The 121,896-nt window shown below is 40.3% G+C and overlaps 1 protein-coding gene across 1 annotated transcript; it reads right to left on the bottom strand.

The window, feature by feature from the left end:
- Positions 1-16,892: 16,892 nt before the first annotated feature.
- PRDM6 (PR/SET domain 6) lies at positions 16,893-120,716 on the bottom strand. The gene is made up of 7 exons (XM_063128600.1): positions 120,158-120,716; positions 98,237-98,544; positions 53,129-53,256; positions 45,612-45,736; positions 40,822-41,164; positions 23,839-24,015; positions 16,893-17,041 (listed from the first exon to the last, which is right to left on the bottom strand). The coding sequence occupies exons 1-7, from the start codon at positions 120,714-120,716 to the stop codon at positions 16,927-16,929; spliced, it is 1,755 nt and encodes a 584-aa protein (XP_062984670.1). The 3' UTR covers positions 16,893-16,926.
- Positions 120,717-121,896: the final 1,180 nt, after the last annotated feature.

The following is a 121,896-nucleotide window of genomic DNA, read 5'->3' on the forward strand; positions in this document are numbered from 1 at the left end:
CGCCTTAAAAAAGGTGAGAAGGTGAACTCAAGAATCTCGGTTTTGCACAGTTCTCCTGAGGCTCCTGACCCTGAAGAACTGACTTAATTCTTACCTCCTTTTTGAAACATTTGTGTCTCATTAGTTCATGACAGATTGCACAGGTTGGAGGGCGGTGGGTGGGGGCAGGCAGGGAGGGAGGGAAGATATAATCTCATGCAGCCCGACTCCATACAATTTCTTGCTTTAAAGAACTTTCTTGGCGAAATGAAAGCTGCCTCGCTTTGGATGATTGACTATCCAGGCTACTTGTAAACCAGCAGGCAGTCTGTTGGCCAATTACCTGGGTATTTTCTCAAGTACAGTAGTTTTACACAATTATTCTACCGCAGTGGTTCTGGTGCTTATACAAAAGGTCATATAACATGAGAAACAAAACAAAAAAGATGACATATTGTTCACAGACTAAAGTAGTGTTTTTTCAAGTGGAATAAGGGGTGAGTTAATGCACTAATCATTGTTTCTTGACATATATGGCTGCAGTGAATGCAGGTTTTGTCAGGCAGCAAAGGTCCCTCACAGGGGAGCAGGGTGGTTAGCGCTTTCAGATTTGGTTTCAGGATTCTGTTGTCGTTCTTTCAGTCTGAGATCAGATATCAAACACAACTTGAAGTTCTGCCTTGGGCCACGAGATGGTGATCCTTGTAAATTAGGGCCCATCAGAGAGTCAAAAGGACTAAAAGATGCATAAATAGATGGATAAATGAATCCAAACTTCTTTATGGCCTATAATATCAAAAGTCATCTATTTGTATCCTTTTCTTACTTGTCAAATTGCATTGGCTGATTTCGTGAAGCAGTATTCTGCATCCAGAGCTCTCTCTATATATAGTTTTTACCCTTGCTCCTTAGCTGAAAAAGGCTCCCTGAGTGACTTACAATCAATCAGTAAAATAAGACAGATTTTTTTCTGCAGGATTACAACCAAAACAAAACACATAAGGAAAAGGGGATGAAGAGCGAAAAGGGGAAAAGGTGCTATTGAGATGGCCTGTTGTGTGACTCTGGGTCAGATGAAGAGGAAGAAAAGGAGGACCCGCACCCACACACCCCATTCTTGTGAGGCGTCCTACAGGAAACACTCTCCCTTGGGAACTGCTGAGGATGGTGCAACAATCTGCATTAGCCCAAACTGTCTAAAGTTACTGAGGACTTCACTGAGGCAGGCTGTCTGATTCTCTCCTGCTTCAGAGGCATTGGCTTGTGCTTCAAAGTCATCATCAGCACAGGGCCCTCCTTCACGTTAAGTGGATCCATAGGACCAGACTGCCTACACCTTGACTGACTCATTCTTAGCTCATCATGAGGGTCACATTCCCTCAGGGTAAAGTGGTTGGGGGGCTCATACTGGTGGTGGTTGGGGCTGGAGATGGGTGGGTGTAAAGCCAAAAGTGAGCAGGAACACCGCCATTCGTTCTCACCCATCCATCCACAAAAAAGTACAGCTAGTGCCAGCTAGTGCCAGTTCCCCGTGAAGACCTTCACACAAAAGGAACTTTGAGAACTAATCTAGTTTACCTGGAATTCTGGAAACGTAACAGATTTTCTCTATATGGCCTAATTTCATTTCAGGGCTAGTCAGTCTCCCACAACCTTCCCACCAATGACCATTAACCTGGAACATCACTTAATCTAGATTTCCTCATGTTTCTTTAAAGGCCTGTTCAGATAACAGTTCAGGTTCTGTGGTTAGTGAAACTGTGGTTTTCTGGGGTTATCACTATCCACAAGCTGTGCTGTCGCACACAACACTTTACACCATGGTTAGAGCCACTAACCCTGCTGCAGAAAGTCCGACTGTGGTTTGTGAGCAGTATTTAGCAAACATAGGGTGACCATATGACCGGATTTGGCCAGATTTGTCCAGTTTTTTGACGACAAATCCGGGAGGGGGGAGGGGAAATCCAAATTTTCCCAAAGAGCAGCTCTAATGAGAATTAACAAAAATGCTTATAACTCCATCATTTTTTAAGATAAAGACATGAAATTTGGCACGATGGTAGCTCTTAGCTAGGGCTTTAGTTATATCAAATTTGAAACAGATCTGTTCATTCATTGATTTTTTAGGATTTTTTTTTAAATTGAGGTTTTAAAATTATTATTTTTAAAACCGTCATTTTTAAAGATAAAGAGATGAAACTTTGCACCATGATAGGATTTAGGTAGAGCTTTAGCCATACCAAATTTGAAGCAGATCTGTTAATCCATTGGTTTTTTTTGGGGGGGGGGAATTCTTTAAAAAGTTCAAAGTTTTAAAATTATTGTATTTTAAAACTGCTGGAGCCATATCCTTCAAACTCAGGTTGTCAAACCTCCTCTTAGGAGTGTTGCACATTGAGCAGTTTCAGCCCTTGGCATTAAGGGGATCTCCAGTCTTTAGGTAAGAAGTCCTGGGCAAGCAGGGCACCTTTCCTGTTGCAGATTCGATGTGCAGCCGGGTACCTGGAGCTCAACAGAGGCAAGGCATCCACAAATCAAAATGTGGGAAAGGAGAGGTCAGTCAAAGCTGCCCACAGGGCAAAACAGAATGGGCCAGAGGCCTTTTTCTCAAATTTCCACATCATGGGCGATGAAGGGTCATCTTTAGAGAAAAACTCTCACGACCAACAGTAGGGTGCCAGTCGAGAGAGAGGCCCTCTTCTTTGCGGATGCCCTGTTGCTGTGAATGTTGGAACCTGGCATATCATTGCTTTGCTTCGCTACCACTTCCCTTCCACTTCACTTTGTACACTTGTGAGCTAGGCTCTGACTGCACTGCTGGGATGCAATGCAGAACATTCGAAGTGCATACCAGAGAAAAATAGATAGATTTGTGGCTTTGGCTGGCTGGCATATCTCTTAGAGACAGAGTTAGACTGAAGACACAACTCAGAGATGGCTGTAGCTGAGCCCTGAGAGGCTGCTGTACCAGACAGAGCCTTTCTAAGAGTGTCTCAGAGTCTAGTTTTGGTGCAGGCAGACACGGCTGGCAGTGGAGTTTTTTAAAAAAAACAAGAGTCACCGGATGCAACCAAGCTATAAGCTGTTGCCCTACCCACAGCCACAGGGTACAAGTGCACAGCCTGGCTGGACCGTTAGGAAACTTTGGCAGAGAGAGAGGAGGTCGGGGATTATTTGAGGCTGGAAATGTTGGCAGGCTGGCATAAGGCAGAGAGAGGCTGAAGGCAACCCAGATGCACTTGTAGCTTGGCCCTGAGGCTGGCTTGCCATGCAGAGTGTTTTAAGAGTGCATCAAAGTTGTGCAAGAGGAGAGGAGGTGGAGGCAGCTGGTGGCAGAGGTTTTTAAAGTATTGGGCAAAGGGCGGGAAATAATAATAATAATAAGAATAAGAATAAGAATGTAAGAGTCACCAGACATGATCAAGCAATAACCTGCAATAAGCAATATCCCAAGCCATAAGTGTGCAGCCTAGCTGGACCATTGGGAGCAGGGCCGGTGCTACCATAGAGGCCACTCAGGCGGCTGCCTAGAGCACCAAGGTAAGGGGGTGGCAAACACCACACCCAGAAGCTGCTCTCCCACAGCGGCTGTGAGAGGGCGGCTTCCGGGAGCACCGTCCTGCAGCCACCCACCCCACTCCAGCATCCTGGGTTTGCTTCGGCTAGGCAGGCGAGGTGGTGCCCCGTGCCCAGGTACGCTGGGGTTGGGGTGGGGTGGGTGGGTGAAAGCAGCTCACCTGCCTAGGGCGCAAAATAGTCTGGCACCGACCCTGATTGGGAGACTTTGGGGGGGGGGGGGGAGAGAGAGAGAGATTGTTTGAGGCTGGAGGCTTTGGTTTGTCTGCAATGACTTAGAGTGAGAGACAACAGAGGCTGCACAGACAACCCAGAGACATCTATTGTAACTTAGCCCCATGGTGCTGGCATGAAACGCAGGGCATTAGGAAGAGGGTCTCAGAGTCGCATGTTAGTGCAGGAAGTAGACAGGAGTTCAACGTCTGGACGTGCGAAGTGGTGTCAACACACAAGCCTTGAGAAGCTAATGTATATAAGTGAGAAGTGTGAATGGGCAAAGTAGTGTTCACTGCCACAACACCCACCCTAATGTTAGAGTAGAGAAACTTGTGACAATTATACACAAGCTTTTTTTAAAAATTGAAATTAACAAAAGCCAGCCATCTGGCCGGCCAGTAGCAAACCCTGTTAACAACAACAGCAGCTTGCAATGAGTGAAGATACAGTCAGAAAAGATATTTGAGGGAAGGGGAGAATGTAACACGTATAGCAAAAGCTTCAAAGTGCAGCAAAACCTACAAAAGTAGGAGTGAATGAAGTTAATTTCAGATACATTGAATCTCTCACTTGTTCTTTATTTCAGTGATTTTAACATTAAGATGTTATGTAGAACAGATTTGTCTTAAATGTGTGCTGTAAAATCAGACATGTGACCAAGGCTATGTTTGGGCATGCCCCTTGGTGCTGGACACGCCCCCTTGGGGGGCGACCATGTTGTCCTCCTTTTTGGTTTCCAAAATATGGTCACCCTAGCAAACCCATCACACAAGACACCTTAAACCCTGCTGCTTAACCAAAAGCCTTAACCAGCAGGGTTTAAGGTGTCTTCTGAACAGGCCCTATGAGGTTTTTCCCCCCGTACAAATGAAGTTAAGGTTTGAGTCAAGTAAGGTTTATCCGGGGATCGTCCTGGGGTCGTCCCTGCCTGCTCCCGGGATCCCCTGTGCCTCATTTACATGAAAAGGGATAACCACGGGACGATCCCAGGATAAACCTTAGGTCTAGCTAAGGCCCTAGTTGCAGCAGCCTGTTTGGCCCAAATCAGGCCCAAATTAGGAAGGAATTTCTTCAGTTCCATTGTTACATGCTTGTTAAAAAGTTCACCACTAGCAAATTTGGGCAGCTCTTCTTGGCTAAAAGATGTATCTGTAGCTACTTTTCAGTAGGCCCTCATCTATTCGACGACGGATGTGCGCCTCATTATTTTTTAAACCGATTTTTCACAGATTCGCATCTGCCAAAGAGCATCACACTGCAGCAGCAACACCGATTTATTTCCTATCACGGTTCAGTCTTATGCAGGCTGATCACTCAGGAATGAGCTCGAGAGGGCTTACTTCTGAGTAAACATACAGGGTGGGTTGCACTGTAAAGCTGGAAACATAAGGACACAAGATTACTACCTTACTTGTGAGTAAAAATGTCTCCTCCATCTCCCTGCTTTCCTTTTCTATCCATAGCTTGTTGGGGTGTCTCATCACCTCCCAGAAACAGTCTCCCCCTCTTTGTTTTTGGGAACCGCGAATGGACGAGGCAGCTGATTGGTGCAAAATCGGGAAATCGGCCAATCACAGTGTCGTACCCTCAAAGCTCCGCCCACATCTAAAAATCCGAGTTACCTCCCCCAAAGACACATAGCCATAAAGCGGTGGAAAGTCAGACTTTATCTAAAAGTCAAGGTAAATAGCAAATGCAAAGACGCGCATTATAGAGTTAAAAATCGGGCGCAGCATCGTATGGACGCGTCATGTAACCTGAAATGCCAATATGCGCATTTAGGTTGTGGTAAGCAAGCCGTATAGATGTGCCCTCAGTCATTGTTTTCCTACAGGACAAATTATGCAGAAAGTAATTCCTCCAGAGAACCCAATGATAAATACACTTGTGTTTGATAAGGAAGCGGTGATAAGGAAGAGTTAAAACTTGCTCACAACTTTAATTTAATTACAGGCATAACAAACATGTTGGGGGCAGGGTTGAAAGAATGCCTAATCCATTAGTGTCTCTTGTCCAAAGGGCTGGGCTGGCTGCTCATGCTGCACTGGGCCCCCAATGGGGCATAAGCAGACATGGGGTCCAGAAAGAGGCCTCAGTTATTTTTAGCACGGTTCCCAGTCCCTAGCAGTTACCCAAAGTCTACTAGGATGGTGCCCAGCTGCACTAATTCTCCCCATTATGATACTTTGAATCTGTTAGCACAAGGAAAGTACAGTGGGAGGGAGGGGCCTCTATGTACATACCATTGACAGATTTACTGGCATATGTAGGATTTTCTACTTTTTTAATAGTCAAATGAGTATTTTTCCCTTTTAAAACTAGTGAATTTTAGGTATTGATTTATTAAAAAAATAAATATAACCATGAGCCATAATAATATAAATCTTTTATTAATCAAATATACTTAAACATTGTATTTCCACGCCCTTTCAATGTGTGCCTGATTTTTCATTTAAACACAGTGTGACTTTACAGCTAATAACACAAGAATATCACTGCATGCATGAGTTAATTGGTCCTTTGCCATTACAAAAAAACCACACTTATTTGAAGGATTATTTGTTTGTTTGTTTTTAGAAAAGCAAGCAACCTATTTATCATTATAATTACAATGGCATTATTCTTTCTACAACAGATTATGCCTTTTGGCATTTTATTCACCTACATACTACATGGGTACTTGATCTTATTCTGGCTGCTTCAGTTATGTATAAATTGGCAAAACTTGACAGAATTGAGAAAAGGAAGTTTGCCACTAAATCTGTGTGTATATGTGTTTGCTTAGATAAAACTCAAATACAAAGGGTTCAAATCACCAGGATGTTCTCTTGCACATGTCCCAAAGAAAGGAATAGTAGCTAAGGGCCCAAGGCCCTAGGGACAATATCCTGGTGGTTGTGCCCCTTAGGTATAATAAATATATTTTAGAATATTATATTAATACTCTGTTTTTAAAAGCTAATAAGCACATCTTACTTTTTTAATTTTCAAAACACATTTGTGTGGTTCCTATTGAATAAAATCAAGGATATCCTTAGAATGAAAAATAATAGACATGAAAGAATAAGCAAAGAGCAGCTTTCAGGCTGTGGAAGATCTTAGGAAACATAGTTTAAGGCTACACTTCTATGCACACTTACTTGGGAGTTAGTCCCATTGAATCTAATAAGTAAAAATGAATAGGACTGCACAGCATGCCTTAGAGCTACTCCATGCTGTATGCAGTAAAGTTTCATTCAGCATGTCCACAGAGTGAATACCCCCATTTTCAGTTATTGTCAGGTTCCAGCACATATCTACCACAGATTACAGTCATATGTTTCCCTTCAAAACATTGTAATGTTCACTACATGACACTCAGTGGACATGCTGAAAGTGAAAATATGCTTGCTGTGTGGAGAATAAAGCAGCCTGGAAACTCTCTAAGCAGATCCTATAATAACTAGTGCAAAAATGGTGCTGCTTTCAAAGAACCCTTATTTTCAAGTGGAGTTTAGTTATTCATAAGTTGCTGAGATTTGGGCTACACTTTGCGGTACATGGGAGTGAGATGACAGAATGGGCAGTTCCACTTCAGACTGCAGGAATGCTTCTTATGTTTAAAGAAAAACAATAACCTCTCTTCAAGTAGAAAACTGCATTGCAGAGAGCAAACTGGGCTAGAGAGCCTTTCTTTCTAATGTGCAAGGTGTTTTTTTTAATTTATTTACTTGCAGTTTCTTCATGGAGGTAGAATTAAAAAAAAACATGTCACCCAACTGTAATCTTAGTGGTACAGTCCACTCTGCCACCTCAGGATTCTACCACCTAATTTTGCTGTGTACTTACTAGGCCTCAACAATGCTTATTTGAAGGTGAATGTTGTTGTTTTGGTCTGCAAATGCTTCTTCATCCCTTGTTAGAAGTACACAGGGATATCCTTTTTAAAAATGTTGCTGCAATATAAAACATTTGTATTTTCCAAATATATTTAATCAACATCACAACAACAGCATCAAAAATAGCAGGCACACAATTGGTGCATTTTGAAGTAAGCATCCATTCCTTACGACTTTTGACTCACTGTGTTGAAGCATGTAATACCAAAATGCATAATTGCTCCATTGATATTTGCTCATTATTCAGACTAGATTTTGCTTAATGTAGTTCAGGCTTTGGTACAATGTGTCCATTCTAAGATAATTCCATAGGGGCAGTATTATAAAAAAATACATGATTTTGTGAGGAAAAAATAATTTGGTATGATTGTTTGCACTTATTGTAGTTTTCAGATGCAATTTGTATTCTAAGAATGCCATCTGTAAGTAAAGCACGTAATGGCTGCCCATACATAGCACAGGTTGTTTTATTTCCGTTTGATGGAACAGTCAGATTATTTGCAAGAGCACCAGTCGTCCATTCAATGGATCAGGAAGTGGGATAGAATTTAAACATCCTAGTGATATTTCCTTTCTTCTGAACAGGGTGACAATCTGACTGGTCCCTCAAGTACACATTCCCACATTGCTGGATAGTTCTTTGTAATGTTGGGAATCATGCACGCAGTTTGTCAAGAAGTAATGGATATGTATCTGGAAGCCTGCATTTGCACTCATGGTTTATTACTGGGTTAAAACTCTGGGTTGTTTCTCCCTCATCAATCCAGAGTTCTGGATTCGGACATCATAGCGAATTGTTGTTTACCAGAAGCAGTGAGTAGTCAGCAGCACGCTTATTCACTTTTGTTTGGTCACAAATAACCCATGGTTTAAATAACCCAGCATTGTCATGACATGTGAACCAGGGGGCTGTCTTCACAGCACTGGGTTGGTGCCGCCTCGCCCTTCAACCCCATGTTTTGCCTCTTCATTGGTGGCGTTGGGTAATCCCAATGCCAAGGAGGGAGTGCAGGGTTTCTGGGTGGCTTCCAGATCCCACGGCTGCCCCTGCCCTCTTCCTGGTGGAAGGTGACCAATTGCTGGTTGCCTTCCACCAGGCTCTGGGTTGACCCTGGATTGGCTGCAGAGTGACGTTACATGGCAGAAGTGCCGTGTTGACGTCACTCCGTTTGAAAAAGTCAGAGTAATTCCCCATCTTTTTCAAAATGCACCATCACAGTGAAGACCTGGGTGGCTGCAAACCTGCACCTGCATTGTCTAACTGACGGGTGCAGATCCACAGCCACTGCAGGGCTTTTCCTGTGAATAGACAGTCCCCAGGTCACTTTCATGTGAACCAAGAGATCTTGCATCAGCAGTTGATTTCCTTACTGTGTTGGAATATCAGTGGGTGCTATGTCAAAACAGATGAAGGCAATGGGAAGTGGAAACGCAGGGGAACTTAAAGTAACAGAGAAGCAGAAAGACACGAGGAAAAAGAGGTATGTTCTAATGTATTTTAAATATAAGACTCTGACAGAGAAGTCTATCAGGTGGTACCTGCATACACTCCTTTCAGAAACATTACAATCCTTTATTAAAGTACAAAATCACCAGTTTTTCAGGTATTCACACGTAAGGAATTATCCCCCTTAAGCACTCCATGTGTGTATTTTGTTGAACTGTTATAACACTTCAGAAATGCCAAGATGGTGGTTCTGTAGGATCTGTGTAAACACACACAACCACCTATCTCCACATGATGAGGAATTTGGAAGTGGTACTCTTACTGTAAACCTGTGGTGGAAATACATGGCATGATCATGTAGTATGGTTTCCTAACATCTCATTAGCTATACATAGGCATAGCATTCAGATTACTCAAGCAATGAAGTGGAGTTGACATCATCAAGCTAGCTCCATCCCCTTCAACCTGTTGCCCTCTGACAAGGCAAAGGTCTTTTGGAAATCCAAGGAAACAATGTCCACCAGATCACCCCTGTCTACATGTTTGTTGACACTCTCAAAGAATTCTAGTAGATTAGTGAGACAGGACTTGCTTTTGTGGAAGCCATGTTGATTCTTCTTCAGCAGGACCTGCCCTTCTATATGCTTACTAATTTTGTCTTTAATAATGCTTTCAATCGATTTACCTGGAAAAGATGTCAAGCTAACCGGCCTGTAATTTCCGGGACCCCCCCCCCCCCGGATCCCTTTTTGAAAATTGGTGTTACATTGGCCATCTTCCAGTCCTCTAGTACGTGTTGCATATTTTTATGAGGAGGTCCGCAGTTTCATATTTGAGTTCTTTGAGAACTCTAGGATGGATACCATCTGGGTCTGGTGATTTATTTGCTTTCAATTTGTCAATAAGGTTGAGAACTTCATCTTTTGTCATCCTTCTAAACAAAACAATTACAAAACAAGACTTCTGTGCTACTGCTTTAGTGCATGGGGTGAAGCCTTGAATTCTGGCACTGAGAGCTTTGATCCTGAACCTATACACTATTCAGTACACTGACTTTGTAATCCTGCGCAAGACATTTTAATGGGATGCAATGTCTTTATGCAGAGAGTTGCCAATATTTTGAAATCTACACATCGTGGTAGATCCTTAACAAGCTTTTTCTACTAGACCAACTAGCACTGTTGCTCTAGTGAAGGGAAAAAATAGAAACTGACTTCCTTTGTAACTGTACTATGTACTGTCAAGTACTGCGATAAGATATGAAAGGCACATGGCTATAAGTGACTAGCAGTCTCTTTTAATGCATTTTTAAAATAATAAAAAAGAAACCAGACAGAGTTGTTATCAAGTTGGAGATATTGTCATTCTCCCTTTCCATGTCAAATAAATAAATATAATTTTAAAAGCAGGTTGAAAAAATGCAGTGTATATTGTCTAAATGACTCCTTCCTTTAGTGGTACAATTTCTTACATTTCTTAACTGTTTCCTTTTCTCTGGATCCAACATTCAAGCTGGGCAATTTCCCAATGATGTGGGATGAAAGTTGTTCTAGATGTTTAAGTATCACACATACAATACTTAAAATAAACCATTGTTGTTGGGCAAACCACTGATTAATGCTGTTCCAGGAGAATATTATGAATTGGTTTTAAAGCTTCAGAAGTCATCCAGTTCACTTCAGACAGTCCAATACACACACACAAACACACACATCTCTCTCTGTGTGTGTGTGTGTGTGTGTGTGTGTGTGTGTGTTAGTGCTGTCCCAAAAATTGCCTTCCAGATTCCTGAAAGATAAAAGGAAGTACTTTTTCACTCAGTGCATAGTTAAACTATGGAATTTACTACCACAAGATGTAGTGATGACCACCTATTTGGATGGTTTTAATGGGGGGGGGTAGATAAATTCCTGGAGGAGAAGGCTATCAAGGGCTACTATTCCTGATAACTATGTGCTACCTCCAGTATCAGAGACAGTAAACCCATGTACACCAGTTGCTGGGGAACATGGGTGGGAGGGTGCTGTTGCACTCATGTATGCTTCTGGTTGACAGCTGGTTGGCCACTGCGAACAGAATGCTGGACTAGATGGACTCTTGGTCTGATCCGACATGGTTCTTCTTATGCTCTTATATTCTTTCCCCATGAAAGAGGCTTCCATTTTTCTGCCTTGTTCTCAGGATACTTCTCTTACCATTTCATTGGCTGAGGGTGCCACATGTTTTTTTCTTTCTTTCTATTACATATCTGTCCATCACCCTGGCTGCTCGTGCTTCCTGATCTGAAAAAGCCCTATGAGGAAGTAGGGACTCATAATGTCTCCCCCTGGACTTTAATTGAAGTGTGGGAAGCCAGGGAGATTGCCAGCTATCAGAGATGATTATGTAATGAAAGACAGGACACACTCACACACTCCTTGGCCACCTCATGAGTAAGATAAGCACAAGAACCCCAACCATGAGAATTTCTCCCCAAAAAATCTGTTTTGAACATTTTTGTAAAAGCAATTTGTTTTTGTTTTTATCAAATTGAATGAGAATCATAAAGAAAAATGCAGAAGAATTTTGGGGCAAAGCACTGGCACATGGTACAGTCCTCACCTTTGCATCAGTGCTGTTAAAATAGAAAAAAAAGTTGTTAAGGGACTTTTCCATGCATGCATCCTGTGCTAATGTCTGTGCTAACCCCACAGAAAGTACAGAGAGCTGCTCATTTACCTATGCTTTTTGAGTGAAATACGAAAGAAAGAAAATAGTTTCTCTACCTGCTATTATTTGGTTTACTGAGGCATGCCAGTAAGACAGAATGACTAGAATTTAATTTGATCTTGGCCCTGAAGTTAATGGGATCAAATGTCTTAAATACCAAATACTTTGGATTCTTTGTCTTGTGTCTTAACCACTGCAACATTCCATTGATTTATTTTTTAACAGAAAGACCCCCGAAAATCCATGGAAGAGGACTGACTTATCTTAGATAAGATAAAATAAAGCTAGCAGAAGTGTTAATAAGCAAGGCTGATTAAGTTTACACTGCTATCACTCATAAAGCAAACAACTTCCATGAAGGGCGGGCAGGCTGGCTTCCTTCCTTTGTTTTATCTCATTGCTTAGTGCCTGAAAAAACAGGTGTGCTATATTTGTAAAACCTAGTTTAGGTGAGTTTTGTTGAAATCATAGGATTTACAGCCAAATAACTGTGTTTAGAATGAAAGGCACCAAAAAGATCCAACTCGTTGTGTATGTTTTTTTCATACAGCCATGCATTTAATGTGAATTACCTTTGCTTGGATCTAAAGTTGATCTTCTGCCAGTGGAAAACTTCTTCCGGTATGGAAGAGCATTTTCTTACCGATTTATATACTTTTTTTTTCTATTTGTGCAAGACTTTATGCAAGCTCTCTCTCTCTCTCTCTCTCTCTCCCCCCCCCCTTTTAATGGCCCTCTTAGATTGCAATCCTATACAGTGCATACACACTTATCTGGAAGTGAGCTCCATTTAACTCATTGGGGCTTACCTCTGAGCAGACATATAAGCACTGTTAAGATTGGATAACCTTTATCTTCCTTAGACTGGATCCAGATTTAATAATAGTTAGAACAGGCCCACTGAAGTAAAATTAGTCATGACTAACTTCCCATTGATTTTAATGGGTCTACTTTAAGTATGAATAAAACAGGATCCAACCTCTTTCTTTTTATATTGTAACACAGCACTGATCCATTGTGATGCTGAAATCTTCTGCCAGATTGCACAACAGTCCGTGAAACAGCTCACATTCATTTCCATCTTCCTCTAACATTTCTTTGTGCATAAGTCTTGGGATCAGCTTTTCCTTTGATTTAGAAATTAGGTGTTTAGGTGTCTTATGGCACCTTAAAGAATGACAAATCTATTGTGACGTACGTTTTGGGTGATCACTACATTCATGTGATAAAGTCGATTCTGATCCACAATTCATAGCCCAATAACTGTGTTAAGTTTTTAATATGCCATAAGATTGTCTTTTTTACCCTGCAACAGAATAATATTGGAATTTAATATTAATGGATATTTAGTTCCTACTCAGAAAGAAAATAGTGCAGTCAAAAATAATTGCACTGAAAATTTGAAATCTTGCTTAACTTACCTAGATATAAGCTTTACTACAGGATTGAAATGCAAGCCAGATTTATTAAAATAGTTTAAAGACAGACAATTTTATTAAGGGGAATTCAAATTGATTTCCTGGGTACCGAATTAAGCTAAAATCAAGCTTTCAGAGCTTATTTTCAGAGGAAACTAGAGGATGTAAGAATCTGCAGCATTATACACCTCAAGAGTTATATTTGTTCTTGGATACACACCGACTGACTTTGCAACTCCCCATTGATGGGCAATGTTATTCATGGAGCAGTGCACATGAGGGGGAGGATTTTGTGGGGCACTGGAATGTTTTACAGCAGCTGCACTGAGGCTGAAATTCAGAGGATCAAGCACTGAAGCTCCAGCACTGTAGGGAGAACACCACTAAGTGCCCTTGTACCAGCCTTAGAACAATAGTCAAGGTACCACTCCCAGTGCGAGGACAGAAATAGCCACTGCTTTTCAGGTGCTGCCAGTTGCATCCTGTCTTTCAGGTAGCAAAATTAGCCAGAGGCAGTTTCTCTTCTGTTCTAGAAAGGTGTACGGTTAGGCAAGGAGCTCTTCCTGGACCTTTGAACCCACAGGGGCTATGATCACATAAACACAGAGGGAAGTATCAAGTCAGAGCCAGCAGACTGCGCCCAACTTCTGCCACTATGAGCAAAACCTGACCATAGCATGGCTTTCGCAGTTTTAACTCCGTTTATGCTTAATTTTTGTTGTTGTTACCATCTCATTATTTTGGTTGTTGTGTTTTATAATAATGTTTGTTGTCATTTTAACGTTCTGTTCGCTTTGAGTGCATATATAGGAAAAATAGGATAGAAATGATAGGAAATAAATAGAATTCAGCGGCTTCATCCCACACATTTAATGGGTCATAGATGCCTAATTACTTATGTATGTGAAAAAAATACATCAGCTTCAGTGGTTTTCATGAATTCTACAATCAGTTCCATTTCCAATAGTGAGGCAATGAGGTAGGTTTTTCAAAGGCAAAAATGGCATATCCTGCCCAGTGCACAACAAACTAGTTATGCCAGCTAATATGATTTAAGCCAATACAATCCCAATGACTTCTCTTGTAATTGGCTAGTAGAAAACAACCACTGGCAGACTATTAGAAGAAGGTATCAAGTTGCCTTATCCCAGAAGTGCGGGCCATATAGTTGAAGTTAATGGGGTTCTGCTTAAGCACCAAGGTCCAAGCTAAAGGAGATTACAGCCCACAAACCAGTTTAAGCCTAAGTGCTTGATTTTGAACTGATTTTACTACAGCAGGGTTATGTCAACTTAAACTGCATTTGGCCCCAACAGTTGTCACTACTGTTATAAACCGTTGTAAAGCAGTCGTGTAGATCCTGCCCCAGAAACCCACAGCAAGAAAGAAACAGTGGGTTTGATCCAGGATCTGCCTTCTATGGATGGAAGAGCTCTGCTTAAGCCCAGGCCACTGCCCAATTTTGAGGAATCTCCCGCCGCACTGCACCATTGCTCACCCCAGCGGAGGCTAGTGGGTCCAACGTTTCAGTCAGAGCCAGTCAGAACTTTAAACTGAAACCCAGAGCAGATTTACTGCTCGTCTGTATAGCATTTTCAGGGAGCTGTAGGGCCTGCTGTTGGGAAGCGGGGGTGTACTAGGCTTATTACATTCCTAAGTCTAGCACCATAGCTAGACCTAAGGTTTATCCCTGGATCATCCAGGGGTCAAACCTGTTCATCTAGGTGACACACAGGGGATCCAGTGCTCAGGCAGGGGCGAACCCTGGATGATCCCAGGATAAACCTTAGGTCTAGCTGTGGCCTAGATCTTGTATCAGAAGCAGTAAGCCTATATACACCGGTTGCTGGGGAACATCGGTGGGTGGGTGGGGTACTGTTGCACCCATGTCCTGGGCTAGATCTATAACAAGCAGGATATGACACTTTGAAAACAGTTTGGAAAGTGTATATAGAGCTTGTCCTGGGCTCCAACAGTTGTCACTACTGTTATAAACTGTTTTAAAGCATTATTTATTTATTGCATTTCTATACCACCCAATAGCCGAAGCTGTAGATCTTGCTAAGCTTATGGGTTCCTGGTTGACAACTGATTGGCCATTGTGTGAACAGAGTGCTGAACTAGATGGACCCTTGGTCTGATGAGACAGGGCTTTTCTTTCTTTTTTTAGATCCAAGCCATTATCTTGAGGTGGGGAACTGGTGGTTATAATATTCCCTCAAGCTTAAATCTCAAATCCTACTGTCAACATTTTAAACTTTGGTTAATTTATACAAATAATATGGTATCATTGCACTTCCTCTATATTTCATCATCAATTATAAACTGCATACTTTAAAGCTGCAATCCTAGGTACACTTACCTGGATGTAAGCCCTACTGAAAGTAGTAGGGTTTCCTTTAGAGTAAATGAACATAGGATTAGGCTACACATCACTGTCCCAACTCCCTGTGTGGTGTTCAGGAGTTGTGCTCAGCATTGAAGCAAATTGGGAATGCATTTGAGAACAGTATGTGCACATTAGATTGGGTCAACCTTAGATCAGCCAGTGATGAGGTTCCTGGGCCAACATTTGTGAGTTAGGAGATAATTAAGATGAACTTAAATGAGGTGGTAATTTTAATAAAATGAGGAATGAACCCAGTTAAAGATCCGTGCAGTAACCAATATCTAGATTACCTGTATTCACTAATGTTGCACATTATGAAACAAAAACAGAGTTGCTCTGTCATGATAGCCATATCGTGTGACACTGGTTCTGCGTTGTGTAAATGCTAGAATGCTGGTGAAAATTTAACTTTACCATCAAAGTAAAAACTGCTTCTTGCTGTACCATTTTAACATTTATGTTTTCAAGCATGATACCCTTAGATAACAGTGTCACTGCTTCACTGAAACTATTATTCATTACCTATGAATAATATGTGTCATTCATTAAAAGGGAACTGTATTTGAAAATTCTACATATTTCAAATGTTTTTCTTACTGGTATTTTTACAGTATATATATATTTATATATATAACACAAAGTTTATTTAACATTTCTGGGATCTCCAGGGCCAATGCAACACTGGCTAATGAAAACATTTATACAAAAAAAGTGCACAAAATGTGAGTCCTGAAACCATGGAAATGAAATGTCCATCAGTCAGAGGAGGACAAAGACGGTCCTGGATCACCTTTTCTCCCTCTTGTCATTTAGAGACTTTTTAAAAATTATTACAGCCAAGTCAAGACCAACACAACCCAACAGAACCCAACAAAGAAAGAGTGTACCTAGGTCCACTGAGTCATGCTGAAGAAAAAGGTGCAACAATAAACAAGTCCATGTGCATTCGTAGTCATAGCTATGGGCAGAAGAACCCTTGATATTTTGTTGCTTTGGTATTAAATAACAATTATAAAAGCTTTTAGAAATAAAGCAATACATGGGGTTTGGGGTGGTGGTGGTAGAAATGTTAGCAGGCCTTGGTTTCTTGTCCATTGAAATCAGTCTCATTGCTAGTCATAAATAAATAATCTCTTCCCTGGTTTCACTTCCATGCCAGGATCAATATCTTTTAACATCTTACTTATTTTATTACTGCTCTTGGTTTTCTGGGACTGATTGAAAGTTGCTCAGAGGAAATCTTTGGTTTTGCTTAAGTGTCCGTGACATTTAATCATGACTTTCCTTGCAGTTTAATTCCAACCAGTCAATCAGTTAATCCACTTCAATTGATTCTGTGCTCTCTGTTATTGGCTTGCACTCATTGGGCATCCTCTGGTGTCGACTCAGCTGGGTGGCTTGTGTGAAGCTCCTCTCGCACCTCTCGCACCTGGAGAAGGCAAGAGAGAAAATTGAGACTAGGGAGCTGCTCCTGGGGGGCCGAGGGGCTTCGTCTTATCTTGCCTAATCAGAACAGACACTCAAAAGTGGCTTCAGATTTTACCGGCTCAAGAGGTTTAATTGGTGGCTACTTCCAAGGCCTTGATGCCTATGATGGGACAAGGCCTGTCTGATTCAGAACAGAGGAATCTGTCAATAGACAGGGGGAAGGTGATTTCTCCAGAGAGGCCTGTCCTGCTGCAGCTCTGATCACTGTCAGTTCAAATAGATAAAGAACAAAAAGAGATTTTTAGGAGTGAGCCATCAAAGAAGCAGCTTGTCTGCAGTTTTCTGCTCTGTAATCCCTCGGAGAAATTGATGACAAATAGAATTTCACCTCCTGCTAATTTAAAATGAGGATACCTACCTATTGGAACAATTGTGAAGCCATGAAGCAATAATCATGTAGTCTTGCAGCAACAGAAAACTCTTGCATTTGTCCGAAATAACAACACAATTGGGTTTATAATAAGGAGGCTGTTAGTAGTACTGGTCATTGTTTAAACTGGTTTAAAAAAAACATTACTCAGGATTTGATACACTGCTGAAATGGTCAATGGGAAAGCCTAAATGCTGAGCAGTGAGTGTTCCATTGCCATTCTAAGCCTTCCTTCCACCTCACCTTCTCTCCATTGATTTAAACGACATGGCAAGATAATTAATGCATTAAGATGTAGGGCTTTCAGTGGGGACTGACAACAGGGATGAGTGTAGTTCAGAGAGAGACATCTGCACCTATTCCAGATGAGGATATACTCTACCAACTTTAAGTGCTTTAATATAATATGACTTCTTTATAATTATATAAATGCATACCAGGACTGCCTGATGAGTTTATATGGTAGAATGATGTATAAGCCAAGGAACAACTGACAGAAAATTTGCTCTGGATAAGACCTCCTTCAAGTTGCATAGGTTCCATTACTTTCAACTGAGGTAACAAAGAAGATTCTTTTAGACTGTGCCCCACATTTTTAATGTAATGTTTACAGAAATCATTTGGATTTAACTAGTGCTATATAATGCCTATTAGCAGCCAAGAAGATCCCTATGAAAATCGTATCCCTATAAAAAATGAAGGTGTTCTGCTCCTCTGTATCTGTTTCTTCCATTGTAAACATTATATGGAAGAGGAACTAGCTCTTTACAAACATATCAAAGGTGCATTTATAAGCACACATAATTACAGAATGTTATAAAGTACTGGTTAATTATATTTTTAGGGAAATTATGGTTTGCGGAACCTATGACCTGAATGTTACATACTCATTTATCTAATCTCTAGTTCCAGCCTAGAGTGTCAACATCTTTAAGTTGTGTTTCTTTGATTGTCTCTCTTGGAATATTTTAGCAGCCTGCTCTACTGTTAAAAACTGCACTGTGATCTTGACAAATGTAAAATGTCAGCTCTAATGTATCAGACCTATCAGCTCAATGAAAATAACTCAGAAGTATTGATCACCTAATGATTTTTGGGGTATTCATTAACGTCTATGTGCAGATCTTCCTCTCTCCAGAGTTCCTGAAATGCTGATGACACATTAGTGTATTGCTGATTGTTTATTAGAAAACTGATTAGTTACTGGATTAGTGTGTCAAAATATACTACCTTTCATTGCTTGACAAACTTGCAAATTATGATTATTATTTTTATCATGAAGGCCTTGAAATCAATTCAGGTCTAGGATTAGCTTATACCACTAAGGTCTATTTGGACTTGAAATTATCCTTTACCTTATCTATACCTATATACTCAAATACTTTATATTTTTTTATACTTATTTCAAAACCAAGGAGTACCTATTCATCACTATAGGTAGGACTCAATTTATTTACCTCATAGTGATGCCTGGGTCATATAAAATTTCCCCAAAACAGGTAGTAAGTCTTGTCTACTGGGGCCTTCCTAGACGAGGCCTTAGCGCGCCTTCTGTCCCGGCTTCCCTGCTGTGCATCCAGATGACACACAGGGGAATCCGGAGACAGGCCGCGCTGAGGCCTCCTCCAACGCGCCATAAGCGAATTCGCTTATGGCGCGCCTGAGGCCGGAGCTGGGGAACGTCTAGGGACTTCCACAGCTTTTCGCGGTTCCTCGCTTACTCGCGAGGAGCCGCGAAAAGCCGCAGACCTGGCACAGCGCTCATAGGAGCGCTGTGCCCATCGGCGGGGGGGGCGAAGGCTGGGAGGGTGGGTGGCAGGGTGGGTGGCACGGGGGGAGGGCGGGTGCGCACCCGCCCTCCCCCCGTGCCACCCACCCTGCCACCCCCCCTCCCAGCCCTGCCCCCCCCATAAAAATAAATTTTAAAAAAACCCTTACCTTGTCCGCTGTCTTCGGGCCGCACCCGGCCCCTTTAAAATAATAAAAAAAATGGCGGACGACGCAGGGCTTCCGTCCTCCCTGCGTCTCCGCCGTCTGTAAGCCTGGGGGAGGCACGCTAACGGTAGCGCGCCTCAGCCCCACCTCCCTGCCGGCGTAAGCCGGCAGGTCTACCAAGGCCCCAAGTTATGTCTGCTGCATGGAATGACTACCATAAAAACAATGTTTCAAGTAGCTTCCACTGGTAGAGTATTACAATGTGCCCTTGAGAATGACATGGAAGCTGCAGCTAGTACAGAATATGGCAGCTATACAGCTGTTGGGAACAGCTTATAGAAATCATGTAACACCAGTTTCTAAAGGAATCTCACCGGCTGCCAATACACTTTCCATCTGAGTTCAAGGTGTCTGCAATAATATAGAAAGACATAAATGGCTTGGGATCTTGCTATTCGAAGGAGTACTACTCCCTGTATGTACTTGCTTAAGAAGTGACATCCCACCTTCAGAAGCTGTACATTATATGGATATGTGAGAGAAGAACTCAACTGTGATGCACCGGTTGTGGAATGCCCTCCCTTTAGAGGACCAGCTGGTGCTGATACTGGCTTCATTTCAGCAACAAGTTAAGTCCTGGTTATTTACCCAAACTCTTGGGTCTTATGGATCATAGCTTGGTTTTATTTGTTTGATTAGACTATTAATAATTACAATGGATCCTTTTTATGTTGAGTATTTTTTTTATTACTGCACCTCACTCTATAGGGCAGGTTAGAAATATTTTAATAAAAAAATAAAAACAAAGCAATGTATAGTTCAGACTTAAGAACTTCCCTCATTGCTTGACTGACTTCAGAGCTAAGTGCAGAAATGATATCTACTCAAATGAAAGATTGTATAATACTCCTCTCTGATCTGCTCCATAGTTTTTGTGAGTAACAAATAAATCCAGTTTTTCTTTAATCTGTAGGGAAATAAAAGCTACTATATATACCTGCAGTATATCTGGGGGCAGATGTCACTTTTGAGATAGTCCAGTAATGGGCAATTGTAACTAGATTAATTCGACATATGATCTTATGCATTATATAGTCCTCTGTATGTATGTATTGTTCACACCTACCTTTATTAAAGCAATTACTTAATTTGTCATAAAAGAAATGCACTATTCACTTGTCAAGTAAAGATCTTAGTCTCACACATAACACTATCCTGCAATCCCTATTATAAAAGTAATTTATATTAAACTCCTTCACAATTAGTTCTTCATTGCACGAATGCCCTAATAGTTAACTACAGTATAGACATCAGGTATTAGTTAATTCTATAATAATCCTGTGTTCAGTTAATGTGCACGGACCACACCAAAATCAATGTGATTCACATGTATCTAATGACACAGCTTGTCTGCCATTCCGTTTAGCCATTTTATGTAACTGCACACTAGACATTTTGGAAGAATCAAAGAAAAAGAACCAAACTAAAAGGGGAAAAATGTAATAATGACTCTAAATGGGGCAAATTGCAACTTTATTGGAAACATGACAAAAACAGGATGTTAAGGGGGGAAAGTAAGTGGAGTCAACAAGGTTACACATAAGTAACACCTTACCATTAAAAGAAATCTATTTTCCATTTTGACCTGGAAGCCTCTACAATTAATTACTAAAATCTATTTACACAGCAACTACATAAAATCAATCTGATTCCTGGCACTGGTTTTGGCTTTGCTTCCCATTGGCTCTATTAATCCAACATAATGGCTCAATGGGCACCATTTGTTGACAGGGCAACATTGTGTCATTCTAAGTAGTTCCTATTTAAATTCTGACTCTTGGAAAATTTGGATCCTTCCCTCCTCTTCTCCCCTTAATGCTTTAATGCAAGGTGTGTCTTGTACGCAAGCTAAGGAACCTTGGTGGTGCTTATCTCTTGTACAAGCAGCTCATTCATAAGAATCTCTAATACATATCAGTGACAGATGTCATCTTCCATTATCCAAATTTGAAGTGCCTGATAACTAAAATCAGAACATGAAGTAGAGAATCATTATGGGGCACATAATGGGCCTTTCCTGAATCTCCAGCTCCGCCACAGCAGAGGAACAAGTAAATTGGTGTAAACCACTGCTTAGATTAGCTTTACATGTAAATTATTGCTAGTAGAATATTAAGCGAACACAAATAAAATGCACAGAAGCTTCTAATTTTTCACACATATATTAGAATAAAATAGTACAAGCCTATGCACATTTACTCAGAAGTAAATCCTACTAGAAGGTGTGAACAGAAACGCAGCTTCAAGTTGCAATATCATACAAATGGACTCGAGAGTTAGTTCCACTGAAATCAGTGGGACTTACATCTGAGTAAATATTCATAGGATTGTGCTGTGTATGTGGCCACACACAGCTCAATACGTAGATTTTCCATACATAGAAAAGTGTCTGCCGACTGCTAAGACTTTATTATGTTCATACAATCTGCAAAGTTGATTACCGTCTTTATCCTCCGAGCAGCTCCATGCGGGGTGTGGGGTGTGTGTGGAGACATCACTAGTACTTTACAGGACCTGATAGTGTCTTGCCTGAAGCCATTCAACAAACCCATTCTACAAATACGATTTGTACCTGGATCCCCAATCTCAGTTCTAGACAAAAGGGTTCTCATGAGGCCCCTTATCATTGTCTCCCATGTAACCATCTTTTAGTGGATTCCACCCACCCATCCCCCCAAAATAAGGAGCAGAATTAGATATGAACTTAACTTATGTGATCATCTGGGTATAGGAAACTGGTGATTTTTTAAAATGACTTTATTTACCTGAAATAGTTAAAAGATATAGATAATCAAACTGTATTATTATTATTATTATTATTATTATTATTATTATTATTATTTATTTGTATCACGCTTTTTGCCCAATGCTGGGCTTCAAGGTGGTCTTGTTGACATATTAGCCTGAAAAGTGCACTAAAGATTTCCCCCTCAACCAAATCTTCCAAAGCAACTAAAATTTAGACCATATATTCTGCATCACCAACCGTGGCTGTGCAATACAAGATGGGGGTGAGATTTAGGATCAAGTGAAAAGGTTAGAACCAGGACCTGCCTTCCGCAAGAGGAAGGGCCCCGCAAACAAAAGGTCCCTCCATCCAATTTTTGGGCATCCCCCCTACCATCCCCCACACCGCAGCACACCCCATTCTGTAGCATTTTCAGGAGGCTGCCATGGGAAGAAGAGTCCACTTCTACCAGCACTGTTGATCCAGCAAAAATCTGTACCCAACACTAAATGCCTAGGCTTTGAGCATGGGATGGACTCTCTGATGTCTTCTTCATGGTCTTGACTCCTTTGCAGCTGCCTCTTCTTTGCTAGTCCCTCAGTTAGGGCTTACTAAGGCCCTTTCTACACCTAAGGGCCTTCGGGGAGGGAGGGGGGACGATCCCAGACTTTCCTGCTTCCGGGATCATCCCCGGGTGTCTAAACGGCCACACAACATCCCGGAAGGTAAGGGGGGATGTTGCACCCATTGCGCCAATTTTTTTTTTTTTAAAAAAAAGTCACAGAGCCAGAGCACACTTGTGCTCGGGTGCAAAAGTATGAGGGGGGAAGAAAACCCCGACTCCACTCCCCACCCCCGATGTCCCTGGACTCCCCCCGGCCTGGCTCCTTCCCTCTGCTGACCCCTGCTACTTGCTGGGAGGAGGGAAGAAGCCAGGATGGGCATCCACACTCTCGGGATCATCCCAGGATTGCAGGAAAAACTAGGATAACTGAGGTCTCAGTTATCCCGGGAAAATAGAGGGATCATCCCTACCTGCTCTCAGGATCCCCTCTGCATCATTTGGACGCATAGGGATGATCCAGGGACGATCCCAGGAAAAAACCATGGTGTAGAAAGGGTCTAAGAGTCACAGAAGGAAAGGGTTGCACTAGAGAACTCTTAACTTCAATTATACTCTAAGATACTGCATGCACTGCTTCTTTGAATGAACTGCTTCTTTGAATGATGTAAAATGATACGACTTTATTCCTTTGCAGGGTCTTCTCTATCTGAAACAGTTCTGTCTTTGTGTGATCATCACATGAGAAATAACTGCTTCCCTCTATTTTGGTGTTCTACAAAGTAGATGTCCTACACTTGCAATACAGCCATCCCTTCATTTGTTTGCAATGAAGGCATTTTAGCCTTATGATTTTAAGGACACACTTCATCATTTGGTTGCAATCAATGAAGCCTGCTCCTGCACAAGTACCACTGAAATGTAGAAGTTCTTGCTCAGGATCAGTGCAGGGCAGATTGTGGGGTCAGTCTGGTATTCACAAATTGAATTCCAAAAGGACCTCTGCCAAGGGCTGGTATATTTACTAACTTAGCCTGGGTGGTCTAATTTCTTTCCTGCTCATCTGATCCTTTGATTACTTACTTAAAGGGTTTCTCCCCTGTATGTGTCCGGATATGATTGTTGAGTGTAGTAGCACCAGCAAAGGCACGACCGCAATAGCCACACTTGAAAGGTCTGTCACTGGAATGGGTGACTACGTGGTTCCGTAGCTCTGAAGGTTGGGAGAAGGATTGGGAGCAGTGTCCACACTGATAGGGCCTGCAGAAAATAGAAACACCCGATGTGATCACTACTACTTTTTTTTTTCTTAACTGAAGCATATGGAAAATAATTTGGGTGGTGCAGCCAAGCTTTTGAATGCTAATTTCCAAAAAGGGAATAAAATCATGGACTTTCTTAAGCCCCTTACATTACTCTATCTTGTCTTTTAAAAAAAGTAATGAAAATTAATTTATAATACTGCTATATATAGTAAAGTATTTATTAAAATACAGCTATATACTGTAAAGTATTTATTAAAATACTGCTATATACTGTAAAATATTTATTAAAATGCTAATATATTCTTTAAAATATTTATTAAAATGCTACTATTTGCTGTAAAAATCCTCAACTTCATACAGGGCCCGTCTGAAAAACCCTCCCTCCCTCCCACGTTATTATGATGAAAGGGAGGGGAGAGAAAAGACTGAAGTAGTACCATCTCCAAATTGCAAATTCTGTTTTAGTGGTTCAAGTTCAAAAGGACCACTTAAGTCTTCACAAAAACATGCTACATGAGCATTATTGTGTTTGATTCTTCTGAGGATTCCTCAAAAGAATCCAAGATGGTATGCCACTGATTTCTTCTTTTATTCCTGATAAATCAGAGATTTGGGGGATAACCTGTCATATTTTACCTGCTGGTTTTTATGCATGCTTAAATATAATATACCTTCTACACTGAAAATGGATCACTGCCCGTGGAATACAGATGGATTTATGCAAAACCCCACTAATTCCAGAGTAGACTCTGGGCAGTTTGTTGTATGTACTTGACAAGTCTTGCTTTTATATATATATATGGTGACCATGAACTCCTGCTTGTGCTCCTCTTTCAGAGATGCCCTGTGTTTCAGCATAAATGTTGTGATAAGAACTCATATGCACATGTGGATGTGCCTTTGTATGAATGGTGCCAAGCATAATGAATACAACCCCCCCTCACAGCTTTGCATGTAGTAAGTGCATGTTCAAAGCTGTCACTAGGTCAAGTACAAAATATGTAACATAATGAATCCTCTTAAATATAAATGTGTATCTATAGTTATTGGCAAAGAAAGCTCAGCAATATATAAGAAAGCATATAGCAAACTGTGTGTAGGTTTTGCCTTTTATGTGACTGCTGGACAATCTCAAAGCATATAGCAAACTGATCTGAGTCCAGCAGTCCAGTGCTGTCTTGAAGAAACTGAGGCTAGCCAAGATTTTTAGTGGCCCAGTTAGGGCTACAGTGTCCCCTAATATCTCTTCTATGCTTGTTGGGACAGCAAGATCCTGCCTCTTTTCTGTCAACCAGGTGTGGTCAACCTATGCATGGTTGTAAAGTTTAAACAGAGAATTGACATGTAGAATAAAATATGTATAGGCGTGGTAGATATATCAGATAGTATCTGGCAATTGACCACATCATGTGAGATTGCATACTATACACTATTCAAATATTATGTCTGTCCATAGATGTTCAGTATATTCAGACATAGGAGAGCCATTCAGGGTGGGCAGGGAAGGAAGAAACATCCTAGCTTCCCCACATCAGAAGAGAAAATAATCCAGATGAAGCCACTAAACTTTAACCTTTACACAATCCTATAGGAGACCCAACCAGCTATGCCACAATATACCTGCTTCTGAAATGACATCACACCATATTCATCCTCTCAATTCTCATGGGGCTGTAATCTCAGTGAATCCTAGTAGAACAAACATTTAGCCAAAATGTAACAGATGTTTTGGTTAGGACTGGCTTTCTGCACAACGTCAGGAACATAAGGCTAATGTGTGCAAAGGACTTTAGTTTGTTCTTTATTCAGGATTAGCCCAAGATGTCTGAGGCCTTTGCTAGACCTACCTGGGAATCCGTGCAGGAGGGGCGAGCCCGCGGTACAAGTAGAATTGGCCATCACTCCAATCCAGACGTCAGACGCGATGGGCTGCAGGAAAGCCCCGTCACGTCCGCCATTTTTTAAAAAAAAATCTTAAAGGGCCGGGTGCACAGGAGTGCACCAACGATGAAAGGTAAGTTTTTTTAAAAAAAAATCATTTCCCCACTCTCCCTGTCCCCGATCTCCCCCCCTGCTCCCCGTCCGCCGCACTGTGCCCTGTTCACCGCTTTTCCCGGCTACTCGCAAGTAACTGCAGTAGCCGAGAAAAGCGGCGGAACAGTCTACATGCTCGCGGTCTCGGGCTCAGCCCAAGGCCACAAGAAATACCGGGCTACAACTGGAGCCCGTTACCCCAGGGCAAGGAAGGGTTGACCCCTGCCTGAGCCCAGGATCCCCTGTGTGTCATCTGGATGCACAGGGGCAATCCCAGTTTTCACCCCGGGCTAACCCATGGTCTAGCAAAGGCCTGAGTGTCTGGTTAGAGTCTCTAACTTCATTTGTACATCACAGCAGCAATCCCTAAGTTGTTTAACCTAGGAATTGAAGAGATGAGTGGAGCCTGCAGGGTGCATGCTCATTTTATCTGCTTTAAATTAAAAAACCAGGAACATCCTGTTCCTACGTTGTTTTGTAACATGCAGACCTGGAGGCTGGATTATTTATGGGTTAAGTAATTCAGGGTTAACTCAACAATTGCTCATGTTTTGTTGCTCGGTTAACTCTGGGTTGTTTAACCCATAAACAACCCAGTTTCTGGGTTCTCATGCGGCATTCCTCTCTGTGTTATATTACTACAGAACCAGCCCCTATATCTTACTACTAAGGCTGAAAACCTATGCACACTTATCAGAGCAGGGATTAGGAAATATGGCCTTCCATATTTGGCTGAACTGCAACTTCCATCATTCACTATTGGCAATGCTGGCTAGGATTGGTGCAGCTGCATAGCAATAACACCTGGAGGGCCGTACATTTCCACATATTTTAGGCATGCAGCCCAATTCTAAGATTGTTTACTCAGACGTAAGTATTATTCTTGAGTAAACAACCTTAGAATTGGGCTGCATGCCTAAGAATATGTATTTCATGTAACTGAAATAAGAACATATTTTTCTCCCTCCCCTTCTATTGTCATATATTCAAATGAAAACCTCATAGGAAAGGGATTTATCCTCTTGTACCAAGCACATTGGTGATGCTATATAAATAATAAATAATCACGTTGCCTATGCTGCTGTTTTCCACTGCTGCCTCTCAGACTCAAAGCCATAAAGAACAATAGCCACAAATGAACGCAGATGCAATGAAGACTACAGGATGCACTCAGGGAAAGGTATTAATCCTAGAACATATAAGGCCTGATGCATTTTGGACCTTCAGGGGAATATGATACACTAAAATCTAGCCACATAAAACAGAAGTTCAGCTGAGGGGGACATGATAGCACTCTTCAAATATCTGAAGGGTTGTTATATAGAAGAGTGCAACAACTTATTCTCTGCTATCCCAGAGTCAGGGCTAGATCTAACGGGCTTAAGTAACAGGAGGGTAGATTTAAGTCATGTATTAGGAGATACATCTTGATGGTAAGTGTAATTCAATAATAGAACCACTTACCTAGGATGGATGGACTTTCCCTCATTGGAGGATTTCAAGCAAGGGACTGCTATCTGTTTTGGATGCTCTAGCAGTTTTCGTGCATGAAGGAACGATCCGAACTAGAAGGCCCCCATCCAACTCTATGATTCTATGAACTATGCATTACTCTTAAACTCAATGGCTCAACTCCACCTCAAGTCAGCCATTTTGCTGACCACAGGGTATGAGAGAAATACTTTATGGTTGCAACCCAAACCAGTCTGTGAACCCCAATTGCTTCACATTTGGGGAGCCAGATTTCATAGCTGCCTTCGATTCTGTTCCTCTCCAGAACTAATAAAAGATTTTGTTTGTCAGGGCTGAAATGTGCAATAGAAAATAAAATCATGGAATTGTCTTCACTGGACAGTGCTGTGCTGTCACATTGGAGAGATGCCCTATTTCTCCAGTAGAAATATCAAAGCTGTTGGTCAAAGATTCTTAATATTTTTGAGCATTTTTCCCCATCTGTCCATCTATAAAGCTGAATGTATGTGTGTGTGTTTGTATGTCCAGAAATTCTAACCCACTTCCAGATGATCTAGAAACTAAAAATTTTGGACGCTGATAGGTCTTGCTGTATAATCAACCAAAAAAACTTTTTAAAATGATTTTTTTGTGTTTAAGTATATGAAAAAAATTAAAAACAAATTCAAGGCTTTAGCAACCATTATGACTAAAACTCCCAGAATTCCTTGGCTTGAAGGGCAGACTTACTGGGATGTGGGAGCGATGGGCTGATTGTGGCCTTGCCGCCAATCTCAGGGAATCACCCACCTGGCCGCACAACACCCTGCATGGGTCCCCACAGGGTACGCGAGCACCCCACAGGTGATCAAATCCCCTGAGAGTCACTTCCCTCTGCTCCTTGCTGATGGTACTCCCTGCTCTCACGGGACACGGGCAGCTGCGGGGCACTTGCGCACCCTGTGGGGACCCATGTAGGGTGTCGCGCAGCCCCAATTGCACAGGTGGGTGGCCGATCCTGAGATCAGTGGCAACAAGGTCACAAGAACCCCATTGATCCTGGAGGCTGATAAGTCTGCCCTGCCGTCCAAGGCATGTCGCTGGAAGGTGTAGGCATTTTGTTAGTGGACACAAGGGCTGTGCAGGATAAGGCGTCTACTCTGTGAAATGGCTGCCAAAGCCCTTGCTTTTCTCATGGGCGGTTCTATGTCACCTGTTCAAGAGCAATCAAGATAAAATTAAAAATGTGATTTTTAAAGAAGCTCTAATTAATTTGCCTTTATTATTTATCAATTTTTCCTTTTATTATCACAACAAAATGTACTAAATTAACCACAAAAAATGACTCCAATGAACTTCAAGATTATTAACTCTCAGCGATATATGTGATTTTTTTAAAGTATGGTTATTAACGGCCATGGCCAACGTTGGGTATATCTGCTAGTTTTTAATATAATGAGATAACTTTTTAGTTTCTACCAACATCTTTATAAAATTACGAATGTATCTTTAGGCATATTAATGATTTTAGTACTGAGGAGCAGCTCCAGGCACATTTCTTCTCACTGACAATGGGCAATGCAGCCTTAATCGCTTTCTCGCTCTCTTTAACAAATGTGTATCTCTGAATAGCTAGAATCTAAAGCTAAAGGGCAGGAGACAATGGTGACCAAGCATGTAGAGCAATTCAGTTAAGTGTAAAATAAAGTGTATTCCCTCATTCGTCAACGGAACTGCTTAATTGTGACTACTTGCATCACTGATCACCAATACTATTATTTTACAGTGCTCCAGAGCACTGATTGTAGAATTTTGTTGCTTGATTAATGACCTAGCATTGGTCAATAGTTCAATACTATATTATTTTAATTACTCACATTATAACATATTTGATGAGTGTTCCCTAATAAGTTTCAAAGAAAAAGTTCTAAGCTATAACATGTCAGATAACTGAGACTTTCAGCTGTAGGCATTAGTCATGGATCTTGACTTTTCTTACTAAGTTTCTTTTTCAAACATCATTGTCTTTATGTAAAATGGAAGCAATATCCCTCAAAAAGATTATAGTGTGGAAGATTAAGGCCTTTGCTAGACCTACCTGAAAATCCGGGGGAGAGGAGGGGAGACCTCACATTGTGAATAATGCGAGATCTCGCCCTCGTTTACACGTAAGGCGTGATGGCCTCAAGAAGAGAGGCATCGCGTCGGCCATTTTTTTTTAAAGGGCCAGTTGCGCACGAGCGCTGGAGCGACTAAAGGTAGGGATGTTTTTTTTTAAAAAAAAATGATTTCCCCACTCCCCCCACCCTAGCCCCGATGGGCACAGCTCCCGCCTCCGCATGAGTAATCACGGAAACGGGCCACATGCTCGTGGTCTCAGGCTGAGCCCAAGACCGGGGGGGGAAACGGGCCCAAAGTGTAGGGCTTTATCCTGGGGCCAGGGAGAGATGATCCCTCCCTGATCCCGGGATCCCCTGTGCGTCATCTGGATGCACAGGGGCGATCCCAGGTATCAGCCCAGGATAACCGCTGGTCTAGCTAAGGCCTAACATAAGAGTTTAAAGCATTATGCTTTCTCTTTTCCAGGCTTGTGTTCTCTGGCCATTTGATATGGCCACTTTACTACTGAACCTACCATTAAAATCTTTCAGTCGGGTTCTGCTGATAATTCCTACTGCTAAGTAGGAATTCCTGCTGATATGTAAGTGAGACAACCAGGGTGCTTCCAGACAGAGGGCTCCTAGCACTCCTAATGAGAAGGAATTATGCAGCCATCCTGACTTTTCTTTCTTAACAGATTTTCTGTGATAAGACAAAAGATCAAAGAAGCATTAGGACAACATGGGAGGGTTATGGGTTGAAGATGACCGTGTCTGGACTCTGTAAACTTTTGTGAATGAAGCAGGTACCATAAAAGCCTCATCTGGAAGTACCCCCAGAGTCTCAGCATTTAAAGTAGTTATCTCAAAAATATAGAATGGTTTACTAGAGAAAGGTCAGCTGCATTCTATTCTCATGGCCTTCAGGAAGAAATGTGAAGTGCAATTATCCAGGCTGATTAAGTAGAAAACCTGATAGAAACTTAAAGAAGGATGTTGGCTTCCCCTTTATGTCCCCTGAACATCCTTGCACCCCCATGCAAGGGGTGTTCTGTAAATATTTACAGTAGTGTAGGATAGGCCAAACTTTGGATCTCTATGGGTGATTGTGGGATATCTAAATAGATTAGAAACTCCTCAGAGCTTTGTTGGCACTCTACATGGGCCGATATCCCAGGGATTGCCCTGGGATCATCCCTGTGCATCCACATAACGCACAGGGCATCCCGGGGACAGGCAGTGATGATCCCTCTCATGTCCCGGGATATGGCCCTACAGTTTAATTCTGGTTTTTCCCACAGTCTCGGGCTCATCCTGAGACCGTGGGATGTGTGGGCACCCATCCTATTTTCATCCTGACTCCACGCGAATAACCACAAGGACCCGGGCACGGAGCTCCTCAGGAGTTCTGTGCCTATCAGAGATGGGGTGGGGGGAGTGGGAGGGTTTTTGAGGCTCCCAAAATGGCTCCCAAAATGGCAGGCACGACGTCCTCTTCTTCCCAGGACATGGCGCGCGTGTGTAGACGAGGGGGACAATCTTGCAATCGTAAAATTGCAAGATCATACCTCTCCACCCCCCTCGTCTAGACATGCCCTGTGTGTGTGTGATAACCTATACAATACAAATACACTACTCCTTAGTTTACTTCTATAGCTGTAAAAATTATTAAAAATAAAGAGCATTATTTTCTCTGCCCCATCTAAAGGAGCTCCAGCATGTATTTGGAGGAAATGAGATGTACAACTACAAAAGATGCCTTGCCCAGCTCTGTTTTACAAACAATCACTGCTTAGATTCTTCATTGCCCATCTAGAGCATGTTCTCCAGCACTGAAGAGACTGGGGAAACCCCAGTTCACCCAGAGTTCAAAACATGCAGATTTTGGGACCATAAGAACACAATCCTATGCATGATTATTCAGGGGGGAAAACTCCTAAAACTCCTAGCAATCTCTAGCCAGCAGTGCTTGGAGCTAGAGGACTGTTTTTCTGTATAAGCATGCATAGGACTACCTCCCTAAGCATCCTATAGAATGCAAGCACATGTAAAACCCTATATTTTAATAATTAATAATTATTAATAATTGTTCTCTAACTAGTATCATTACTGGGAGAGAAGAGGAATAGGCTTTTTAGTTTTATTCTTTGTTCCAGGGGATTGTTCACTTACACAGAAAGAATTTATCAAACTGACATCTGGCAATGATAAAACAAATATGACTCAGGAGAGTTACTTTTCAACATATTCTTAGTATTAAATTCTTTTAGTAAAAAACAATACACTGAGATGTGCTGTAATCATGAGCAATTGATTTTTTCAGAGTGAGTGGGATCATTAACATTTATTAGCCTCTGGTTATCTATTTTTAACTGCTACCACAATAAACAAGTCACTAAATAAAACCAATTAATCTCTTTTTTTAAAAGACAAATCAACATGATTAATTTTTATTCTGCAAAACCTAATCATTCTTTATTTGTAAATACTTATCACGCTGAAACAACTAGTGTAACCAAATACGAACAAATACAATTTGCCATGACTATATTTTCCCACAGGAAAAAAACGTACAGTTGCCACTCAGCATGGTACACAAATACCTTTCCCTGCAGTAGTGGTGGTTTCCTTCTGTTGTGATGAAACCACATCTTTCTAGCATTAAAACAGTGATGTTTTGTTATTGGCGAAATATGTATGTCTTTTGTAGTCTGGTATGTGGAATGATGTTGCGTGCGCGAGTGAAACGGGCATCTATTTGCTAGTGCTCATCACCACTGGTGATGAGTGTACACTCTAGTCAGTCAAATAAAAGAATAATTACATCAGCCATCACAGCTCTCCCACTTCTGATGCATAGCCTGGTTCTAAGATTTCACAGTAAAGGTTATGCTTGTAGAAATGCAAGCATGAGTAAAAAGTGCTGAACAAGATATAAAGATTGCAGAATCATATGAGTTTTGAGGTCATCATTTAAGATCAATGCAACCCAAGTCACACAAAGGACATGTCTTAAAACTGGTTCTCATTATAGCCTCCAAGGAACATAGTTATTTGAAATGCACACATGCACACACACACCAGTGCCAATGCCAATTGTGCAGTATAATCTTATGCACATGTACTCAGATGTAATCAGATCTACTCCCAAGCTACACATGCACAGGATTACAATTTATGGTATTTTTTCACCTGATTAAAGAAAAATAAGTCTCCTTCTCTTCTCTGGGCTAGATATAATAATAATAATAACGACAACGACAATGACAACAACAACACATATTGGATGCAGGAAAGTACTGCATCCAAGTACTGCATTCAGTACTGCATCTGCTGCTGCTTCATCATGTTCTTCTTGTGATATCAGAAAAAAATAAAACTTTTACAGATCTTGTGTGAGTTGTTATTTCACATGACTTTCCCTCTGATGTAACATATGGCAATGAGACCCACCTACCAGTGGGGAACTGCAGCCAGAACAGGAGTAGCCAAGCTACTGCCAAGCCAGTGGAAGTTGGAGATAAAAGAGCCTCAAAACAAACTCTCTGAAGGCAGAAATAAACCACAAATAGGGAAAACAAACCGCAGTTTGCTTGTCTGCAAGACAATTCATAGCTAAAGTAACAAAATGCTAAGCCATTGTTAACATGAACTTAGTGTCACATGTGAATGCAGCCACTGTAAAGAGACTAGGACTGAAATTGGTTGTTTAAGAGGGTCTCTGAAGAAGACCTGGGTTTGCAACATATTGAGCTCAAGTAAAAACAACAACACTATCCTGCACCTGGAGCTTTCCTGCTTTCCCTTTCCTGGGATTAGTGCCTTCCAGCTTTCTCTTTCCCTCACAATCAGTGCTATTCAGAGAAAGGTAAGAGTGCCTAAATGCCACACAAATCCAATGAGCCTTAATACACAGTGAACTTCTTAAATCCCATTAACCTTCTCCTACTTTCTATCTTGTGTCCAAAATGTGTTGATGTCAGCTCTTTTAGTGAAGGAATGGCCATGAAACAGATTCCTATGGTAGTCATAGGGTAATGACACCGGGCAGAAATTAAGGTAATGGAAGGTTAACATTAATACACTCAGCTGGTCATCTGAAGAAGGGTTATTAAGATTGTTCCTGCTCCTTAGAATGTTTGTTGAGCTTTATTAAATAAATTTCACATTTATATAGCACCTTTTGAACGTTCAAAGTACATTACATATTGCAGTAAATAGTTCAGTTTTATTAACCCCACGTTGCAGTTGGGGTTGCTGAAACCTGGAGATAGTGACTTCTCTAACCCTGCCTAATGAGTCTATGGAGGAGACAAAACTGGAAGCAGGGATTCCTTCATTCACAGCAGCTCTTTCTCTACCCCTATGCTCCATCAAACCCCATGGAATTAATGCATCCTGCATCCCAGCTGGCTACAGAAGATGAAAGGGATGTTGTAGTACTTACTTACGTCATTTCATAGCAGTCTCTTAGTGGCTCATGCTAGTAAGTCACACAACAGAATGCATGCAGGAATAAATACTGCATAAATATGTGTGAAGACTGCAGAATCACGTAAGTTTTGATGACACTATTTAAACATAATTGAGAAAATAGGAACAGAACAGTAAATCTATGTCACTGCTTCTAATGCTAAACTGGAAGTGCTTTCCACACATTTTAAAACATTAAACTACAAACTAGTAAATCTGCGGACCTTTTGAAAACATTATAAAAGGAATAATTTCACTGTAATATTTTTTAATATTCCATAATCATGGTATAAACAGAGAAACAAATTTTGATAACAATACTTCCTTGGTTTCTAAACATATTGTACTTTAAAGGTTTGATATTTTCTTGTTATAAACAGGGTGCAGAAAGGGGCAGGAAGGATGTATCCAAGAAAGGTACAAATTTAAGTAATCCTTGTACCTATAAAAAGCCCCTAACAACTTGAGAATCTCAATTTTGACCCACACAGCAAATCACTATATTTTCATGAAGACTGTAAGATTAAGCACTGTTTAGCACATATCTCTTGGGGTATCTTTGCATGCGCCATCCCACCAACATATTATGCACATGACTATCTATCAAATGAAAATACACTACAAATGTAAAAATAAATTGCATATGAAACTCCAGGGGAAATATTCTGGTGACTCAAAACACATACTATCCATTAAACACGATTGCATACTGCGCATGACAATTAAGGAAAGAAAAATAAATAGATGTAAATCAATTGCTCATTATAAAAACTGGATTTGAGTTCAAAAATAAATTATAAAATCAGTTGTTGTTTTTAAAAAAACGATTCACTGTGATTGAAGGCTTCCGCTTACCCCTTTCTGGAGCCCCCCAAATGGGAATGTTGGGAATTTCTGCAGCAGAAAAACAGAAGAGAAAAGGGATTTCTGACTCCTGGTTCAAGGAATAGTGGGTCAATTTGCCAATGGCTGGGCAAAAAACGAACAAACAAGCAAAAAAAAAAGAAGTCTTGGAACACCCTTTGGCCAATTAATTCTGGGTGGATTTTAAATTTTCATCCTTTCAATTGTTTCCAGGAGAAGCACAAAATTATTTAACAGATAAAAAGAGTGCATTGCAGGGTAAGAGGAAACGTAACAGAAATGGTCAAAATTGTTTCAAAAACCCTAATTAATTTCAAAATCTCAGAAAATGTACATATATACTTAATACTTGCCCCAAGTGAATGAATATTAGCATGAGTTTAGATAGTTTAGATATTCCTATGACTTTAGTAGAAACATTAAATGTAGATACTCAGAAAAAATAAATAATGCTATATAACTCTCAAATCTCACATATACTGTTCCCCCCTCCCCCAGATTTCAAACTATGGAATAGAGAGTATAAACCCACTCCCACTATGCAATGTTATCGTGTAAATTGCCAGTTAATTCAATAGCGCTTGTGTAGAGAACCCATTACAAAAAACAGGCTATTGTCATCTCTGCATGGTGGATTACATCTCAAGATCATGTAAAAATTCTTTCCTTGTCTTGAAATAGTCAGAGTAAATAATCTCAGATCATTTCTTTAAAAATATTTCTACAAAGGAGAAACTACTGAATTATAAATTAATGAGAATTATGAACAAAATAAATAGTTAATAGCTGGAATCAGAACAGAAAATCCCAATTCAATATTATATATTTTAATGGTGAGCCAGATATCTGCAGAATAACCCCAGCCTGCTGATATTCCACACTTAACCATGAATTGGATGACTTGCACATCCCAAAAGGCAACTGCAACCTGTCGGTATAATGTTGCTACAGACCCTGGATGCTGTCATGCAGGTACAAGTCACTCACAGTGATTCTGTACTCAAGTCTAGATTCAGTGGTCACCTATAGTACCCATAAGCCTGTGCAACTGAGTAAATATCATAGTACAAAAACATCCAAGGCTTGCATTAGTAGAAATGCCTTTGGCACATGTGAACCCACCACTGCTCCCACTGAGGAGTAGGGAAAAGCCCACCATTTCCCTCCTTAGGTACAATAGTAGCAGTGATGAGTCAGGCCACAGCTAGACCTAAGGTTTATCCTGGGATCATCCAGGGTTCGCTCCTGCCTGAGCACTGGATCCCCTGTGTGTCACCTAGATGAACAGGTTTGACCCCTGGACAATCCAGGGATAAACCTTAGGTCTAGCTATGGCCTCAAAGTGTTATTACCAATGAGGACTGAGCCTTGCTAGTGTTTGAGCCTTTGCTAGTCAAGCTTGGATGCCATTTTTGTTGCCAGTTTGGTTACGTCACCTATGGATCACATTCCACTCCTTTGTAATAATAGTGTTAACAGTAGCCATCTCTCCTGTGGCTTCGTAATGCCCCTGAGATGACATTATCAGCGTACATTATTCCTGCATTCATGTGGATTTTTGTCCAGGTGTTGACCTACGCCTTAAGATCCAGCTTAGAGGGAAAACTGCCAGATTCCCCCCAAATCTGGCTCCAATTCCAAGGCTTCATTGTAAGAGATTTCACATTAAAAACACCGAAGATCTTCCTAGGAATCTAGAAAAGATGCTTAGTTTATGTGCTCTCAACTAATCCAACTGAAAATGTCCACAACAGAGTGTACAGTTATGAAATGGGGCAAGTACGTTCATAGACACCATTAAATATCACAAAATGGGAAGGGAGTTGGCTAAGAGTTTATAGTTTTTCAAGCAAGATTTGGACAAACGCACCTTCTATGCTCCTTCTTTCTATGTAGAAGAACAATGCCACTTAGTTGCATTCTAGTTGTCCCTCTTCCCAAAATCACAAGGCGCAATGGTAATGTGGCAAGGAGGAAGAGAAGAAATCTAGGTCTTGTGTCCAAATGCTCCTTAGCCTAACCCAGTACACATACTTAGGGTTGGTTCCTTAGTCATACATAGAATAGACCTATTGAAATCAATAGATTTAAGTTAGCCATGACTTCCATCCCATTGAATTCAATAGGTCTACTTTAAGTATGACTAAATCTGGATCCAAACTAATACTATTGGACGTTGGTTCATCTAGCACAGTACTATGTACACTAGCAGCAGCTCTCCAGATTTTTAGACAGGATTCTTTCCCAGACCTACCTTGAGATGTCAAGGATTGAACCTATGAACTTTTGCATGCAACGGATGTGCTCTACCACTTTGCTTAAGCAAATGGTCATTGGTTAAGCTCAGGCAAAGCATGTGAAGGATAAGTTTCTGCCAAGAACACTGTGATGGTGCTAGCTTGATGGATCAACTATCAGAATGTTGATCCAGTGGTGGAGAAGCAGGCAGCGCCCTGTCTGAATTTTGGCATTGCTACTTCTAGCATGCACCTCTCAGACTAACAGAGGGCAGCACTGTAACAGTGCTGCCTAAAAATAAAGCTTTCAGTGTTGATCTACTGAATGAGGGAGACGTTTGAATTGAGTGCAGGCACAACCTCCCCAAACATATAACATAGTCATATGACATAATCATCTGTTAGGTCAAAAGAAATGTGGCAGGGGAAGCTCTGCTTGCAGGTAATGTATGTTAGGAGCCTGAAAAATGCAGTGTGAGAATTCTGATGAGGGATCACCTTCACCCAGATTACCCCATGTACCTATGAGCTATTTGTTTTATTTGGGCTGGGGAGAGATGGAAGAACTTTAAATTTTCATTTAAGTTCTAACTTATCTAGAGCACCAGCAATGCCCCCAAATAGCAAATAGATTAGGGGTGGACAATTAGAAATAGGATCTAAATGACTGGGCTAGGTTGCAGCTAATGCAGAGAGTTATGCGTCTTTAGGACTTTCCATATTCTTCACTCCAATACTTGTGTAATCTCCAGGTACACACAAAAACGGTTCCTTCATAGAAGATTATGTGAAATCTTCTGCATGCCTGTCACTCCAGGTTATACCCACTGTCATAATCAGTCAGTCCAATGTCAAGAGTGGACAGCTTGGTTAGCATGATTTAAAATATAAGCAAATACTTGTAATTCAGATTTAGTCAGAAGATTAAGCCAAATATCTCACTCTCACATTTTCATTTATTGTTGCTTCAATGTAGGTCCATGAGAGATGCACAGCATTGGTAGGCCTCCTGTGGTTAAGATCCCATGTAATGGGTTGGATTCAGACTTAGCTGGGTTTAGAGTAGCCCTACTAAAATCAATGAGATTTAAGTTAGTCAATACGTCTACTCTTAAGTATGACTAAGGGCACAATACTATGCCTATTTAGAAGGAAAAAGTCCTACAACTCCCAACATTCCCCAGCCAGCATGGTTGGCTGGAGAGTGCTGGGAATTGCAGGACTTTTTTCCATCTAAACAAACATAGGATTGTGCCTTAACTCTGGACCTAACCCAATGTTTAGAGAACTCTGGGAACTTGCATTTTATTGGTGACAATGCTATTACCGGTATTTCTCATGAAAATGCAGGATGCACTATAAAACAGTATATATAAGGAAGTAGTAAACAACAACTGAACCTGTTACCTAATAGTAAGATTTTATCAATACCAACACTGAACTATAGATTCTGAAAGCCATAATATATTCTTTCATCTTTTAAAATCTTCCATCTTTTAAAATTTCACTGTGGATTCTTTTAGGTGTCTTTCAGTATTTTGCATCTTTTAATACATTGGCTGCATGCATTTTGCCCTAACCCATTAATTTGATTTCTTGCAGGCACTGGGGAGATACGATGCACACATGGTGCTCCCCTCACCCTGGAAAGGCTTTGGTTTTAGAGTGGGCTTTTTTTTTTTGCTTGTGCAGCAATCAGCTCCAAACACACATCCTGTGGTGAATGCAGAACTACTATCTCCATTGAAGTGAATGGGGAGAATTTGCAAGAGGTCTGTGTGTTCATTGGAATGCAATAAAGACTGTCCAACTTTCATATTTCTTTTCAGAATCAATATGATCACTAAAATGTTTAAGTTGTGTTTTTTTTAAAAAAAGTTCCCACAGAGTCCTAAGGCAGTATCCAACAGGGTGCTTATGCCTTCACAGACTCCTTTTTGCAAGCAGCATACACGGCTTACGCAAAGGAGATTTAGCACTTCCGGAAGTCATATAAGAGAGGTCCGCCAACCTTCCTCCTTCCAGAGGCTTCCTCTAGGAAGCGCTAAATCTTCCTTGTGTGAGCGATGATCATGCTTGTGCAACAGAACTGGTGGGACCCACCACTGATGGGAGGGAATTAGTGGGGACATAAGTACCCCACTGGATACTGCCCCTGCATTTAGAGATTACAATCAACTAATCACTGCTGCTCTGCAAACCCAGAAGACTAACTGAAATAAATTGAGATTGTGGAGTGATGCAAGTGGGTTACATGTTTTGCCACAATTACCATTTCTGGGTTCACACAACGTGCCAACTCACACTTAGAAGTTGAGTGTGGATTGTTTGTTGAACTGTGGGTTGTTTGTTGAACCCAGGACGTTTTTTGCAGGGTGTCTTGTTAACCATGCAGCATGGCTTATTCTTCTCAAACAAGCCACCTTAAGAACCCATGGTTTGTTTTTAAGTTGCTCAGGTTGGTTAATAAGCCACTCTGAAGAAAATGTCTTGGGTTCAGACAACACGCTAACCATGGTTCAACAACAACCCACACTCAACCATTGAGTATGAATTAGCATGTTGTGTGAACCCAGCCAGAGTGCTATATTAGGGCTCTGAGTTTAGCAGTGAACAAGGATTAAACGTTTGGTGAAACTCCATAATGTTTCCCAGAAGCCCAGTTCACCCCATTAATGCTCACTTTCACTACTAAGGTAGTATAGCAGCAGTACTTGGTGGATTGTACCCCAAATGATTATTCCAAGAGAGTCTGTTGTTATGTTAAAGCATCTCTTTGCTGTTAAAGGAAAGACAAAAACCGAAGCAGTCTTTTTATTGGATTAATCTGATTTTCGTCTTTTGTGCTGCCAGCTATCAAGATTGTCAAATAAACCAGATTTGATTCATAAATAATAGTTCCATTATCTCTACAGGGGCACTGGTCAGAGTACCTGAAATTTTAATTCACTTGTTCAGCTAAATTTCATCCTCAGTTCATGGCCATAAAATTCTGTATTGACAAACTTTCAAACCAACTTTGACTCTGAGGTATCTAGTCAACATTTTTCTTCTGTGTGGATATTAGTTTATTGAATAAGTGGCATCTGTTTTCCTCCACATCAGTGGTGGAGAAGGTATTTCCTTTTGACAGCTTTGCACGATTTATGGCTTTGCATGCTCTGAAGAAAAATAGTACTAAGCAAAAAATTCCAATTCATTACCTCTTAGTACTTAATTAAGTTCATACACATTGCACACTATAGGTGAACCCTGAAATGACTATGACAGCTGCTGAGCAGCAAGTTATATTATCTTTCAAAGATAGAATGACTTTTAATTATCTTGACCTCTTCTTTCTATCTGTGATATCCCTATATTTTCCTTCTGTTTTGTTCCTCTTTCTAACAGATGAACAAAACTAAGATTATATTCTGAGCCATTTTCTCTTATCTGTTTGTTTAGATACCCTTTTTTTTTTACAAATAATAAAGCCAATCTATGACCATTATCTGTATGTTTCATACAGCAGCAGATGAATTGCTTTGCACAGGTTCCTCTCGTAATGCTCTGGTAGTGAAAGGGGGTAACAGCCTGATAAAAAGCAGAAAGCAACGGCACTCACTATCAGCAGATTCAGAAATAAGTGTGCCCATGTTTTACCTGTCAGGGTTTTGTGTACAAACATGCATCTGTAAGAGGATCCGTTGGGTGAAAGTCTTAAAGCATTGCCCACATTTCCAAAGATGCCAGTCACTGAACTCAGAATTTAATTGGCTTGTTGATGTCGGACTTGCAAGGACTCGCTGGTTTTTTACACTGATCTGGTTAAATCCCGATTCGATAGAGCCTGATTTATCCAGAAGAGAGAAATTCCTGTTACATGGAGTCTGAGGAAATACTATGGACCGCTGTGGAGTGGGAGAAGGTAGCTTGCTACTTTTGTTAAATGGCTGGAGGGTGTCTTGTCTTGACATGGCTTCCATTACAGTTGAAGGAACATTCACTAGAAAAAGAAGGGAAACATATTTTTCTTAGCATCATAAAAAAGTTTTCAGAGATATTAAAAATTATTTGTGTTAATAATTTACACACACACACACACACAGAGAGAGAGAGAGAGAGAGAGAGAGAGAGAGAGAGAGAGAGAGAGAGAGAGAGTCTGCTTTCCATTTACTGGACAGAACAAGAGTTTAATACTAATGGTGCAAATGAAATGGACTATCTCAATGAACTCAGGCTTGATCTAAACATGCAGCAGCATGAGGTGGGAATGAGAGTTCTATGCATTCAAAGAGCAGTTGGAGATCCCATTTTTAATGCTCCCTTATGTAATAAACTCCCTAGGAATGAAAAAATAGTACAACAGGAAGTGAGCTAGAACATTTATCTCTAATGTCATGGCTTTCTGTTTGCATGAATCAATCAAAATCGAACTTCCCACTTGAAACTTAGGCCTAATCTACACCAAGCAGGATATTGCACTATGAAAGCAGTATATAAAAGGCAGGAGCCACACCAAGCAGGATATTGTGGTATGAAAACCATATATGGTATGTGTCAATGGGCCCCAACAGTTGTCAGTGCACTTCAATACTGCTATAAAGCAGTAGTGTGGCTCCGCTTTCATAGTGCAATATCCTGCTTGGTGTAGATTAGGCCTAAGTGGTGCAGTCCACCCTACCACTTCAGGTTTAGACTGCATGTTTAGACCAGACCTCAGTTAGCAGTGTTTGTCATGAGACACTTGTGAAAATGCTTGTAAATTTGGAAAACCTGGAGAATGACACCAAAATAAGTTAGCTGGCTCTCAAGTTAGTTCACTATTGAGATAGGGGGTTAGACTCGATGGCCTTGTAGGCCCCTTCCAACTCTGCTATTCTATGATTCTATGATTCTATGATAGTGTGATCATATTGTATCTGCCATAATTACACAACTTTTTGTTGTAGACAACAGACACAATTTTGTAATCATGCTTGTGAGGAATAGAAAGTGTACCCTTTCTATTCCTCATTGTTTTAGGCTATGCAATGTAGACCTCTATGACTTAAATAGAAGCAAGTTTCTCACAAAGTCACAGCTGTCATACACATAAATCTCACATCTCTATCTGTCTGGATTTTATTGAGCAGGAGGTGGGTGGGGATGTAGAAAGGCAGGCAATCTATATCTTGTAGTCCTTCATCCATGATGAGTTGAAAATACAATTCTGGTTTAGGTTATAGACACTCTTAACTGAACACTCCACATGCCCTACGAAATACTGGCTGACTTTATCTATGAAATCTGAGCATGTACGTATCAAAGTAAGCATCACTAACATCAGTGAAGCTAAACATGTAAGTATGTTTAGGACTGGAGTGTAAGATGCTTTAAAGCATATATACTTAAATCCTTAAGACTGTGGAGCTGCTCATGCTCGGAGATGCTGCTAAGGAGAAAATTGCTTAGGATTGTAGAAGTCTTTTCAGCCTCCCTCAAACATGGTGGTTATAGGAAACTATCCAGGGACAGACAGTCTGTGGCAAATTGAGATCCAGGGTGCTTCCAAGCAAGGCTTTTATAAACACCCAGCCTCGTTCATGGAATTTTATGAGAGGTCCACATGTCATCTTCCATTTGTAACCTTCCCATCCTTTCCCACTGATTCTTCTAACTTTTTCTTTCCACAGAAAAATCCATTAAGGAAGAAAAGACAGAAGAGATACACAACCTCTTGTGATTGGTAGCACTAGGACACCTCTGCCTTGAAGCATCTCCCCATAAGTAAAAGTAGGGAAAGGGAAAATTGGTGGAAACTGGGGACACCCCCCCTACTTGCATGGTTGGAAGTGCCTTCAGCTTATGCAAGAAGCTCTTTTCGATCCAACCGAGTTTATTCAGTATATGTACTTAATTAAGAGCCCATCTAGCTGTGACATTGCTCAGTCAATTGCTAATTGTTCAAAAAATAATAACTGAAAAGTAAAGAGCAGCCACAGAGGGGGCACTATGGGAAGGAGGGGTTGCTTTAACCATTTGCCCTCACTGTGGGCTGAATCTGGATTCCCCCCCCCCCACAGCTCCTATTTTCATGGGTGGGAATCTGCTACTGATATCATGGGAGTTTCCCTTCCAATCCAAATAGCAGATGCTGTGGATGGGATCTGGACTGGAACCATTGTGCAAGCAAATTGTTAAAGTCCCTCCCCTCTGCTACAGTCCCAACCCAGCTCACGTTCCACATACACACGTGCAATTATAAATAAACATGCGTGCAATTAAAAATTGTGTGAATAACATCCCACCTGATTTTGCCCTAAGATTAGTTCAACATAAGTCCCTTTAAGAGAAACAATTTACACCTACATTTCCCCATTATTTCTCCCTTTAGAAATTTATATGGCCATAAAAAGATGGTATAAAATATATTTTCCTATACAGACATATTCAAACAAAAATGTTACTTTACTGGCAGTGCAATCCTCTGCATGTCTTCTCAAAAATAAATCCCACTTGAGTTTAACGGGGTTTACTCCCAGGTAAGTGGGTATAGGATTGCAGCCTTATAGCACAATCTTATGCAATCTACTCCTATTAAATCCAATGGGACATTCACAAATAAGGCTGCAATCCTATACACAGTCTTACCCATTGAACTCAGTGGCACTTACTTCTGAATAAACATCCATTGCTTTCAGATTTGAACAATTAATTAAATAAATTACAGAGAATATGGGAATAATTGTAGCTGATTTCTTAAGTCACAGATGGCTACTCTGTTTACAGCTGTTCGCTGTTCTTGTTGTTTTTAATTAACTTATATCATAAATCATAAAATCAGCTGTATATCCTGTAACAAATAATATCAATGTTCATCTCACACTTTATGTTCTGTGCCCTCTCAGCTAGAACATATGCGGCAATCCATTCTATCTGCATATAGATCTATCTATGACGTGCCCTTCCAACATCACTGCGGAAGAGTCTGAAAATATCATGGTGTGTGCTGAATACACACATACACAATTGTTGTCGAAGCTGTTAATTTGTTTATTTATTTATAAGGCATCTTTGTTACGCACGGCACTTTACAGAGAATAAGAGGAGAGCTGCCTTGGAAATTCAGAAAAGGGAAACAACAGAGGAAGAGGAGGGAAGTAGAGCCAGGGTAAACAGGATCAACAGAAAAGCAATATGGATTGTTTCAGTTTTGCATGCTTAGGCTTAGTTACAGGTTGAGTTACAGCAGGACATGAGAACTAGGAGGCTGTGTCAAAAGTTTCACCAAAAAGCTGGGCAGAGTAATGTGTGTATTTTTCCACTCAGTTGCCCCAATCCAGCTGGGGGTCATAACTCTGCAGAAGTCTGATCCAACAGCTGGGATTGGCCATCACACAAGGGCTTTGAGTGCATACATCCAGCTGTTGTAGGGTGCCCATATGAAAAGGAGGACAGGGCTCTCGTATCTTTAACAGTTGAATTGAAAAGGGAATTTCATCAAGTGTCATTTGTATGCATATGCAGCACCTGGTGAAATGCACCCTTCGTCACAACAGTTAAAGCTGCAAGAGCCCTGCCCATTTTTGTATCTGGTCACTCTAGTATAGCTCCTGCTGAAATTCCCTTTTCTATTCAACTGTTAAAGATACAGGAGCTCTGTCCTCCTTTTCATATGGTCACCCTAAGCTGTTACACATGCATATATTTGGATCAGAGCCCTGCACTTTTGAACAGTTCATATGCCACCCCCACATTCAGATTAAATATGCAAATAAAGAAACATTGTCCCTGTGAACCAAATGGTAGCGTTTGGCAATATTGTCAGTGATCATTCTAGATTAAAGATAGTAGAAAGGCAGTATTCTTTAATGCTGTATTTTGATAGTTTGTATGCCATTCTGTAATAAGCATAAAAGCCTTTATGATGGCCTTGGACCAAGATATAAATTTCATACCTTGTGCTGATATGAAATTTCAAAATAGGTTTGGAAAAACTGTGATTACTCATGATCCCCAATGTGCTTATGTGGATTCTCCATAAAGTATGGCTACTATGGGAAGAAAGACTATATCCTGTCTGTTCATTAAAAATTAAAAATATAAACTTTTTGGCAGTCATATTATTTATGTTTGTGTTTATTTTTATTCCAGTTTATAGCCTACTTTTCAAATTTGCCATTTTTAAACCTTGCTATTTGTTTGTGAATAACAACCTAATTTTCACCTCTCATAATATTACACTGCTAGATTCAATGTTCAGTACAGTTCTCCAGCTACCAAGCAACATTTTTTCTTAGTGTCTTAAAACTGTACTTCGAATCAGAAAATCCACATTAACTGAATGCAAATTAAATGTTTACATATTTTAATTTGTATATATTTTAAGAAGGACAAGGAATTAATTGTAATACTAAATGTGAGACAAGAATTTATGGTATGTACTTTTGTAGATGAAATAAGGCACTTACAATTCTCATCCTGCGCAATGCACTGTAAAGGGATTCCAAAGAAAGATGTGTAGCTGTCATTATACCACACCAACAACTCTGTGCCCCTGGGAATATCCATGCAAGCTCGGTAGAATATATTTGACCTGGTCATAACAAAAAAGAAAGCATGAATGAATGCTTGGGACATAATTCTTACGGCACATCCATCTCATCAGCACAAGTGAGAGAAGACATCTCTCCATCCAGATCTCCGTGTTTCTAGCTGACCTGGCCCCTCCCTACACCCAAATGCCTTCTTAGAGTTACTTAAGTTAGAACCGGTTTGCCCTAAGGGGAGGAGAGAAAAGGCAGAACAGCCTGTCTTCAAATAACTGTAATAAAAAAACAATATGAGAAGATCATGGGAGAAAAATCACACTGGAAGGTAGCTATGAGGAACGACATTTTTGAACCCCAGTGGAATGCGTATTCTTGGTGTTTTTATGTATTTTTATTGTATGTTGCTTTAAGCAGCTTTGTTATTGTTTTTAGAAGAAACTATATATATAAAAATAAAATAAATGAGTCAATAAATGAATTCTAAATAGTGCCCCATAAAACAGAATAACAAAGAAAATAATCTAAATTCTAAACACATTGAAAGATGTTTAATAGTAAGTATATAATTTTGGCATGACATCCTTTTAAATGTTCTCAATATATTTTAAAAAATATTTCCATAAATTTGAAATATTTTTCAAGCCCTACAGTGTTTTATCTACACACACACACACAGAGGACATTATGCCAAAATGAAAAAAAATTGAACAGTTTTAGGGCACAATCCTATGCATGTTTAGACCGAAAAAAGACCTAAAACTCCCAGCGCTCTCCAGCCAGCCATGCTTGATGAAGAGGGTTGGGATATGGTGGAGGTGGCCCTCCATCAGCGGGGGAAATCTCTGCCGCTGCAGACGCCCCGACTCCATCTGTCAAGAACTTGGCAGATGGAAGCTGCCATGGGCAGTGTTTCTGCTGGCAGTAGCCACCGTATGGTCCCAAAACAGGGTGATCTGGAGGTGGAGATGATCTGGCTTTGTTTCCACTGGATCAAAAGCCCCTCTGTTCCTCCAAAACAGGCTGATCAACTCTGCCAATAAAGCTAATTGCACAGAGAATTTAAAAGCTGCCAGGCTGAAAAGCCCAGTGAAGCAGCCCCCCCACCTTTGTATCAAAAGACCTGCCACTCAATTTCTCCTTGGCCCCATTTGGTTTTGCTCTGCCCAATTGTCAGACATACAGGAAACTGATAAAGGACTGATTCAGTTTTATTGTCACACCGTAATAGGGAAGGGCTGTAGCCCAGCGTTAGAGCACAGAATTTGCATGTAAAGGTGCCCAGGTGCTATCCCCCATAGCTCTACATAAGACTGGGAAAAGCCCTTGTCTGAAATCCTAACACTGACCCAGAATCAGGTTGCCTAGAAATGGTTTTGCAGAGGCTTCTTAAGGTAGCCAGAGATTCTTCTGTTTAATTTTATCTTTGGGATAATCTACTAATCAGCATAGACAATACTGAGCTAGATAGACCATTGGTTTGTCTCCAAAAATAAAGTAATTATTTAGATATAAAAGGAAAAAAACTTCAATTTTTTAGTTTTAATTTTAGGTAACATTCGAATTGTAATCTTACTGATAACTTGGCATTTCTTTATTATTGCTTTTAACCTAAAATATCAATACACTTCCCAAAGCTTTAGCTAATCTCTGCTGTATGTAAATTTACATTTCTATAGGATCTAGATAATGACAATCAAATCTATGAATGTTTACTTTAAAGTAAATCCCAAGTTCAATTAGACCTTTTTTCTCTGTAAATGTACACAGGACCTCATCCTTCATTATTTTCCTATCATCATCATCATCATCATCATCATCATCATAATCTTCCTTCCATTATATTTCTGTCGATCATTCATCTTTCATTATGGCAAAATTGTTAGGTTTGTCTTATCGGCCTTTATGGATTGAAAGTTTGTATAAAAATTTAATTAATAAATATGCCACACACACTCCTCAATAGAGAACACAGAGATAAGCAATGTTATATACACCTACAACAGAGCTGGTAACTTGTAACCTACAGATATTTCGGCTTAAAACTTCCATCAGTTCTAGCCAGCATGGCTAATGGTAGGGGATGATGGTAATTGTAGGCCAAAACGTTTGGAGGACCACATGAACCTATGGGTTCATAAAAGTCAATAATATTGAGAAAACCTAAAGACCATATCCAATAATATCTCAACAAAGAAAACTATCAGATTGCTTCTGGCACACCTTTGTTAAACAATAACAGACACAGCTATACCAACACTGCCACAATCCTTATCCATATTTATTCAGAAAGGAGCCCTGCTGATTTCAATGGGACTTATTCCCAGGTAGATCTGCACAGCATTGTAGCCCTTGTGACCTCAGGACCCAAAGGTTGTCACTAATACAGGGTTCTAGTAAGCATTACCTGTCTAGCAATCCATTTACCTATTCGTTCATATTTATTTATTTAACATTTCATCATGGAACTGAGATTCAAAATTTGCTTAGACAGGAGCATATATATCAGTAACTATAATATGAAACTCACACACAGGTACATCCAGTGTTAGACCAGGCGTTGAGGAGGCAAAATAAAAAATGTTATCATGGCATAGTGGCTTGTCGCTTAAGCCTGTTACAGTAAAGTAAAACATCCTTATATGAGATAGATAGCAATTCAATAAATATAAGATGAGCATTCCATTCTGGATGAAATATTACACACCAGAATGATACAGCCACAGTATGAGGAAATGGCCATTTTTTACACTCCCACGTGTGAAGTATAGACATAAATAGACTTTTTAAAAAGTTGAATCTCCACTGGTTTCTGCAGTGAAGAATTGCTACAAATATTAGCCTGAAGTTTGAGATAAAAGTGTGCAGGGTTGGTAGGCCTTAAATGTAGCCTCTTTGTAAAGAATTGGCTGTAGTGGTGCAATTTGTTTCTTGTATAACACTGCCGACATAAGGAGAATCCTTAGCCACATTTTTCATGGCAGTGAGATATGCACTTGTCAACATATTTTGTCACCGCAAAGTGGCTCTTGGCAACAGGATCATAAAGATCAATAAAAAAGTGCAGATTCTCAATATTTTACGAGCAGCTGCAAAAATTTCATTTATCTTGTTATTTTCCTCGCTTACTGCCACCCTGTCTCAGGAGGGCACTGCTAGCTAAGCAGAATGCTTTTTCCCAACCTTCTATGAATATCTGACAAAAACTCCTGCCTCCGTCTCTTTCCTGCCCTTTCTCTCCACCCCTCCATCTATTTCCACCCAAGCTGTACATTTTATTAATTCTTTCCACCATTACATAAAAATCAAAATCAGGGCAGTGCTATAAATCACCCGCATCTCCTGACTTTTTTTTGGTGGTGGGGGGGACACGAGTCTACTTTGTACTTCACCCTTGTAACTTTTCATCTCTCTGTTTGGCTTCACCTAACATAAACACAGCAGCCCAGCAAATGAATGTGCTAAAACCCAATGACACACTTTGCTGCTGAAAGAGCTGAACTGTTTTCGAGCAATGGGTGGTCTCTGAGGCTTGGAGTAGGCCAAAAAAAGAAGAAGAAGAAAGTGTAAGCATACACCATTCCTTACAAGCGTACAGAGCTTCCAAAACTTGCAGAAATCTCTGCATGCTGAAGTACATCAAAGGGATTTTTCCTCCTTCGGATAATATTTCCTTTGCTGACATGTATTTAGTATTGTGGTTGGATGACTCATAAAGATAGCTTCGTGGCGTCCCAACGCAGTTGAAGCAGAACACATGCCAACAAACATTATTGTCAGCTTCAAAATAAAAACAAAACGTTCAGCTGAGGGTCAATCAATCAAAAGCGCTTTGAAGAAAATTCCATTTAGATATTACAAATCATAACACAATGAATTTAAACCAGCTGACTTTCAGTGAAGGGGACGTCCATGTACAATAAAAATTAGATGGCTTTTCAGTGTCCAACTTTTCTATTTTCTTACACTTGGATGTAGTCCCTGGTGATAGATGCCAGTTTTCTTTTAAAGTATTTTTGTAGTTCATTTTAAAAAGATCTGAAGTAATCGAAAACAGATCAACAGAGGGAATTCTTAGCAACAGAGTGAAATCCACTTAATATTGACAGACATTTAATGACTTTCTCATGGCCACCTTTTGCTTGAGACTTTCATCTGTATGTATGCAAATATGCACACCCTTATCCAGTGATTGGCTGGGGGCACAGTGCTTCTATGCACACAAGTACACCCCTTGTCGACAAGACCTATCCTACTGTCCCCTCAGTGGAAGGTGCAGCTCCACACATGCATCACTTTGGGTAAGCAGTAGCACCACATTTGTTTATGTTATGAATCAGCTCACATATGCAGGAACTCCAAGTGCACATAGGGCTCAGCATGAGGGCAACACTGAAATATGCATAATCTATATATATGACCATGATCGTCTCAGTACATCAGAAAATACATGGCCAAAGGGTTCTTTCAGATTTCAGAAATTAAAAACCATTAAAAGCTGAATGGAATAAAATCATCTTGACCATTCACATAAAAGTGAACGAAGATTGTCCCAATCTCGCCTCGCTAGGCAGAGAATTCCACTCAGAGAAGTCCCTGCCTTGCATTCCCACCAACCAAGCCTCTCCTGGTGGGGGGGGGCATTCAACATACTCATTAAATTGACATTCAGCGCAATTGCAGTTGACTTTTCTTTTACATAAAAAAAATGTTGGTGTTTCAGTTTTACACAAATCAACCCTTTTTTTTTGCGCCCTTTGTCTATTTTGATGCTTAGCCAGAAAAAAATACAATTTGACCATTTGTCTTGTTATGAAACTGGGTGCCTCATGCAAAAACTACATTTTTCCTCTTTTTCATCTGTGAAAATTATTTTAATTAATATAAACAAGATTAAAGCTCATTGCTATCGTTATTATTTGCGGGGGAGGAAGCACACACCCCTAGCTAATACAGCAGTTGCCAAACTGGCCAAACCTTCATATTGCTCTAATGTCTAGTAGTGCCAAACATATGGTGACCATATGGAAAGGAGGACAGGGCTCCTGGATCTTTAACAGCTGTACAGAAAAGGAATTTCTGTAGGTATCATTTGTATGCATGAAATTCCATCTTCACCACAACAGTTAAAGCTGCAGAAGCCCTGCCCTCTTTTGTACCTGGTCACTCTAGTATAGCTCCTGCAGCTTTAACTGTTGTGATAAAGAGGGAATTTCACCAGGTGCTGCATGCATACAAATGACACCTGCTGAAATTCCCTTTTCAATACAGCTGTTAAAGATACAGGAGCCCCATCCAACTTTCCATATGGTCACACTAGTCAAACAGTTACTTTTTATTTTAAGAGGGAAATATTTGTTTATTATTGAGAGCCCATATATTTATGCAGCAAATATACTAGGCTTTTGCTTTGATTGCAAATATGAGCTCATAGTCACCACAGTCATACATCCAGGCTCAACTTCTCATTTTTGCCTTACTCCTGAATGAACTATAGACCCTGGTCTTCTTTGTAGGCCAAGGCTTATCGGAAGGGGCATCTGGAGTGCTGTCTGTTGTCCCCACAAAAGAACTGCTTTCTCCTACTGCATGTGAAGAAAACTGGTCTCCAGTATTTTGAAGCCGAAATGCCACTAACATTTGAAAGATGGAAACAGAGGGCACTGTATTATGGAAAGCAATGTCCTTGTTCCCCATGTATGGCTGCCAAGGTTTGCTGTGAAGGGTGCTACTGTGCCTATAATAGCTGCACAGAAGGGACATGTTTAGCAGGTGTGACTTCTCTCAAGTCCACAGCACTGTGATGGGAAAACCTATGTCTGCCAAAAACAAAACAAAAAAACCCTATTTATTAACTTCTCAGGGACTTTGAACCATGTTACTTTCCCGTACTTGTGTTCTTGGAATGTGTGCAGTGAAGAGGCTGGGAAACGGCAAAAGACATAGTTTGTTGTAATATCTGGATAATGTGGTGTGATGAGAGTTTGCTGACCCACACATCTGTCTCAGGATTGTGCTTCACAATACACACATGTAATTTTCTAGTCACTTCTCTATATTCATTTTGGGAATCCAAGTAGAAGCATGAATATGCAACGTGGGGCTTTAAGAGCCCAAACAGGTATTACTTTATCTGTTCTGGTCCGTGACTGAAATAAATAAACTGAAACTAGTATTACTTTAAATGTGTGTCTATCTGCTACATCCTTCTTTTTTACTTTAGTGTATGTGCAGGGTCTCCAATCTGGATTGGGACCCAGGCTCAGAGGGCTTTTAAGATCCAAATCAGGGCCCCCGAGCCTACCCTAGAGTAAAAATGAAAAGAAGACACACATTTAAAATAATGTCTGTTTTGGCCCTAAGTTATCCATTAGCAAGGAGTTGTTCTTATGGATGGTTTTAAAGAAGTTTAAGGCATATAAGTCTATCCGTAAGAATTAGTCATGACAGCTAATTGGAACATCCAGGTTTAGAGGCGGTTGCTGAGGGGCAAGCTGCCAGGCTACAGCCTTCATGCCTTGCTTGTGGGTTTCTTATTAGAAACTAGCCGTTTCTACACCTGCCTTTTTCCCCAGGATTGTTCTGGGATCATCCCTGTGCATCCAAATGACACATAGGGGATCCCGGGAGCAGGCAGGGACGATCCCTCCATTTTCCTGGGATAATCCTTAGGTGTAGAAACGGCCTAAGGTTTCAATTCTATACCCACTTGCCTTGAAGTAGCCCCACTGAATTCAGAGGGATTTACTTCTGACATGGATACTATAAGGTTGCACTCCTATACACACTTACCAGGGAGTAAGTGCAATCGAGTTCAATGGGGCTTATGACTACACAGGATACACCACAGAAGAATTTTCAGTCTGATCTAGAAGGGCTCATCTTATATTCTTATGATCAGAGATTCAAATCTCCACTTTTTTGTCTAATGCAGATGCAGCCAGCCCATTAGCCTATCCTATAAACAACTGGTTGGATCCAAAGATATGCCCACAGAAAACATCCTTGCAGTGGCACTGTTCTGAAAATGGTTGTACAACAGCTAGCAGAAATCTTGGCACAACAGAGATTTAGCACTAGCATGCATCTCTAGATGTTGTGCAATACCTGGTGCAAGAGATGGCACAATGCTTTCTGTGATAACAGAAGCACGCTATTGGCTTTTCTTATGCGAGGATCTGGCACTAATTCAGGAAAGGGTCTTCCACTAGCAGAGTGGATGTTCTGGATCCATCCTAGTAAGTCCAACACCTAGTCATGAAAACTAAGAGAGTTTCAGTCGTCTTTATATTTATAAAGCCATGTGCTTGCTTAAGTGAAGTGAGCCATTCACAAAACACGTCCTAATAGATTGATTTCTGACACACATTTCTTTGACAAGACTTGCATCATAGCAAATAAATTGAGATAGTCAGAAAATAAATGGAATCCTACTTTACCTGTACTGGACAACGGTTAAGTTTTGCTCCCCACAGTGCCGTGCACATCGAATATACCTCATCCAACTTGACTTACTGGGTTCCCCACCATCAATAAAGTGCTGCAGTGTCCCATCCTGGTCATATATCTGAAAAAGAGGCCAGAAGGTCAAGTAGTTAGAATGAATCATCAGCAGTCATTTTCACTGCTCTGCCGGTGTTTCTTTGTGTCTGTTCCAGAAATTTATTGCAATGAGATTTCACAGCTTATTAATGTTCTCAGAAACCCAAATGGAACATAGGACAAAATATTTTTAGTGATGGAAGTTTGTCATGCTTCTCTTATCAGGCCAATCTTTCCGACATTTAGCGTATTCTTTGTGTAGCAAAGATGTAACCATATTTCCCAAAGAATATTTAACCTATTTTGACAGGCCAGACTTAAATAATGAACTGTCATGTAAACAAACACACACACACAAATTTGGATGCAAGAACTGCACGGGAAAATCTGGAGAAGGGTCAGTGTTCTCTGAGCAAATATTTAGCCCCTTTTTCTTGTTGTTGCACTGAAAACTTTCAATGATCGGATACTTCCCAAAGTGAATTGCAGAATGCTAACGGAGAAATAATGTGAGGAAGCATCATGCTGGGAGAAATATGTGCCATTCCTACAGCATTGGACACCTAACTGAACTTATATAAATGAAACTAACAACTTAAACACTGAAGGACCAAAGTTAATTTGGGCACAGTATAGTATACTAGGTTTTTAGCTCTACCATCTGGCTAAATGGAAGACACCCATAGGAGCTTCAGTTTCTAGAGATGAACCTGGCAAAAAGATATGGCAATTTCTGTGATGAAGTAAGCAATGGGAATCTGGGAAGCTCTAAGGCCAAACCACTGGTTCAGCTAACTCAGTACTGTCTAAACTGACTGGCAGCAGATTTCCAGGGTTTCACACAAGAGCAGGGCCAACCCTACCATTAGGCAAAGTGAGGCAGCTGCCTCAGGCAACAGATACTGAAGGGTGGGGAGCAAACAGAGCTTTTTGTGCATGCAGTCTGCCCTGTCCCCACTAAGCAAGCTTGCTGCCCTCAGGTGCAGTGGAAGATGCTATCCCTTCACTGGTGTTGAAGGGATTCAACTGCCTGCCTTATCAGTTTTTGTACATAGAATGAGGTAGGGGGGAGGCATCTGGGCAGCAAAATGTCTTGGAGCGGACCTGAACAACAGTCTTAACCAGCCCTACCTGGAGATACCAGGCACTGAACCTGGGACTGTTTGCATGCAAAGCATATGCCCTAACACTGAACTACTATCCGAAGGGGGGGGGGGGCAATCCCATGGTTTGTTTGTTTTTTAAATTATTGACAGTGGATGGGAAACAATTACTTTAAATCATTCTTAACTATGGGGAGTTCTTTCTTTTTCTTTGAATAAAGAATGAACAACTGGATTAGAAGAAAGTGTCCTTTAAAAAAATGACATTCTTTATGGGGATATGAAAACCATGGTTTAAAGGGTACTATATTTTTAACTAACACCTTTTCTTTTGAGCTTTGCTCTTTTACCAAGGTTAAAGAATCAAATCTTTATGAGGGTTGTGAATGTTTAATACTTTCTTTTTGTGACTCTCATGATTATTTCATATGCTTTCAGCTTTCTGGGGAATTAGGAACAGAAGAGCTAAACAAAAAAGCAAAGCAAAAGTATTCCTTAGGGCTCATTGCTCTTGACTGGAAGGGATAAGTGAAAATGCGCTTATCCCTAAAGCAAGAGAAAGCAAAATCCTCTCTTCAGAAACCTTCCTGACCCATTCAGAACTGACCACAGCATGCAACATGCAGCATGCTCACAAAAAAGCTACTCATGCTGTTCTTGGCTCAATGACCAGTTAACCCCAAAAGAAAGTTGTATGGAATAAAGAAGGTGAAGCCCCATGATGATCAACTGGGAAAGCTCTATAGCATTCAGTAAAATGAAAAGGCATACTTCTCAGCAATTCTCTTTTGTTCTTTCACTGATTATATACAAACACACACACACACACACCTCTCTTAGTATTAACACATCAGTATGCAAACTTAAAATAGTCATATACTTATAAAGGAAGGGATTTGGCCTGCGTCTTGCGATACCTAACGTAACATAGATTCCATGGGGAAGCACCCTAAGAGGTCAAAAAGTACTGGCAAGCATCTTCTAAACCTCCATGTTGCAGTTATACAGGTGTTATTTCTAATTTTGCATACTCCAGCAAGAACTCTTTTTCCTGTATGTGAGAGTTTTATAAGAATTAAATGTTATTAATTTACTGTTATTTTGAACTTTTTCATGTAAATGCTTGGTGATTATTCCTGCTGAAAGATGGTATATACATATTATAAACAAATGAACGTATATTTCCTTGACCATAGGATGGACATTGGCATAAACTTGTGAGAGTAACTCAGTGAAGTAGGATATCTTGGCTAATAGGACAGAGCCTGTTAACATAACAATTTATTGCACGAGTAATTGGCCACTCACAGAAGTTTGCATGTCCTTTACATGACTCAGTCAACCTCCTGGATGTCTCCCACACTTTTCTCCAGTAATTTCGCTTTTAAAAAATTCAGAGATAATGTAATATTTATCGTGGGATGACCCCAGTGTATAAAGCCTGTGTAGTGCTATAATTCCACCACTAGATGGCACAGTTTCATTGAACAGAATAGTATGGTAGTCTTCCCCAACCTAGCACACTCCAGAGGTGTTGAATGCCAACTCCGATCATTCCCAGCCAGAGTGGTTGGCCATGCCTCTCTTCCCATCATCATTTGTTTAAAAGAATGTCTTTCACTGGATTAGTAATTCCAATCTTTGAACAGTGATAGATGCTCATAGTTCAGTTTATGTATTTGAAGATTGTAATTTACCCTACACAAGAGTTACAAAAGCTGCTGAAGTATGATGAGGCAGTAACAGTACTGTGGAAGTGCTTTCCCAATTTCATTTATCTAAAATACTGTGCATTTCAAATATTAAACTACACTAAATGAGAACATAATACTGTCATTCTGGGTCGAACTAATAACCATCTAGCCTAGTATTCTGTCTCCACAAATGGCCAAATCCAGATGTTTTAACAGCACAGACTGTTAATAGAGTCCCTGTAGTCTGTTACAAGTCACTTTGTTTAAAATAGTACAGTATTAGGACCATCTTAAGTATTAGGATGGATGCCCTTAGCATCTTGTACAATAGCTATTGATATTCTTTCTATCTTCTCAGACATTTTGCTGTACTTTTTTCAATTTCATTAAGCTATTGGCAATTACTGTTTCTGGTGAAGAGAATTCCCGAGGTTAACTTTGTACTAGAAGGAAAAATAAAATTCAGTTCATTGTCTAGAGAAAATAAATATACTGAATAAGGAAGAAACGATGCAATGTTTTCAGTAACCCCAACAAGACAAGCCTAGTAAGCAGTTAGCCGGGCTAAAGTACAAACTCATGGGCAATCAAAAGCACTGCACATCAAATTCCACTAGAAATCTTCTTCTGAAAACACTTACTCTAATCTATATTTTTCAAGAAAACAAAAGTCATTTTTGCATGACTTATGTGTGTACGAATTTGTATGAGGGAGGGAGGAATGGGATCATAGCAGTAGGCCATGTTCCTGATCTGTATTCAGTACATGGTATGAATAGAGCCTACATGAGGAGCAGAACAGGAACAGTGCATATGCCTCTCTCTGATCTATCAGGACCCCTGGAAAAGTACAATTCCTAACCGCTTGTAGATATCCTGAGTTTGATCCAAGATCTGCGTTCTGCGAGAGGAAGGGACCTTCTGCGAAATAAAGGACTCCTATCCAGGAAGGTCCACCACTCACCCAATTTTAGGAATCCCCCTTACCCTTAAACCCTTAAAACCATGGTTTAAAGGGCACTATATTTTTAACTAACACCTTTTCCTTACTTACCCCTTTCAGCAGAGTCTCTTGGCTCTCTGTGTAGCGTTTTTAGGGGGATAGAGGGGCTGCTGTGGAAAGGATGTGGCAAGTAAGTCCACTTCCGCATCTACAGTTGATCTGGATCCGAATCCTCATGTACATACAATTGTACATGCATAGTTTCTGTGTACACCATCCGCCCCCAGAAATGGAGATTGGAAACAGCAAAGGTAGGTATGATCCCATTCCTTTCCATTCCACGCATTCGGTAAATTTGTGAAGAGAGGCTACCTAAATTTCCAAGCTGTGGCAGACTGAAGGTTGAACTAAATAGAATAGGCTTTAAGAAACCCCACTTTCTTATCAAATGTCCTGCTTGCTCCATTTACCACTCGTGTACATGATGTTTTAATAGTCCTACAGGGAGAGAGCGAGAGCGAAAGAGATAAGGCGGAGAGGGGGGGGAAGAGAAGGAAATAGGGAGGCGGAGCTCCCCTACCTAATTGATCTCTCTACCAGAAGATGCTTGGAAGTATGCTTTTTATTCTCACCCTCGTGATACTTGGAGGGTCCCAACTGTTCATCTTGTGTGTGTCAAAATGTATAGTGCAGGTCATGTTCTACCTCAGTTGTCAACATTAGTGCCCCAATGGTTGTGCCCCCAGCCCAACCACAGAAAGATTCCATTTTATTGAATAGGAAGGCCCTTTACACCTTCTCATTCCTGACTGATGGGACAAACTCCCCTTCACCCCTGTCTTCCGGATTCAGATGTCCTATTTGTTGCCATGCCAAATTGTAATCTTCTGAATATTAAAGTGATCCATGCATTCTTACGTAGATATGGAATACTTCTTACATACTCTCTACCCTAAGGAGGTTCGCTTGGCACCTACATTTTAGATGCCAGTTGAAGACCTTTTTATTCCCCCAGTATTTTAACAGTCTATAAATATATTTTAACTTGGTGTTTTAAATTTGTAATTTTGCATTGCTGCTGTTTTTATCTGGTTGAGCTTTTATATTGTATTTTATATTATGGTTTTATACTGTTGTTTTATACTTTGAATGTTTTTAATTTTTGTGAACCGCCCAGAGAGCTCCGGCTATTGGGCGGTATAGAAATGTAATAAATAAATAAAATAGTCTAGGGGTTGTTTAGAGTTTAATTGTTTTGTGTCTTTCACACTACCTGTCTGATTTATCTCTTCCCCTATTATTATTATTCCTTCCTGTACATTTTCTGTACTCTAGAAGTGACTGAATAACTGAATCCCTTGTTGCTTTCATGGGCCTGAGGGCTTTCATGCTATCAGGAAAGGAAGGATGGGCTAGATTCACCCATGGTGATGAGGAAACTTCATCTGGCAGTGGCTCCCACTCTGGCTAAACAAAATAACTTGAATCCCCTGGGGCAACTCCTGCCTAAGGAGCTATATTCAAAGGAAGTGTGAAGGTAAATCTACTGAAGACATTGGCAGCCTTTGATGGAACTGCGAGCTAGCTGTGGGTCAACAGTGGTCCTGATCCACTGCATATGTGGCATAGGTTTGTACATGCATCTTGTCCTGCTGCCAGGAAGAGGAGGAATATTCCTGGTGGCAGAGAGCAGTGTGCAGTAGCAGCTGTCCCTTGACCATATAGGACAGAGAGCTTGGGTGCCACACTTCCCCTCAGACTAGGATGGAGTATGCTCAGCCATCTTTGGGCTTGACCAGGAGTTCTGTTGGGCTTCAAAGGAAGTATGCCCCATGATGCACTTCCTCTGAGGATAATGTGAGCACTACCCTGTTAACAGCCTGGTGGTGACCTACGCAGTCCCAAAGAACTCAAATGAAGACTACCGTCAACTATGACCATCCTACAGACCAGAACATTTTATTTATTTCAGTGTATCCTTCAAATGTAAACAATTCAATCAAAATCTTGAATTACGTTATTCAGCATTTAATTTTAGCTACAGGATAATTTATGTCATCATCTCAGTGAAGCCCAGATTTCTTTTGATTTGCTGTAATAATTAATATTCCAAGTTTTTTTAAGCCAATCATTGAATTTTTTTCCTAATTCGTGTTGCTAATCATCAAAAGCTATGATATCAAAGAACGAAATTATATTTCTGTGAATGCAGTTAGGTTCTTTGTGTGAGTGTTCCAAAATGAATTTTTTAAAAAAACCATTTTGAGTATTTTGAAATGGATGGAATGCCAAGTTCCCAAGATGATGATTAAAAGTTCAAGTAATAAAATATATGATAAACTATCCCTGAGATTCTCCATAAAACAAATGAGTAATGATTGTAAAAGCTGGAGCCATATTTTTATACTGATAAATGCCCATAATGTTGCAATTCTTCACATTCATTAGATTTTAGGACTAGAAAATCAGCATGATAATGTTTCCATTTACAGCTAATCCTTAAATACGCTTTTTAGAGGTGGAAGAGGTGAGCTAGCTCTAAAGTTGCTACTTTAAATATCAGTAGAAAGCTACTTTCCTACTGTGGTGTTTTCTAGGGAAATGATACCACCCAGTCCTCTGACTTCAATGTGTATTAAGACCAGGTATTGCTAAACACTTCTTAAAGTTTGGTGTTTGTGTTTTAGGTAAGATTAGAATGTTAAATCAGAACATGCTCAAATCACACGAATGCCCCAGTTATTCAACATTTGGCCTACCTTACTTATCTCTAAGAGTGGCAGCGTGCATCAATACAAAGTGGACCATCAATCAATTGGGGGTCTTCTTCAGATATCCCTTGTCTGGTGATCAGAGGAAGACTTTGGGGAACCAGCTTCCCATTATCAAGATTTTGACTGTGATCAGTATAAGCCACTGATCCTTTTACTTTTTACTTGGCAAAAGCATATACACTGAGGGCGGGGGGAGGCTGACAGTTCATTCATTTTGCTCCATCCTGGAGCCAGATGATATTTGACTGGAGAGAACCACCCTCTTTGATCTTGTAGTCTTTTGAGAGTGCCCTGCTGTGAAAAAAATTTTATCCTTCCAAATTAAAGAGAAATATTTCTGCATCCAGCTGTTAAAATGTGACATGTTTGCCATTTTTCAGTGTCCTGGCTAAGTGCCACCTTTCAGACTGTGTTTCAAACCTATCTTTTTTCCCTTTTCTCAGCAACGATACCCACAATGTGTCCAACACCACTATATAACATCAACACCAAAAAGGAAAATACAAGTAATACTTTGTATCTATGAACTGTACTACAAATATTTACAAAGGTTCCTCTTGTGTGAATGCACATTTCATATATATATATATATATATATATATATATACACATATAAACAAGAAACTGTTTTGAACATTTCATGTTGCATGAAATGAAACATCAAGTTTTTAAAACTTCTTCTACCTAAGAAAAATGAACTTCACTTTAGTTCTGATTACAGTAACCAAACCAAGAAGTGAAGTCTGTGGAGACTTCGTTTACAAATGAAACGCGTTTGGATGTTATTAAGACTGTTTCATGTGCACTTGAGTCCACATCAAAAAAATGGCTCCAGTTCAGCGAGACCCAGTTCTGTTTAAATTAAGACAAACTTCTCATGAAAGCTTGAGTAAACATTTAGGTTTAAGTAATCAAGAAAACCTGAATCTTCTCATATTTATTAAGTGCAATTTTTAGAGTTATAAAAACTTCTGTCACAAGTTGTGTATACTGTAAATTAAGGATAAGGCCACATCATTACAGTGTTTTCCCATCTATTGAGGTGAATGAGACATGATAGGTCACAATATCTCTTTCGTCTCTAGCTGTCTCTCTCGCTTCCCTTTTCTTCTATATTTACTCGTATGAATTAAGATCACTGTTAAGTTGACTCAAGCATACTCATCACCACTGAAACTTCCGTCCTATAATTTATCTTAAAGTAATGAGAACAAAGGGGAATAAATGCTTTTGGACTCATCCCACTGATACAAGGACAAATTTTAAAAATAGAACCACAGATGACCTGGGTAAAGAAGGAAGTGTCCATTTATTTTAATTACCTACGGTAAAGTAACTGTTTCTCATTTGAAAAACCAAAGCACCACTTTCTTGCTAAAACCAGAGAGTGAAAGGGACAGAGAACAGAACAGTTTCAGTGGTGTTCTCAGAGATCTGATCTAAACATGACAATAGTAATAATGTGTAATGATGTGTTCTATTTTCTTTATAGCATACATAATATTTACAGTTCTGATGTGATAGATATCAGTTTTAATGGCTTGTATTTAAAAATATATACAGTGCAGTATCATAGAATTATGATGGCCTGTCTAAGTTCATCTCTCACAAATGGACCATGATCAGAAATAAGATTTTTGGATGGAGATGTTGATGCACTACAGGAAACTATGAGCTTCTCCACATGAGCGATTTATTGCACACTCATGATTGGCCACTCGTGGACATTTGTGAGTCCATTACAGGACATCTCTTGAGCCTTCCCCCGGAAATCTCGCTAAAGAAAAACAAACCCAGAGATAATGCAGTATCTAACATAATCGTGGGATTAATTCTACTACTGGATGGCGCTTTTTCATTGAGTTTTATGTGGAACATTGCCCAGAAGGGAAGGTTTCAATTACAAAACATGTGGTTGCATCTGAAAAAGCCCATAGTGAATGCAGAAAGGCCCAAGGGGTGGGGGAAGCATGGTAATAGGGCGAGTTTTTTCCTTAATGTAGAGATGTTTTAGAACAGCGGTTCTCAACCTGTGGGTCGAGACCCCTTTGGGGGTCGAATGACCCTTTCACAGGGGTCGCCTAAGACAATCGGAAAACACATATTTCCGATGGTCTTAGGAAACTGTATTGACTGAACTATGTCATGTATCATCTTTTGTATTATTAAAGCTATTGTTATGTATTATTTTCATTAGCAAACCATCCCATGACAATGGATCGTGTAGAGAAGAACGAAAATCATTTTATGGTTGGGGGTCACCACAACATGAGGAACTGTATTAAAGGGTCGCGGCATTAGGAAGGTTGAGAACCACTGTTTTAGAATGTTTTCAGGATGTTTTCAGGATGTTTTCAAATTGTTTTAATCATGTATGGTATGTTTTAATCAGTTTTTAGTGTATATTTTATATCATGTTTTTATACTGTGTTTTATACTTTGAATGTTTTTAGTTTTTGTGAACCGCCCAGGGAGCTTCGGCTATTGGGCGGTATAAAATGCAATAAATAATAATAATAATGATGATGATGATGATGATGTTCTATGACACAGTCTAGATGCACAGTCCCTTCAAGAGTAGAGTCAGCAAAAGTGGACTGAAGTTCTGGATGTCATCCTGATAAAATTCACACACATATCTCATGCACCTGGTATTTATCTTTTAGGCATTAAAGTAACATCTGCTTTGGCCCTCAGTATGCTGCAGAAGTGAGGCTGCATTTCATATACTCACTAGTAGTTACTTGCTCAGCAAAAGTATTTATAAACTAAGTTTGTATTTGGTATGGCTGTGCATTGTCAACAATGTGAAAGAAAACACACAAACTGGGATAGATGAGAATGAAAAGTTCCTAAACAACACCAATCATTTTTGGAAGCATCAGGCATGTCTTGTGATTTTCTTTTTCTTTTTTAGTGGTTGATGTACAAACAATACCTGCTTGTTTCCATAGTTATTGTTCTACAATTATGATTATTTATTTCTATGCTGATCTTCTATTTTAAAAAGATACAGTGTGCAGTCCTACTAACTTAACTGGGCGTAAGCCCCATTGAGCTCAGTGGGACTTACTCACTGAATATACAATTGCATTGTTACAATAATTAAAACAAAAATAAAATATAATAGACAATCAATAATCCTATCAATTGAACATTTCATAGATGTGTATATTCATTATTCTTGTGATTGAATTAAGACCAGAACTATCACACTGGGCTTGGATCCAGACTGTCATACTTAGGAGTAGACCCATTGGAATCAACAGGACTTAATTAAGTTAGTTAATTGACTTCAATGGGTCTATTCTGATTAACTCTAGATCCAACCTCCCACCTAATAGACATAAGGTAGGAGGAAAAGGAATCGTCTAGCTTGCTTATATCAACTGTAGATACATAAATTATATTTCTAGTCTTCTTAGATTTTGATCTGAGACCATCTTTAATCAGATACCATATTTCTCTTTCTAACTGCAGCCCTTGTGAGATGTTTGTGTTCGATTTTTCTGTGTTAAGATAACATTAAATGTCTATACACAAATCAACATTTGACTAAGGCCAGATCTATACCAAGCAGGATACAACACTTTGAAAACGGTTTGAAAACTGCATATGTAGTGTGCTCTGGGACCCAACAGTTGTCACTACTGTTATAAGCCGTTTTAAAGCAGTAGTGTAGATCCTGTCTTGTTTTCTCCTCTGGAGCAGGGCAGCAATAGAGACAGGATGACTAGCTTGAATAGTTTCCATGAAGTTATATTCAAACATTATTGTGGTTCTTTTAATAAGATACAGTTCAGACCTTTTTCAAGACCATGGGAGATATTCACTAAATATGTGACCTGACCTTCCAAATCAAATTCATAACCACATTTGGAAGAACTAAACTTTTTTATTCTTTTTGTAAGTACTCAGGTCCACTTTCTCTCCCTCTCTCTCTCTAAGATCAACAAAGCAGAAATCATTTGGGTTATAAATAAGGTGCCACCTCTGGTTCTTAAGTAACATTTTTATAGCTTCAAAAGGGGGGAAATGTCCAGAGAAAAGTCCTAGAATTAACCTTTTTCAATAAAGAGTTTTTAAAAACACATTAAATATTAGCCCTAATGAAGTAATGGTTTCCAAGGGTCTTTCTTCTCTCCTGTATTGCCTCCAGTTTTATTTCCTTGTTGAAATGTGACACTTTTTAAATTATGATGTTTTCTTATGTCTACTATGTTCTCTTTCTAACCCCCTACAAAGGACATTTGGTTGTTTCTAGGGCAAACTGACCTCCAATATGTTATGAATAACATAAATTTTACATTTGAAAGTTATTCTGGAAACACTTGTAAACTTTATTTTTGGTAGTGCCTCGGTCTTTTCAGCTTACTCTATGTAAATGTAAACTAAATGTAAAGACAGCTGTCAGGATCTCAAGACAAGGCAAGAGGATACTAGGAAGAAATCCCAGTCCCGGGAGCTCCTGATTATTACAAGAGTCACAGCCAGCTTAGATAAGACACTGCCCACCACAACAGCTGCCCCACAACTCAGCATTTTGGACAGCTAAGATTTGATTAACCGCAGTCTAAGAGATTTGGGTGCTAATGGAAAAATAGGAGAAATCAACATGCTCTAGTTTTGCCCTGTATGGACTAGAGATGACTTCATTTCACAGAGCTTGTCAGATGGCGCACATTTTGTTCTTCTTCTTGAAAGATTTATCATTGCTTGAATAATGCATCAAATGAATGCATCAAGGGAACAGTAGTATTTTCTGTGATGGCACATTTATTCTGACTTTCCTGTGTACACAAACGATCTTGCACTAAGATGTTCTCATAATACCATTCAGTTTTATACTTAATGTAAAGTACTATATCACTTTATACTATTACCACAAAACTGTGGAAATCCTTTTCTTCCCTGGAAGAACACAGCACAGGACAATTGCAACGGCAAAGGAATGTATTTCAATAAAAAGGAAAGCCTAACAGCAGTTCTAAAGGCTGATTGTATGCTGTTTCTATAAAAAACCGGCACAGAATGTAGTTTCTTACTCTTGGGGAGAAAAAACTGTTCATGTTCTACTACTAAAATGTACTATGTATGCCATAAAAGGAAGCTTTGGTAGATGCCACTGGAGTACAGAACAGCAAAGAGAAGTTACAGACCAAGAGTTCCATATTTTAAAGCAATAAAAAATTTCACCCAGGGTTTTTAAGCATCAATCAAATGGCGGTGAACAGTTTAACCTGTTGTTAAATGAATATTATAAATACATGGGGTTGGATTCAGCATTTTTCTTCCATGGACAAAAGATCTCCATCTGTCTGTAGATTTCTAATCCAGTGGACAACTGCCACTGGTAGAATGGAGGAGGATGAGATTTTTGTTGACTTTCCCTCCCTCTACAGCCCCCTCTACCCCCCAAAAATCTGCTCCCTAGGGTTTGGAGACCTGGGGGCCTCAGGAAGAGGGGAATTTAAAAAATATATTAAAACTAATTTTTTAAAATTTTAAAAGGATTTTTTTAAATGTAAATCAGATTTTGAAGTTTTCTTAAAACCATTAGTAAACAAGAGCTTAGGTCAAAGATGTGATCATGAATACTAATTATATTCTATGAATATGATAACAGAAGTTTGTGGAGACCACAGATAATCTAATCAGTCCTATTCTGCACTGCATATTCTCTCTCTCTCTCCCCCCTCTTTAAGTGCAAAAATAGAGAAGGTCAATGAATAGAGAATTTGGGGGAGCGGGAGGAAATCTGAACAAGGAAGAGGAACCTGGATATAAATGCAAGGGATAGGGGAGGGGAATAGAAAGTGAACAGAACATATTCATGCAGTCCTGTCTCCTGACGAAACTTCTGCTGCATGTATCCTCCACCGTAGAAGGGAAATAGCTAGAATGGCAGCGGCAGGCCGTAGAAGAGACCTCATTTAGGAATATTTTGTTTTATTTTATTTTATTTATCTAAAATCTGAAATAGTTAACCATTCAAAAATCTATGTGTGTGTTTTGTTAATGTTGTTTGTTTATTCTTTTCATTAGTTTTCTTTGCAACAATATTATTAGTACAATTTAAAAACTTATTTGGTGGTGCTGATTCTGGCACATCATGACAAAAATATCATAATTAATTGAACAATTATCATTTAAATAACTTCACAAGTTCACTCTGCTTTAGTTCTAAAATACCAAATTATCTTCAGAGTAATTGCTTAGTGTGTACCTGCCTTCTAATAAAACCTACATTTCTGAATATGTATTAAGGTTATATTAAAAATAATGTACTTCTACTCAAAATGATGATTAAATAGAATCTTCCTCACTAGTGATTTAAAGTGAGATTTAGATCATTAAAACTGAGTCCTTCAGAGAAGCAATTTAAATCAAATCAAGCCTGAATGGTAACAGTATTCCTATTGTTCCTTAGAGCTGTGAAGTGTTTCTATGGGTAAGAGTGGTGAAAGTCTTCAATAATCAAGGGGTGGGGTGGAATTGCTCTCTGTTTAAAGCCAGAGTGGTCCAATTGCCTTTCATGGGCTCAAATCTATCCCAAATCTATCATGGGTTTAAAAGCAACAAAGGATTGCCTTTGGCAAATCACTTCTCTTGCACTGCAATCCCCTGTGCATCAACTCAGTAACAAGCACCGTTGAATTCAATCAGGCTTACTTCCAGGTAAGTGGATGTAGGATTTCAGTCATGATCACATTTCCCATCTGAAAAACTGAATTCACGGTGCTTTGTGACGAAGATTTTCTGTGAACTGAATATGGAAAAATATTAATTCATTTCCATATTCCGTTAATATAAAGGAATGGCCTTATAGGCCCCTTCCAACTCTACTATTCTACGATTTCATGAATTTAAGATAATTTCTTCATTTAAGATAATTTCTAGGCCACCGTTCAGTATAAAACTCTCAGGGAAGTATACAATCAATAATAACATTACAGTTAAGAGGATAACAAAAATTATACAAATAAAATTGAGCAGAGCTGCACAATAAAAGTAAAATTGGTTTCATCCTGAATTGCCTGGGTAAAGAAAAAAAATCCAGTACTGAAAGGCAAGTGTTCCTGGGAAATGTGCACTAAAAGCTGAAACACCCACCCACCCCCGATGTTCCTCAATTCCTTTTGGTTTTCCCTCCAAGGATCAACTGAAAAACTTTACTTTGGAGCCCTGGAGTGAAACCCATACCTTTTTGTACAAATCTGCTTTGTCTCAAGGCCTAAGAAAACCAAAGCTCTCCTTTTTACACCATCACCTCATCCTCGCATTGAGATCCCTCAACTCCATCTGTCTAGCTGCCTTTGCAGATGGACACAGGTAGCATTTCAGAGACAGCTACCTTAAAGATCTTTAATGTTTGACTTTGGCTTTCCTATATTCCATCAAAATTGTCACAAAATGTTGAAGATCTGGCTTTGTAATCCTTTCTCAAAATATGTTAGAAATATACCTTAGTATATCCCTAAAACTCTACTGCCGCCATAACATTTCTTTAAAAAAGAACTTTATCCTTTTTAGTACAACATACAGAAGCAGAGTATTGCGCAATAGAGGCTGCGCGTGGACCACAAGCTGGCGTGGCTGGATACACTCAGACCACAACCAATGCAGCTGGAAGCATGTGCACCGCCCCTATTGGATACTGCCCAGAGTGTTTTAACTGTCAGTTATGTGGACTCTCAGCGTCTTGAGAAAAGTGGTTTCTATGTAGTGCACTTGCATCAGCTTTCCCTGAAGTGTCCTTCTAGCCATGGACTTGATAATCAGGACCCAGCCTCCTTTAAAATCTTCTTGGTTCCTGAGACCAACTACCATCTGCCATCACTCTGGCTATAAGTTATCTGTAAAACCATGTCTGAAGCCTCTCCTTGCTAGCTCTTCCAGCTTCTCTGCCCTCGGTGATTTCAGGAGGATGGTGTCAAGGAAAAGGGCCTTCTTGGTAGTGCCCCCCTCGGATTATGGAATGCTCTCCACAGTGAGGCCCGCTTGGCAGCAGCCTTGTCATCTTAGCGGCACCACGTTAAGATTTTCCTCTAGTCCCAGATATTTAACAGTATATAAGATTTTAATGGGATTTTTAAAGTCTTAAATGGTTTTCAGACAGTTAAGAAGGCCCGCATGCTCCCCATATGAACCTGCCCAAGCTGTAAGATCAACATCTGAGGCCTTGCTCCATGGTCTGTTGATGAGAGCTGTTAGGTTGGTGAGTACTAGGGACCTTTTTCATGGTGTACCTTCTTTGCGGTGGCCCCATATCTCTGGAATGTCTTCCGTAGGGAAATACATATGGTATCATCTTCTTTTTGCCTTTACGAGAGCCTGAAGACTTTCTTCTTACAGTCAGCATTTGGATAATTTTATGATACTGTATTTTATCTGATACTGCTAATTTTAATGTTGATCTTTTGTTGCTGTTTTACTATTGTTTTAATAATAATTGTTATTTATCATCACAGATTGTTGTGAGCATTGCTGTGCACCTTCAGATACCCTAAAAACGGGCTAAAACCAGTTAGTTAGTTACTTGTTATGTTTTAAAACTGAACTAAAAAATGCTGATTTATAAAAAGGAAAGCTATCAATACATGAATTCTAAAATAGAAATCAGACTTCAAGCATTTTGCAGCTGCCTTAAGAAGGCTAATGATACCCACTTGCTATAGGCAAAAGAGTTTAGTATGACTTTGCCAGGGTTACTGGCTAGACCACTTTCCCAAACAGAGAAATGTACTCCATCATGTCATTTTGAACTTTTTCTGACCTTACTTAATGAAAAAGGCTAAAATTGAGAACAAATGTTTTGTAGGAAAAATATTTGTGACTTCAGCTTTGCGAAACAGAGACTGTTTAAATTATACAAATTTATTTTAGTGAACATTTTGTATGCATCATTAAAGGTAGTTATCAGACCTCATTCCAGTCTAGCGTGTGCTGTTGTAAAATCAGCATTAATTGTTGATTTATAGTATTACTCTGGATTTACAACAGTATAAACTGACAGCAGAGTTTAGTTCACATCAGGTACAACACCTTAATCTCAGAAAATGCAGTTTAGCTCTAAGTCTGGACAAGTATTGGACTTGGCACAAGCGACCATCCTAAATTTTGATGGCAGCAACACTCAGAGATGGTGGTGTCACATTTACCAATGATTCTGATGAAACAGAAAACCCAGTATCAAACCAGTAAAGGTTGCTTGATCAGCACTTGCTGGAGTAACAAAATGCTATTGAAGCAACATTATTAATGCATAGAGCTGAGTCGTTCCTGTAAGTATTACCTGTAATTCCTCATACACGTAATCCACCTGGCGCTTAACAACTTTAATTGGTATAAGTGCTTTAGGAATGAATTTTGGACGAAAAGCAGGGTGAAATATTAGGGTGACCATATGAAATGGAGGACAGGGCTTCTGTATCTTTAACAATTCTGTAGAAAAGGGGATTTCAGCAGGTGTCATTGTTATGCACGCAGCACCTGGTGAAATTCCCTCTTCATCACAACAGTTAAAGCTGCAGGAGCCCTGCCCTCTTTTGTATCTGATCAAGAGGGCAGGGCTCCTGCGGCTTTAACTGTTGTGATGAAGAGGGAATTTCACCAGGTGCTGCGTGCATACAAATGACACCTGCTGAAATTCCCTTTTCTACAGAACTGTTAAAGATATAGGAGCCCTGTCCTCCATTTCATATGGTCACCCTAAAATATACTAAATACATACTACACATATTGGTTTGAGAACTCTCCCAAGAATATAATGCCAAAGAGCCCTGTGGCACAAAGGGTCCTGTGGCACATTAAAAAAAATATGTATGGATTGTTAAGGTGCCACAAGATTCTTTGTCGTACTTGTTACAACAAAGTAACACAGATCCTAGAAGTGAACATTCAGATAACACAGACATTCCTCCCGTCAGAAAGGCTTCTGTGCTGGAAAACATATTAGTTAGGCACACACATGTTTAAACAGAACCTGAAATGTGTAGCAGCTATATTTTAATTTCAGTTAGAAATACTTTCAATGTAAGTGTAAGCAGTGAGACACAAAGAATATTTGGACCTTTCTGGTAACTGTTTGCCCATTACTTGAAATGGTGAAGTTACAAAAATCTGTGGTTCTAAGTTTTATGTCTTGAAAATAAGTTCTATTCAGAGCTGTCAAACTTACTTCCAAGTAGTTGTTATTGGGAATGTTTCTATCACACCAGCACTAAATATATTTAAATGAAAGTTAAACCTCAGTAATTTCAGTCGAACCTTAACCCCCAAGTAAGTGTGATTAGCATTGCTTAGGGTGTCCATATGAAAAGGAGGACAAGGCTCCTGTATCTTTAACAGTTGCATAGAAAAGGGAATTTCAGCAGGTGTCATTTGTATATATGGAGAACATAGTGAAATTCCCTCTTCATCACAACAGTTAAAGCTTCAGGAGCTATACTAGGGTGACCAGATTTAAAAGAGGGCAGGACATCTGCAGGTTTAACTGTTGTGATGAAGAGGAAATTTCACCAGGTTCTCCATATATACAAATGACACCTGCAGAAATTCCCTTTTCAATGCAACTGTTAAAGATACAGGAGTCCTGTCTCCCTTTTCATATGGTTAGCCTAGCATTGATTATATCACAAAAAGAAAAATATGAACCTGTAGCCAAGAGTGCAGTGGGGGGAGAGGGAAGAGGAGAGCATATTGGTTTATATATCTCAATACTGTCTGTAAAGCCTTCCTCAACCTAGGGCAGATCTACACCAAGCAGGGTGTGACCCTTTGAAAACGGTTTGAAAAGTGTACATGGAGTGTGTCCTGGGTCCTAACCAGGGTGGATTTGATTTAAATCACTACTCAGAAAGACTCAATTTAATCATGTGACTTCCCCCCCCCCCAAAAAAGTGCACTCTTCCTCATTATATTTTACATAACTCAAGAGTTTTCAAAGACTCATTCTTGCTGGTATAATCTTAATATTTACAACCAGATGAAGGTTTCATTTTTAGAATAGCAACTTTTCAGATTAGTTTTACAGTTATATCAAAAAAAATACTGATTTGGTTATACTATTAGAAACACATCATAGATAGATAATTATGAAATTATTGTGAGGTGAACTATCTCCAGTTTAATAGGTTAATCATTCATATTTGGACAACTTTTCTGCTGTACTTTATTGGAAGGAGAAACATAATCTTACAGAAACCTCTGGAAAAGCATGACATTGTGAATGGATTAATGGAATTAATTTACCAAAAAATTTAAACAGCCTCATGCTACATAATTAAAAAATAATCCTTATTTCATGATGAATAACCTTTAGACTATAATGTATCTTAAACAGAAAACTATCTTTAGATAGATTTTTCCTCAAAAAGCATTTTATTAAAAAAATCCAATTTAAATAAAAAATCTGATTTAAATTTTAAAAAATCCATTTTTTAAAATAATAATAATTGTTTTTTATCCACCCCTAACAGCTATTATAACAGCTGTTATAAACCATTTTAAAGCAATAGTGTAAATCCTGCCCTGGAGCCCTCTGGATGTTTTAGACCTCAATTCCCATCAGCCCCAGCCTGCATGGCCAATTGTCAGGAATACTGGGACTTGTAGTTAAAACATCTGGAGAAAAGCAGGCTGGTTCATATTCAGACAAGTAACAACTCTCCAGGGATTCAGGCAGAGGTCCTTCCCAATTCTGTTGCCTGCCATTCTTTAAGTGAAGCTGCCAGCTTTATACAAGTAAGTATATCCTTTGCCACAGAGCTCTGGTGTTTCTTCAGGGTTTTCAAGAGATCATGAGCTGTGTGGATGTGTTTGTTCCCTCTGTATCAGTTCTGCTCACAATCAAGATGAATGAAAACATTATTTCTAAAGTTTATTTTTTATTTATTTATTTATTACACTTATATACCGCCCCCATAACCAGGGCTCTCTGGGCGGTTTACAGAAATTCTAAAATTAAGATAAAAACGAGTATACAAAATTTAAAATTCTAAAACACAGAACATACACACATAAAGCATTAAAAACCGTTAAAACACTAAACATGTGGGTGATTAAGATGTGCTGCCATATGCCTGCGCAAAGAGGAAAGTCTTAACCTGGCACCAGAAAGATAGCAGCGTTGGCGCCAGGCGAGCCTCGTCAGGAAGATCATTCCATAATCTGGGGGCCACCACCGAAAAGGCCCTGTCCCTCGTTGCCACACTCCGAGCCTCTCTCGGAGTACGCACCCGGAGGAGGACCTTAGATGTTGAACATAGCGACTGGGTATATTCACGTTGGAAGAGGCGTTCCGTCAGGTATTGTGGTCCAAGCCGTATAAGGCTTTATAGGTCAAAAGCAGCTCCTTGAATTGGGCTGGGAAACATACAGGCAGCCTGTGCAAGCGGACCAGATCAGGTGTTATATGGTCGAACCTTCTGGTTCCCGAAATCAATCTGACCGCTGCATTTTGCACGAGCTGCAGCTTCCGAAGTGTAGAGAGCCAATTATCTGTAGGAAGAAAGTATAGCCCTTCCTTACCTGATTATTTCCCTGCAGCGCTTTGAACCTGCAATGAATCCATTGCTGAGGATCAGAGAAACCTCTGGAATGGCTGGTATAATGCATGGAAGGGAGAACATGCACAGATAATTGGTCACCATGCATAGGCTTAAATGCCATCCACTAGTGAAAGGCACCTTTTCATCCAACTTTTTGTATATGGTGAAACCTGAGATATTTAAATTACCTTTTTTTACAACTGATCAAATCCATGCATTCTTTTCTTTCAGGACTGTAAAGTTCTGTACAATGCAATGGCCATGCCAAAGAATACATTCAAAGCTTTGTTCATGCTGTCATATTATCATTATTTATAACCAAACCACAAGATATGAAGTCCAAGAAGCAGTCAAAGTCTGAGAAACTCAGGGATGGGGGTGGGAATTGTTAAGCAAGGAGTGAAATCTGGCATGTAAAATCAGTTTACTGACACTGTAGCAGAACTGGAACAATATTTTATATTTAAATAAGGTAATGGAGATCCTTCCCATCCATGTGTTTCACTCCCAAAATGACACTTTGGACTTTCAGGATCCATAATTCAAAGCATTCAGTACAACTTCATTTATGAATCACTGTGATTCTGCCATGAGATTGGGTTCATTATCAAGTCTGCAACAATCTAATACCCTAATCTGCAACATTTAACTTTATCTTCCTGTCCAGATCCCCACAAACTTTTAAAAACATAGCTTTGCTCTTTTCTTATCACTGTCCAATTACTATTCCAGATAAGCAAATTCACTTCTAGAGTGAAAATGTTAGGTATCTATAACATGAGATTCTCTATATCAATCCCTTAGTTATACCATTGTTTTCTGGGACTTGAGTTTGTCCCAAGTTTAGTTTTCTGTTTGTTTATTAAATGATATTTTTTTTAAAAAAGAAACGTACACTTAAAACATATTCTTGATATAATTAAATATCCATTAAAAACACTCATGATTGCTAGAGCTTTCTTGCCAGAATGTTCTTTTGACCTAAACGTTCCTCTTTTAATATAAAAAAGCATGCAATGGAGGGTTAAGGTAAAATAGTCAGTGGCTCAATATTAATACCCATTAAACTGATTCTCCTGCCTAGCTGTATTCTCCCAGATGCGTGCTTAAGAATTTGTCCACCAGAACAACAGGACTATACTGTTCATTCTATGATGTATGTTCTTTGGTCCAAATCCTACAGATCCTCATATGCAAATAAGTCTCTTAGCTAACTCTGAATTGACTGATGAATCTCATTGGCCTTAAAAGAAAAAAAATTAAGAAAACTAAACTGAACACGTACAGATAATACATGTATAAATACATTTGATAAGCAAATAAGGTGTGTTTAAATTAGACTGTGCTATTTCAGACTAATCTGAAACTTTGTACAGTGCTATTTAAACTCACTTGATAAAGAGAAGGTATGTAAGTGACAAGACAGAATGGAAAGTTCTTGGTGGTGCTGAGCAAACCACCCAAGAAGTTAAATCAATTGCCCCCTGTTTAATTTTGCTGTTTACCTTCTCTATCTCAACTGCCTATTGTCAAACGTATTATAGAAGTCTTTTGATTGATAACAATCACAATTGTTTTTGGGTCAGGTTCATAGAGGTGTTTTGTTTTCTAAATAAGAATTCAGTAGGTTGTCATTCCACTGTTTTCTAAGCAGCTCTTCTACAAAAAATATTTAAATGCTCTTTATTTTAAAAGCTGTCCTTGACAAGTATGCCATAACAATTCACCTCACCCTTGACCTACAGTGTGTATATCATCTTGTCAACACATAAACAAACACATGATGGGTCATATTTTAATAGATTTTGTAAATATCAGGATCCAATTTATCAAGTGGTTCACCAAAGTGACAGCTGTGGCAGCTGCTGAATAATAGCTATGCAGTTCATTCATTCACACTGTTATTTCAATGAAATTATAGCAATGAAAAGAAGTTACTGTTGCGCTAAACTCTTTTTTTACATATGACATTTTAAAATTTTGATTGTGGTGTCAAATATTGCAAACCAAAAAAGCGTATAATCGCAACATAAAGAAGGAATGCTAAATTCTATGTGGAAACCTCTGGACTGACACTGATAAATTAATTTCTCCTCCTGTCATCCCCATCTGATCCAAACTGGGTGCTCGGTGAAAGGATGTGCAAGTACAGAAATACAGATCTGACGTGATTATCATACCAGCTCCACCCCTCAAAACACCGTCAACCCTTTTTAGATAGCACTGACAAGAGTGTTTTTAATTTTAATCGCAGTAATATTGATTGTAATGAACATAAATTATGTCATCTTGTGCTACCTTAATTTATGGAACCCAGGACTCCTCATTCTTTTAAAAACATTTTATATTTACGTGTAAAAATATATTATTTTCAAGTAATACATCTTACAGATGCTCTGGAGGATCCATTCATCTAATAATCTCCACTCGTATTATCTATAGAGACTGATCCCAAAATCATGAACCTTTATCACTTAACCTAAGAAGTAATCTGTTTAGCTGATAGTAGGAGAACTTTCTTACCTTTGCTGTAGGCCATTGAGAAGCTTACACACATACTTAACCATAGCTTACATTTACAGCTCTATCGTTATTTATATAATATTCCCAACTTTAAACATTCTAAACATTTGTAAAATAAATAGACAGATATTTAGAAGTTTGGAGAGATTAGAGCATTATTCAAACAAAATGGGAAATATACATCTAATGGCGCGGTATCTTTTATTGCTTCAAGCAGTTTTTAAAATACTGTGAGAAAGATTTCCAATTACCTATTTTTTACTATGCTTGGGCACGTAGAACCATGCCTCAAAGAAAGACCCACCACCTCTTAATTTCTTCCAGCAACCATACCCCACCACCAGTTGAGTGGTGGTGTGGGTTTTTCCCTGAGACACAAGCAGAAGCTAAGGAAAATGCTATTGAAAAATGCCTAGATCCGATATGTGAACCTTTTTGCCAAACAAACAAACAACAACAAAAAAGGGGAGAGTGGGCGCACTCCCTAAATTGGATGAGTGCTTACACTGTGCTAGGCCAAGCAACCTCAACTGCAATGCATCAAGTGCAACAAGTTTTCTAAGGAGGGTCCTTATGCTAGCACAATGTAATTTAAGTTAGCACTAGTGCGCAATAAGATACTGCCCATTATCTATTTTTTATATAGTCCATTTCTCTGATCCACAGGTTATCATACATTGGCCCAGTTCAGATTATCAAATCCTAGCACAAAGTTCCTGTGCTTTTGTTTAGTTCCTTTCTTCACACAAACAATGAAAACAAGCCAAGAATGGATGGTTAACCATAGCTTCCTACTCTATCCACATCAGGAACTACAGTAAACATCTTTCAAAGGAGCCAGGATTTGGAAGCCAACTTTAAGCCATGACTTAAATGTAGAAAGATTTAAATGTCATTTAAATGTCAAAGAGTTTTAGAGGAAGGAGGCAAATACAAAACAATGGAGAAACTACCATTGTACTAGTTTTTCTGCTCTTCAGAAAAAGAAGCAGGAAAATTGGAGCTAAAATAATGGGAGTGATCCAGCCAAAGTTGAGCTTTTGAAGACCAAAGGCAGGATGATTTTATTCATTTAAAACAACAGTGAAAAGGAGTTAAGCCTAGGTTGTTAGATACACACTGTGAATTCTATTACACGTCTACATTTAATTGAGATTTGGATGAAATGAATCCCACTATACACCTATTCTGTATTCATAAAATAGTTTCCATTATAATTTAACTGTCATCCCAATTTAGTTTTCAATCAAAGGCGATAGTGGCAATTCCACTGGATGATCACAGGGAAAAAGTCAACAAAAAACTTTATAAAATGGAATCTAGCTATTTTTTTACTGATAATTTTGCACTTCAGCAAAGCTCTTTATAAAGATGGAAGCTGTCTTATGCAAAATACAATTAGGATATCAGGAAATCAACATATTAAGTCAAAACAAAAATAAAGCCAAAAAAGGATTCCAAATCTTGTCTTCCTTTCACTGCCAAGTAAACCACAAGTGAGACATTATTCAGACTTGAATATATTATAGTGAGTTGTTCACATATCAAAATATGTTTCCTCTGTTTTGCAGGAAGTCAGAATAAAATTCTTAGATCAGATGAACTGTTTGTGTGGATAGGTATGTTATCAACTGAATTAATCTTGGGATGTAACAGAAATTATGACCACTTCATAAAGAAGGAAATCCTATGCATGTCTGCTCAGATATAAGTCCAACTGAGTTACTCCCAGGTAAGTGGGCTATAGGATTGCAGAACAAGTACACCTAAAAAATCTATCATTTTTGTTTCTTAGTATATGCAGTGTTTAATGAAATTCACTTGTTTTACATTGATAATATAAAGCTCTGTGAGAACCTGATCTCTCAAGTCACTACAATTTATGTGAGATGCTACTAAGCCCCTAGCAGAAGTCAATGGAAATAGCTAACGGCTCAGCACAATGAAGGGGGCACTGGTTCTATATAAGATCAGGCCATATCCTCGTACTATTTATATCTTTCAAGTGCAGTAGAGGAAGAGGATCCTATTGATCATAAGCCAGTACTGCCATTGATTGTTTTAAAATAGTGTAGTTACTAGGACTTTTAAAATCAATTCCTTGACTCAGTATCCAATTTCCAACATTCATTAATCATATAGAATATATCAAATTTAAATAGCAACTTGACCATATGTGGGTGAGTTTCGGCATGTGTGCCTATACACATGGATCACTGCCGTCTATTGGATAGGACACGAAACTGTGTCATGTGTTGGGTAACCATGAGCCTTTTCATGGTCAGTGGATAAGTCAACCTCCTACTGTAAACAAAAACTCACAATGACATTGATGGATCTGCTATGCAGCCAATGTCATTCTTGTTGGCTTGACACCATATTTAGTGGTGTATAGGCATACTTTCTTGGCCCAAGATACAATAGACACTTTTATGATTGTATCTAGTAATAATTAGGGATGTGCTCCGCTCCGATTAGGAGCGTAGAAGCAGTAGCGGATTGGCCTGCTCCGCCTTACCCAGAGGCGGAGTAGGAGCGGACCGCGGACCCCCTAGAAGCAAGGCGAAGAGAAGCGACCATTTTTCGGAGCTCCGAGTTCAGTCGGAGCGCTCCGGTCGCCATCTTGAAAACATTTCGCCATAGGATTGCATTGCGGCAAATAATCGCGCATAACTACGTTGTTTTTGAAGCTATCGTTCTGGAAATTCTTGTGCACAGAGAGTCGTGGATGGGGGTCATTTTGAGACCACTCTCACCTCTCTGCATGCTGTGGTTCACGTGCAATATTTTTTTAAAAATCGGGTCAACCGCGGGGCTCAAACTGCGTTTCGGCTTTTCGCCCATAGGATTGCATTGAGGGAAAGAATCGGGGATAACTGGGGGGGGGTTTAAGCTATCGTTCTGAAAATTCTTGTGCACAGAGAGTCGTGGATGGGGGTCATTTTGAGACCACTCTCAACTTTCTGCATCGTACGGGTCGCGGGCTAGAAGTTTTTTAAAAATAGGGTCAACCGCGGGGCTCCGTTTCGGCTTTTCGCCCATAGGATTGCATTGAGGGAAAGAATCGGGGATAACTGGGGGGGGGTTTAAGCTATCGTTCTGAAAATTCTTGTGCACAGAGAGTCGTGGATGGGGGTCATTTTGAGACCACTCTCAACTTTCTGCATCGTACGGGTCGCGGGCTAGAAGTTTTTTAAAAATAGGGTCAACCGCGGGGCTCCGTTTCGGCTTTTCGCCCATAGGATTGCATTGAGGGAAAGAATCGGGGATAACTGGGGGGGGGTTTAAGCTATCGTTCTGAAAATTCTTGTGCACAGAGAGTCGTGGATGGGGGTCATTTTGAGACCACTCTCAACTTTCTGCGTGCTGTGGTTCACGTGCAATATTTTTTTAAAAATCGGGGTTTGGGTTTTTTTTTTTTATTATTATTATTTTTTTGGAAGCGATGACAGGCACATTCAACTCCCAATCCTGATGAGAATTCATCTCCTCAGAAAGCATCCTCCTCCAATCCCAGCGTTGGAGGGGGGACTAAGGCAGACCCACCCTGAGAACTTTCTGTTTTGTGTCTCTTTGTGGGTTGGCGTTCGTGGAGGGAACACTTACTTAGCTAGTGCTCCTGCTTTGGAGATAGATTAATTTAATATAGGTTTAGTTTGGCGCGTGTGTGTGTTTGTTTGCTTCTTTCTGACTTGTAGCTTAGTTTGCCCTGTGTTTTCCCCTTACTTTGATTTAATATAAACTTTATTTTTGAATTTTGGAGTGTGTGGTTGGGTTGGTTGCCCCCCCCCTTCCCTGTATTAAAGCCTGACTGTTCTGCTTTTGTGAAAGCTTTCTTTTGAAAGCATACACACACTTTTTGTCCCATTTCCCTACATTTATATTCTTAAACATATTTTATTATATTCTTTCACATAGTCCATTAGTATATATTCTCATACATATTATATTAGTATTCATATTTTGTTCTTCTTATAGTAGTGGTTGGTTCTTTTTCCCCCTCCCCTCTCTTAAATCCTGATTGTGTTTCCTTCTATCTTCTATATACCAAATATACCAAAAAAATTGGATTCTCTTTTTCTTCTCTGTGTAACTTCGACGGAGTGGGCTGCTTTTGTCAAGTTCAACAGGCAGCCACAGATTGAGCATTTTGGGGAAAGCATACGCACACCATTTCCCTATTCTTAAACATATTATTATTATATTCTTTGACATAGTCTTAGTAGTCTATTAGTATACATTCTCATACATATTAGTAGTAGTATTCATATTTTGTTCTTCTTATAGTAGTGGTTGTCCCATTTCTTGTCCCATTTCCCTACATTTATTAGTAATATTCTAAAACATATTATTATATTCTTGTAGATATTCTTAGTAGTATATTCTCATACATATTAGTAGTAGTATATTTTATTGTTCTTGTCCCATTTCCCTACATTTAAACATATTATATTCTTCTTATACATATTCTTAGTAGTACCTTATACATAGTATTAGTAGTATTAATATTTTGTTAGTCATCATGAAAAGAGAAAGCAGGCGTGCTGAAAGCAGCAAGGCTCAGTCTGCCAGCAGGGCTTCCTCTCCTCCTGTGAAACTCAAACGGGCAACTCCTTGGCTGACTGCTCCAAAACAGAAGCAGGACAAGCAGCAGGCAGAGCCACTCTCTTCTGCAACTTGTGCCCGGCGTTCTCTTTTTGAGGGTGGGAATGGGAAAAGTGCCCGTTTGCAAGAGGCACGTGGCAGCAGTGCCATTAGAGGAGGAGGAGTATCCCCAACTCCTTCATTCTCCTTTCAGCCCACGAGCCCGCTGATGGACCTAGACGAGGTCCTCAGCACAGTGGAGGGGGGGGAGGAGGAGGAGGCGGTGGGCCTCCAGGATGTGGGGGCTGAGGAGGAGCAGCAGCAGGCCGAGGCTCTCTCCCCAGTCTCATCCCACACCCCTGTTTCTGTGGCAACACCAGAGAGCTCAGGCGGGCAATTGGTGGTGTCACCACAGAAACGAAAGACAAGCATCGTGTGGGACCACTTTGAGTTGGGAGCGGATCCCCGCTTTGCTGTCTGTCGCCACTGCAAACTCAGCCTAAGCAGGGGTTCATCGACAGGGCATTATGGAACCAGCAGCATGAAGATGCATCTTCATAGGCAGCACCAGGCGATCTTGCTGGGGAAAGAGGCGGGCAAGGCGACTGGTTCCAGGGGAAAGCCGAAGGCTGCTGCTGGCACTGCCACTCTAAGCTCTCCATCTCCCATCCCCACAAGGGTTAGGCAGGCAACCCTGCAGGACATGGGGTGGGGGAAGTATTGACCCACAAGATGGCGTTTTCCAATGCCCACCCAGGGTGCTACTGTGTTGGGGCATCTGCCGGGACTGACTCCTCCCCAATACTAGATCTATGACATGTCACTCTGCCTGCCCCTCTGCTAGCCTGTCCTCCTCGGTGACCGACTCGCTGGGATGGTTTGCGTTTGCAATGCGTGACTAACTGCAATGCTGGCTTAGAAACCAGCCATCACTTCCTTGTGCCCCCAGAAATGCCCGCAGCCTGCCTGCCTGCCTGCCCGCCTCCCCCGGGGTGCTGCTGTGGTGGGGCATCTGCCAGGACTGACTCCTCGCCTACTCTGCCTGCCTCTCTGCCCGCCTGGTGCCTGGTTTGCTCCCAATCGTCCTCCTCTGTGCCCCTCAAGGCGTAACTGCTGGCTTAGAAAGAAACAACCAGCCATCTTTGCCTCACTTTGCGCCCACTTATGGGTTGGTTTGCTATGCGTTAGTGCTCAAGCCATCCTTGCGGCACTACAATGCATGCTGCCTGCCTGCTTTCCATTGATGGTGCTATATAAATAAATAATAATAATAATAATAATTCTCCCCTTCCCGCCTTGCAGCGATGGTGTATGTGTCTTGCTTTGACTAAGGGGAGAAGTCCTTCCTGCGCTCACTTAGACTTTATCAAATTCAATAATCCCTTTTTCAAATGTGCCAGAAGATTTAGGGTTATCTCGTGGCATGTTGGGATTGCCTTGGAACTGGCCCCATTGAGCTGTCTGCAATTGCAACTTTAAATCCCTGACATACTGGAGTGTTCAAATTTCAAAAGTTCCCCTAACATCAGGGGATGATGGGATTGCCTTGAAACTTGGTGTCCATGGGGACACATGGGTAAGCTGTCATGGGACCAAAGGATAGGTTTCTAACGTGCAAATTGACGTAGTTGTAGAATGGGACTTGATTTGGGGTGAGTTAAAAAGTTTAAGCCGCGCCAAAAATCAGGGGATGATGGGATTTGCTTGCAACTTGGCGTGCATGTGGACACATGGATAAGCTCTCCTGGTGCCGAGTTTGAGGTTTCTAACATGCAAATTGACGGAGCTATCCCAAGGGGTGTGAATGGGGTGCCCGATTTTCATAAATTCCCCAAAAATCAGGGGATGATGGGATTGCCTTGAAACTTGGCGTGCATGTGGACACGTGGATAAGCTATCATGGTGCTGAGTTTGAGGTTTCTAACGTGCAAATTGACGGAGCTATCTAAAGGGGTGTGAATTAGGGTTATGGGAGGTGCGTTAGAGGGTAGAGCCGCGCCAAAAATCAGGGGATGATGGGATTTGCTTGCAACTTGGCGTGCATGTGGACACATGGATAAGCTGCCCTGGTGCCGAGTTTGAGGTTTGTAACATGCAAATTGACGGAGCTATCCCAAGGGGTGTGAATGGGGTGCCCGATTTTCAAAAATTCGCCAAAAATCAGGGGATGATGGGATTGCCTTGAAACTTGGCGTGTGTGTGTATACGCCCATGAGGTGTCATGGTGCCAAACGTGAGGTTTCTAACTTCAACGGAAAAAAAGTTGTTTACTTTTTTAGCTTTCAATGCAAGCCTATGGGGGGGCAAAAACGGAGCTCCGGATCCGATCCGGAGCTCCGAGCGGAGCGGAGCGGAAGTGGGCGGAGCGGGGGCGGGGCGGAGCGACCCGCTCCGAAAAATGGCGGATCTGCAAGTGAAGCGGAGCGGGGGGTCCGTGCACACCCCTAGTAATAATTCTTGAAGACTTCATCTACTGCTACCAATACTAATCAAACTATTAAATTGCAACCTGATCTATAGTTATGTCAATGGTTTTAAAGAGAAACAGGCCATTATTCCTTGTTTTAAAGGCAGGAGTACCAAAACGGCACTAAATAATAAATATAAAACAAAGAAGTGGGTCAATAAAATTCCAAGAGAGATGAATACCCAGACCCTTAGAACATTATTTGAAACAACTTCCATTGGTTTTGTAAATTTTGTGCAAAAAGGAAAGCGGAACTTATATTTCCTTATCCCACAGTTTAATTGACGGAACAACCTATACTCAAATATACTCAAACCATCACAACAAACTCCAATATAAAATCTCTAACCTAAACACAATTATTTCCATGATATGCAAATAATTCCTATGAAAATCAGTAGGACTAACTTCAGCATAGCACATCTAGTCACAAGTTTTCCCATTCACTCCAATGGAGGAGGAATGTGCAAATGAAGCTGCTCCTGGAGTGAACAGGGTACAAGAAAAACACATAATCATGCATACAAAAGATCAATATGTTCAGTAAAACACACAAGGACCTCTGAATCAGAACAAATATGTGTAAGACTAGGTAATATATTTATTTATTTATTTATTTGTTTATTTATTTTATAAAATAAATAGGACTAGGTAATAAAAAAGTAATAATATTCTGGGATAAAACTAATAATAGAGCTTATTTATTCAATTTATATCTACTAAGATAAAGTGTGGTGGTTGGACCCATAGTTACTTATGTTTAGAACAAATGTATTGAGAGCAATGGGACAAGTAACTCATGACTAGTTTAAGTTCTATCGATTTCAATGGGTCTACTCTAAACATAAGTACCTCTGGATCCAGCATGTATCTTATGTGACATTCATGCAAGAATGGTAATTATAGAAAGAAGTCACTGAAGGAAAACACAGCACAGAATCCAATGCTGCTGCTGCACCAACAGGAACAACTGCTAACACAATGGGAAGCTAAAGCTGGCTAGCGCAACCAGAAACCCACTGAAACCCACTGCTTTCAAATGGGACAAGTTAGTGGAACTCTTGGAAGTGCTAGCTTCCTGTTTCACTAGCAGTTGTTTCTACTAGCACAATGTGTTTAACACTCACAAATTGCCAGCATTTGATGCAACCCATTAAGTCATGGTGCTTCTAGAACAGGGGTTCTTAACCAGTGGGGTACACCTCCCCAGGGGAGGTTTGGACCGACTCCAGGGGAGGTGTGAGTAGCCTCTCAACTATAAATTGTTTATTTTACAAGTACATAGCAGCGCAGCTTGGACCAACCTTATTTCTTTCTACTAATTTTGGGAGGTACGACGTAGCTCATTTGTACACCACGTGCGTTATCATAGTTATCGTTACCTGCTACACGTGCATTAGTGTTCGTGAAGAACAATCAATCTTTCAAGGTAAGTGACTGCTTTGTTCTAAGTCACTTTTTCCCCGGTTTATTGCAAAAAGTAAAAAAATAATAATTGGCAATTCTATACCGCCCAATAGCCGAAGCGATTGTGGGTTTGAAATCCTTTCACATTTAATTTGGACTCTATGGATGATACTGATATGCAAAAAGATGACCTTATTGAGTTGCAGAGCAAAGCCTTGGTCAAGCAAAATTTCTTCAAGCAAAATCTTGATGAATTTTGGTGCTCTCAAATGGCTGTATATCCTGTTCTGGCAAAGAAAGCTATTTCATCATTAATTCCATTTCCAACCACCTATCTGTGTGAATCTGGATTTTCAACTCTTGTCAGCATAAAAACCAAAGCTAGAAATCGGTTGAATGCCAGAGATGATCTGCGCCTAGCATTGTGTAACATTGTCCCTCGAATAACTACTCTTGCTGAGCACAAACAGCAACAGCGATCACATTGAAGTTATTTTGAAATTATCCTTTTATGTGTGTAGCTATTAGAAATACTTTCTTTAAATACAGGTTTTATTTCCACAAAACTGTTCATTGCTTGTATTTGTGTTCATTTTGTTGAATATGCATTTTTTTAGTCCAGAGACAGAACTAAAAAATGCAAACTCGTCCTGCCTAAGCCTAAATTTTGGGCCGTTAACACATGGGAGTCGTGGACCATAAGATTTTTCACAAGGGAGGTGTGACACCAAAAAGGTTAAGAACCACTGTTCTAGAAGCTGAAGCCTTGCAATGTGTTAGACTAAAGACAGTCCCTTTAGTACATGACCTTCAAAAAGAATGTCAACCTGGATCAGTTGTCGCCATTGAAGCAATTCTTCCTGATGGACATTTTCCTTATATGCAGAAGTTTGCGTATGTGAAATCTTCAGCATTGGAGTAACTATGTGGACATACTTGGATCAGAAGAAAAGCATTTAGATCAGGATAGCTACTCTTATGTGGCATTTCTGGTTTTTAAAAAAGGAATTAAGATGCACATTTATTTTCTTTGCGATACACTAATTTTTAGATAAGATTTCCATACAGCTTAAATACACATCCACCTCAAAAAAAAATAACACTTTCGAAGGCCAACTATCTTAGCAAAGATTCTGAGGAGCTAATTAAATGTAATCTACTCTTCTGAAACTGCTTTGTTGCAGATGAACACAAGATGTGGCCAAGGTATAAAACAACCTTCCTGTTATGAAAACTCTTCAACACTATCAAAGCCATGTTTAGAGAATTAGCTCCCATTCATCTTGCTTTAAAATACAAATCTGATCATAATACTCACATGAGTAATTTGAGTGGAGGTGACATAATTCAAATTGAATTATCTGCTAAAATGATGAGCTTTTTTAAAAATTGAGGCCTTATGTTTTGTGCTGTCACTACATTTGTTAGAAATATCATCACCATCAGGAAGAGGAGGGAGCCTTCTAGAGTAAAAATTGGATAAAATAACATGGAGAGCCAGCCATGGAGAGCCAGCCCTTTTCAAGCATTCAAAATGAAGATAATGAACAGAGTCAGGGCTAGCACATGGCATTCTTCAGCAACTGCTGGGGGCCCAATGCTTGTCCTCCCTGCCCTCCCACTTCATTTTTTCTGATTTGATGCACTGAGCAGCAGTGGGAGGCTGAGTCTAGCTGCCATTCTAATTTCCCAGAATGCCCCCAATGTAGTGCCACCCTGGACACTGAGGGAAAGTTAAATGGCGGCCTGTAGCCAGCTAATAGTGATGTCCACTACAGATAACAGGGAAGCCTGCCAGGGCCCACTAAAGAAAGAGGAGCCCCACCAGATGACATTTTGCCCAATGCCCCCTCGAACCAGGACCCGGCCCTGATAATGAATATCCTGGGGGCACAGGAGACAGCCTGCCTTCAAACTACCAATGTTCATGAGAACATCTGTAGAAGGAAGGCATCTATGTGCTCTGCTGTATGCATGGAGGACTCTCCCCATGAAGTCGTGAACCCTGGCATGCCCCTTCACACATTTATTATTCCTGTTTTGAATGCATAAAAGGCGCTGCAGAGAAAAGCAATCCCAGCAAATGTTGGGAGTTTCAGATTCTTGAACTGTGCATTTGAAAAGGCTTTCTTGAATTTATGCTGATAAGTGCTAGTGCAAATCAAGCACTATTTATAGAAAATAAATAACCAAGGGATAGTCAATGTAACAGCTACATGGAATAGGACTGGATTTTATGTTATTTTATATTTGTATGCTGCTTTCCAAACAACAACATTTTTGGAAAAGTGGCTCACAACACTGCAGAGATGTGACCTTAACTGTGAGCGTTGATGCACAAACACCACCAACACTGACTATAATGCTTGTGCACTGAGTCCTTTCACCACTGAGGCCATAACTAGACCTAAGGTTTATCCCAGGATCATCCCGGGTTCGTCCCTGCCTGAGCGCTGGATGACCTGTGTGGCACTTAGATGAACAGGTTTGACCCCAGGACAATCCTGGGATAAACCTTAGGTCTAGCTATGGCCTTCGACAGCTCTTTCCCTTGGTACCATATTTTTCAGAAACTGTGTGTAAAATATAGAAAAACCAAAGGGATTTAAGCTAAACAAATTCCATGAGCTGTAAAGATTATATATACAATTCTAAAAACAAAACAAAACAAAGGCAAATTACAAATGCTACAATTAAACTGCCTAGGCAAAGGAAGCATCCTTCAAGCAGCTCCTGCCCATAGCCAGGTTAAGAAACGTTTTTGGATTTACTTGGGGCCTTGCTAGATGGAGGTTTAGCCTGGTGCTCGCCCCGGGCTCGCCCCTGTGCATCCAGATGACGCACAGGGGATCCCGGGGTCAGGCAGCAATCCCTTCCCCTGATTCCCCCCATGACCTTCCCTGGCCTCCAATCACCCCCTGTCCCCACGTCCATGTCTCACCCCTCCCCGTCCCCACCTCCTGTGTTCTGCTGCCACCGCCACCACTGTCCCCAGCTGGCGTTTCCTGTTGTCGCCATGTCCGGCCTGCAGGACATGGCGACAGCAGGCATCACAGGCCAGACATGGAGACAACAGGAAACGCCGGCTGGGGACAATGGCAGCGGTAGCAGGACAGAGCAGCTGGGGACATTGGCGGCGCGGCGGCAGCAGGACACAGGAGGTGGGGACAGGGGGGGATCCCAGGCCAGGGGAGGTTGTGGGGAGGGGAATTAGGGGATGGGGACGAGGGGACCCTGTTTATTTTTAAAACCTTATCAATCAACTTATCAAGGAATTTGGAAACAGTTCCTAGTGTTTGTGTTTACTAAGGGAAGTGGGAAACCACCAGCAGAAGAAACGATTAGATTTTGGACTCAAGAATGATCCCGAGGTGGGGGGTGCACTTTTATGTTAAGAACGAAGATGTTGTAGTATGATAAGGTATATGTAATAGTTTTTGATATTTGTACTCAACAATCATTCAATATGTATGCAGCAGATATTTGATGTTTTTTTTTTCTTATTGTGTTTTGTTTCAGTTATATTTTGGTAATGTTATCTATGTTTATATAGTGTTGAAAATGAATAAAAATTAAAAAAAAAAAAATTTAAAACCTTACCTTTCCGGTGGTGTGCTCCTGCGCACACCGGCCCCTTTAACAAAAAAAAATGGCAGACACAACGGGCTTCGTCGCGTCTGACATGTAGATAGGTGCGACGGCCCGTGCTAATTGTAGCACGGCCTTGCCGCGCCTGAAGCACCAATTTTCAGGTAGGTCTAGCAAGACCCTGGGTCCCTGTCAAACAGACTTAGGTTGGGGGACTCTGCTGCTGTGCGTTGCTTCACGACACTATCAAATTTGTTTCATCCTGGTTATGAAAACAATGCAGGCAGCTTAGCATCAGCTACAAGTCTTTAGCATCATGCTACCAATCGGATTGCATTTAATATTCCTAGATTGGGTTTAAAGCATATCTGCCTGCCAAACAACTTTGTAGAGTTACAAAGACTCTAATCATAATTATGATTTCTTTTAATATATCTGGTGGGGCCCCTTATTAACATGGATGTTGAGATCCCACACATGAGCAGAGGACACAGTGGAAACGGGTAGGTTGGATGGGGAAATTGTTACCTCAGTGACGCACCCTTCCCTACACACATTCATTTTAGCTCTTTTGAATGTCTGAAGGGGGTTAAGGAGGCTCTGCCTGGTGAGCAGGAATGAAAGGGAGCTGAAGGTAGCATAAGCTGTATGCTGGGCCTAGTCTGCCACTACTGGCCTAACTGGAAGCCTTTGCTCTTCAAAGTGGGAAGAAAAACTATAATGAAAAACAAAATGCAATACCTGGTTTATTTGTTTTGTTTCTCCAAAATAATATTCAGCGCAAACCAACAATCAGTCAGGGCAGAAGAAAATCTGCAGAGCCTAATGGCTCAAGTTGCATTATTTGCTTTGGATACAAGTCCCTAATCCACATAATGGGTCTGTTTTCTCAAAGCTCAGATCCTGGCTCCATGTAGTTCCTCCCTGTTTCCTTCAAAGGCAGACACAATTGACGAGGCCTGCCTGGCGCCGACACTGTCATCTTTTTGGCACCAGGTCAAGACTTTTCTCTTCTCTCAGGCATTTAGCAATATGTAATAAGCCTGAGTTGGTTTTTGTATGTTTTTGTGATTTTAAATTTTTGTATATTGTTTTTAAGTGTTTTTATCCTATGTAAACCGCCCAGAGAGCTTCGGCTATGGGGCGGTATACAAATGATGATGATGATGATGATGATGATGATGATGATGATAATAATAATAATAATAATAATAATAATAATAATAATAAATGCTGTCTCTGGGGGCTGAAAGAGGACAAACCTACCAAGGACCCAGGTATTGGAACTGACTGGGACAACTTGTTACTGGCTGCTGCAGTCCAAAGAAAGGTGAGGCTGCCTATGTAATCATGTGGATTGCTCTCCGATCTCCCTGAAACAAGGCTTAGGCCTGGCTGAGTTTTCAGGCTGCACTACCTTGGGTTGCATATCTAGGCAGACAGATTTCTTGCTCCCTGATGGATGAAAGTTATTAAGGTCAGTTTCCTAACCTTGGGGGGCTTTATGTTTCAGTTGAAATACATGTTTTGGGAAGGGAGATACTGCCATGAGTGTTACTGGGGTGGGAGACAGGGCACTACTTACACTTTTTTTTTAAAAAAATGGCATAAATGTGAGGCAGGGTGGTACAGGTCAAACCATTTCACTACAAACTTGGTTGTGGCAGACTTTGTAGCTCGCTGTTTAGTGCCTGGCTTATTGACTCAGTACATATCTAAAATGAACATTTTGGATATAAACGTGTCTGGATGTCATACTGTCTGATTTTCCATCCAAATCTGGAAGATATTCGCCCTATTCCCAGACATAACAGGCTGGTTGTGATTATCAATAGTGTGAGTACTCTGCACATGATCAGTGGTTAACACATCACATTTTCAGAACTGAGCTGTGCATTGCAAATAGGATCTAATGCTATGCTCTGATGTATGTGGCGGGGAAATTGTTCTTTCAATTTAGAGAAAGAAGTCTGATTAATAAAAGGTTGAATTTTGTCTGGAGGAAAACTGCATGCAACTAGAAGCAAGTGTTCTTCACTTTTTGAACTGTTTTGTGTACTTGTTTTGTTTTCTGGCAAGGGATCTGTAGGTGTTCTCATAAAGAATACTTTTGTTCTAAAACTAATGCCATGAGCTATAGCTTAATTTCAGATGAGAGGTATTGGGATCAGTCTTTTCTGGAAATCAAGCTTAGACCCTCTTACACATAAGCCCTTCCCCTGTACAAACATGTGCAGAGCATAATTGATGCTTTTTAGTGGGGCAGTTGTGGCACTCCGCACGTTTAATGGTGCTCTTTATAAATAAATGGTGTACAAGTCCTAGTGTGACGAAAACAGAGGGGTATTACCAGCCATCATTGGTTGTGTAAACAATTGTTTGTAACTTTTGTTCTGGCATTGGGGACTATAATCCCATCCTAACCTCTATAGAAAGAGAGATCCCAAGAGCTGCCTAATCCACAGCTAGAGAAATAGTCCATATAATGACCATAAGATGCATGTAGCCTGCCTCATATTCACTCGTTGCCAGCAACACGTCTGAAAATTATCATTTTGCAGGAAAAGCCTGTCATTATGTCTGATATTTTAAATTTGAGAATTTCCAGAAATTATTACTATGCACACTTCTGAGTGTTCACAAATAAAATAGAAAATGTGGTTTTCTGGTTAATTCCTATGTACTTAGAGGATTTATTTTTCTGGTTCTGGAATAGGGAACTTAACTTAAGAATGTATTCAGTTTGTGACAGAACATCTTTATGATGTCTTCTAGGAAAAATTGACTAAGATCAAGTCACTATACGGTATATCTATTGGTTAATTAGAACTTTAAGAAGAAACAAATAAAACACTTTATTGACTTTTATATCTTCAATCAAATAAATATTTACTACTGCAATTTACAAAAATTATTTACCTCTCAATAACAGATCACAAAGAGAATATGCAGTTCAGATGCTAATGAATGTCTACAGCTATCAGCAAACAAATTAAGGGTGAAAGAAAATGAAAAGCTTTCTAGCTATCATGACTGGTCTATAAATAGCATGTGAGCCTTCTTTAAAGATATGTGATCTCTTACATTAACAGACTTATTTCAGTGCATGATTGACCTTGAGATGGAGAGGAGTGCCATAGCAGAGAGGCATCCTATTTTAGTGAACAATGAATATAGATATTCAAGTACATGCCTCTTGTCAATGATCATTGTTGGAAGCTGCCTATGCCACACTGGGACAATCAATTTTGTAAATGGTTGCAATAATCAAGGAAATTGCCTAATTTATAAATCCTTGCATACAGCATTTTAATGGATTCTTACATTTTAATGCTGATGCCTTCAAAGCGAAATGAATTGTTGTCCAAGCTGTCATTGTATAAAATGATAAAAACATTCAGTCTTGTAAGTTACTACACCTCATGGATATTCAAACCCTCAGAACATAATCACTCATTAGTGACTTCCCCGATAGTCTTCCATTACAAGAATAGCAGGATGAGTGAAGAGCCACAGTTTCTTTCCAAACGAAGCTTTGATAAAATCAGTGAATCAAATTATAAGCTCTAAGTATATCACTAATAGTTTAAAATTATTAAGCTTTACTGAAGCGAAATAAAAAATCAGACATTTTCTCTGGCAGTGCTGTATTTTGTTTTACTTCTTCCTCAGCCACATACTGACGTTGATCAAGAAGAACAAGAACAATCTCTTTTGCCACTAACCTAACAGGTCATTTTTGCTATCATAAAAATACAAATATACAGACCAGTGCTGTAATTAGAGTTTCCAGATCAAAATATAAAACCTAACAGACACTTTGGCATTTGGCCTATGGACCTGATGCATTGTGAAACTGAGGACTAAATGTTATGTTCTATAAAGCTGTAATACCGTAAAATTAGAGGCTTTCCTTCAAATAAGGGAAATCCCTGAAAGTCAGTACCCCTTTCTATTACCAAGCTGTAAATCTGCACATTCTGCTCTGGAAATCTTTCTACATATTTAGATATGGTTATACATAGATTGCTATTCTCAGTTAAATCTTAAACAATTGATTTCAGCCAATGGTGGGCTGTCAGTACTTTACTTACTGCTCAATCTCACTAACCTGACATTTATGGTGTACTGATTGGCCTCTGTCAGTGGTGGTGGTTGTAAATTCACTTTGAAAAGCTTTGTGTTAACAGCCTTCAACCAGGCTCTGAGAAGGGTACGAGCAGGCAGGCTGACAACTGCTCGACCTTCTGCCCTTATTACAGTGAGTAAATCAGGCTTTGAGCTATTAAGCTGGAGCCTGAGGCCTACACAAAAAGGATTGACATGACTAAAGGTCAACCTCTGTCACACATGTGTAACAATTTGGATAATGGAATTCTGTAACTTATCGGGGGCGAGGGGGAGGTGGCAATGGCTCAGAATCAGAGCAAATGCTGGAGTATCTTTCCATGCTTCTTGTTTTGACTTGTTTGGTAAGCATGTGCATTCAAACTCACATCAATATCAGCAGAACTCGTAGAGATTTTCATAAGCAATTCTGTAAAATGTTTCCAGCATGGCAGATCTTATATGGCATTTCAGTACAATAATTGAGTTGCTAGCAGTGCATACCATCAATGCCATACTGGCATCAGGTAGACAGTCAATTTGGGGTCTAAATACATCTTATTAAAGTGCCGTCTTTATTCATTCACTTGGAATAGAAAGACTATAGAAATAAGCCAATGTATTTCGTGCAAGAAATAGTTCTAAGACTTTGAAGTAAAATTTACTTCAGTATCAAGACTCATTTAAGAATAATTTCAGATTAAAGAGAAGCATTGCTTCATGAGTTCCAATCATCTGCCAACTGGAGAACCAGAAATAAATAAGAAGAGCCATGGGTTGCTGAAATTCTTTTCATATTTTAAAAACTTTTTTATTATATAAAGTATGATGAAATATAAATTATGGCTTCAGTCCTGCTAGGATCCTAACTTTTCTTAAATTAATGGAAAAGAGCTCATACTCATGGAGCAGGGCTCTCCCTCGTCTGTCTGCTATTTCATGTGCCTCTGGAAATCTGCTCCTGGGTATTGGGGGACACTTGGGAGTGGTGTGGGATATGATGCAGTGGACTGCAGATGGAGTTCCCTCCGTGAAATTAATAGAGGAATAGCTTACGATCCAAACTTCTTTTGGACTTCTTTTGAGTAACCATGCATAGAATTGCACTATAAATCAATTATGTTTCTATTATGTTTCAGTTAAACAAGAGAACTAAAATATTGAGTATACCAAGTTAATAATATAATACCAATAATCCCCAACATAGTTGGGAAGCAATCATCTTTATAAAAAATTACTTCAGTGTTTATTTTCTAGAGAGGTACTAAAATTGAAATAATACTTAGACTGTAGAAGAAACCAAATTTGTTTTCTAACTCTCAGAGTAATCTTCCAGCACCTAAGTTAGAGAAACTGAAAAGTTTCTAACAGAATCTATTTTACAGTCTACACAAAGCTACAAAGTACTCAAATATTTTAAAAAATATGTGATGAAAGAGAAGTCTAGTTAAGAATATATTTTCTCATTAGATTAGATATAAAGTTAACTCTTACTCTCCATTTTGTAAGCTGTAATGATAAAATCGCTAAGGTTTATTTTCAGGGCAAAAATATTAAAATTTCATCAACATGACATATTTGAAACAGAGCTGACAAGTAGGCTAGAATATTAGATGATGGATTGCTGAGAAACATAATTTTTCACCTTAATATAGCTACGGTTTGCACATAATTGTATCCCCTTGTGCTTTCCTGCATCAAAAGCCTAGACTAAAATGCAGTTCAGGGAATCTTGTGGCATATCTATCACTACCGCTGGAACTTGTTCCTTATTTGGAATTAAAGTTAGGGATCCTATCTCTCCTCTGTTCCCAGGATTTTCTATCTATTTGCATCATTCCCACAACATAACTGTATAGGAAACTTACTGTTCAAATGTCCCATGAGCAAATTCAAAATGTGACATTTAAATAGTCCCTCTTACAATTTTTAATAGAGTCAAATGTGTAGGCTGCATAAGATTTAAAGGTCCTTTTATAACTCCTTGCAGTTAACTTCTCTTGTCCTTCAGTGAAAGATACAACCTGATAAAAAAATAAGTTATGAATTTGCACTCCCTTCAAACAAATAAGACATCTTCTTGTAATACAAATATCTAGGATCTGGATGAAGAGCTGTGAGCTAAAGGGTAAAATCCTAAACATAGTCCTGAACTCCAATCCAGAGAAAGGATGAAGAAGATGTAACAGTTTAAGTGTAATGGAAATTATGTGCACACATATTCATTTTCAGGTAGTGAACGTGTGTTCGCACTCTCTTAAAATATTCTCCCTTTTCAGGCATTTGCCTAAGAGGTGAAGGCTTAATGTGAGTAGAGCAGTTGGGCTTTGTACACTTGCCCCTCCTCATACATCCACCCCCTCAGTTCAGAACTTGCCCTGTTGAATTGGCAAAGTCTGAAAGGAAGTTCTACTCACATTCGCTTCAACAGGAGTAGAAATTTCTCTGTGATCAGGACCCCTGACAAGATAGGATCTGCGATCGCACACAGAGTTCTACGAGTAAAATTCTTTCAGACCTGCCAATTCAACAATACAAGGTGGTGGACCAGCCAGAGACTTAGGGGGCAGAACCAGCAGGTACAGCTCAATCGCTCAACTCACCTTAAGCCCTCACACATTCAGGCAAATACCTGAACAGGGTTCTTGTCTTCAATGTTATCTTAGCTGTATTTAGGTTCCATTTAAATCAAAATAATAAAAGATAGTTGTGACAAACTAGTTCTATTGATTTCAATAGGATTTAAGTACAACTTCCTTTCTCAGAAATAATAAACACTCATCTTAAAGATACTTTGTTGGGTTTAATTTCCATTAAGTCCATGAGACATCCTCATAAATGTGTCTTTATTCTTGTTAACAAAATGACACTTCTGGACTTGTTTACTATATTTTTTAAATAACATCTTCCTAAACAAAACATGATTTTTAAAGTCCTCAAACATATTATCATCATTATCATTATTACATTTATTACATCATTTTCTGGGTACCGTAAAGAGATTAAAAAGTAACATCAACCTTAACCGTAGCTTACTGTCTCAATAATGTGCAATATAGTACAATACAGCCTTAAATATCTGTATTGGAAGGGAAAATATTAACTCATTTTAGGTCCCTAAAGATTAAAGATGAAAAATTTATGGACATAAAAATTAAGATTCATACATCTTTCACAGGAACTGCAGGGACTGTTTCATCTCTGTGCTTGAAATAGTTACAATTGGCTTTCTCTCCCCCCCCCCCCCATTTGTGCAGGAGGGAGAGGAAAGAGAGGACATAATTTGCCATTCATAGCTTTCCAGATCTTTATTACTAAAACCTTAACGTCTGAAAAACTTCAATTACAAGAACTTCCAAACCTTTTAAATGTCTGTATTATATTCCAGTGGAATTTAAAGTGTGCCCTCTATGCATTCCTTAAGTCTAGTCTTATTACAATTTGATGTTAAACAGAAAGGGGAAACCTTGTGCAACTAGATTAATTTATCTCTTGGGAATAAAGACACATTAATAACTGAGATAATGTTTTCTTATATGTTGGAAGCAAGTGCAGTTTCAGTTCTTTACTAGAAAATACATTAAGAGAAAATTATCTCATTCTCATCAATGACCCCCATTTCCGAGAAAGTTTCTGTTTTCTTTGCAAGAACGTTAAGAAACAATTATTTTCATTAACTCAAAATGAACAACAAATATTATTGAATTTTGATGGAATCAATGTCTGTGTTAGAACTAACAGTGTTTACTGGCTAAACAAAGTAATGTTTCAAAGAAATCAGAATTTATTATACTTTCATAAAATACAAGGAAATTCTGCACTGACTAAAATAGGCCAAAGGAAAAATTAAAGAAATCATAACTAAAATGATTCATATTTTTGGCTTCCTAAAGAGATGATCTTTTCTGTAAGCTATAAAAAATGACTTGGCTGATTGATAAAGAACTGTATAATTTCCCACCCATACGTATCAGGCCATGCCATGAGGTAATGGAATGGTGTTTAATTTACTTCAAACTCTGATGTATATTGAACTGTATGGATTACATACAAAGCAAACACTGAATGTGTGGCAGGAACTCTTGCACAGACATGCCAAAAAATGTGTTCGCGGTGTCCAACCATACATCAGATGCAATAACTCTGATGTTTGCCAAAGCAAAGCAAATTAAAAAGTACCACATCTGGATTGGTGCTTAATTGTCTTTGCAATGGTCCCTTAATGTTTTTGACTCATATTGGAAACCATTAAGAGTCATGATTTTCAGAGCACATGAACAAGATTAGGAGTAGAAGTTGGATGATTCTTTAGTGTGACATTTTGTTAAATATCATTCTGATAATATTTGTGGATTTTGTTGTGGAGCTGGTCATACGGCATAAATACATTTGGACTACCATTTCCTTTCCTCTCTAATGCGTAATCAACTATTCATCTTCTCTGCTGCATTTACTGCAACCACGTCTCATAATCCCCCAAAAAATATTCCTTAACCTATCCTGCCTCTCTTAATTACTGCTCAATTCCCCTTCTACTATTTGCCTCCAAACTGCTGCCACATATTTACACTATCTCACCTGTCCTTTCCCTAAATCCTCTTTAGCCCCACTACAACCTGGCTTCTATCATCTGCACTCCACTGAAACTGTCCTCATCTTACTTGACCTCTCTGCTTCTTTTGAATGACCCTCTCTGGCCTGACTCCCTTCATGCACAGCCTTCCATAGCTCTCTGGTTTTCTTCCAACCTTTCTAATCACTCATTCAGTATTTCCACAGCAGGAGTTTTCATCTACATCTCCCTCTCTCTGTTGGGGTCCTTCTAGGATCTGCTTTTGGCCCTCTGCTAGTTTTTCTCCAAACATACTATATCTGGCTGACCCAACCAAATTTCATGGCTCAGTAGATCCTATACTAATAATATACACTGATAAGAACGTAAGAAGAGCCAAGCTGCATTAGGTCAAGGGTCCATTTAGTCCGGCATTCTGTTCATATAGTGGCCAAAAGGAACCCAAAAGGCGTTCCTTTTGTTCACATTTTCACCACACTGCCTCCCTTACTACAGTTACATATAGTGGCCAAACAGCTGACCAGAGGAAACTCACAAGCAGGACATGAATGCCACAGTATCCTCCCACACATGTACTCCAGCATTGCTGTACATAGGCATACTGCCCCTGATATTGGAGGTAGCATACAGCCATCAGGACTAGTAGCCACTGATAGCCTTCTCCTCCATGAATTTGTCCAATCACCTTTTAAAGCCATCCAAATTGGTAGCCATCACTAAGGGCATGTCTACACCTAACGGTGTAGATGGAGGGACGGGGGACGATCCTGGACTTACCTGCTTCATGGGTCGTCCCTGGTCATCTAAATGGAAGTGCGATGTCCCAGAAGAGATAAGGGACGTCACACCTATGTGCCCACCTTTTTTTAAAAAAAATGCAGGAGCTGAAGCACACTTGCACTCCAGCGAAAAAGTAAGTTAAAAAAAAAGGCTGCGGTCCTCAGGATCATCCCAGGACTGCGGGGAAAAACAGGATAAAAGTGTTTCCAGATATCCCTGGGAAATGGGGGGATCGTCCCTGTCTGCTCCCAGAATCTCCTGTGCATCACCCGGGGGAAAAGGCAGATGTAGACATGCCCTACATGTTGTGGTAGTGCATTCCATAGTTTAACTATGTCTGTATGCAGAAACAATTACTTTTATCTGTTCTGAATCTCCCAGCATTCAGCTTCATGGGATCATCCCAGGTTCTAGTATAATACTATCTAACTCCACTGCTCTTCCCTAAAACTTCCTTCCTCCTCCGAACACTGCATTTCTGACTGCCCGTCTATATTTGTTTGGATATTACATTGCTGTATCAAACTTATTCCTTCCTCTGTTCAATTTCTCTCCATACTCATTGGCAACATCACAAACTACCCTTTTAATCAGGCACAAAGAATTGGCTTTATCTTTTCCCTACCCTCTGCTATCCATTTTAGGTCCATTTTCAAGTCATGTGATTCTTCCTATACAGCAAGGGTGGGGATCTTTGGGCAGTGTGGTGGTGGTGTCCAGGGGTCACTTAACACCTTCCAGATCCTTTTTAAGACTGTAGAATTTTTCCATGTGATTTGATGGCAAAATGCCAATTCAGCCATGATCTAAAATAAAACTATGAGCTAATATGGAAGAAAGATCAGGGCTGTACACAATTCCTCCTCCTTTCACCCCTTCCAGTTGTGTGCCAGTTACTGATAACAGTTTACCATGACTATGGTCTAATTTCAGTTTACTAACCAGAATCAAAACAGGGTTTAAGAGCTGACCCTTATTAGTAAACTATTAAGCAGGACATAGCAGGGAACTGTGGTTTTAAAGAGTCCAGATTACTGCCTTGAAGGCACATCAGGGGAGGACTAAAGGAGGAGGAGTTGCCCTAATGCTTATTCCGAGCTTCCTAAACCATGTTTAAGAAAATGGGAATGTTATGTCTGAAAAGGGCCACAGGTTATTGAAACAAGCTTCTATCTAAACCTAGCTAACTTTTCTTTCCTCAAGTAACAAAGAATTAGTACTCCTTTTAGGCCACAGCTAGACCTAAGGTTTATCCTGGGATCATCCAGGGTTCACCCCTGCCTGAGCACTGGATCCCCTGTGTGTCACCTAGATGAACAGGTTTGACCTCTGGACAATCCAGGGATAAACCTTAGGTCTAGCTATGGCCTTAGAAGCTAAAATGCTAACTAATAGAGGAACAGCTCAAAACTAAGCCTTTTCTTTTTAAGCTCTAGATGCTCCACACTATTAGGAAAGATGGTCAAAAACAGTCCACTAATAAAACAATGGCCAAACACTACGAAATTCATCCATTTTAAGATGTGAGAAAGACAGATTGTCATCCTGGTTCTAAGCACATTTGCTTTAGAATCCTATTGAACAGATTGTCTTTCCAGGTGCACTGTAGAACTGCAAACAATGGCTCCCTAACATAATCGTGCACCTTTATCAGTATTTCAAAGAAACTGCAACAATCTCCTTTGTCGACAGAAATTTGCAGGATATTTCTGCTTCCTGCTGCTTAATAAATCTTCAGATTAAAAAAAGGTTTGAGCAGACTTTACAAGCCCAAGTTACTATATATGCATTTAAATCCATTATGGAAGCTTTTGACATGTAAACCAATGAAAGAAAACCTCTCACGAAACACAAACTAAGGACCCCTTCTCAGATTTCAAAAGCCAAAAAATGCTTTGAGTTGTGACTTACTTCCCAGAGGTGCTGAGTGTTTCTGGTTGCTCCTGTTTGCACCTTTTCTGGCAGAAGAAGAACTCCCTGGAAAGGCCCGATCCAGGTGCCCTGCTGAATCCTCTGGGCAGCACAGATGCCATAGGCCAAGCCAGGCACCGTGCTGGTGCACAGACACACTTCCCGTGGCAGATCCCGAAGCCACTCTGGAATCTCAGGCGGAGGTGCTGCCGCCGCGGCACTGCTAGTTCCCACCAGGCGGCGCAAAGAGTGCAGAGGACCATGCATGGGGCATTCTCCATTACGGTTATCTGCACACATATCACATCCTGTGAAGAAAAGAGAAAAGGCTAGTCACAGCTAGGCTACTGTCATCAGATCCCAAGGCAGAAATATGTGGATTCATTCATCAGTTTTTGAATACTGACATCAAAGCATAAATATACACCTGCTGGGTACTCTGTTCTCATAACTCTCATCCATCTTTAGAAGTAAATTGCCCTCAAATCAACAGGGCAGGACATACTTCCAAGTAAACCTATTTGGGACTGATGAGTAAATCACAGTTGAAAGTAAATCACATTAGAAACGCAAAGGTGGATTCAGATATATTCATAGGCTTGTTAAGCTATGATACTTGGGTTCATTTTTGAATTAAGTTAGGCTACTTTCTGTTCTGTTCAGTTGCTTCTGGAGTAATCCACAACCTATTCATGGAAACAAATGCTGCAATCTACACACGGCCAGCTCTACCATTAGGCAGAGTGAAGTGGCTGCCATAGACATTGGATGCTGGGTGATAGCATCTTCACCCCAGCAATTCCTCCTGAGCCTGCATTCCCACAGCCATCTTCCCAGCCAGCACTCCAGTGCTAGTTGCTTGTTGCTGACCTGACTGGCTGCCTTGCCTAGTTACTTTCTCCTAACACATCACAGGCAGAAATTTTCAGAAAGGCTCCTGACAAGCAGGCAGACAGACCGCCAGTCCATGCACTCCAGCAGATACTGTGTAAATATATTGCTCTGCTTATTTAAAGCAGGCACTGAGTACAGCAGTGATCAAGTAGTAGCAAAGTGTTGGAGGACAGATGTCGCATGCCTGCCCTGTTCTCCCTAAGCTAGCCTGCTGCCCTCAGGTGAAGTGGAGGACATTGCCCCATTAGCAGTACTGAAGTAAGATTCAGTGGTTTTATATGTGGAATATGGGTGGGTGGAGATCTTGCCTTTTGTTTCAGACAGTAAACTATCTTAAGCCAGCCCTGAATGTACACCAGCGTACCTGGGAACAAGCTCTGTTAAGCACAGTGGGAGTAACTGATGAGTAAACATGCATAGTATTGCATGACACATTAGCTTATTGCAAGTAGTCCAACTCAACTTGTCTGTGGATCATAGCTTAAGTGATGTGTTTCAATGAAGCATTTAAGAACATGTGAGCATGACAGGATACTTCTATAATATTTTGTGCAACTTTTTTCTATTATTTAAAATGCTTTGCTCCACCATTGCTTCTATGACTAATATGTACCTTCATTCCACTTTATCAGTGATCTGCCTTTCAGGATGTGTGGGCAAGCTTGTCAATTTCTAGCTGAGCTTTCTAAAGATGTCTTATATGCATTACACTTATTTAGTTTATATGTATTTTTTTATTATTTTTTTTCTTTTTAAAATACCTTTAGAGGTGAATTATTAGTTAATGTAAGTGCTGCTGATATCTTTGAAATTGATCATTTTTACATATCTTGAAATAATTATGTATGGATTTGCTATGTCCTATTGTTTTTTAATTATCAGCTGATTGCAGAACATTGTTGCAGAAATGTTTTGATATGTTATTGATACAATGACTATTGTATTCATTAATCATGATGTTCCATGCTCTTGAAAATGTTGTCACTATCCTTTTGCTGTGAAACTGCTATCAAACTGTTTTGATACGTTGTTGTTTATATTTTCCTATGTTATTATTTTCTTATGTAATTTGTAAGTAAAACACTTTGGGAACAATCCTATAAGGAAAAGTTACATACAAGTTAACTGATGACAACTAACTGAAATTATCATGAAAACCACATAAATGTGTAGTAACAGTAGCAGCATACTCAGGTGCAAAACTTTAGCTTAGCCTTGATTCTATTTAAGACTTCTAATCAAATTGTTTTCAGGTATTTATTTATGAAGAAATATTTTTTTTCCAGTTTCCACATTAAGATAATATATATGTTATGTTTCTTCCAACTTTGATGGCAAACTATTCATGAAACTACATTTTCCCCATTGTTAGTTAACCTGTATTTCAATAAGTATCTATCTAACCTTTACCTAAATCAGAAAACATTGTTATTGTATAGTTATGGTAACAAATATATACATTATTTATGTTATATTAAGAAAAACTTTACTAAGACCTAAAATGAATAAAGAGTACTTTGGAAGTTTTATTTTTGTTCCATTTCATGTTAATGGTTTCCACAATCTTTACATACTTCCTGGACTTCCAAGAACATAGTTCATACTCAGAAATATATTTTGCAAATCAAATAAAAATGAACCTCTTTGAATCAATTACAGTCCTTGGCACGTTTTGCACATTATAACACAATTAAAGGTTTCAAACAACTCTGTCCCAGAAATATATTAAAAAAGAAGTGCTTGTTCTTCAATATTTACACAGCAGTTCCTTTCACCCTGATAATTTTGCATCATACACATCCAGCAGCTAAAAATAAAATAAAAATGTACTCAAGTTGGTAGAGGATTTTGTGGTCTAAACCACAAATCTGGAATAATTAAGCAGCCTAGAAGCACAAGTTTCAAAAGCAACAGGCCTGACACAGCCTCCTTGCCTCCTATGTTAGATAAACTTCAGTTAGTTTAACGTTTCAGTCAGAGTAGTACAAAACATTTCTGCCTCTATTTCAGCCATTCATAAATTATGCATACATATTATGGCATCCAACTACTATTTCATTGTTTTACATTTATTTTTCACTGTTTGAGGGCTCAAAATAAATTACATGCTTTAAAAATTATCTAGATGCTCAGTAAATTGGATGATACATTTGAAATTATTTAAAAATGTGCCATGGTACAGAAACACAACATTAAATACTGTGGGAAACTAGCAGTGAATATCCAGTTCCTAAACATGTCGGCCAGGATCCAAAGAGCTACCTAAGGTATTTAAGGATACCTAAGGCATTCAAGGATTTTAGTGGGATTTTTTTAACTTTTTCTTTGAACATCAGATCTCCATACCATAATGTTAATTGCTTTTGTAAGTCCCCTCAGTTTCAAATGCAGTTTGCCATGGAACACTGGAAGTTCATGTTTGAGAAACATAAGTCCAAATTCCCCTTAGGCACATAGAATTTGTTGCATAGTTCTTTATTATTTGGTAATAAATCCATTTGCACTGGTGCATACTTCCAAGCAAGTGCATTTATAATTCCAGCTACCGGCTGGGTTCAGGTGTAACATTACTAGTCTGCTGAAGAGGGAATAAGTGATGAGCTCAACCCTTTCTCTTCTCACCACCCTTATATGCATAGGTGCAGAGGAGACATCCTGGTTTTTGTGAAACTACTATTTTAACCCATGACATCCAAAATGGAAAACTATGGCTTAAACGCCTGCTGCAAAACAGGATTACGAACCAGGATCAAATCATGGTTTGCAATCTTGGTCTATAGAGTGCACAAATTGCAGTTTCACTGGTTCAGACTTCCTGGACAAAGTGTGATATAACAAACCAGGAAATCTCCTCTGTAACCAGATATGTGAGAGAATGTTGGAAGGGAAGGTCGAAGGAGAGAGATTTTTTGTTTCTGTTCCAACAAACCGTAATTTGTTGGGCTAGAAAATTTCATGTGAATTAAGCCATAGATATACAAGACATTGACTGTAGAAACAAGTTATAAATCCATAACCCACACACTTCCACAATTATATGTACAAGCTGAAATACTTAAAATCAGTTTAATTCTGTTTATTTCAATAGGATTTGAGGTGACTTAAATCCTAGGTTTGTACCTAGACATTATTTTGGATCAAGCTGACAATTCCTGTGAATACAACCACATATATTTCCTATTGCAGCAGGAAACCACCAAAGCTAATGCTGACGAACCAGCACTGATGCTACAAGTATTTCCTTAATGTTTTTGTAAGAAGAGACAAGACAATTTTCTATAGTTTATTCTTATTCACTCCATAATTCTTCCCTTTCAAATCATATAACTATAGTTTTACAGATGTATAGTGAAGCTAATATTTTTCATTTTTGCTCATCCACATAGGGCTGGATCCAATGATAGTTTAACTTAAGTCACGTTCATTTCAGTAAGTCCACGTTTAAGAAATACTATCATTGCATACAACCCATAGATCTACACATTCAAACATGAACCATTACTTGTATTTTGAAATCATATTACATGAGATGTGGTTTGTAAAATATTACAACTGTTTATATAAACAAATATAGATATTACTTTTTTAGAGTTAGCTTTTAAAACCTTGATTCAAGTAAGTCACAAATATTCTGTTAAAGCACATCGGTTTTAAAATGTTCTATAGTGAATTGCTTCCACATAGTATCTTTAGTAGGTATTAGGCTACAATCCATAAATCACTTAAACCAGCATCCTTGAGCTTAAGCTGGTTTAGTTCCATTACCTTCTATGAAGCTATACCAGCTTAAGGCTGCAATCTCTAAACCCCTGAACTCAGTGAGGCTTGCTTTTGAGTAAATATGTATAAGATGGAGCTCTACATACAAGATCTTTAGCTGTTTGTGGATTGCCCTGTGTATAATCGCAAGGAGAGGTGTGAAAGATGCAGTCTAGATCAGAAGACATTTTAGATAAGAAAATATCTAAACAAAATGTTTGCTACTACTTTTTCCAAGGTCAGTTATAAAGCTAGGGGGAAAATCTAGCAAAGCTACCCCTGGGAAAAATCTGCCTTTTACGAAAAACAACAACTTTATCATAGTGCAATAAAATATCACGTATGTCCTAGCAATCATCTGATTTAAGCCAATCTTCTTAAGCAAAATCTATGATAGGTCCCTTTGTTCCTTATACACCATAAACTCATACTGGCTAGTCCAGCAGGCTAAAATTATAGTCCCCTGGTTGCAAATAATGTTAATAGAAAAGAAAAATCCACCTCCTTATACATTCTCATTTTAAAATCAGATTTCTTATATTCTAACCTATAAAACAAACAACAGTTGTTGGAAAGTCTCAAGATTTAGGAAATGATTGATCAAGATTTTACTTACTTCTCATAGCAGACCCTTGATTCTGGAATAATTCGTTCCCTGCTGACAATCTTTTAGATGTGTAACCTCCTCCCAACTTCCTGATTATTAATGGGTCTCTTGGAGACACCATGTCTACTGAACAACTTCAATTAAATAAAGCCAAAGCATCTTTTTTACTCCAGCCAGCCAGCTTTAGCATCAAACTCCTGCACTCAGCCACAAGATACGTAACATCATTCACTTTTACACACGCACGTGGCTTTTAGTAATATCCGATAAAACTGAAGACGTGAGATGGTTATACAAACTAGGACTAAACATATTTTTGGAACTTTTTCTTTCTTTCCTGCCTAAGAATTGAAGATCAGCATTACTAATTAGAAATAGATAGATTACAATGACCGTTAATGAACCCCTAGAGTATATTCCCTGAACAATTAAGAAACTGTGTAGATATAAATTTTCATATAAACAAATAAAGACTAGTAAAATTGGTCTGCTAGACTATCGCAAGGAGAATATGCTTCCGTTATGCATTTCTCCTTACGTTATGCAAGTAAAGCTACATGTTGTTTTTATACTGTTTTTATGTGTGTGTGTGTGTTTTTAAATTGTATACTTTTAATGTTTACTATTTTTAAATGTTGTAAACCGCCCAGAGAGCTTCGGCTGTGGGGCGGTATATAAATGTAATTAAATAAATAAATAAATAAATAATAAATATTGAAAAAGACGATTTTGCAGCCGGAATTGTAGATATCATAGCATATATAGACACTAAATTATTATAAATAATTATAAATGTCTTGTCAATTTATTCTGAACACTAAACTATGAGCAATATTCATAAGGTAACATAAACTCAACTTCATAGTTGTTGAATTCTCCTATATTCCAAAAAGCTTTGGAGCAGTTCTTAGAAACGTTTCAGTAATTTTATCGTGTTCCCTGTGTTTATAATGCTGTCAAAAATGTTATGGGTATAATACACAAACTGGTTAAGATTTAAAAATCTAAATTCCAATCCTAAATTCATTGGGTTGGATCCAGACCTAGATAGAGTAATAAAATCAATGGGATGTAAATAACCTCAGTCCTATTGATTCCAATAGGTCTTCAGTGAGTAGTACTAAGTCTGCATCCAACCCATTATCAGGGTTGGATGCACTGAAGACTTCCTGAGTATTTAGGAGGCAATACATAAATTTCATTCAAGCTGATTTAAAATTAAAAGTAAAACGGCTTAGTCCCATTCATCTTAAAAGAAACAGCACACTTTGGCTTCAGTAGTATTTATACCATATAATTCAAAGTATGGATACAAAATCTGCTGGTTTTATGAAGTCTACCTCTGAACAGTGTGTTTAGGAACAATACAGCTTTACATCCCCATTCTAAATACTTGATGCAGAAGTTTGTTCCACTGAAATCAGTTTAGTTACCTAAAGTAACAAGGGACTTCACAACTTGCTTTTTCCAATGTAGATTTTTATCACCTTGTCAGGAAAAAAACCACATTTGGTAATGTGTGAATGGTGCAGTGGGTCTTTTGTTGGTTGGAGCTACACAGAACAGCTTCCTGATCCATATATTGGTCTCCTAAGGTATGCAAATTTTACAAAATACATGCTTTTTCAATATGTAGGTTAATCTTCCCCTCTAAAACAAAAAAGGGAAAATCAATAATTTCCAGAGGAAAAAGAAAACTTCATTAAATTTTAGACCAGAGAAAGTTGTATGAAGGATAATTCAAAAGGAGAGAGCTATAACATAGAGCATAATTTCTTGACTCACATTTATCAAGGGAAAGAGAATGTTCAAACTATCATAGTTTGCAGCTATATGTAAAACAATACAAGAATCTTGAAAACAGATTATTTACATTGAGGTTCCTTATGGAGCATGTGGAAGGACTACTGTGATTTTTTATATAAATACTAGAGCAAGTCTGGGATTTTCAGAAGGGCTGTCAGGAAGGGCAACAAAATAGTCAGTGACACATGACCCTACTGTTTCTTCCCTACATCATGACCACAGGATTAACTCTGAAACTAGAGGGAGTCCTTCTGTTTACTTCAGTGGGCTTTTTGATCAGAGCCCTAATCAACAAGAGAAAACTGAGGAAAACTGTCACAACATATCAGATATGTTAATAAAATAGTGAAGGTTTTTATTTTGGCAACAGCTGTAAATAAAGAAATAAAAGACAGAAAATGCATTTGAATAAGGAAGGAGTTATCACACATACTAAAAGTCTAATGCAACTAATCAGAACATATATCAACTAATAAAGCCATGGACTACTATATATTTAATTCAAGAGGAATTCAGGAGTGTGAATTGATATACCCTAATGTTGGTCTAAGATCATTTGGAAGAGATGGAGAGTAGCCCAAAAAGGGAATTCACATTATTCTTCCTTAAATCCCCACATCCTGTCAATTGGAGAATGATAAAAGAGGAAATCCTAGGGGAATTGTTAACAAGGGTTTCTTACATGATCCACTTAAGAAGAATCAGTTGTAAACAAAAACCCAAAATATATTAGAGTTTCCAGTGAATTAGAGCATTTTAGTCGATTAACTGTCGTGTTTTTTTAACCAATTAATCAATTAATTAACTGGATACAGTAAACATTGCACTGACTCAACAGAGATGATAGCAGTTAAACAGTTTTTCTTGATGCGCCCTGTGATCCTGATTTACTTGATGTACACTGTGATCCTGATTTTCTCAGAAGTAAATCCCACTGAGCTCAATTTTTTCAAGAAATTGTGCATAGCATTTAGGCCTAAGACTGCAATCCTATGTATATTTATCTAAGGGTGTGTTCAGACAACACAATAGTCAACAGTGGCGTATTAATCAACTCAACAGTTGTTTATCTAGGTGGTACTCCCTACACAACATGATAATAATCATCCAAGGTGTGGATTAGTATCAGCTTTGAGTTGACTATTAATCCAGGCTGAGTTGACTCACTCATCCCCCTAGTCCTCCCGCTAGTATCCCATCAGCCACTGCTTCCTAAAATCTATCCTGCCTGCTGGACTAGAGCAGCAGCCCCACTTTGACAGCTCTTGCATTGCGACTTTGTGGCTTATGAAATAACCAACGGTGCCCTCCGCACAACACAATAACCAACGGTGGTTCAAATAGCCAACTCTGCATAGCATGGGTTTCATTGGTTATTTCAGCCAAATAACCAACCATTAGTTTAAAACCACCTGCCACACAACACAGTGGGATAATTATTCAACTGTAAACTTTTTAAACCACTGTTGTTTATCGTGTTGTCTGAACCCAGTCTAAGAGTCTCATTGCACTCAGTGGACTTTACTTTTGAATAAACGTGCATAATTATAGACGCATATTTTTTGCTTAGGAAAACACCCAGACTACTTTTCCAGAAAAAAAGAGCTTCAGATGGATTGGACCCCTCATCAACAAGAGCTCACAATAAGAAGCCATCCAAACTGAAGAAACCATCCAGAGCGGCCAGCACTAATTAAAATCTAGAAATCCACATATTAAGTTCTCCACCATCCCAATTTTCCAAACATTATTCGTTATTTAACACTTCAACTATACTTATATACAATTATAGCTATACTTCTGGAGGAAATTTCAAAGTGGAAAACAATGTAATAGTCTTAATCTACCAGTCAATTTGCAATAGTACAAAACCAGCACCATCCCAATGAAAAAACGTAAGAAACTGTGATATTGCTATGCTTACAACTCACCAATTCTGAAAGAGTTTGGCATCTGAGATCACACACAAGTTTGCAGTGACAGCCACCACAGACCATTTTCAATTATGACATCAAAAAAATACCTTTGAGCTTCTCTTATGCTATTTGTGCTATGCACGAATGTTGTTAATGCTAGATTGAAAGTAGAAGGGATGTATATTTTTAATCAAGAGTGAAGCCAGTCCATTTTTTTGCATAGTAAATCAATTTAAGCAAATATAATTTTAGTCTCAAGTGTGCGGTTAAACATATTTATTCCATTTAAGTGAATCTATTTAGAGAGTGATTCATCTCTTTCATAGATACAGGGTGCCCAGACCTCAAATGCAAGTTGAAATTTATATATTTACTTGTGTATTTGAACATTTAATTCACACAAACCTTGATCACAAGATAATTAACAGGAACTTCCTAATAAAAAATGAAGATATCAACAGCGCAATCCTATGCATGTTTATTCAAAACTAAGTCCCGCTATACTGAATGGGATTGTAGCCTAAAGTACATAAGCATTAACAACATTCGTACATAGCACAAATAGCATGAGAGAAGCTCAAAGGTATTTTTTTGTTTTTATGCTTTTCATAGTTTTAATTTTTGTGAACCACCCAGAGAGCTTTGGCTATTGGGCGGTATAAAAATGTAATAAAATAAATAAATAAATAAAATGTATAGCTAAAACACACACACACATACAAAATACAATCAATGAGCACTAACATTTCTACTTTAAAAAATTACAAAGCTTCTCAGAAACATTTAGATTCAGAGTATTTAGTAGAGTTTAGAGGAAGAGGGCTCCTGAAATGAGGAGCAACCATCAAGAAAGCCTTTTGAAATGCCCATTTTGACAAACAGTGTCATTAGGATCAGAAGCCCGGGCATTCTTCCATACATTTATTCAAGTTTGAATTGTTGTGTAACACAAAGCAGCATGGAAATATAGAGAAGATGTGACTACTCTTGACACTGCTCTAGTTTTTGCTAGCTGAGCTGTGTGTTTGTTGGGTGCATTGTCTACCAATACTTTTTCACCAGAGAGTAAAGGAACAATGCCAACATTGTTCTGTAAAATTGTTTGCATTCAGAGCTGTAATAGTCCCCTCCATCAAAATGAAACGGTCCAAGGTGATGTATAGGTGGTATATGTCTCCTTCAAAGTTAGCGAAAATGTACAGTGGTTGTCTGGGGGACTGTAGGAAATGTGAAGAACAAGAAGGTACGTTTTATCACATGTGGTGGTCTTGTAAAAGAGCAAAAGCATACTGGGTTAAAATAAATGCATTAATGGAAAAAAAAAAGTAAAGACAAATATAGAAATGAAACCAGAAATGTTTTTGCTTGGACTCATGGATGATCAACTAAAAGCAAAAGGACTGTTAGTTCAACATATGGTGACAGCGGCAAGACTACTATATGTCCAATATTGGAAGAAAATGCAAGTACCAACAACGGAAGAATGGCTACTTAAGGTGTTGGAATTGGTGGAGGTGGCGAAATTAACAGCGTTAATAAATGAAAGAACAATAGACTCATATGTAATGGACTGGAAACCTTTTATTGACTATATACAAGAGCTGCAAAAGGATGACTTATTTGTTTGTGGGTTTTATATATAATTTGTAATTTTGCCTATGATATATATACTAGCTTACTGTGATGAAATTCGTTTCTGGTAAACTGGAGATAATTGATGTCTGCCGTCCAGCTTGATGATCGCTTCAAATGATTTATAGCCTTATGTAAATGTGTTTATTTTAGTAGATGTTTGTGTTGTGTTGTAAACCGTATAGTGTATATCGTTTCTTTTTCCTTTTCCTTATGTATCTGTTTTTTGTCCTTGTTTTGGTTGTTTTGTGGTAAATAAATAAAAAAAGAATTAAGGGGGGGGGAACGGTCCAAGGAAAGAAAGATAAATTATAGAGGCAAAATAGGAACTATCTCAGGTACCAAAATCCCAGGGCACAGTCTCAGCTATGTTCCTTTAGAGAGCCACTGCCTGCACTTCTCGCGGAGATGCAGAGTTGCAGCTTAACAGCTCATCAAATTGGCAATATCAAACCCCAGAATTCCAGTGGATGCTTCCTAGTTGCCAAAGCAAACAACTTCAGGTTGGACAACTTTCATCAAGATCATGGTGTAGAGGAAGGAATAACTCCTCCTTCCTGTGCACTGCACTTCCAATCCTGATCCCGCCTCCATGTCTGCTAATTCTTTAAAAAATAAATTTAAAAAACCTAGTGTGACCCAGATTTAAGTCTTCTGATTTCCATCAGTTGCAACGGGCATTTTAGTTACAGTGGGAGGGGGGTTATAATGGGGAGAAAGCAAAGAAGAGACAGGCATAAGCATATGAAAACAAGAAAATAGTTTCTCAGTTACTTCTTGATTATTTAATATGTGATATGATGTTGCTCAGAAGAATATGATAAGACATGAGGGCTTGGTAACAAAATTTAAATTTGCTTCAGGCCCTGAGTCCAAGATATCAAAAGATACTAAAAGTCTTTGGCCTACACTGCCTCTTATCCTTCTGTTTTGTACATTTTTGGGGGGTCGATAATTCTGCCAAATCATGTGTATAAGGAAGTACTTATTCACTCTAATTTGAGATCAGAAAGTCAAACAAAACAGAAATCTACTGCTCCATTCTCATAATAGTATTGCTATGGAAAAGAAGAATACATAGTGTCATGAGATGCATCATACTGAGAGCTGCACAAACTTTAATAAGTTGCATCCACATAACGTCTGTGGCATGCATAACTCTTTAGAAAAACCAGTTTAATAATAAGTTCCCCACAAACTGTCCAGTACTTAAAGCAGGCATTTTCCCATCATACACTTGTTCTGTATCAGAAGTGTACTCTGAAGCTAGCCTTTTGCTTTATTAACAAATTGTTTACTTTTGTGTACTGGCCACATTATCTCTAGATCTCCAGAGACGTATTTGCATTTTACTAAAAAAGACAAGACAATTACATGGATCTTGCACTCACGTACAGTATTCATATATTTGGGGTATGTATAGCTTGTTTTGAACATTTGGTTGAATACAAAAGCCAGGACCCAGAGAGCCACTATGCATTCTAGGATGTTTTAGAGTTTGGCTACTCAAGCAGTAGTCCCCTGTATCATATCATCACTCATTTCTGAAACTGAGGAACTTTCAAACGTAGTTTGTGATATAGGATGGATATTTACTGTGCATGAGTTAATGAATTCTTTAGATCCATCTTAAGACTGACTATGCAGACATCATGACTCAGGGTTAGCCCTCCCATGAAGCTGGGTGAGGGGGCTCCATCAGGCAGCGGAGCAGGATGAGTGGTGAATTGTGGCGCACACCCCTTGACTCCCCAGGAGGGCCCACTGCCACTGCCCCACTACCTCCAGCAGGTGCTCCAAAGAGGATCCCCCCAGTCTCTTTCCCACCGTGGCATTTGCCACAGCAAGAGACTGGACAGCAAAGGTAGGGGATACGAGACAGGACAAGGGGTGTGTGATGCAGCAGTAAGGGGCACAATATGGTTGTATTTGCTCCTGCCTCAGGAGGCAAGGGAGCTTGTGCCAGAGCTTTCAAGTCACCTGTTTTTCTCCTTCCTACCCACCTGCTTATCTGATGAAAAGGTCTTGAGATCTCTAAAGCTTACACCCCGAGTTGCCCTAATAATTTATTAGTGTAAATTTATTACATTAAATTTATTTACTTATGGTCAGGACTGCAATGAAAATACATGCTTGTATATTGTATGTGGATCCAACTTGCTCTTATTTTATGTTTTGTGTAATTTAGCATGCTTCAAATGTCTACCTACAGGTGCTTCCAGATGGAGGGCTCATTAGCATTACAAATTAGAAGGCATTGTGCAGTTATTGTGCCCTTTTCTCCTATAAGAAAAAATCTGGAAACAGCAGTAGGAAAGCACGGACGAGATACGAGTGGAAGATGGTGCCATCTAAGATGCTTCCAGACAAAGCTTTTATGGCACCATCACCCTGCCTCATCCACAGAATTTTCCGGGCAGAGTTGGGGGAGAGTCTAGACATCGTCTTCCACTCATAACCTTTCTGTGTTTTCCTATCGTTTCTTCTATCTTTTTTTAATCCTGCAGAAAATCAGAAAAGTAGGGGAAACTGGAATAACTGCACAGTACCTTTGATTACTAGTGCCAGGAGCCATTGGTGTAGAAGCACTTAGGCCTCCCGTAAAATTCTGTGAACAAGGCACAGTGACAAAAGCCTCGCCTGGAAGCACCTCAGGAGACCAAAGTAATAATGACGATACTTTTACTACTACTAGGACTACTCTAATTGATGATGATGATGGTACTGCTCCAAAGAAAGGTAAACCTCACAGTTGTTAAAAAAAAGAAAATTAAAGCAGACAGGCCCTCAGGGTGCTCAAACCAGCATACCGTTAAAAAGGAACCTGAAAAAGACTACCCCCATTCTAATGGCAGCGCATAAAGCCTCTCTGTTCAGGTTTGGACGTTAGAAGCTCCATCACACCGGGGTTTAACACGTGTTTTTGTTCCTCATTTACTTCATCTTTTCAAAAGAGGAGGTAAACAATGAGCACCAGGACCATTGAGTCCGCTGTTCTAACCGTGCTGCTTTTCCTGCACACAGCAGGGGAGAAAAGCCATTCTGAGTTTAAAGAAACATCAGACATAAAGAGGGGTTTTTTTGTTAGGCAAGGAAGGCCAGAAGGGGCGCAAGGGTCCAGGTCAGGTCCAGGTTATTTCAAAGACCGTATTCTCCCTTATGAGCCTGCCCATGCTTTAAGATCTTCTGGAGAAGCCCTTCTTTCAGTCCCACCATCTTCACAGGTGCACTTAGTGGGAACATGGGAGAGAGCCTTCTCGGTGGCTGCTCCAGTGCTTTGGAACTCCCTTCCCCGGGGAAGCTAGGCTGGCTCCCTCCTTGATGGGCTTTCAGAAGCAGGCTAAAACTTGTTTGTTCCAGCAGGCCTTTGGAGAGTAATTTGGTCCTCCATGTTAATGACTTATAATTTTGTTGGATATTTTAAACTTTTTTTTTTTACATTTCTTTTCCTATGTTTTAAACTTTGTAAGACCACCTTGAGGCCCACTATTGGGCAAAAGGCGGGATACAAATCCAGACAAGACGGAGGTACTGCTAGCGGGTGGTTCATCTGTCCGGCGAGGTGATGTTTGCCCTGTCCTGGACGGGGTTGCACTCCCCCTAAAGAATCAGGTCCGTAGTTTGGGGGTGCTCTTGGATCCAGAACTGTCACTTGAGGCACAGGTGAATTCAGTGGCAAAGAGCACCTTTTATCAGCTTAGGCTGATATACCAGCTGCACCCTTATCTGGACAGAGATAGCCTAGCTACAGTTATCCATGCTCTGATAACCTCTCGTTTGGATTACTGCAATGCGTTATACATGGGGCTGCCTTTGAAAACGGTCCGGAAACTTCAACTGGTACAAAACAGGGCAGCACGTTTACTAACAGGGACTGGCCGACGAGACCACATTACGCCAGTCCTTTTCCAGCTTCATTGGCTGCCAGTCCAGGTCCGGGCCCGATTCAAAGTGCTGGTACTAACTTTTAAAGCCCTAAACGGCTCGGGGCCAGGTTATCTGAAGGAACGCCTCCTCCCGTATGTACCTGCCCGGACCCTAAGGTCATCCTCAGGGGTCCTTCTCCGCGAGCCCCTGCCAAAGGAAGTGAGGCAGGTGGCTACCAGGAGGAGGGCCTTCTCTGCTGTGGCACCCCGGCTGTGGAATGAGCTCCCTAAGGAGGTTCGCTTGGCACCTACATTATATGCTTTTAGACGCCAGGTGAAGACCTTTTTATTCTCCCAGCATTTTATTTATTTATTTAAGTATTTTTATGCCGCCATTCAGCCAAAAAAGGCTCTCATGGTGGCTTACAAAAGTATTTCTTGACAGTCCCTGCCCACAGGCTTACAATCTAAAAGACATGACACAAAAGGAAAGGGGATTGGGAGGGAGGAGGAGGAGGGGGAAAAGGAAAGCAAATTCAGGCACTACAATCTTAGTTGGAAAGTTCAGCAGTTACAGGGGACAGCAGGAGGGAGGGGGCTCTCAGCTGGAGCTGGACCCAGGCACGGTGGAGAGATGCCTGGCTGCTGCTTCCTCCCTCACTGGTGGCCTCTGCAGAGACAGTTCATTTTAACTGTCTATAAATAAATTTTAACTTGGTGTTTTAAATTTGTAATTTTGCATTGCTGCTGTTTTTATCTGGTTGAACTTTTATATTGTATTTTATATTATGGTTTTATACCGTTGTTTTATACTTTGAATGTTTTTAATTTTTGTGAACTGCCGAGAGAGCTCTGGCTATTGGGCGGTATAGAAATGTAATAAATAAAATAAATAAATAAATAAATAATGGGGCGCAGGAGGCAGACGACGTCATGTGAAGGACGTGAACAAACTCTGTGAGAGCCCAGTAACAAGCGTGCAATAAAACGCTCCTCGGATGGAGCGTTAGGCCAAGAAACCCCCCCAGGCAAGGCAAGCTTTTCAATGAGAACGTGGCGCCTCTTGGAACGCTCCTGTCCTTCCATTTCCCGCCCATGAACGCTCCAAGCCAATCAGGCTCTCGGCTCAGCGGCCTTTCCCCGAGGAGGGCGGGGCGGTTCGCCTCCTCCCCAGCCAGCCGCCTGAGTGCGCTCGCGCGCGCGCGCTGCGAAGACAAAATCCCGCGCCACGCGTGTCTAAGCAGCAGGAGGTTAAGGAGAGCCAATATCAGCCCCTCCGGGCGCAGGGCAAATGCACAAATACAGAGGTATATTATTGACTGTGGAAATCTCTTCTTACCTCCTGAGCCCAGTCGCCTTCCCGCTTCATTGGCCGCTTCCCAAGTACTCGGTCAATGGGGCGCACGCACACGCACACGCACGCACGATCGCCCTGAAAACTTCCAGTTTATTGGGTGGTTTAAAAGCACAGTAAATGAATAAATCGCGGGTTCACAAGATTTGCGCCTCAAAAGGTAAACCGTGGTGAAACTCTAATGAATCAAGGAAGGAAGGAACCTACTCTCGATTGCGGGATCTACTATCTCTGATGGCCCTTTCGTGAACCTCCCCCCAACACACACACTAATTTAAGAGGCCGGACCCATTGAACTCAGTGGGACTTCCTAAAAAACACACATTAGGGTCGGGCTGCACATCTGGATTTCTCGCAGCACAGTCCAGATATCACCTAAACCGGAGGATCTGGATCTGAACAGGTTTAGGATTAGATCGAAGTAATCCAGCCGGAAAAGGCTTGTCGTTGCTGGTGTCAATTACACGTCTGCCTCTGTCCCCGTTTTCCAGCAGTGATCGGAGCCATCTGATCAGTTCCTTTACAAAGCCAGATGATCAAAGACAGTTTGATTCTCTCTGGTGTTTGGGAGCGGTGTCAATGGGAAAAGGAGAAGATTCTTCAGGGTAGGGACAAGATTTAGGTTGCAATGAGTGTGGGTGGAATATCTGTGTGTGTGTATTTCGCTTCCTTCGATCGCGTGTATGAATGAATTAAATTTCAGTGTCAGGTATCAGAAGGTTAGGAGAATATTGTGTGTAGATAAACCTTGCCACCCTTGCCCCTGGGGGAGCCCCATATACAATGTGGAGATGATGAATGGGCTTTGGGAGAGGAGATCGAAGCGAGGGCCGCATTGCCTCCACTCTCTCCTACAAAACTATAGGGCAATTAATTGTGCCTTGTCCCCTCATCCTTCATCTCCTTGTGGCACATATCGATGGAGATTACTGCTGATGGACCATTTTATCACCTTAAATAAACAGTCACCACCTTTTCTAACCTCAATCTAATATATGGGCCGTGAGCTGCTCTCTTTAAGGGCGCCGCCGCTGCTGACGCTGCTCGAGAAAGTAATGGTGGAAAATAGCTAAATCATGGGCGTTAGTAGCGATTTGGGAAAATACAAATTTAAAAACTAGAAGGCGAGCAATGGCTCCTCCCACGCTTTCTCAGAGTGTTACAAGTAAAACGCCCTGGCCAGCCATTCGACAGAAAACGAGGGGGGCTTTCTCGGTTTTACACAATTTAGATCGGTGATGGTCAGAAATCTCCCTTCCCTTTGTTTTTAAACAACCCCCTGGGGGTGGGAAAGGAGAATAGTGGTTTCACCTCTAGTTCAGAAAGCTGGACCGAAAGAACATAAAACAGGATCTAGGCTGAAATCCTAAACACATTAACATGTCTCACCACTCAAGTTCACAGCCTTCTGCTCTGATTAATTCATCTGGACTAGGTATCCCTTGCTAGTTCCATAAATAGCCACCATTAAAATGAATTAAAACCCCTGTTTCGCCCTAGTTCTGAGTGGGGAAAGCGTCAGTTTTCCACTGTGGGTGTAGAACTGAGCCGTTAACTGGATTTAGGAGTAATTAATCTGGATTTGAGATTCATTTCCAACTTTGTGTTTGTCTTGACTATCACCTCTCAGTGCTTTCCACAGATACTCTTTTTAGGGCCAAGACGCTTTCACACGTGACTCTAAAAGTCTCTTCTGCGCGATTTGTGAAATGTGTGGATGTTGCTAACTGCGGTTTTTAAAATAGAATGCACATTCTCAACAACACAGGCTTGACATTCGCACTGAAGACCCCTATTAGCCTCATGTGTGAAAAAGTCCTTACTTTGTTATGATATTAGCCTAGAATGAAAAACTATCACTTGCTTCAGCAGAATCCCATTTGACTTCCGGTCCTAAGGAGTCAGTTTGTGATTATTTCCTTGCCAGAAACTTCTCTAATTGAAACAATAGTATAAATCACTTTGTGGGTTTAAAAAAAGAAAAGAAAAACATTTTCAATTCCCTTTTGAAGATTCGACCCCTGGGCAGTAACTATTGAATATTCACCTCAAAATAATGATTGGGAAGTCCTAATTAAAAAAGATCATACAGCAAGGCTGTGCATTTTGTTTACCTTTGTAGAAGAGATAACTGCCCTGCAAATCAGAATACTCACAACTATTCCCATTCTGAATTAATCCCTAGTTTATACTTGTGTTATTAACATACTTTAAAATAAAGACATTAACTAGAAAACTAACAAAGTTGTGTGCATTATTACATTTTCAGTTAGTATTGGGCAATGGAGGAGGAGGAAGAAGGAGGAGGAGGAGGAGGAGGAGGAGGAGGTTGTTAGAGGATTACTGAATGTGGTTTTGCTGGGATTAAGTACAACCAGCTTTATGTCTGTTTGTGTTACAAACTTAATAAAACTTTACAATTATGATACAAATTCTGACCGTAGAGTATCTGGCTTGACCAAGTTTTTCCTGCATCTAGATTTGTATCTCAGTTAAGTCAAAATGCCTGGATTCGAGTGTGAAGCTGAGGCTGCGATCCTTACTTGGACAGCGGTGCAGACCCACTGAAATTGGTACATGCAAAACGACAAATCCAGTAACTTGCCTTAGCTAGGTTATAATGGCGAACAGTGAGTTTTGCTAGGGAGTCGTTAATCAACTGGGATACTGATACATATTATATATGTTTTAGAACAATCAGGATGAGAATAATGGTGCAGGGAGGGTATATAAATGTAGCCATAATAAATCCCAACAGGTCCTTATATGAGGAAATGTATTCACACCCTTCATCCCAGGTTGTTCTTTCTGGCACAGAACTATGTTTGGTGTGTTTTTCTTCAAGAGACCAGGACATTTTCAACAATGATGTTAACAACTCGCTTCAGTTCGGAATGAAACGCGTCACTTGTGCACGCTGTTAAATCGGGTAAGTTGCATGCACATTCTAACCAATGGACACATTCAAACAAGAGGCAAGTAAAATAGCAAAACCAAGCAAGTGACGAACTAACTCAAACCTAACCATCTATGTCGTCACTACACCACACGTAGTTTCATCCTAATTCCTCCTAGTCTTTGCAATAAATTCCCTTTGCTACCTCCTTTGCAACGTTGAAAATCCACCCTGAATCAGGGATGACTGCTGGGGTGCCTTCCCCTCTCTGGCCAAGGATCTCCACTTCCCCGCGCCGATCATGTCTCCTCTAGCTGTCCCTTCGGGCCTGCAAAAGGATCCTGTGCTTATTTGTGAACTTTTGAAAGGTGCTACTTTCAATCTCATAGAGCCAGAGATATCTGGATGAATGTTACCGGTGGGTGGTGATGGGAGGGAGACATACAACAGGGGTTCAGCCACAATCGACAGGGCTCGGCCCCGCCACCCTCGACACACAGCCCTAGCGCTTGGATTTCAGCCGAATAGGTCTGCCAAGGATCGGAAGCAGGTTTTGTCGGAATCAGCCGGACCTGGTTCCAGGGAGAAAGGGGTCGATGTGGGCAGAGGGTGAGGGGATGAAACGGCTTGACATCCCAGGTCTGAATGGGTTGTTACGGAGGAGCAAGCTGCAGCCCAACAGGGAGTGACGGTGCAACAGGTCTACTCAGAAGTAAGTCCCATTGGGTCCTAGCGAAGCGGGTTTAGGACTCCAGCACTTAAACCCATTACAACCCGCAGGCTGAAACCTGCCCAACAGGGTGTGTTCCGTTGTGCTCTTCCCTCTTTTGCAGCAAATATCTACCTACCTACCTATGGATGAATTCCCCACCCACCTACCCAGGGCTTTTTGGCTGGTAGTAGTCACGTGGTACGTTTCACAAGCCACCTTCGTGTAGGAAATGCCGGACTTTACCGAACTCATTTTGGATCCTGGAAAGTTCGCTCATTCTGAGGTCAACCCTATTTTTACCTTTGCTGTTCTTTGTAAGCCCTTTATCTGCTAGATTTACACAGCTCTGTCTCTGAGACGTCAGACACATATTGTTGGCAATTAAAAGCGCGTCTCAGAGCCCATTAATTTATGAGCCAGTAATTTATGGGATCGGATTCGCTCTGTCTCTCTCCGCTCCAGAAAACACGAACTGCTTTGCCTCTGGAGGGAAATGACGCACGCAAATGTCAGGTCGCACAGAGAGGGATCCGAATCAGGAAAAAAAGAACCTTTTGAGAGAAGGTGGAAAACCGGGACAAAACCAAACCGTCTTTGCCGTTTCAGAGCCTGCAATCCTAAACACACTTACTTGAGCGTGAGTCCCATTGAACACAATGGGACTTGCCTTGGAGGAAGCATGCATAGGATAGGAGTGCGCTGCAAAGGTGCAATCCTATCACCACTTTCTTGGAGGCATGCCCCATTGAACTTAATGAGGCTTACTTTGGAAGAAACATGCCTAGAATCGGGCTGCATCTCCTGATTCTAAAGACATTTACTTATAAGAAAATTCAACATGACTTATTTCTAGCAAATGTGTATAGAACTGCAGTCATATTCTACTATGCTATTAAAGGAATCCATGCACACTACTTTTAAAACTGGGACTGTTAAAACTGAGCAGTTTCCCTAAGTCCTGGAACCTAACCAAAACTTTCAAATGTACATTTGAATTACTACCCAGTTAAAACGGATTATTTAGATTAAGCCGATTTCATCCCTCTGATTTCAACAGAGTAAATAAGATTTCAGATTTAAGTGCTGAAACTTAAATGAATTGTGGACTACTGCCAATTCCACATGTTTATGAAATTACCCTCTTAAATCTAAAACTATATTTACTCAAAAGCAATTTGATATCATTTCTTTTCAAGCAAATATTGTGACGATTGGTTGTAACTTTATTTTTATTTTTTAAAATCCAAATATATTTAACTGGGTTGAGGAGTGACTAGTTTTTCAAAAATCTACAGAAATACTGAAACTTCAATAGAAGAAAGTATGTGAAAGCTATGACAATGTTGTTAATAGTGTTGCTTCTGCCATGATGATGATGATGATGATGATAATGTCAAACTTCCATTATGTTGGTGTTGAAGTTATTTGAAAAGATTTAAAACAATTCCCCAGTATTACACACAATGATCTACCAAAACCAGAGACTCCGTCTATTTTGAAAAAAAAATGAAGCCGTTAAAAAGAAAGAAAAGTCTGTGTGGCGCTCTTTGTAAGGAACGTTCTGAAACCCCCCATAGCATATTGGTTTTGACACCCAATTAGGCTTCTGACATTTATACTTTTGAAAACAAACTTCCTACGGAATGACTGTGCCTCGCTTTGAGGCTAGAAAGGCAAACCCAGTGAGTGGCTTGATGTGAATAAGCGAGAAAAGGTAAATGATATTTCCAAAGGGACCAAAACAGTTGGCTTTGAGGCGGGGAAGTGAAACTGGTTTTTGTTTGCTCCCAAAGCGTGTTCTCAACGTAGGGAAAAAATCCTTCAAACTTTGGGTTTCCATCTGGAATCTAGGTGTGTGTGTGTGTGTGTGTGTGTGTAAGCCTTTTTACAGTGAAATTTTGGAAAAGTAAGCCTTTGGTAAGAAACCTGTCACCATTCAGTCAGGCTGTATAGCGGCTACGTTTTCCAGAGAGGAACCCTTTGGGGGTGCTTCAGACCTAATCGTATTGTCTTGGTAATAAGCCCCGTCGATTTCAGTTAACCTTACTTCTAAGTATCTGCTCTTGGAACTTTGGGGAAGTTCTGCTACGATCGATGGGCCATATTGCAAAGCGAATGTGTTTGCAGACCGAGGCCTAAAAGCATCTGGAAGAGTTTAGTTTAGAGAGTTTCTGATTGTGGGATTTTGGATCATCGATCTTGTTTATTCTATTAAGGATTTGCAGTGTTTACGAGGCTCGGACCTTATCCACAATTCCCTGAGACACTGAGCACCGTAGGACTTACTTCGGAGTAAACATTGCCTAGGCTTGCGCCATAAACTCTGTCCAGTAGGGCCTCAATGCATCACTAGAGAGAGAAATTCTCCCTTCCTCCCCACCCCCTTAGTAAAAATGCACCCCAAACTTGAACACGGAGCCTGAAGTGGCTACGCCCTACCACGCGTATGGAAGGTGGGTGGGGGGTGAGGGGTACATACGATTGTTGGGGTCCCCGGTGTGCTGGTTGAGGGGAATGATCTCCATGCGCTGCTGCCCGTACAGGTAATAGTCCAGCTCCTCGGCGGTGCAGCGAAACCTGGCTGCCACCCTCTCGTTGCACTTTGCTACGCCGCCTCCTCCTGCCAGGTCCTTGGTCTGCAGCAGCGGGACCGGGGCTCCCGTCGGAGAGTCGGAGCTCTGGATCGGCCCAAAGACCGGGATCTGAGCCACCGGCAGCGAGGTCAAGCTGGCTAAGGAGGCGGCGGCGGCGGCGCACGAGGACGGGGCGGAAGACGGGGTGGACGAAGAAGAGGAGGAAGAGGAGGACGACGAGGAGGAGGAGGACGACGAGGAGGCCGCCGAGGAGAGCGAGGCCGGGAGCTGGCGGAGACTGTCAACCGGGCCATCGACGGCTCTTTCGGGCGCCTGGAGGTGGCCCAGCAGCCCGGCGCCGCCTTTGAGCTGGCTGCCGTGAGGGAAAAGCTGCTGCCAATGCTGGAGGTAAGCGGGATCCACCTTGAGGAAAGCCGATCCGCCGGGATCGCCGGGCTTCAGCATCTCTGCGCGCCTGGAGGGGAGAAAGGGAGAGAAGCGGGGCGGGGGCGGGGGGAGAGACGGGAGAAAGAGCCGTGAGAAGAGAGGGGCCGTCGGGGCTTCCTTCGCGAAAGGCGCTCGGGCTCCGAGGGGCAGCAAGAGCCTTCGGGCAGCCGGCGATGCGGGGATGCCTGTGCCTGGGACCGCGCGGGGGAAGGTTCTCTCGGCGCCCGGCAAGAGGGGCGCTTGTTCCGAGCCCCAGCGCAGTGCAGCGCAGCGCCTGCCTCACCGACAGACCAAGTTTCGCGGAGGGAAGGAAGCCGCGAGGGGACACCGATTGCTCCTCTCGCCAAGGGTTGGGCATCTGCCCCCCCTCCCCCGCCAAAGAGCTCCCCAAACTTTCTCCCCCTTCGGTCCCATTCCTCTCGCCTCCCCGCACCAGTCTTCCGCCCGCTCCAGTCTTGCGAGGCGCTCCCTTTGGCCTCCACGCCGCGAGGGTCGGAAGCTCCCCGACGCCGACCCCCGAAAAGAGCCGGAAGGAAACGCGCCCCGAGCGAGCGAGCGGACCAGGCCACTTGCCCCACAGCGTCCCGGGGAGAAGTTGGCGCGCTGCGAGGCAACTTCCACACGCCGCCACAACCCTGCCGCCACCCCAGCCCCGGAGGGCTTTCCTGGGCCAGCCCGCTGACAGACTGACGGTTCTTCTCGTTACCTGGATCTCTTTGGGACTACGCGGATTTGGAGAGGGGCAGAATGCTTCTCCCCCTTCGAAGTGTCAGAGTCTTTGGGGCGAGGGGGGGCGGAAGCTAACGAGAGATCTGCTTCCGACCGCTGGAACTGAAAGCGGGGGACGGAGCGGGGAAGGCGGCTGAGTTGGGGGATCGAGGACCGGCCGCCCGGTGTGCTGAGAAGGACCCCCTTCCCGCTCGCTCGCTCGCTCGCGCCGTGGCGCTCTGTGGCAGCAGCAGCAGCAGCAGCGGCCGGGCTCCGCTGCGCTCTGCGCTCTGGCAGCCTTCGCGCTGGACACGTGGGTTTTACGACAGCACTAAACACGAGCGTGTGAGGGAGAGAGAGGGGGAGGGGAGAAGGAGAGAGCGACGGATGGGTGGGGTGGGGGCCCCCCCTGATGATTAAACTCGTAACCCTTTGGAGCCCCCCCTCCTCCTCCTCCTCTTCTCTCCCTCCCCGTCGCCGCCTCCCGTAG

This window comes from Elgaria multicarinata, chromosome 6 (assembly GCF_023053635.1).
Source record: "Elgaria multicarinata webbii isolate HBS135686 ecotype San Diego chromosome 6, rElgMul1.1.pri, whole genome shotgun sequence".
NCBI classification, from domain to species: domain Eukaryota; kingdom Metazoa; phylum Chordata; class Lepidosauria; order Squamata; family Anguidae; genus Elgaria; species Elgaria multicarinata.

Excerpts from the sequence above, each read along its gene's own strand:
- PRDM6 (XM_063128600.1), bottom strand. The coding sequence starts at position 120,716 with ATGCTGAAGCCCGGCGATCCCGGCGGATCGGCTTTCCTCAAGGTGGAT. Across the intron at positions 98,545-120,157 it reads CACCGGGGACCCCAACAATC|GATGTGATATGTGTGCAGAT; the intron begins GTATGTACCCCT and ends TTTTCTTCACAG. Across the intron at positions 45,737-53,128 it reads TTAACCGTTGTCCAGTACAG|GTCAAATATATTCTACCGAG; the intron begins GTAAAGTAGGAT and ends TGTTATGACCAG.